Source organism: Gopherus flavomarginatus, chromosome 20, assembly GCF_025201925.1.
Source record: "Gopherus flavomarginatus isolate rGopFla2 chromosome 20, rGopFla2.mat.asm, whole genome shotgun sequence".
Lineage (NCBI taxonomy): Eukaryota > Metazoa > Chordata > Testudines > Testudinidae > Gopherus > Gopherus flavomarginatus.
Window position 1 is genome coordinate 2,090,227 of NC_066636.1, and position 114,468 is coordinate 2,204,694.

Below are 114,468 nucleotides of genomic sequence, written 5' to 3' on the forward strand. Positions count from 1 at the left end.
GTGTGTCCCTGCTGCCCTCTGCTGGGTATAGTGTGTGTGTATGCCTGTGTGTGTGTGAGTGCATGTGTCAGAGCTACAACTGGCCTGGCCTGCGTTAGAGTGTTAACACCAGTGAACTCACATACGTTAACAACACCACACCTTTCCTTCTAGTGCAGACAGAGCCCTAAAGTGTGTGTGTGTCCCTGCTGCGTGGGATGAGCCCTGCTCTCTGTGTGTGTGTTTGTGTGTGTGTCCCTGCTGCGTGGGATGAGCCCTGCTCTGTGTGTATGTGTTTGTGTGTGTGTCCCTGTTGCCCTCTGCTGGATATAGTGTGTGTGTGTGTGTGTCTGCTGGGTATGATGACGATGATGATTTGTGTGTGTGTGTGTATGTGTGTGTTCTTGCTGCCCTCTACTGGGTATGATGTGCGTGTGTGTGTGTGTGTGTGTGTGTGTGTGTGTGTGTGTGTGTGTGTGTGTGTGTCCCTGCTGCCCTCTGCTGGGTATGATGTGTGTGTATGTGAGTGTGTTTGTGTTCGGGTTGCCAACTTTTAATCTCACAAAACCGAACACCCTAGACCCGCCGCTTTCACCAGGCCCCGTCCCCTGACCCCCCCATTCCCCCGAGGCCTCATCCCCCACTCATGACATTCCCCTCCCCTCGGTGGCTCGCTCTCCCCCACCCTCACTCACATTCACTGGGCTGGGGCAGGGGTTGGGGTGCCGGGAGGGTGAGGGCTCTGGGGTGGGGCTGGGAAGGAGGGGGGCTCCAGGCTGGGGGCTGGGGCCGAGGGATTAGGAGCGCTGGAGGGCGCTATAAGTTGAGGCAGGGGTTGAGGTGCAGGAGGGGATACGAGCTCTGGGCTGGGGGTGCAGGCTCTGGGGTGGAGCCTGGGATGAAGGGTTCAGGGTGTGGGAGGGGGCTCTGGAATGGGATAGGGATTTGGGGTGCAGGGCAGGGTGAGGGCTCCGTCTCGGGGTACAGGCTCTGCCAGGACAGGTAGGGACTAGCCTGCCTTATCCCCTCAACACTGCGGACTAGATTTGGCAGGGCTGACTGGAGCTGCCAGGGTCCCATTTCAACCAGGTGTTCCGGTCGAAACCCGGACACCTGTCAACGCTGGTGTGTGTGTGTGTGTGTGTGTGTGTGTGTGTGTGTGTGTGTGTGTGTGTGTGTGTGCTGCCACCTGCTGGAGGGGCTGAGCCCTGCACTCTGTGTGTGTCTGTCTGTCTGTCTGTCTGCTGCCCTCTGCTGGAATGAATGAGCCCTGCACTCTGTGTGTGTGTGTGTGTGTGTGTGTGTGTGTTATAAATACACACTGTCCCGCCTGTTGCATGGCAACATTTAGAGCTGTGTCCACCAGGAAATGTGCGGGGGGGATAAGTCTGTACCTAGGCCCTGCTCTGTCCCTCCCCTGCTACCCACCACAGCCGGGCCCAAGGGGTGAGGTCCTGCCTGGCTTCCTCAGCCAGCTGCTGCTCTCACTTTCCCCACGCGCTGTTCCAGAGAAGGGGAAGGGCCGGACTGCAGGGCGGGACCTGAGGGGAGTTGTATTGAGCCAGCCGCAGAGCAGAGGGAAGGGAAGGAAAGAAAGAGGCGCTTACAAAGAGGGGGCCTGGCCGGAAGAGGGGGAGCTAGGAGCCCACAGAAAGCGAGACAGCAGCTGAGACACTGAGGGCGAGAGACGGGTGATCTGCGCATGCCCACAGCTTGCTGCCCTTTCTCAGATACCATCAGCCCTCGTGAGCGCTGCGCAGCCTGGGGGAACGTAAGAGATTCTCTGCCCCCCCAAATTCTCACATCCCCCCTTAGGGGCCAGCTGCTGGGCTGTGATTCCAGTGACCTCTGGTCCTGTGCGCCTGTAATGCCAGCAGGCCCCGGTTGTCAGTGGGCAGGATCGAACCGGGGATCTCTGAAGCTTAGCGCATGTCCTCTACAGCATGAGCTAAAAGTCAATCGGCTGTTAGCGAAGGCTGTAGACCAGAATCGGTCTCCACACCCATGGAGCCGGGATGGGGTCCAAGAAAGCTGTGCACTCCACGTCTTCCTGCCAGGGCCACCCCCCGCTGCCGAATTGCCGCTGAAGACCAGGAGTGGAAGAAGCTCCGGGGGCCCGGGCTCCGTGAGAGTTTTCCAGGGCCCCTGGAGTGAGTGAAGGACCCCGCTCCAGGATCCCTGAACAATTCTTGTGAAGGCCCCTGCGGGGCCCGGAGCTTGAGGCAAATTGCCCCATTTGCCCCCTTCTCTGGGCGGCCCTGCGCAGGGGTGCTGAGGCTAAAATCCATTGGGGTCTGTGAGGTGCTCAGGCAATGTTGTGGTAAGGGCCATATAATGACCCAGACAAGTGGCCAGACAGATCCACTCACCTGCCCCTTGCTGCCCTCCCACCACTGGACAGGATGCTGAGATGAGGGAAAAGAGAAAAATTTCACCGCAGCAGCACTAGCGTGTGATCCACCTACAAAGCGGTTGAATGATCCATCTGGGCATGATGTAGGGGATTACTTTCTCAGTAACATAAACGTGCAGCTCACGAGGAGAGAGGAGGGGACTTGTGACATGGTTTTGACCCAGTCCCGAATTACACGGAGTGAGACGGTCAGTAACAGGACCCACAGCTGTGGAGCTACCAAACCTCACTGTAACAAACCAGTGTCCTGCAGTCAGCAGACACAGCTACTCTGTGGATCACACACGCTTGTGGGGAGCCAGCAGAGACACTCAGCTCTCTCAGCTCCAAAACACAGGCCCGTAGCACCTGTGCTAAGGGGAAATGCTCTTAACGAGCAATCGCATTAGGCCCCTTATCCGGTGTGTGGGCTGCAGTCACATGAAGGCACTACGATCTCCCTTACACGCATGCACAGCCGGGACATTACAGGAACCCTGAGACCCTCTGTTCTGCTCTATTGATTCCACTCACCACTAGCATGGCCTCGTTCTGTTCCCAGCCAAGTCTGATCAGTCTCTTCTGCTCACCAGCCCCTGATACGAGAACAAGGGGGCAGTCGGTGAAATTAACAGCTGGTGCACTGAGAACAAGCAAAAGAAACTGCTTCTTCACACAGGTCCAAAGTCAGATCTAGCATGAGCAGAAGCAACTCCCATTGCTGTAGAGCCGTTTGATCCAGCACCCTGTGCAAAGCCTCCAGACCTCAGCCACTTCTCCCCGTGAGGTAGTGTGTCCCCATTAATTAAACTTTGTGGCCCTGCTCAGGAAATTAGAGCAGTTACAGGAAAAGAACAACAGCTTGTGACAATCATCGCACTTCATGCTAGACACTCCAATGGGAAACAAGTCATTAGAACCAGAGTTTAGTGGTGCATGTTCTCGATATTCTGAATGCAAAGGGAAAATAGGAGGTTCGTATCTCCACAAAGGGCAGAGTTAAGGTGATTATGTACCTTGTTTTCAAAATATAACCTTCCTTCGCCATTGACAAGCCTTCCTGTGTTCAGGAGATATTTTGAGGTCTCTCCATGTCAGAGAGAGGCCCTGGCCTCCCTTACTAGAAGTACCAGGGCAGAAGGGGAATTATAAAGGGAGAGTCTTGCAGTTCAGTTGATGGTGGACCAGAGTAGGAGGTGGACATCTCTCCTAGGAAGCCCAGCCTTCTGCCAAACCAGCTGCCAAGCAGACCGGCACCCCACTGACTGAAGATGAAGAAGGCTCCAAAGAGCTACAGGAGAGGACATCACCCAATTGTGGGGCAGTGAGACAGTGCCCAGGACAGATGGAGCAATGCCAACAGAATTGGGTAGGAAGTAGCCCAGGGGAACCAGACTCTGTTCCAGCCACCCCCGATGATAATCCAAAAAGAGCATCATCCTGTAAAATAGGTGGGTGCTGTGTGCGTCCTGAGAGCAGGGTGAGTAGAAAGCAGAGCTGCCCACCCCCAATGCAAATATGCTTCTGATGTGCCAAACCCCTGCCCTGGTCGGGGGAACCCTTCTAGGAGAGAAAAGGGAAGGCACTGTTTGTGGCCCACTCAGCCTGTGCTCTCCTTGCTCAGCACAATCCCCTCCCCTGGCCAGGATAAGAACCCAGGAGTCCTGACCCCCAGCTCCTCCCCACCCCGCTAGTTTAACTCACTAGACCTCACTTCCCTCCCAGAGCTGGGGGTAGAATCCAGGAGTCTTGGCTCCCAGCTTCCCACCCACCCCCCAACCATAGAGAATCCCCACCATGTGAAGGCTATAATTATAAAGAAACTGCACACACCCCATGGGAGGCCTGTAACCACAGAGAGACACCCCACACCATACCAGGACTGCACTCCCATTTCCACAGCACCCCCAGCATTCCAAGCCTGCAGCCTGTCCATGCACAGAGCAGCCCTCCACTTCCTTCCTGGTGCTAGTTCTCTCCTCTCCCCACAGCTACAAAATCCTGGATCAGGGCAGCTTTGACTCCTTCCCTCCCCAGCCCAGGCCCCATGTTACACTCAAGTCCTTGACACACCATGTCCATGGGGGCGTTAGAGGGCAAATCTAAATGGGAGCGGTGGGGATTTATTTTTAGTCTGAGTTTGTCTAGCTTCAGCTTCCAGCCTCTGGATCTGGTTCTATCTTTGTCTGACCTGTCAGAGATTCCTCTAATATCACCACTATTCTCCCCACGTAGCTTCTTACAGGTCGGGATCGAGTCACCTCTTAGCCTTCTCTGGGATAAACTAAACCAATTGTGCTTTCAGCGTCAGGCAGGTTTTCCAGACCCTGAACAATCCCAGTAGCTCTTTTTTGGAACCCCCTCCAAGTTTTCAATACCCCTTTTGAACATGCGGACACAATGTCCCAGCAGAGGACTCTAAGTGAAGCTGCATCTGAAATCTCCCTGGATGATGAAGCCAGCGAGGTGTCTGGCAGCTTGTTTGTTCTGGGGGACACAACCCCAGCCGTGTACAGCAGTTACGCTAAGGCCTCTTTCCACTGCAGAGTGCTATTGGGGAGACCGGCAAGATCCCCATATCTCAAGCGAGGGGGAGGCCCAAAAAGCTGCAGGAAGAGGCTTGTGTTAAATGTACCTTTATTAAACCAGAACTCTGTTTCCACAAGCGCCATGATTGCAAACCCAAAGGCAACGAATATCGAGATTAGTGAAGGAAGGTAAATGCGGATAGGTGCTGGCTGGCAGATGTGGAATCTAACGGCGTTATTACATTAAACATGATCTGCAGCAGGGACTGAATGAGTCAAAAAAGCACCACGTGATCACAAGACAACATGATGAGAATCGATACTGACTGTCAGTCTGTTGATACAGCGATGGCACATGATACCTGGCAAATTACTGTAAGATATTTGTGTTATGGTACCATCTAGAAACCAAGGCCCCGTTGTTCCAGGCGCTGTACGAAGATATAACAAAGAGACAGGCCCTGCCCTGAAGGGCTTTCAATCTAAGCGTAAGACTACTGGCAATAGGTAGATTAAACCAACAGGCCAAAAAAAAGTGCAAGGAAACAAGATGACACTGATCAGCATGAAAAAGCAAACCCAGCAAACCCACTGCCCCAGCATTGCAGCTAAAGGCAACTGACCAGATTCACAGGGCAGGATAGTCCCACGGGATTGGTGCTTTTCGGAGAGATTGACTTTTAATGAAGCTTTTAGGCCTTGTCTTCAAAGGACCGGTTTACTGGTTATTCTGCTGTAACCCCTGGCCGTGGACGCTCTTGTGCTGGTAGAACAGCGTCAAGTATCAGAGGGGTAGCTGTGTTAGTCTGGATCTGTGAAAAGCGACAAAGAGTCCTTTGGCACCTTATGGACTAACAGACGTATTGGAGCATGAGCTTTCGCGGGTGGATACCCACTTGGTCAGATGCATGTCAGCAGAACAGTGACATTCTCTGGCTCAGTTTAAACCCCCTCCCCAGTGACATAAACAAAACTGAAAAAAGCCACTCTTCTGCTGGAGTGAGAGCGTTCACACAGGAGGTTACACGAGGATAATTCTATCAGTTTAAATTCACACCGTACGTTATACCGAAAAACTTTCCCATGTGGACAGGGCCTTTAGCTTCTAAGCTTCACTGGAGAGATGGCTCCCAGTTGGGATCTGGCCCCTCTGACTCCAATAGAGATATAGCAGACCCAGGTGGGGTCTAGCCCCAGTGACCCCAATGGAGCTACAGCCCATTGACCCCATCTGGGATCTGGCCCCAGTAACCCCCATGGAGCTATGGCCAATTTGCCCCAATGTGGGGATCCAGTCCATTAATGTTTGTAAGGTGCTCAGATACTGAAGTGATGGAGGAGCCCAGGGGGACACAGATAGATAGAACTGGATTCAGTACAATTTTATGTTTGTTGTATGAATGTCAAGAAGGAAGCTGCCTCCTTCCTTGTGGGGTGAAATGATGCTCAAGATGGTTTATGGGGACTGGATGTGGGACTCCTGGATAGAGAAGCATGAACCTTTCCTGCTTGAAGTCCAAGACCACATCTGCTAGACAGCAGCAGGCTCATCCAACGCGACATCCAATCCTACATGGTGTTTTCCCCTTCTGCCTCCAGAGCTTTGCTCAGAACCCGCTGGGTGTCATCAGCTACTGAGGCCAAACACTTCTGCAGCATGAAGTACGTGGTAACCAGTGACACCCCTCCAGACACCATGGCACCAAATAGAGGGAAGCTCTTCCACGAATATTCCGCTACCATCACGGTGGTCCCCACCGAATCCAACAACAGCTTCAGAGCCATCATGGGGGTCGTTCCCAAGGACGTCATCATGGCCGTCAGCTTCTCCATGGGCTTCCCAACTTGAGGGGCGAGAGCAGAGAGGGACCTGTCGTCCACGCCGAAGCTGCTGTAGTATCGGAACAGGTGTCTCCTGAAGATGAAGAAGGTGCACAAGAAAGCAATGCCTGGGACAGGGACGGCAGCGAGAAGACATGAGAAAAGGGCTGTTTTCCAAATCTCCCCCTTCAGGGTGGCTTTTTTCTGGTTGATGATGGGTGAGGCGACATCAGGCAGGGTACGCAGGAAGGCTTGTCTCTTCAGGTGCTGCAGCTCCACCTGCAAAGTTTGCCGCAGGAGGGGAAAATCATAGCGAGTGGGTTCCCAGCTGGACACAACAAAAACCTGTGGGTGGCCCACTCCTTCAGCTGCTATGCCTCTCCTGCAGTCCTCCCTGATCTGCTGCAGGATCCTCTCCTCATTGTAGCTGGAGGGACGCTGCCTCCTGGAAGCATCCAGGTCCATGTCGGCTTTGGAGCGCACAAAGTAGAACCTCTTGCCCATTCTCTGGATCTCATGGACCAGCCTGGCGTGTTCGGAGCGGAAGCGCTGGGAGCCGACAATGATGAAGAAATCGTATCGGCTCAGATTGAGCTGCTTGCAGTAGGTGTTTAGAGGGAAATAGGACGTCCCCACCCCTGGCAGGTCCCAGAGCGTGACGCCTGGAAGAACAAGATCTGGATAAGCCTTCGGCTCCGTCATGGTATCTAGCATCCCGGTTTCAGCGGCGCCTTCATCACCAGCACGTAGCCCCCGCATGGCGTTGATGAGGGAGGACTTCCCGGAGCCTGACTCCCCCGTGACGGCGATGTTGAGGGTGTGGCAGTAAAACTCCTGCACACTAGAAATCGCTTCTGTCAGGTTCCCTTGATAGACAGCTGCTCTGAACCCATCGAGAGCCATGGTGCTCAATCTGCTGCAGAGAAGAAGAAACTTTTCAGCTCCTAGTTAATGCAACCTCTGGAAAATCCTACGCCAACAGCGCATTACTTATGGTGGCAACGTCAAGCACTCAAAAGCTAGGAAAAGGCACTTTTACAGTAGTCCATGCAACCTTAACTCTGCCCCTTGTGTCTCTGGCCCAGGCACTGAAGGAAGCAGGGACAGTATGTAAAAAACAGGAGTTGTTTGGTTTTAATCATTATTTATTGTTTGTAGTATAATAGTGCATATGAATCCTGACTGAGATCGGGGCTCCTCGGTGCTGCTCAGATGCCGACCAAGATCAGGGGTCCCATTATTCAGGGCACTGCACAAACCCACAGGTGACAATTTTCACACGATCTCAGCTCCCATGAAGACACAGGAATACACAGGGAGATTTTCAAGCCAGCCCAGCACCCTGTTCCCTGGCAAGGACAATATCTTAGCTTTGAATAGGCAGAGCAGTGCTCAGACCAGTCTTCTCCCTCCTCATGCCCTCTAGGCCGGGGGAGCCACGGAGAGCCCTGCAGCTACTCTGGCTGGCCCAAGGCCTGGCAGGAAGACGGGGAGTGCACCACTTTCTCGGACCCCATCCTGGCTCCACGCACAAGAACTGAGGACACCGGATTCAGGGCCCATGTCTTTCACACATATGCCAGGGGAGAGGTTGAGAAACCAAAGGGCACAGGTTTTTCAGTCTCAACTTCTGTAGGTGAAAAATGCAGATTCGTCGATGATAGGACCAGAAGGGGACTGTGGGGGGGGGGCTTACTGAATCTGACTGCCTGCGGGCCACAGCCCAGTTCCCTGGTATGCATTCCTCTGCAGCCACCCCAAACTGCAGCAGCAGAGGAAACAGCATGTCACCATGCAGTTGGGGGAGATACCGTGTAGTTATAACACACACACACACAAACACACAGAGCAGGGCTAATCATACCCAGCAGGGGGTAGCAGGGACACATGTGCTCACAGACACACACACACACACACACACACTATAGCCAACAGAGGGCAGCAGGGACACATACACAAACACACACACACATGGCAGGGCTCATCCCACGCAGCAGGGACACACACACACACACACTTCAGCGCTCTGTCTGCACTAGAAGGAAAGGTGTGGTGTTGTTAACGTGTGTGAGCTCACTGGTGTTAACATCCTAACGCAGGCCAGGCCAGTTGGAGCTCTGACAGGGCTCAGCTGACTGAGATCACCCATGAGATCCCCCGTTTTAAAGCAAGGCAGCCCTTTTCCCTAATCCAGACAAAGCTTTGGCTCGTTTCAAAGTCACAAGGTGGCTCTCGCCTTCCATCTCCTCACTGATCTAAAAGATCATCAAAGGATGCACCCCATATGACTGTCTGCCCCACAGCCTCCCCATTTAACTAGCGACAACCTCCTTCCTTATTCCCAATGCCAAGTCACAAGCCCCAGTGCTCCCAGCCCCACACAGCCCTGGGTGACAGGGATACTGGGCCAGGCTATGGCTTGCCCTTCTCAGGTGATGCTTTCCTGGCCTGGTGCTGCTCCAGGCTCCCCTCCTGGGGCTTCCCAGTAGATCACTCTGTCCCTCTTGGGCTTCGGGATGGTTTGCAGCTGCTTTTGCTTCATGAGAGCCTGCTCGCTGTAGGGCCACTTGTCTGGAGCTACAGAGACCCACACGCCCTTCTTCCGCTGCCTCTCCACCCTTCCCCTGGAGCAACCAGCACATCCTGTGCCTCAGGATGGGGGTTTAAAGGGGCCATGCTCTCTAAAGCCCAAGGGGTTGCTCTTATTCTCAGTTGACACTCTCTATTGAAGGGGTTAAAAATGAGCAGTTTTTGAGACCTGCAAAAGTTTGATACTAAGGCCTGGTCCACACTACTCTGTTAAACCGATTTTAACAGCGTTAAATCAATTTAACGCTGTACCCGTCCACACTACAATGCCCTTTAAATCGATTTAAAGGGCTTTTAAAATCGATTTCTGTAGTCCTCCCCAACGAGAGGAGTAACGCTAAAATCGATATTAACATATCGTTTTAGGGTTAGTGTGGCCGCAAATCGAAGTTATTGGCCGGATAGTTATAGTGATAGCTACCCACAGCGCAACGCTCCGGAAATCGATGCTAGCCTCAGACCATGGACGCACACCGCTGAATTAATGTGCCTAATGTGGACGCTTGCAATCGACTTTATAATATCTGTTTAATAAAACCGGTTTAAGTTAATTCAATATTATCCTGTAGTGTAGACGTACCCTAAGAATCCCAGTGACCCCATTTCACGCAGGTTATCCCTGAGAGAGATGCAGGATGGGGCTTCAGGTGAAACCTTGCAGCTGGAACTCGTGTCCCGTGTATTGTTAGGGGGGAAGTGGCATCAGAGTTATTCTTGAGGCTGTGCCACAGCTGGTACTTGCCACCATGGGACATTTCATACCGAATGTTTTGAACTAGTGAGCGAGCCAAACCCCACCTGAAGGAACAGAACCTGCAGGTGCTCAGCACTCCTGGAAAGAAATCAGAACCCAAGGTGGATCATCCTGCGCACCAAAAGCTGAAGACACCCAGAATTAGAGGCTACTTTGCCTTATTGTATAGAAGGCTTTGGTGATATGAATGTGTGAAGAACGGGATTAAACAGAAAACCAGAAGGCTCAGACTATGATGCAGCATAATTTGTAATGTGAAGCAGAAAAGCTGTACGGAGATACAGAGAGAACCAGAGAATCATAGAATATCAGGGTTGGAAGGGACCTCAGGAGGTATCTAGTCCAACCCCCTGCTCAAAGTAGGACCAATCCCCTACTAAATTATCCCAGCCAGGGCTTTGTAAAGCCGGGCCTTAAAAACCTCTAAGGAAGGAGATTCTACCACCTTCCTAGTACGGGGATCTGATCTCCAAAAGAAAACTGGACTGGGGCCAGGATGGATTTGGAAGGACCTTAGAGGGTGGGGTAGGGAAGGAGGAAAATGGAGGCAGAGGAGAAGTGACCACGGAGAAAAGCAGATGCTTCCGTCCATGAATGGAGTTACACCCTTCATATCACAAACAATAATGGCCACTTCCACGGCCCCCTGGACTCATGCTCCCCACGGAGCCCAAGCAGAGAATTTTAATGTATGCAAGGGACTTATTGGGTTGGGACGGTGTCTCGTCTGCTGCATCCTCTTCCTCCTAGAGTGGGATGGCCTGCACGACCCCAAGGGGTCCAGAGGCTCAGGGGGTTGACCCAAGACTCAGAAGGGGGTGTCTGCTTCTCCAATACTGTGTCTGCCACATACCCCGGTAGTGTGCATTAAGGTTTGCAACCTTATGTAAGGGGACTGTTGGACCCTTACTAAAACTCAGTGGCGGGTTTTGGTTGGCTATCTCCCAGTACCAAAAGGAATCATAGAATATCAGGGTTGGACAGGACCTCAGGAGGTATCTAGTCCAACTGCCTGCTCAAAGCAGGACCAATCCCCAACTAAATCATCCCAGGCAGGGCTTTGTCAAGCCTGACCTTAAAAACCTCTAAGGAAGGCGATTCCACCACCTCCCTTGGGAACCCATTCCAGTGCTTCACCACCCTCCTAGGGAAAAAGTTTTTCCTAATATCCAACCTAGACCTCCCCCACTGCAACTTGAGACCATTACTCCTTCTTCTGTCATCTGGTACTACTGAGAACAGTCTAGATCAGTGGTCCCCAACCTTTTTGTGGCACATTCATGTTTTCAGAAGAGTGTGGCGGGCGCCAACAATTTTTCAAGGCTTATTTTGTTTTTGTACATTAAATAATACAAAAAAAATTAATATTACATAACATATGAATCTAGAGAGAAGAGAGAAGTCGGAGAAAAGCTGTGAGGACAGACAACAACAGTGCCCTCCGCCCTGGAGTACTCTGTCCCCAGCAGGAGCAGGGCACCAGATTCTCTTCTCTGCTGGGCACTAGGTGGGCCCCACACCTGCCAGGGACTGAGAACACCAGCGCCTGCAGTCCCAGAGTTCTCTGTCCCCGGCAGGTGTGGGGCCACGGCTTCTCTCTGGCTTAAGCCGTAGCCCCACACCTGCCAGGGACCGAGAACACCGGTGCTTCCAGCCTGCAGCCCCAGCGTTTTCTGTCCCTGGCAGGTGTGGTGCTGCATCTTCTCTCCCCTGCTGGGAATTAGGGAGGCCCTGCACCTGCCAGGAACAGAGAATACCACGCCTGCAGCCTGAGTTCTCTGTCCCCAGCAGGTCCCCTGCTGGGCACTAGGCGGGCACATATGAATGCCCCGGTGGGCACCATGGCGCCTGCGGGCACCACGTTGGGGATCACTGGTCTAGATCCATCCTCTTTGGATTCCCCTTTCAGGTAGTTGAAAGCAGCTATCAAATCCCCCCTCATTCTTCTCTTCTGCAGACTAAACAATCCCAGTTCCCTCAGCCTCTCCTCATAAGTCATGTGCTCCAGCCCCTGATCATTTTTGTTGCTCTCCGCTGGACTCTTTCCAATTTTTCCACATCCTTCTTGTAGTGGGGGGCCCAAAACTGGACACAGTACTCCAGATGAGGCCTCACCAATATCGAATAGAGGGGAATGATCATGTCCCTTGATCTGCTGGCAATGCCCCTACTTATACAGCCCAAAATGCCATTAGCCTTCTTGGCAACAAGGGCACACTGTTGACTTATGAGTCAGCCAATCATTGCAGAGTGGAGAGATTATCTTCCCAGGTGTCTGTGAGGGCTGCAAGCATCACCCACTTCAACGTGATTCATTTCAAACAGGACTTTCTTTCTTTCTTTCTTTCTTTCTGCCTGCCTGCTGAGGATTTTCACAATCAAGATCTGTCTGCAACCACTTTGAGACACTTATTTCTCTCTGGTCAGTGTCAAATACAATAAAGGAAAAGATAGGCCGAGGAGTGAGCAGCTTTGCCATTATACATCCGCTGTGAGAAAGTGAAACTCTGGAATCACACGGTAAATGGACATGGAAAGGCCAGAACACACAGGGCTGAATTCTCATTGACATTAACGCCCCTTTACCCCATTCAAGCAGTGGGAGGGGCCTTCCAGTGAGTGCAAATGTCATTTAGGGCCAACTTACAGCCATTGGCCGTGTGGGATAACAGAGCCTGGCTTTACATGAGCATCAGCCCAAAAATGTTAAGACTACAAGAAGCCCATAGCTGGGAAGCCATTAGAGGAAAGAATTGTAAATGTGACACAAGCACAACATGGCAAAGATGAGTATGGGGCAGAGTTAAAGACGGGTGTAGGGCAGAGCTACAGAGGGGCTGAGCACTCACAGCAGCCATTGAGTTCAGTTGGAGTAGTGGGGTGCTCAGCACTTCTGAAAGCCATGCTCAGGAAGCCTCAGGAGGAATAATCAGGCAATGAATAACAGGATCCAGATTCCTGGGCATGAAATCAAAGGGAGTCATCCCATTGAATGGGGAGAGCTTTCTGTCAAGCCCTATGGCTTCAAATCCCCCCTGGGGAAAGTGGACATTGCAAGGTCTGTGCACCACTTAAGCCTTCGAAGTATTTTGTAAGTGCAACTTCATTGGAGCATCAGTCTTTGTGCGACCCAGTTACAATATAATTCAGCTCTCAAGTGGGCTCCATTTGTGTCTCCAATGTGCTGGGATCAGAGTGATCGCTGTGACAGAAGCTCAGGATGCTCAGGTTTCTCCTATGTGGAGGTGAGGGATGGGGTGGTGTAGACGGGTTCCGCCGGGGCTCGACCTTCCCTGAGGGGGAGGGGAGCCACACCGGCCTCGAGGTCGTCCCTGCAATTACAATCCGCTCTGGCCTTTTGGCAGGTCAGAGCAGCGGCAATGTCAAAAGGGGCGCAGCCCTTGGTTCATGCGGGCACCAAACACAGTAACAAGCAGCTCTGGCCCTTTGGAGCAGGGCAGAGCAGTGGCAAAGTCAGAGGGGGCCCAGCCCTTGGTTCAGGCAGGGCACCAAACACAGTTTAAACAGCCCAGGACCATCGGTTCCTCCCACTCTGGGCTGGGCGGCAGGTCCGGTAGGGTTTCGGGGAAGTCGGGCCACGCTTGGTCTGGGGGCTCCTCAGGGCCGTAGTAGGGGCGAGGCGGTTCTGGCAGCTCCTGGTCTCGGCCTCTGGCTCGGGCAGTCTCCCAGCTACGGGCGTCGGCGGACACGTCTGCCCCTGCCGGCGGCAGACCTGCAACTGAAGGCTGGGGCCCGGCTTTTATTCTTCCGGGTCGCCGCCTGACCCTCTGAGGGGCGGGACTTCCGCTCAGCGGCCCCGCCCCCGTGGGTGACTGACGGGGCTCAACCCTCCCTGAGGGGGAGGAGAGCTACACCGCCTCGCTACAGGTGGGTAGAAGGAAGCAGGGCAGGGCAGTATAAAGGCGCAGAGTTAATCCCTTGAACCTGTATTGTATCAGCAACTTCCTCCCCACGCAAGAGCAGCAGAGACAACAGCGGTCTGTTGTCTGTTTGTATGAATGGGTTTCCCCACTCACTAATTTCTGCTCTGCGACAGCAGGACTGACGTATGGCACGAGGACATGACATAGGCATGTTTGGATTGGTGTGAATGAACCACAAAGAACTGTCTCTATATAAATGAAGTTGCCTCAGAGCACAACAGAGACCAACAAACTGGCATTGACTGTGTGAAAGCTTCAGTCACAGAGATCCCCTTGGAACTGTCACCTGATGTGCTGAAATTAGCTCTGAGCCCATTTTGCCTTCCAGCCTGGGCCTCCAGAACCCTGCCTTGTTGAGCCAGACATGCTAGCCTGCTGCAACACAGACCCAGGGTCCAGACCACACCCCCAAAGCTGCAGACTTTAAGTGAAAACAGCTCAGTAGGTAACCTGTGTCCAGCACCCAGACACAGAAGCAGCGCTAGAGTTTCTGGCACCCTAGGCAGAATTTGGAGGGTGGCATTTTGCACGCTCCCCATGGGGCGCACAGGAGCTTCCGGTTCCGCTCCCGTGGCGCCGCTGAAGAAGGACCCTCCACCAAAATGCTGCAGGCGACAGCAGCAGTCATGGAGCTGCTCAATTGCCTGCCACTATTTTCTGCAGCACGTCGGCAGAAGGTCCTTCTTTGGCAGCGCGACTGGAGCGGCAACGGAAACTCCCGTGTGCCCTGTGGGGAGCACACAAAATGCTGCCCCCTGAATCCTGGCACCCAAGGCGACCACCTAGGGTCACCTAATGGAAGCGCCGGCCCTGCCCAGAAACCCCACTCCCAATGGGATCCAAACCCCAAATACATCAGTTTTACTCTGTATAAAGCTTATATAGGGCAAATTCATAAATTGTCTGCACTCTGTAACACCGATAGAGAGATATGCACAGCTGTTTTTGTAAGAGTGTTGCAAGCAAGACACGAGAAGTAATTCTTGCACTTCACTCCATGCTGATCAGGCCTCAGCTGGAGTTTTGTGTCCAGTTCTGGGTGCCACATTTCAGGAAAGATGTGGACAAACTGGAGAGAGTCTAGAGAGCAGCAACAAGGATGATTAGGGGTCTGGAAAGCCCATGGAAAACATCACCTACGAGGGAAGATGGAAAGAACTGGGTTTGTTTAGTCTGGAGAAGAGAAGAATGAGAGGAGACATGATAACAGCTTTCAAATACCGAAAATGTTGTTACAAGGGAGAGGGAGAAAAATTGTTCTCCTTAACCTCTGAAGACAGGACAAGAAACAGCGGGCTGAAATTGCAGCAGTGGAGGTTTAGGTTGGACATTAGGAAAACTTCCTAACTGTCAGGGTGGTTAAGCACTGGAATAAATTGCCTAGGGAGGTTGTGGAATCTCCATCATTGGAGAGTTTTAAGAGCAGGTTAGACAAACACCTGTCAGGGATGGTATAAATGGTGCTCATCCTACCATAAGTGCAGAGGATGGACTTGATGACATCTCAAGGTCCCTTTCAAGTCTATGATTCTATGTTTGTTGCTGCCCAGTATAGAAGGCAGAGTCAGAGCTGGAACCCAAGAGCCTTTGGAAAAGAGGGGCAGGTGATCCTGGGCTCTCCCTTGACTTTTTTTCAGAGGGGTAGCTGTATTAGTCTGATTCAACAAAAACAGCGAGAAGTCCTGTGGCATCTTAAAGACTGACAAGTTTATTTGGGCATAAGCTTTCATGGGCTGGAACCCACTTCATCACTTGAATTTTGTTTTTCCACCCTAACCTAAGGAGCATTAAAACCTGGATTCCAGTTGACTAATAAATACTGGCTTGGTCTGAAAATGCTGCTGTGCATCACGGCAAATTCCTGCTGGCTGTGTCATTTTCCAAAGGGCTAAAGTCTCTTACAGGGTCTCACACATTGGGACCTGCTAGAGAGTCATGGTGAGAAACAAGGGTGCTGAAGCCAATGGACCCAGGCCTGGGGGATCGGAGCTGTGTGGCTTGTCCTGCAAAAAGGCCCAGGGTCTAGCAGAATAAAGGAGAGAGATTTTGTAAAGGCTGAAGGATCAGCACACCCTGTAAATCTGGTACATGTAGCCTGATTTAGGGTGTACTGATAATATTAATTTGGATAATATGGGAATTTAGCTTATTAGTGTGATTTTATCTTAAGAACAAAATTAATAATAATTAGTGTGGGTTTAGACTAGCCAATCTGTTTGATCAGAAGATAACAGTTCTTGTTCTGAATCAGGCTCCACAGAATTTATAAACGACCCTCGGGGGTATGACAGGAAGCTCACACTGAAACAGCTATAACCTTAAAGACTTTTTATTAAAATTAATAATAGTGAGTAAAAGGTAAAATACTCAAGAGTTACAAAGTTACAATTAAATTACTGCTATTCATAAGATACATATGAGAATATAGTATTATATGCAATAGAGCTTTGGTTAACATACTCACACCCTTCCTTGATAACCTGGTGATAAGAGATACACGACCAGCCTTGCAGTTCAGGTTTCTCAATTCTCGAGTGAGTGATGCAGTGCTTAGAAAATGCTAAAAGCTGGTAAAGCTGACTAGGGTTTACTTGACCATCTGGAACTTAAATCAAAACCTAATAAACAAACTAAATAAAAACTTAGAGAAACCAAGCTTAGCCTTGTTCCCTTGAAACTTAAAGTTTAAGAAGAACAAGCACAGCCTACAAATAGTAGTAGTCATCGTAGATAGATAGAGTGGAAGAAGTAAGTGAGAAATGGACACAGAAAGAAATGGAGAGCATGAAGAAGAGAAATGGAGAAAATAGAGATCCTCTGTTGAGGTGGTTACCTCTTTTACAGGGCAAATACTGGACCTCCTTTCTCTTATGCCCAGATTTCATTCTTCACCCACAGAAATGTTAGGGTGCACTTACCCCATAGGCTAGTATGAATGTGCATATTGATGACAGGTATGTACGCACATCAGTCTCTTGTGGTGTACTTGTTAAGTCTGTGGTAAACCCCCCCTACGGCATTCGTCATTGTCTATCAGTCTAAATAAAAGTCATAGACATAGGCATGGGTACTCATATATTTAGGTAACAAGATATAGGTCAACTTTGTTTTCTGAATAAAAGGTCTTAACCTAGATATGCTAACTTTGCTTTAGCTTAACATACAGGATATGGCCTGTAGGTCTCTTGCATTACAGCCAAACTTACTTTAAATATAAATCTATAAACTAATACAATATATCAAATATATATATGCAAGCAGGTTAGTCCTATAGGCTACATACATAGCCCCTAAACCAGCCCAATTCCTCCTTACTTTAGGATACTTGTGCTATAGACTCTGGTCATTGAAATGAGTCAGTCAATTGAGACATCATATGACCCAAGGGCAATGGAGTTTGTTATAAAGTAAATTGAAAAGGCCAGATTCAGAGACACATGTGCAGCCCCCATTGGCATTTGACCCATGGTCAATAGAAACAAACAAGAAAAAGATATAAAATCAGCACTTAGAACTCAAATCGCAGCTTTGCAGACATGCAGTAACTTCAGCTACTTTAACCATAAAGCCTCTAAAACTGATTTAGCAACACTCAAACCTATATCAGTTTACAGCAAAGTGATGGTTACAGGGTTAACTCTCTGCCCAGGCTGCAGATCTGCAGAAACATGAAGATTCAGTTATTCCAATCATCCAGGAGTTTCTGATAGAATCTATTCCTAGTGGCCTTAGAATTCAAAGATGACATGCTGGATACAAGGGTTGGCAGGAGGGCAAAGTCATCTTTGTACTTGGAAAAATATTTTGTGCGGGTTTTTGTTTTTATCTTTACACAACCAGATTCCATTTTAATTGGTTTTGTGCTAGTCCCTAAATGCCACAATGTGGAGCCCATCAAACCTAGCATTTAATAGCAGAGGGAACTTGAAAATCAAGGGAATCAGCAAGTATCTGTTGCTGTTGGTGCTGGACTTTGGTAACAGGTTTGCTGTACTGAATCTGCTGCACTAGACACTTTGCACTGGTGAGAGATAAATGTAAAAGTAAATACTTCCTTAACTATCCCTGTAAGGGGTCAAACATTGATTAGGGAACTTGCTCTCCGTTTCAGGCGGTTCTGTTACTTTACTAATATACCTTTGACCCATTGGAAAAAGAATTCCAGCCATAATTCCAAAGAATCTGGTCTGGCTGCTACCCAGGGTTTTCAGAACCCTTAACTATTTCACTCCAGGTGTCAGGAATAAATCAGCAGGAACACAGCAATTCTGTCTGACCAAAGATTAATGCAAGTAAGAATGTTCTTGTCTAAAACTGCAGTTTATTAGTTTCAAGCAGACACAGACATAAGGAATGGGTTTAGAACAGCTCAGATATTTACCTACATTCTGAGATGGTATCGAGTGCTGGCCAAACACCTCCCTGCCCGGGAGTAGTGTCAGGAGAAATGTCTCTCCAAGGTTAGCTCCAGAGGGCTGCGCTCAAGTACATGCTATTATCTAGATTTTTTTTATAACTAACTTCTGCAAAACACATAGGTCATAAGGACCTCTACTAGATCATCACTGTTTCCTAATTTTTGATAAACTTCTAAAAAAAGAGGTGCTTAGAGTAAAGGTTTTCTCATCCACTTATTTTCTTTCAGTCTGTTATTTACTTTTCTTCCGCTCCCACATTCTGATTAGCAGAAACTGTTGATAGTTTTGACCTTGCCTCTAAAAGCCTGCTTTCAAATTAAGCCTTAACTATATGGTGTTCTACACTAGAACCTCAAAGTGACGAACACCTTGGGAATGGACGTTGTCCATAACTCTGAAATTTTCTGTAACTCTGAAGAAAAGGTTACGGACTTCAGCCTCACAGGGGGGTTGGGCTGCAGCCCTGGGAGTGGGGAGGGGGATGGGCAGCCTAGGCATATGGGCGGGGGCTTCTGACTCCCACGGCACCAGGGCTCTGGGCAGGGGGGCTCAGGGCTTCTGCCCCACGGAAGCTCTGTGGCTCAGGGATTTAGACCTGGAGAGCACTGGGGCTTGGGGCTTCATCCCCACAGCTCTGCTCCCAGTTTAAGGCTTGTGGGTGGCACCAGGGCTCAGGGCATCAGCTCCGCTGCTCCGTTCCCGACTTCAGCTCTGTGGGCAGCACCAGTGCTCAGGGCTCCCCACGGCTCTTCGCCTGGCTTCAGAGGGGTGGTGGCAGGGTGCCGGGCTTGGGGCTTTAGCTATGGGGGCAGGGCTGGGGCTGAAACTGGCGCTCTCCTCGTAGCTAAAGCCCCGAACTCTGACTCCCCCGTGGGGCTGAAGCAGGAAACAGAGCCACAGGGCTGAAGCCCCGAGCCCCAGCACTCCCCTCAGATCTAAAGCCCTGAGCCCCGGTGCTCCCAAGGGCCAGAAGCCCCAAACCCTGCCCCCCAATATGGAGCCCTGACCCACCCACACACCCTGCGGCTGGAGCCCCAACCCTCTGTTACTGAAGTCCTGAGCAGTTTTGCTTTTTTTTCTGTTTGTTTCCACTGCTACTTGACTGATGACTTCTGGTTCAACAGGGTGTCCAGTTGACCGGTAAGTCTGTAACTTTGGTGCTCCTATCTTTGAGTTCTACAGTTTTTCATTAATTCATGGTGGCTGAATGCACATAATATGGCTGCAATTAGTCTGATCACATTCTGGGGTATACACACCCCTCAAAACCAGAGTAGCAAAAATCTGTCTTTCATTCTCCTCTTGTTGACTCTGTTTTTCAATTTTGTTTTTAGGTTGGTTTTCGATGATCCACTTTGAGAGATATGGCAGATGAAATGGGATTTAAGCCTTTTTTTCCTGTGTGGTACCTGTGGATGTTTTGTTGCTGATATGTGTATTCTTTACCTTTTGGTTAAGACAGAGCTTTGATCAGAACATTTTGGGCATCTTCAACAACATCATTCAGAAAGTTGTTCAGCATGTAGTACGTGGTTCCGAAGGAAACTCCTCCAGATAACAGAACTCCAATAACTGGTACAAAATCTAAAAGTTCTTCAGTTATCATTAGTGAAGCAGCACATACAGATGTGGTCAGTAGATGCATTATCCACTCTTTTGATATTGAGTTGGCCATAGGGACTGCTTTAATAACAGACTTCAGTTCTGCAACAGGCTTGCCAAACTTCTCAGCGAGTCTAGCAAGGGAATTATCATCCAAGCCAAAGACAGTGAGGTAATGTTTCATGTTTGCCATCAATATTTCTACATCAGAAGTAAATGAGAGACCTGGGACAGGAATAAGGGAAACAGCACATGATTTAAGGGCCTGTTTCCAAATACGTTTCTTCAGTTCAGCCTTTTTCTTCTCCAGGATTTTTGCTGAGATGTTGGGCAGGGCCAGGGTGAAAACATGTCTCTTCTGAGCATCCAGATTATTCTGAAGTGTATCCTGCAAGAGCGGGAAATCATACTTGTCCCATTTCCAGTTGCAGATAAGGAAAACCTCTGGGGAGACCTCACCCACATCCTTCAGGTTCTTGATGCAGTCATTCCGGATTTTCTGCAGGATCTGCACCTCATTGTAGGTACTGGGCCGGCAGGTCTGACCTGCATGCAAGTCGGAATCCACTTTGGAGCGCACGTAGTAAAACCTCTTTCCCATCTCGCGAATCTCCTGAGCGAGTGTGATGTGGTGGGAAGTGAAGCGCGCTGAGGCGATGATAATGAAGAAGTCATAGCAGCTGAAGTTTACCTGTTTGAGGTAAGTGTGTGGCTGAAAACTTGGTGTCCCGATTCCTGGCAGATCCCACACTGTTACATTGGGGAGTAAAGGGTGTGGATAAGGCTCTGGATACTTTGTTGTTTCAACCTCCCCAGTCTTCGCAGCACCTTCATCTTCATCTCCCAGGCCCCGGATGGCATTGACGAAGGATGATTTTCCAGAGCCTGGCTCTCCTGTGATGGCGATGTCAAGTGATTGATTTTCTAATGACTCCAGCTCCTCCAGTTTTGCTGCTACTTCTGTGATGTTTCCTGTTTCAAAAGCAGCCTTCATCTCTTCCAATTCCTCTTGGGAGAGCTTTCCAGCCATGGCAGCTCCTGGCAATGGTACAGTTGGTTTTAACCTGAATATCTTAGAAAAGGAATAGAAAGATTCTAGCAATTTATTATTTTCTCGCAAATTCAAAACAACCTCTTCTCATGGGAACCCATAGTTTGTTGGGAGTGAAAAAGATAATTTCACCAATCTCAGTTTAATGTGAATGAGTTTTAAACAGAGTCAGATCAATTTTGCTATATATCCATTGCTGAACAGACAGTGTTAATAAAGAGTTAAGCATGCCAAGCTCTGCCTCCTGTCTGGGGAGTGACCAAACTCAAAACTATGACCACAGGGAGATCTATGCAAAGTCAAGGCAACACCTCCCACAGCACACACGTCTAGCCACCCTTAGCTCTCTGCTAAGAAAGATTTTTGTTTGTACTGTTGTTGTAGCAGTGTCCGTACCAGAATATCAGAGAGACAAGGTGGGTGAGGTAATATCTTTTATTTGACCAGCTTCTGTCTGAGAGAGAGACAAGCTTTCAAGCTGCAAAGAGCTCTTCTTCTGGTGTGGGAAAGGTACTCAGAGTGTCACAGCTAAATATAACATTGAACCAACAGTTTATCATAAGTAATTAGCACATATTCTAAGGAACCGTTCAAGGGAAGTTGTCCATTAATACCCAAAGGTGTTAACTGGGTGTTAATGGGCCATAGGACAAAGTTAGTGGATTACAAGATTGTTGTAATAAAACGTAAAACCCATGTCTTTATTAAGACAATGAGTTTCAGTGTTTAGAAAAGTTATGAATTTAAGCTCCCAGACACTGAGGCCTGACTACACTACAGAGTTTTGTCAACAAAAGTCAGCTATCACTGGCAAAAGAGTGCAGGTGTACACACTCGAATGGCCCAATAAATTGAATTTATTGAATTTATCTAATTCTTTTTTGAACCCAGACCCTGCTCCCCAACCCTGAGCCCCCTCCTGCACCCTTACTGCCTCCCAGACCCTGCACCCCCAGCACTGCTGAGCCCCAGGACAAGAATGGAGTAAAAAAGAATGAAAAGTGTGATACTGTTGCAAAAAAAGCAAACGTGTTTCTGGGATGCATTAACAGGTGTGTTGTAAACAAGACACGAGAAGTCATTCTTCCGCTTTACTCTGCGCTGGTCAGGCCTCAGCTGGAGTATTGTGTCCAGTTCTGGGCACCGCACTTCAAGAAAGATGTGGAGAAATTGGAGAGGGTCCAGAGAAGAGCAACAAGAATGATTAAAGGTCTTGAGAACATGACCTATGAAGGAAGGCTGAAGGAATTGGGTTTGTTTAGTTTGGAAAAGAGAAGACTGAGAGGGGACATGATAGCAGTTTTCAGGTATCTAAAAGGGTGTCATCAGGAGGAGGGAGAAAACTTGTTCACCTTAGCCTCCAATGATAGAACAAGAAGCAATGGGCTTAAACTGCAGCAAGGGAGATTTAGGCTGGACATTAGGAAAAAGTTCCTAACTGTCAGGGTAGTTAAACACTGGAATAGACTGCCTAGGGAAGTTGTGGAATCTCCATCTCTGGAGATATTTAAGAGTAGGTTAGATAAATGTCTATCAGGGATGGTCTAGACAGTATTTGGTCCTGCCGTCAGGGCAGGGGACTGGACTCGATGACCTCTTGAGGTCCCTTCCAGTCCTAGAGTCTATGAGAAAAGGGGAGGAGAGATAAGAGAGAATGCTCCCCCCATGGGGGGGGGAAATGAAGCTCAGCACAGTGCCCCACTAGTTCTAAATCCACCACTGGCAGGTAGCAAAAGCCCATGGATAAGTGTAAGCAGGGGTCTCAAAGTCCCAGCTCATGGGCCATCTGTGGCCGGAGACCCTCCCCACTGTCGCCTGCAGCGGAGAGACACATACAGCCATGCTGCCGGCAATGTCTGCCCCATTGGCTAGGGGACAGGGACAGAGTTACCATCACTAGTCCCTGGGCAGAGTCAGCCATGAAGGCAGCATCATTAGTTGCCAGGCAGAGTTAACCATGGAGGCAGCGTCACTTTTTTCCACAATGAATATAAACAAAATACCACACACAGCTATTTGATGCACACCTTGCTGCAATCCGGAAGGTTTCAACTGCTCCATCACTGAGGCCGAACGTCAACAAACAGACAGAACTGAAGCATTACCAAGTGTCTGGCAAACACTAAAAACTCTCGGGCGAGCAAAGAATTGTATAAAGTTGTATGACAGTTTTATTATTTCTAAGAAATTTGAAATAAAAAATCAAATATAAATGTTTTCTTTTCTGCACACCATCTTCAGTGACATTATTGGCCCACTGGGAGGATTTGAGGACTGGCCCTAAGGCAAATGGAATCTGAGACCCTTGGTGTAAGGGGACTGCTGGCCCCTCACTAACACTCAGTCGGGTGTTTTGGTTGCTAGTTCCCAGTACCAAAAGAAAGGGGAAGGGTCAATGGGAAATCAGGACCCTGAGACTGACAGTCCCCAGGACCAATGGGGAGAGGCCAATGCTCCAGGTCAGCCTGATTGACAGGGCAGGCTAATGAGGGAGTCAGGAGGCCAGGGGGGTTCTATCCTTGGTGTAAGCTGCAATTGCATGGGCCAGTCAGAGTGAGGTCGAGCTAAGGAGCGATCAGGGGCCCAAACGGAGCCGGGGAGCAGAGCCGGGCCGGCCAGAGGGGCCAGAAACATAGCCCAGGAAGCAGACCTGCCCTGGGAACAGAGCTGTGGCAACCAGAGCCAGAGGGGCCAGAGAAGCAGCCCAGGGAGCTGGAGGCAGAGTGGAGCTGGAGCTGGAGCAGGCTGGAGCCGGGTGCAGTGAGCAGCTGGGCAGAGCGAGGGGGACCCTGGGCAGTGGGCCCAGCGCAGCAAGACACTCCCAGCCATGGGGCCCTGCAGGACAGACTTGGGGGGGGATTGTAACCCCGACGGGGTGGGGACCACGTTGGGAAGCAGGGCCCTGCCACCCAGAGCCTGAGAGTGTGTGGCCACCGCCAGAGCAAGTGTTCAACTCGCAGCGTCCCTGCAGCACAGCCAGGTCCTGGGCAGGGGCCTGGCTGTGATGTGTGAGAAACAGACTGAACTGCCCTGATATCCCAAAGACGCTAGTTGTGATGTCCCCATGTCAGAGAGCGGGGTGATGTGTTTTCCTTTAACCTTTCCCATTTTTTCCTTATTTTAAAAAATTGGTTGCTGTTTTATAAACTGTATTTGCGTTGAACTGTACGTAATGATCAGTGGGTCAGGGAAGCATACAGTGCAGAGCGAGGACCCTGGAATGGGGACACCCAGGCCCCTGCCTTAAGTGACCACGACAGGTTTGGGGGTCAAGCCCCCCTGGAATCCTGGGCCCAGCCTGGGCCCAGCCTCTGCCATACAGGAGATGGAAGGGGAGCCCTCGAGGTCAAGCAGGCCTCTGGATAAAGGACATGGAAGCGATGACTCGGATCCTTTCACTAGCCCACTTCACCAGGCTAGTGTATAAGGCAGGAAACTTCCTCACAATAGCAAGACCATTCCCCCACTTACATAAGTATAAAAAAGGTGACCTCAATAGAGGGATAGTTGTTGGGAGGGACATGGGAAACTGCAAAAGAATCAAAGGAGAATAAGAAGGAAATCAGTTGAGAAATATGATCACCACAAATACAAGGAGTATTGGGAATACAAGGACTGTATATAACCTGCATGGCTTTAAATCACGTGGTTAGTAAAATGAAGGAGAAAAGGAGGAAATTACAATAGAACTTGGAAGAAGAGAAGGAACAAAACAAGGAGTTAAAACAACAGCTGGAAGGTTTCAGTAGTTTAAACACCTGCTTGTCTTCCAATCCGCCGGTGACAAAAGATAAAATTGGGAATTCAGGAACAATTCAATCAGGAGGCAAAGGAAAACCTGGGGTGGAAATTGCAAGCAGCTGATTTGAAAAGTGCCTACAGAATCCTGCAAAGTCAGTTACAGCAGCAAGACTGAAAGACCATGGTCAGTGTAAGTTTAAATCCTTCTCTCTCAAGAGACAGGTCAGAGCTTTCAAGGGACAGAAGCAGCTTTAAGACTAGATTGTCTGCTCCCCACAGCACCTCATATCTACCCCTCTCAGAGGATGTTTATTGGGATTGTCAGCAGGGCCGGCACTGCCATTAGGTGACTCTAGGCGGTCGCCTGGGGCGCTAGGATTCGGGGGGTGGCATTTTGTGTGCTCCTCACGGGGCACACAGGAGCTTCCAGTTCTGCTCCAGTAGCGCCACCGAAGAAGGACCTTCTGCCGACATGCCACGAAAAACAGCGGCAGGCAATTGAGCAGCTCAATGACTGTGGCATTTTGGTGGAGGGTGCTTCTTCGGCAGCGCGATGAGAGCGGAAACAGAAGCTCCCGCGTGCTCCGTGGGGAGCGCACAAAATGCCGCCCCCCGAATTCTGCCTGGGGTGCCAGACACCCTGGCGCCGCTCCTGATTGTCAGGGGTATGGTTATGAGTATGTGGAACTGTGGCTAGATGAGGGGAGAGAGAGAATATAGTTAAGATTCCTGTAGCCGCAGGGAGAACAAAACAGTCTAAACCAATAGCTGCCAAAGGTCACTAGAGTTTGATTGATTTAGGGGAAAATCTGAGGAAGAAGCCCAAGAAACAGAATCTGAGGACGAGGAGGCAGAGCCCAGCGGCATGCCTTGACAACCGCTAGGGCCTTCCTCTAGCACTAAAATAAACAGATTTAAAACTTCCACTAAAACTGAAGGGTCAGAGACTGTTACTAATATTAAAACACTTACATCTGTAGCACAACTTGTGGGTCACATGCAAAAAGGGGACTCCATCTCTCTGCATGTTAATAGAGTTAAACAACAAAAGGAGCTACATCATTTAACTGAAGAAGACCTGATTAAAATACTGCAGGTGACAGCTGAGCGGCCAGCATGGAATGTTAGAACTGGCCAAAAAGGGCTTTGATGAACCAGTAACGCAGTTCCAAGGAATTCTAAATCCTGGGCAAACGGGAATTACTCGGATGGCAAATATTAAACAATCACTAGGGGAGCACCGTACAATTTATTGTCAAAGGCTGTCTGCTGCATGGCAAATGAGTAAGATAAATGACACTGTGAATTGGCATCAGGACCCCCAGTTTGTAAATTTGGTAGTTAACAATGCCAGCACTGGGATCAAAAATCAAATGGAATGAGCAGCAAAACCAGACACCCCTCGAACTGACGTTTTGGGTGTAATGCCGAGAACACACGAAAGTTTCATGGCCAGTAAGGCTGAAGCAGGGAAAAATAAAATCACTGATAACATAGCAAAGGTGGAAGGACCCGAAGGGTTAACCATGAGCAGGCAAAGCCTCCAGGCCCAGGGTTTTAAGGGCAAAGGAAAAAAAAATCTTGCCTGCCTGGAATTCAGCTGCTGTTCCTTAAACCCAGGGGAGGTTTTAATGACATACAAGCTTAGGAATAAATTCTAACTGGCCGCCCTCTGGGCCACAAAACCCTCCGCCTACCAAAGGCTGGGCAGGGGAGAAAATGATAATAGCCCTCAATATACACAGCATGCATCCCCCGCACTGCATCAGGAGAGGCAGGAGATCTACCCTCCAGGCCCTTACCAGCACCTTAGGCAGCAAGTAAATCGGCTGCCTCATCAAACTGATGGAGTAACTACAGTTCACAGCCGAACAAATCTGCCCTGGGAGTATCACAGACCACACTCGCTGCCTCACCAACCCCTCTCCTTCGCAATGAGAGTGTCCGGCCTCATGTAAAGCTTTTTGTCTTTTGCAACTGCAGAGCTGCGGTCGCCCTGGGTGTTCACCTCTTTTAGAGGCCACCAATCTGCTAAATGACACCAGAGCTTCCGTTTCTCTTTTGCATGAAGTTAACCCTTCTGTAGCTTCCTTTTCTGCTGGAAGCTTTTAGCTTTGGAAACCTTTGCTACGCCTCTGCCTAGGAGCAGCAGGGACATTTCACCGCTGCAGGGAGCTGCCCGAGGTGAGTGCTGTCTGGATCTGGCACCCTGAAACCCCTCCCGTGCCCCTACCCCCTGCCTTGAGCCCCCTCCCACACCCAAACTCCCTCCCAGAGCCCCCACCCCCTCCTGTGCCCCACCCCCAGTCCCGAACCCCCTCACACACCCAAACTCCCTCCCTCCACGGGTAAGTATAACTCTTGGTCAAAAATTCTGGTTCATTAACTGGCATCCCTCATTCCCCCAACATGCCAAAGCTTTTACTGTAGTGCAAAAACTACTGTTTCTTTGGTCCATCGGGGTGTCCTCTGCTCCTGTACATCCACAAACAACTCTCCTCTTGGGCCAGCGGTTAAACCTGATGGGCCCTGCAGACAGGGGGTGCCATTTAGGGAGGGTGGGGGGATCCCCCGAGCTCTGTACCACATTTGGGTGAAGTTTGCAGCAGGAGGGAAGATCCTGCTCCTCCTCTTCCCCCTGCCTGGCTCCTCTGCTGTGCGAAGCCGCAGCGCTGTCCCTGCCACCTCCAGCTTCTGCTGGCCAAGCTGCTTGGGAGCAGGCCCCTGCCTCCTGATCTGCTGCACACAGCTGGGCAGGGGCTGATGTCGGGGTGTCCCCCTCCCCCAGCTCATGTACCTGGTCTCTGCTGAGCTGGGGTGGGGAGACCGGCTGTCTGTGCCGGTGCCTCTGGCTCAGGAGTGGGGGCTGCAGCTGCTGCTGCACTGAAGAAGTGTTGAGGCTCCTGAGTGGTCGGTTTAAAGCAATGGGTCCCAAACTTTTGAGGGTCACATGCCCCCTTATCCCTGCCAGGGCTGGGAGCGGGGCCAAGGCTTGCGGGGGATGCAGACAGGGGTAAGGAGGCCAAGGCTGGGGCCACAGATGGGGTTGGGTCTGGGGCCAGGAGCGGGGCTGGGATGGAGCCACAGCCAGAGACTGAGACTGGGGCAGGGGCAGGGCTGGGAGCAGAGGAGATTGGGGGCAGGGCCAAGCATGGGGATGCAGCTGTGGGTGGGACCGGAGCAGATCTAGGGGTGAGGAGGGGCTGGGGCTCTCCCTCTCCACTCCCCATGGGGGTTAGTCTGGGCTGTGCCCTCCTGAAGGTTCCTCTGTGCCCCCCTAGTGGGGTGCACCCCCCCCACACACATACACACACACACCCCGTCACACTCACACACTCCCCCAACCAGGGGAAACCTCTTTACCGTCAGCTCCGATGCACAATGATTCTTCTGAGTTCTGTGAAGTTGCAGAGGCAAATCTCCAGCTGTATGATGTTGAGCCTCCCCTTCTCTCCTCTATATATGGGAGCAGAGCCCATCCGCATATGGAAAGTGAAAGTGCAAGGTGAGTGAGTTGCGAGTGTGATTTCCAAAAACTGCTGCAGGACCCTGAGTCAGTAACATGAACCCTTAGCTAACAAACCATCCTGGCGTGTCTCTTTTGCTGCCCTTGGTTTATCTTTGCGGACTCTCACCTAAGTTCTGACTCAGACGTCATCCTCTGTAGCTGGTGAGAGCTAAGGGGTGCAGAGCCCCTGGAGACCCAGGACCATGCGCAAGAAATGTTTGTTCTTGAGGGGAAAAAGGGGCCAGATGAGTTTGACCTTTTGAACACTGCTGAGTGTTCAGGGAATGTAACAGTCATGATGAGAATATAGGGAAAGTGGGTGGATTCTAATTGCTGTAGGTCCCCCCAGCTTCCCCCCAGCACCCTCCAAGATGCAGTGCCCCCCCGTGTGTGACAGATTCAAATACATATCTCCCCCACAAAAAAAATAGACAATAAATATTCTTACCAAATCACAAAGCCAAAAAGAGGGGTGAAATGATTCTGTTTGTAACAAGTTACTCTCCTTTAAAGTGTACTGACTGACACAAACCAGAGGAAACCTACAATATTTCGTAGCAACGACATAATCTGTCAGTAGATGAGAATGTCTGTGAAGCTGAAGGAATCTATTTTGTCACTTCTTGAAAGACGCCCCAGCCTCTCGTGGACTTCTGGGAAATGGATACAACCAGAAATAGCTTCAGCAGCCTGGAGCGGCCTCCTTGCGTTCCTGGTCTGCCAGCTATAGGTTTCCCCTTTCATATGGGGCTGCCATCACCGCCCCTATGAAACGCAGCTCTCAAACTGCAAACCTGCCAGGGTGTCACACCAGCCAGCAAAATGGTGGACAAGTGACTGAATTGCGAAATGCCTCTATCTTGGTGACTCACACCATGATTCACAGATTATCATGTTTTTTTAAGCACAATTTTATAAAGAGAGAACTTTCCCCCATGCAAATCACAGCACTCCATACGCAAGCTAAGGTGTTGTCAGAGCTCGAACCCTGGATCTGTAGGCCCCTCGCTGAGACTCCTACAACTAGTAGTGAAGACCTAGAAACAACAAGAAACTGGAATTAATTAGCAAACTTGACACTATCAGACTGGGTCTGAATAGAGACTGGGAGTGCCTGGCTCACTACAAAAAGTAATTATCCCCCTTTTTGGTATTCACACCTTCTCCTCAGCTGCTGGGAGAGGGTCAAATCCCCCCTGATTGAATTGGCCTCACTAATACGGGTCCTCCGCTTGGTAAGGTAACTCCCATCTTTTTATGTAGTGTAGTTAGTGTTGTTATACCTGCATACTGTAATTTCCACTCCATGCATCTGAGGAAGTGCGTTCCAGCTCACTGAAGCTTATGCCCAAATAAATTTGTTAGTCTTTAAGGTGTCGCAGGATTCCTCAATGTTACTCTCCCAGAAGACCTTGCCCATTAGTTCCCTGAGGGAGTCAAAGTCTGCTTTTCTGAAGTCCAGGATCTGTATTCTGCTGCTCTCCTTTCTTCCTTGTGTCAGGATCCTGAACTCGACCATCTCATGGTCACTGCCTCCCAGGTTCCCATCCACTTTTGCTTCCCCCCGTATTTCTTCTCTGTTTGTAAGCAGCAGGTCAAGAAGAGCTCTGCCCCTACTTGGTTCCTCTAGCACTTGCACCAGGAAATTGTCCCCTACACTTTCCAAAAACTTCCTGGATTGTCTGTGCAATAGGATTGTCCTAGGATTCTATGATTTACACCAGTGCAAAATGGGTCTACAATGCTGCTATTCTGGATCCATAGAGCTGTATGCCCGCTTTGTACAGGTGTGAATGAGTTTGCAAGGTGCAGACAATGGAGAATCTTTCATTGCTCAAACAGCCTTGTCTGATTCCCAGGGAGCTTTGTGACAGTCTCAGGAACCAATTTGGATCATGTGCTCCTGGAAACTGAAAGCAACAGGCAGAGCTTCCCCGTTCCCAGAAATGAGAGGAAGCCAGAAAGTGAGGCTGGCTCTGAGCCACCAGACTGCAAACAAAATTCCTCCAGCCCTTAACTCTTGCAAGGAAACACAGGCGAGGTCCTGGCATGTGGAGCTGTTTAGCCAGCAGCCATCTGACAGCAGCTCGAAAGCTTGTCTCCCTCCCCTACACAAGCTGAACCTTGGGGTTCTCTCTCCGCTCTGGGAACTTCCCTGACCTCCGATCCCAGGTCAACTCAAATGCAACTTATTAAACACCAACTGTAAACAAAATAAGGAAAAAAGGATAAGCATTAAAGGAACAAGTAACACCCTCCCCCCCTTTGGGCACAGGGACACCACAAGCCGCTGTCTCTGGCACATGAGATAAATTAAACGTCTGTTCTTCACTTTTCCCAGGCCTCTCTCCCAGGCCCTGCATGAGCTGTGGTGTCACTGTGGTTCAGACCCCACTCTGGTGGTGGCCACATGCCTTCAGGTGCTAGGGGACAGGACCCTTCTCTCCAACATCGGCCTCCTCTGAAACATCACTATTTTAATAACGATTAAATTGTTATGAATGACACAATTACATTATGAATTACTATATAGTAAAACCATTGGAATCACCGACAACATCCCAATTTAAAGACATTATGTCCCACTGTAGTTTTCTAGATGAAACGGTCAGCAATTATTTACATCTAGTTTCCTGGTAGGGTCTTGATGGACACTAAGGATAGAGACATTATTCAGTTGCCTTTGTCCCACTGATGATGGGAGACAATTTTTAAGTCATCTGAATCTGGAGGAGGAGTTCAGGATGATACAGGCACAGTGAGAAGGATTCTTATAAAATTGCAGTTCTCTGGAAACATAGAGCTTCCAAAGTACTGCAAATGACTCCAAGGTCTCTTTCTTGACAGATGACAGCTAATTTAGGCACCATCATTTTGTATGTATAGTTGGGATTATATTTTGCCATGTGCATTACTTTGCTTTCACATAGAATTTCATCTTCTTGCCAAGTCACCCGGTTTTGAGTAATTTTGTATCATCTGCAAATTTTGCCACCTCACACTTTACCCTGTTTTTGCAGACCATTTATGAATATGTTGAATAGGACTGGGCCCAGTACAGATCCCTGGGGGACACCACTATTTACCTCGCTCCCTTCTGAAAACTGACCATTTATTCCTACCCTTTGTTACCTCTCTTTGAACTGGAGTGCCTGGCAGTGCTTTCAGGATCATCTAAGGATCCTTAATTTAATTTAATGACAAGCCTTTTGTTATCTTAATAACTCTACCTCTGATTAAAAACTGCCTGATCCAAAGGCAGAAGTAGCACAGAACTCATCACATTCCAGCTCTGGCTTGCTGGCTTGCTGGCTCTGGCTTGCTGGCTTGCTGAGCACCCATTATTGTTTTTGTCTCTGGGTGCTTGAGCCCCGGAACACCCATAGAGGCGGCGCCGATGTTGGAGCCCCTAGTGGGCTGAGGGAATAAAACTTTGGTGCTAGAACAAAACCAGCTGTTAAGGGAAAACTCCCCAGGACTTTGCTTCAGGGGTTGAAACAAGAGAAGGAAGTGACTTTTCTCTAATGACTCAGGAGTCAGTTTGGACCGTGCATTTGCATCAGACTCCAGTGGAAACTAAAAGCAAAACTCTGAGCTGCCCCTTTCCCAGAAATGTCAGGAAATCAGGATGAGGGGTGGGCTCTCAGCCAGCAAAAAAAACTCCTATAGCCCTTAATTTTTTCACAGGCAAGGGAACGGCCTGTGAAGCTGTTTAGCCTGACATCCATCCATCCAACGGCAGCTTCAAAGCTCCTTTCTCTCCCCATCAGAAGTTGGGTCAATAGAAAATATCACATCATCCACTTTGTTTCGCTCATAAAATCTGGCATCATTGTCTCACTTTTGTCACATTTCCCCAGGTGAAAAAATGTCAGATAAAGTAGGTGAAACTTCCCTTTCCCTCTATGTTCTACCTCTGCCGGACACGCCTGTGCGTTGGTTCACTCAGACCATTCCTCAAAAGGGGCTCCAGAAAAGCCTACCCATAAAATCAGACTGTGTTTACATTGGGTAATTCTGCTTGACTCTTTGATCTCGTCTGTATGAACTGCAGTGGGTGTTTGGGTTCGTAGGGGTCTATTTTCTGCAATGGGAGGAAAGGGAGCAGCCCATAGGGTGGGGTCAGGTAGGGGAGTCATTAACACCTTCCAGTAATACAGAGCCCTTCCCAGGGCACCCTGTGCTGAGGTGTTAGCTGGGCACGGGGCAGAGCTGAATGTCTGGAGGAAGGTTAGATCCCAAGTCGTGCCCCTGAATGTGTAACAATAAAATAATTATCGCTGGAACACAGGGATTGGCAGAGAATGACAAAGCCGAAGTTCCCTACTCCAGTATCTTGTCTTTAACCGTGGCTAGAACTGGAGATCCAGAGGAAGAGGTAAGAACCTCACAGTAGCAGAGTTGGGAGACCCTCCTGTGACAGACTTCTCCTGGGTGCAACCTGGAACTGGGGTACAGCTGGGCCCTCTGGCTTACCAGTCTGGACCCTCTCTCAACTGGTGCGGCTGTGACAAACTGCAGTCCTGTCCAGGACTTGCACATACACAGCCATACACAACCAGAGACACACCCAGCTGCAATTACACCGATGCTTTTACTAGTCACTCATAAACTAATAATAATAGAGAGATTCCAGCCAGTCCCCCAGCTCCCCAGCCTAGGACCCCAGATCTACACCATCTTGACTTGGTTAAAAATCCTGACCTGTGTATGTGTATTACCCAGTCCGCCCTTCACTCAGTTTGGAAAGGACAGTGCACCAGCCTACTCCTGGTCAGGTTTCCCTTTGCACTTTAACAACAACCTGTTTTAAGTGAAAAATATAAAACAATTAAGTACAAAAAAGAGATTTTAAGTGATTATAAGTAATAAGTTTATAGATCAAAGTGGATTACTTAAGTAAGAAAACCATACCCCAATCTAAGATCTGTAAACTAGCCAGTGTTTGATTCATATACTGTCTCACCCTGATAGCTTAAGCAGTTTGCAGATCTTTCATATGGGATTCCTTCTTCCCCCCCTAAGACCACCTTCCCTTATTCAGTCTTTGTTCCTGGGGTGTTTCCAGGTGTTGAGTTGTGGGGGGAGTGAGACCAAGTGATGATGTTGCTTCCTCCCATTATAACTTCTCCTATATGGAGGAAACTTCATTGTCCCCCCTAAAAAAGCCCCCAGCACAGTGGAGTTAGTGTAAAATTACTGGTGCAAGATGGAATCATAACCTTTCCATTAACACCTCACATGCAATATTTTGTCCATGACAGATCATAATCATATCACCATGGTAAATACAGAGGTGTAGGGTGTTGTTTTGAGGTACAGAATGTTACACTTACCCCTATATTAGGTCTCAGGCCTGCTCTCTAATTATGATCAATTTAAGCCCTGCAGCACAAGGTTCAATGTCCTTTCCCACATTTCTGTGATCATTAATTATCAGAGCCCGAAACGATGCAACTACAATCCGCACACCCCAGTGTCTCAGCAGTGCCGGTGATTCCCAGACACTCAATCAACCCTAAGCTCAGCCTCAAGAAGCAAGTCAGTGTATAAACTCAGCAGCAGTGGCTCAAACAGCAGCTCAGGAATAAAACAAAAATCTGACAGGAGCAGTGTAAGTATTTAGTCTCTGGTTGGGGTTTAAAAGCCAGATGCTCCCAAATCCTGCTCAGGACCCAACTTTTATTGTTATTTGCACCAGGGCCGCGCTTACTGAGATTGGGGTGTGTTTGTGTCAGGTGCTGCACAGACTCAGACTGAGATCAGGGCACCCATTGCATGGGGAACGGCACAGTGCCGCTCTGAGATCTGGGACCCTGTTGTGTTGAGCTCTGCACAGACCCTGACAGAGATCAGGGCCCCAACCCCATTCCACTAGTCATTGCACAGACCTTGACTGAGATCTAGGTCCTTGCTGGGTGTTGCACAGACACACAGTGAGGTCCAAAATGAATATTTGTTATTGGAAGGGGTGACACTCGGTACCTGAAAGCAGCATCCTGGAACACCCATATTCACCACAGACATATCACTATGATGTGTTTTGTACAAAGTCTGCCTTGTCAGGTATCATTTAAAAACTCGCTCTGTTTGACATTAATATCCTGTTGGATTGTGTGCACTAGCATTGCATGTGAGGGTATGAAGTATTGCTGTATGACTTACTGAAATATCTTGCAAGCTTGGGAACACCCAGAGCCAGCCTTTCATCTACAACAGTAGAGTTGCCAGAGCGCGGTTCATGACTCATCAACACCCGTCAAGGAAAAAATCCAAACTGCTTGACCAATGGAGACTGCAGAGGGACTCTGCACACTTGTGTCAAAGCAGCCCCTATGGTGGACTTCTTGACTGAGTGGTAGCAGTCTGGAATCACCAGCTTCCACAGGGGGATTGGCACGTGCTTCTCCACCGACAGCACAGCTCTCATTCTGGTGTCTTTGCACCTCAGGTCTGGGGCAAGCTCTGCACACAGTTCCAGGAAGGTGGCTCTCCAGTTCTGTAGCCACTGCTCATCATCTCAGACCTGCATAACAACTCCATTCACTGCGGGTTTTATGAGCTCAAAAGGGGTTGAAAGCTTTGAACAAATGCTCAGAAGCATTTCCTGTGCATATGTAAAGATGATATGAAACATTGCCTATGGGACAAACATCTAAGAACTGTGGACAAGATGGTGTCTCTAGCTGAGGACTTTGAACAGACCCAGGTATCTATTGAGAATAAACACAGAAAGAGAGGTTTAAACCTAGTGGAAAGCAGGGTTCCTGGGAAAATGGAGGGTGGCTGGGAGGCTGGGCACTCACTTCCCCAAAACCATTTCTTTAATCCCCAGCCCAAACCTCCTGTGAAAATAGAAAAGAGCAAAGAGTTTTATCACTGTAATTGAACTGGCCACCTGAAGAATAAGTGCCCTGTGCTGGGATGAATCACACAGCCAACAGCCCATGTTGATGCTGCTGTCCTCAGCACAGAAGCCTCTCGGGTGCCTGAGACTTATGATATTGGTTTTATGAGATTAGCTTCTGCAGAACCAGACATGGAGCACATTAAGGTTGCCAGGATTAATGGCAGGGAATTCTTAGGGTGGAAGGATATAGGGGAACAGAATGTGGTTTCAGATGACAGCATATTACCTGGTCAAATGGCAGGTTGTGGAGGTGGGTGGAACCAGATTCCCTGTGCCACTAGTTAGAATTCATGTGGCCCGGGAAGATTTGGAAAGTGTTTTGATTGGAGGAGGAGGATGGAAGACATCCTGGTTGACATCTTTATTGGAAATGATTGTTTCCGTGCAGCTAAGACTGTTAATGTAGTGACCCACAGCAAGAAGGAATATTATGCTGGGGCCTGGGACCCCTGAGGGACAAGGTAAAGTCCTAGGGACTGCTGAAGGAAAGGGAGAAAGTCATTTTTATTCCTCTGCAGCAGGGGGAACCAGCAAGCTTCTAGGTGTGGGGAGAGAGACCAGCTCCTGCACTACAGCTGAAGGCATCTCCTCCTCAAGAGAAAGGGATGTAGTGCCTGTCACTGAGAAAATTGTCCAGGCTTTTAGCCCTTTTCAGCTGAATGGGGGATAGATTCCACTCTAGAAAGCAGAGGGAGATGGGTCCCAGAGTGGGGCTGAGAGAGGAAACTGGGGAAAGAGTCGTGGGAAAACATGACTATCTGTTCAAGAGTCACTTGGAAGGGAAAGCCCAGGACAGAATGGTTGATTCAGCGTCTGTGCACTCAGAGTCAGAGAGGGAAATGTGTACCTGATGTTTCGGGGGGAGCAGTCACACAGTTGACCTCTCCAGGATAGAGAAAGAGGTGACAGTGGGTACCCCAATCCAGGTCCTAGTTTTTCAGGACACCAGTCCTGACTTTCCCTTGGGAACTAACTGTGCCTCTTTAAGTCAAGATGCAGCTCCCATGCCTGTAATAGCAAAGAGTTGAGTTCAGGAAGTTTCCAAGTGGTGGTTGAGTGAATGCAAATGACTCAGCTGATACAGAGGAGGGGTGGTTCCCCTGGGTTGGTAAGACGCAGAAAGCAGCTGAGGGAGAGCTGCTGGGGAAAGGTGTGTCTGGCGAACGAGAAAACACTCTTAACCCAGACAGCACAAATCACCATCCTCTAAGAAAAGGGGCAGGGATGCTGGGAGTGGGGATCACAGGGTAACCCAAAACAGAGAGATGGATTTTTTGCATGTGCATAACCCTGGGGTTGGGAAACAGCTCCACAGAGGGCCAGCCAATATGCAAATCCCCCTACATCTGTGGTCCCCAAACTTTTTTCCTCATGCCCCCCGTTACCCGTGTCCATGCTCCCACTCCCAAGCCAGGGCTGGGAGCAGAGCTGTGGCTCCGGGAGAGGGTCAAGGCTGAGATCACAGTTGGATGAGAGTGGGATTAGGAGCAGAGCCAGGAGTGGGGCAAGGAGCTGAGCCAAGGTGGAGGCCGAGGCCAGCAGCTGGGGCCAGGAGCAGAGCTGGCAGCCGGGTCTCAGGGCCCCAAGCAGGCAGTCAGGGCCGAGGGTGGAGCTGTGTGGTGCTCCCTCCATGCTCCCTCTGGGAGCTGGCCCAGGCCACAGCTGTGCCCCCAAAATTTCTTCCATGCCCATTGAGGGAAGCACGTCCCACAGTTTGGGGACATCTGCCCTACATCCTTACCTTACTAGACTCTGGAGTATCACAGCCCCAAAGATATGGTGGGTTTGAGGACCCAGACTGATGGGAACAAAACCCCAGTAACTGAACACATGGTAAGGTTCAGGAAGGCGTTGAAAGATACAAAGGGTGTTGAACAAACCAGACTGTCTAAAGAGAAGGTTTGGTCTGACAGAAATACTTGTAAATATCTACCTGTGATAATGGTGCTACTATTAAACCTCATGATAAAAAGTTTGATGCTAATGTTTAATCTGATAACAAAAAAAATGATACAGATGGTAAATCTTATGAAAAGGTGCAATATGCATAAATGTTTGGGAAACAGATGACTACGAGGCAATATGATAGAGGTCTATAAAGTCATGACTGGTGTGGAGAAAGTCAATATGGAAGTGTTATTTACATAGCAGAAGAACTAGAGGTCACCAAATGAAATTAATAGGCAGCAGGTTTAAAACAAACAAAAGGAAGTATTTCTTCACACAACACACAGTCAACCTGTGGAACTCTCTGCCAGAGGATGTTGTGAAGACCAAGACGATAACAGGGTTCCAAAAAGAACTAGATAAATTCATGTAGGATCAGTCCATCGATGGCTATTAGCCAGGTTAGGCAGGGATGGTGTCCCTGCCTGTTTGCCAGCAGCTGGGAATGGGCGACAGGGGCTGGGTCACTTGATGATTCCCTGTTCTGCTCATTCCCTCTGGGGCACCTGGCACTGGCCACTGTCGGCAGACAGGACACTGAGCTAGATGGACCTTTGGTCTGACCCAGTAGGCCCACTCTTATGTTCTTAAGCTGTTGGATATGCTGAGAGTGGTAAATCAGAACACACTCTGTGATAAAAACAATGAGGAATCCTGTGGCACCTTAAAGACTAACAAATTTATTTGGGCATAAGCTTCTGTGAGCTGGAACGCACTTCCTCAGATGCATGGAGTGGAAATTACAGTATGCAGGTATAACTACACTAACTACACTACATAAAAAGATGGGAGTTACGTTACCAAGTGGAGGACCCGTATTAGTGAGGCCAATTCAATCAGGGGGATTTGACCCTCTCCCAACAGCTGAGGAGAAGGTGTGAATATCAAAAAGGGGGAAAATTACTTTTTGTAGTGAGCCAGCCACTCCCATTCTCTATTCAGACCCAGTCTGATAGTGTCAAGTTTGCTAATTAATTCCAGTTTCTTGTTGTTTCTAGGTCTTCACTACTAGTTGTAGGAGTCTCAGCGAGGGGCCTACAGATCCAGGCTTTGAGCTCTGACAACGCCTTAGCTTGCGTATGGAGTGCTGTGATTTGCATGGGGGAAAGTTCACTCTTTATAAAATTGTGCTTAAAAAAACATGATAATCTGTGAATCATGGTGTGAGTCACCAAGATAGAGGCATTTCGCAATTCAGTCACTTGTCCACCATTTTGCTGGCTGGTGCGACACCCTGGCAGGTTTGCAGTTTGAGAGCTGCGTTTCATAGGGGCGGTGATGGCAGCCCCATATGAAAGGGGAAACCTATAGCTGGCAGACCAGGAATGCAAGGAGGCCGCTCCAGGCTGCTGAAGCTATTTCTGGTTGTATCCATTTCCCAGAAGTCCACGAGAGGCTGGCGCGTCTTTCAAGAAGTGACAAAATAGATTCCTTCAGCTTCACAGACATTCTCATCTACTGACAGATTATGTCGTTGCTACGAAATATTGTAGGTTTCCTCTGGTTTGTGTCAGTCAGTACACTTTAAAGGAGAGTAACTTGTTACAAACAGAATCATTTCACCCCTCTTTTTGGCTTTGTGATTTGGTAAGAATATTTATTGTCTATTTTTTTTTGTGGGGGAGATATGTATTTGAATCTGTCACACACGGGGGGGCACTGCATCTTGGAGGGTGCTGGGGGGAAGCTGGGGGGACCTACAGCAATTAGAATCCACCCACTTTCCCTATATTCTCATCATGACTGTTACATTCCCTGAACACTCAGCAGTGTTCAAAAGGTCAAACTCATCTGGCCCCTTTTTCCCCTCAAGAACAAACATTTCTTGCGCATGGTCCTGGATCTCCAGGGGCTCTGCACCCCTTAGCTCTCACCAGCTACAGAGGATGACGTCTGAGTCAGAACTTAGGTGAGAGTCCACAAAGATAAACCAAGGGCAGCAAAAGAGACACGCCGGGATGGTTTGTTAGCTAAGGGCTCATGTTACTGACTCAGGGTCCTGCAGCAGTTTTTGGAAATCACACTCGCAACTCACTCACCTTGCACTTTCACTTTCCATATGCGGATGGGCTCTGCTCCCATATATAGAGGAGAGAAGGGGAGGCTCAACATCATACAGCTGGAGATTTGCCTCTGCAACTTCACAGAACTCAGAAGAATCATTGTGCATCGGAGCTGACGGTAAAGAGTTTTCCCCTGGTTGGGGGAGTGTGTGATGGTGACGGGGTGTGTGTGTGTGTGTATGTGTGTGTGGGGGGGTGCACCCCACTAGGGGGGCACAGAGGAACCTTCAGGAGGGCACAGCCCAGACTAACCCCCATGGGGAGTGGAGAGGGAGAGCCCCAGCCCCTCCCCACCCCTAGATCTGCTCCGGTCCCACCCACAGCTGCATCCCCATGCTTGGCCCTGCCCCCAATCTCCTCTGCTCCCAGCCCTGCCCCGCCCCTGCCCCAGTCTCAGTCTCTGGCTGTGGCTCCATCCCAGCCCTGCTTCTGGCCCCAGACCCAACCCCATCTGTGGCCCCAGCCTCGGCCTCCTTACCCCTGTCTGCACTCCCCCCAAGCCTTGGCCCTGCTCCCAGCCCTGGAAGGGATAAGGGGGCATGTGACCCTCAAAAGTTTGGGACCCATTGCTTCAAACCGAGCACTCAGGAGCTTCAACACTTCTTCAGTGAGCAGCAGCTGCAGCCCCCACTCCTGAGCCAGAGGCACCGGCACAGACAGCCGGTCTCCCCACCCCAGCTCAGCAGAGACCAGGTGTCATAAACAGATAGCTAAGGGTTAATGTCTCTTACACCTGACCAGAGGACCAATCAGGAAACCAGACTTTTTCAAATCTGGGTGGAGGGAAGTTTGTGTCTGAGTTCTTTGTCTTGAATCTGTCCCTCTCGGCTATGGGAAGGATTTTTCTGTTTCCTGCTTTCTAATCTTCTGTTTCCAAGTTGTAAGTACAAATATAGTAAGGTTTCTATTGTTTTCTTTTGTATTTACCTGGGTATAGTTGCTGGAGTGCTTTAAATTGTATTCTTTTTGAATAAGGCTGTTTATTCATATTTCTTTTAAGCAAATGACCCTGTATTTGTCACCTTAATACAGAGAGACCATTTTTATGTATTTTTTTCTTTCCTTTTACATAAAGCTTTCTCTTTAAGACCTGTTGAAGTTTTTCTTTAGTGGGGAACTCCAGGGAACTGAGTCTGTGCTCACCAGGGAATTGGTGAGAGGAAGAAGTCAGGGGGAAATCTGTGTGTGTTAGATTTACTAGCCTGACTTTGCATGCCCTCTGGGTGAAGAGGGAAGTACTTCTGTTTTCAGGACTGGAAATAGAGAGGGTGGAATCCCTCTGTTTAGATTCACGGAGTTTGCTTCTGTGTATCTCTCCAGGAACACCTGGAGGGGGGAAGGGAAAAGGTTTATTTCCCTTTGTTGTGAGACTCAAGGGATTTGGGTCTTGGGGTCCCCAGGGAAGGTTTTTGGGGGGACCAGAGTGTCCCAAAACACTCTAATTTTTTGGGTGGTGGCAGCTTTACCAGGTCCAAGCTGGTAACTAAGCTTGGAGGTTTTCATGCTAACCCCCATATTTTGGACACTAAGGTCCAAATCTGGGACTAGGTTATGATACCAGGTACATGGGCTGGGGGAGGGGGACACCCCGACATCAGCCCCTGCCCAGCTGTGTGCAGCAGATCAGGAGGCAGGGGCCTGCTCCCAAGCAGCTTGGCCAGCAGAAGCTGGGAGTGGCAGGGACAGCGCTGTGGCTTCGCACAGCAGAGGAGCCAGGCAGGGGGAAGAGGAGGAGCAGGATCTTCCCTCCTGCTGCAAACTTCACCCAAATGTGGTACAGAGCTCGGGGGATCCCCCCACCCTCCCTAAATGGCACCCCCTGTCTGCAGGGCCCATCAGGTTTAACCGCTGGCCCAAGAGGAGAGTTGCTTGTGGATGTACAGGAGCAGAGGACACCCCGCTGGACCAAAAAAACAATAGTTTCTGCACTACAGTAAAAGCTTTGTTAGCTGGCATGTTGGGGGAATTAGGGGTGCCGGTCAGTCAACAATTCTGGTTAATTAAGAGTTATACTTACCAGTGGAGGGAGGGAGTTTGGGTGTGGGAGGGGGTTTGGGACTGGGAGTGGGGGCACAGGAGCAGGTGTTGGCTCTGGGAGAGAGTTTGGGTGTGGGAGGGGACTCAAGGCAGGGGGTGGGAGCACGGGAGGGGTTTCACCATGCCAGATCCAGACAGCACTCACCTCGGGCAGCTCCCTGCAGCGGTGAAATGTCCCTGCTGCTCCTAGGCAGAGGCGTAGCAAAGGTTTCCAAAGCTAAAAGCTTCCAGCAGAAAAGGAAGATACGGAAGGGTTAACTTCATGCAAAAGAGAAATGGAAGCTCTGGTGTCATTTAGCAGATTGGTGGCCTCTAACCGAGGTGAACACCCAGGGCGACCGCAGCTCTGCAGTTGCAAAAGACAAAGAACTTTACCTGAGGCCGGACACTCTCATTGCGAAGGAGAGGGGTTGGTGAGGCAGCGAGTGTGGTCTGTGATACTCCCAGGGCAGATTTGTTCGGCTGTGAACCGTAGTTACTCCGAGTTTGGCTCCACTTGCAGCTGTACAGCGCTGCGTGGGAGTGCTGAAGTGCGAGTGTGGTCGCGGCGGCAGCGCTAGGAAAGAGCTCTCCCAGCGCTGCAGGTGCTCCACCTCGCCGTGGGGTTTAGCTTGCAGCTCTGGGAGCCGCGCTCCCAGCGCTGGGGCAGTTTACACTGGTGCTTTGCAGCGCTGTAACTTGCTGCGCTCAGGGGGGTGTTTTTTTCACCCCCCTGAGCAGGAAAGTTGCAGCCCTGTAAAGCGCCAGTGTAGCCAAGACCAGATCAGTTTGATGAGGCAGCCGATTTACTTGCTGCCTAAGGTGCTGGTAAGGGCCTGGAGGGTAGATCTCCTGCCTCTCCTGATGCAGTGCGGGGGATGCATGCTGTGTATATTGAGGGCTATTATCATTTTCTCCCCTGCCCAGCCTTTGGTAGGCGGAGGGTTTTGTGGCCCAGAGGGCGCAGTTAGAATTTATTCCTAAGCTTGTATGTCATTAAAACCTCCCCTGGGTTTAACAAACAGCAGCTCAATTCCAGCCAGGGAGGTTTTTTCCCTTTGTCTTTAAAGCCCTGGGCTTGGAGGCTTTGCCTGCTCATGGTTAACCCTTAAGGTCCTTCCTCTACTATGTTATCAGTGATTTTATTTTTCCCTGCTTCAGCCTTACTGGCCATGAAACTTTCGTGTGTTCTCGGCATTACACCCAAAACTTCAGTTCAAGGGGTGTCTGGTTTTGCTGCTTATTCCATTTGATTTTTGATCCCAGTGCTGGCATTGTTAACTAGCAAATTTATATACTAGGGGTCCTGATGCCAATTCACAGTGTCATTTATCTTATTCATTTGCCGTGCAGCAGACAGCCTTTCACAATAAATTGTACGGTGCTCCCCTAGTGATTGTTTAATATTTGCCATCCGAGTAATTCCCGTTTGCCCAGGATTTAGAATTCCCTGGGACTGCGTTACTGGTTCATCAAATCCCTTTTCGGCCAGTTCTAACATTCCATGCTGGCCGGTCAGCTGTCACCTGCAGTATTTTAATCAGGTCTTCTTCAGTTAAACGATGTAGCTCCTTTTGTTGTTTAACTCTATTAACATGCAGAGAGATGGAGTCCCCTTTTTGCATGTGACCCACAAGTTGTGCTACAGATGTAAGTGTTTTAATATTAGTAACAGTCTCTGACCCTTCAGTTTTAGTGGAAGTTTTTAATCTGTTTATTTTAGTGCTAGAGGAAGGCCCTAGTGGTTGTCAAGGCATGCTGCTGGGCTCTGCCTCCCCTTCCTCAGGCCATGGCTACACTTACAGTTCTGCAGCGCTGGTAGTTACAGCTGTGTTCGTACAGCTGTGTAGGGCCAGCGCTGCAGTGTGGCCACACTGACAGCTACCAGCGCTGCAGTGTGGCCACATTTGCAGCACTTGCAGCGCTGTTGGGAGTGGTGCATTGTGAGCAGCTATCCCACAGAGCACCTCATCCCATTTTGGCGCTGTGGCTTGTGGGGAGGGGAAGGAAGTGTGCGGGTCTTTCCGCTTCCTGTTCCAACACCCCGTGGTGCTTTGCTACACATTCCGAGCAGTTTGGCGGCATTGTGAGTCTGCAGCGCGATTTCTGAGATTTCTGTTACAAATGGAGCCTGAGCTGCTGAGGACCTTGCTGATGAATGTTGCCAGCACATCACGCATGGCAGTGGAGCTATTCCTTCAGCTGCAAAGTGACAGTGAGGAGTCAGACGATGATATTGAAACGCCTGACGCTCAAGACACTCAATTGCTTGTGGCAGTAACAGACATGCTCAGCACCGTGGAATAGCACCTTTGGGCTCGGGAAACCAGCAGTGAGTGGTGGGATCACATCGTCCTGCAAGCATGGGATGACGAGCAGTGGCTGCAGAACTTTCGGATGAGAAAAGCCACTTTCATGGGACTGTGTGCTGAGCTCGCCCCCACCCTGCGGCGCAGGGACACGAGATTGAGAGCTGCCCTGCCAGTGGAGAAGCGGGTGGCTATTGCAATCTGGAAGCTGGCAACTCCAGATAGCTACCGATCGGTGGTGAACCAATTTGGAGTGGGAAAGTCGACCGTTGGAATGGTGCTGATGCAAGTTTGCACAGCCATTAATCGCACCCTGCTAAGAAGAACCGTGACTCTGGGGAACGTGCAGGACATTGTGGATGGCTTTGCACAAATGGGTTTCCCTAACTGTGGAGGGGCAATAGATGGGACGCATATTCCTATTCTGTCACCACCCCATCTAGCATCAGAGTACGTTAATCGCAAGGGGTATTTCTCTGTGGTTCTGCAAGCGCTTGTGGATCACCGTGGGCATTTCACTGACATTTACTCAGGATAGCCTGGAAAGGTGCATGATGCACGCATCTTTCGGAACAGTGCCCTGTTCAGGAAGCTGATGGCCGGGACTTTTTTCCCAGACCGCAAGATCACAGTAGGGGACATCGAAATGCCCATTGTGATCCTTGGAGACCCCGCTTACCCCTTAATGCCTTGGCTCATGAAACTGTATACAGGGAAGCTTGACAGGAGCAAGGACTGGTTCAACTACAGGCTGAGCCGGTGCAGAATGACTGTGGAGTGTGCTCTTGGCCGTTTGAAAGCCCGCTGGAGGTGTCTTTATGGGAAGCTAGATTTGGGGGAAAGCAGCATCTCCGCTGTTATATCCGTATGCTGTACCCTCCATAATATTCGTGAAGGGAAGGGTGAAAGATTCAGTGAGGAATGGACCTCCGAGGTTCGACGCCTAGAGGCTGAATTTGCACAGCCAGAGAGCAGGGCTACTAGAGAGGCCCAGGAAAGGGCTTCAAGGATTAGGGGTGCCTTAAGTGAGCAATTTGATGCTGAGAGCCAACAGTAATGTTTGGTGCCTTTGCTGTGATCCTTTCTACCTTGGGGTACAGTATTTACCACTTTCTGCAATAAGAAAAAGTATTGTAAAAGCCATAAAATCCTTTATTCAAAGTACAGTACATAAAAGGCCAGGGGGGTTAGGGTGGTGGACTGTACATTCAGAGGTTTGAATATGTCCTGTTTGGATTACTGTTCAATGTCTGCTGCACTTCAGGATTACTATGCTGCAGAGTAATGGGGGTGGAGTGCACAGGGTAAGGATTGTAGTTATCAGGGCTGGTAGGTGATCGTACAGGTGTTGGGGGCAGCTGTGGGTAATAAGAAACTGGCTGCTGGAGAAAGGTGTTTTGTGCAAATACTGGGAAACAAGAAAGAGAGCTTTGGGAGGGTTGTGGGTTACCATGGTACAGATCTGCCTGCATGGCTACGAGAGACTCGAAAGAGGCAGTTTGGCGAGCCAGGAGGCTTATCAGGTGCTTTGAGGTTTTTTTGGTAGTCAATTCCTTTCTCCTGCTTTGTGTTTGCCTCCACTCATACATTTTCTCTCTCCATTCCTGCGTCCTCCTACTTTCTCTGTTGTAGTGATTCATAACTGGTTTGATCAATTTTTCTTTTGATTTTCGTGGATTTTTTCTCAAGTTCTGCAACCAACGTGAGGCCGGTGATCCGGTTGCATTAGTCAAGGCCACTAAAAAAAAAACATAGATAGAAACATGTAATACACAAAGGCTACATTGCTTATTATCACACAGTAAAGGAGTTTGCAGACTTTTTGTCGCATCATTCCCACATACCTAACATAACACAGAGAGGCCAGGGAAGCGAAGGCATGGCGAGCAATGGGGTGACTGTTTCTGCCCCGACTTCACCTGGGAGGGGGAACTGACTGACTGGCTCACTGGGGTTTATCTGCACTGGGTAGAGGAGGTAGCTGGTGGCCTGCACAGGGGACACTAGGGAACATGAAGCTGGCGACCTGCTGGCGGGGGGGGGCGGTCCGCGGAACTGCCGGCCTGCTGAGGACGAGGGGGGGGGGGAACGCACCGCGGTGCTGGCGACCTGCTGGCGGGGTGGGGGGGAGACTGGAACGCACCGCGGGGCTGGCGACCTGCTGGCGTGGGGGAGACCAGAACGCACCGCGGTGCTGGCGACTTGCTGGCGGGGTTGGGGAGACTGGAACGCACCGCGGTGCTGGCTACCTGCTGGGGGGGGGAGACCAGAACGCACCGCAGTGCTGGCGACCTGCTGGGGGGCGGGCGGGGGGGAGACCGGAACGCACTGCGGTGCTGGTTACCTGCTGGCAGGGGGGGAGACCGGAACGCACCGCGGTGCTGGCGACCTGCTGGCAGGGGGGTGGGGGGGAGACCGGAACGCACCGCGGTGCTGGCGACCTGCTGGCAGGGGGTGAGACCGGAACGCACCGCGATCAGTCCATCGATGGCTATTAGCCAGGGTAGGCAGGGATGGTGTCCCTGCCTGTTTGCCAGCAGCTGGGAATGGGCGACAGGGGCTGGGTCACTTGATGATTCCCTGTTCTGCTCATTCCCTCTGGGGCACCTGGCACTGGCCACTGTCGGCAGACAGGACACTGAGCTAGATGGACCTTTGGTCTGACCCAGTAGGCCCACTCTTATGTTCTTAAGCTGTTGGATATGCTGAGAGTGGTAAATCAGAACACACTCTGTGATAAAAACAATGAGGAATCCTGTGGCACCTTAAAGACTAACAAATTTATTTGGGCATAAGCTTCTGTGAGCTGGAACGCACTTCCTCAGATGCATGGAGTGGAAATTACAGTATGCAGGTATAACTACACTAACTACACTACATAAAAAGATGGGAGTTACGTTACCAAGTGGAGGACCCGTATTAGTGAGGCCAATTCAATCAGGGGGATTTGACCCTCTCCCAACAGCTGAGGAGAAGGTGTGAATATCAAAAAGGGGGAAAATTACTTTTTGTAGTGAGCCAGCCACTCCCATTCTCAATTCAGACCCAGTCTGATAGTGTCAAGTTTGCTAATTAATTCCAGTTTCTTGTTGTTTCTAGGTCTTCACTACTAGTTGTAGGAGTCTCAGCGAGGGGCCTACAGATCCAGGCTTTGAGCTCTGACAACGCCTTAGCTTGCGTATGGAGTGCTGTGATTTGCATGGGGGAAAGTTCACTCTTTATAAAATTGTGCTTAAAAAAACATGATAATCTGTGAATCATGGTGTGAGTCACCAAGATAGAGGCATTTCGCAATTCAGTCACTTGTCCACCATTTTGCTGGCTGGTGTGACACCCTGGCAGGTTTGCAGTTTGAGAGCTGCGTTTCATAGGGGCGGTGATGGCAGCCCCATATGAAAGGGGAAACCTATAGCTGGCAGACCAGGAACGCAAGGAGGCCGCTCCAGGCTGCTGAAGCTATTTCTGGTTGTATCCATTTCCCAGAAGTCCACGAGAGGCTGGCGCGTCTTTCAAGAAGTGACAAAATAGATTCCTTCAGCTTCACAGACATTCTCATCTACTGACAGATTATGTCGTTGCTACGAAATATTGTAGGATTCCTCTGGTTTGTGTCAGTCAGTACACTTTAAAGGAGAGTAAATTGTTACGAACAGAATCATTTCACCCCTCTTTTTGGCTTTGTGATTTGGTAAGAATATTTATTGTCTATTTTTTTTTGTGGGGGAGATATGTATTTGAATCTGTCACACACGGGGGGGCACTGCATCTTGGAGGGTGCTGGGGGGAAGCTGGGGGGACCTACAGCAATTAGAATCCACCCACTTTCCCTATATTCTCATCATGACTGTTACATTCCCTGAACACTCAGCAGTGTTCAAAAGGTCAAACTCATCTGGCCCCTTTTTTCCCCTCAAGAACAAACATTTCTTGCGCATGGTCCTGGGTCTCCAGGGGCTCTGCACCCCTTAGCTCTCACCAGCTACAGAGGATGACGTCTGAGTCAGAACTTAGGTGAGAGTCCGCAAAGATAAACCAAGGGCAGCAAAAGAGACACGCCAGGATGGTTTGTTAGCTAAGGGCTCATGTTACTGACTCAGGGTCCTGCAGCAGTTTTTGGAAATCACACTCGCAACTCACTCACCTTGCACTTTCACTTTCCATATGCGGATGGGCTCTGCTCCCATATATAGAGGAGAGAAGGGGAGGCTCAACATCATACAGCTGGAGATTTGCCTCTGCAACTTCACAGAACTCAGAAGAATCATTGTGCATCAGAGCTGACGGTAAAGAGTTTTCCCCTGGTTGGGGGAGTGTGTGATGGTGACGGGGTGTGTGTGTGTGTGTATGTGTGTGTGGGGGGTGCACCCCACTAGGGGGGCACAGAGGAACCTTCAGGAGGGCACAGCCCAGACTAACCCTCATGGGGAGTGGAGAGGGAGAGCCCCAGCCCCTCCCCACCCCTAGATCTGCTCCGGTCCCACCCACAGCTGCATCCCCATGCTTGGCCCTGCCCCCAATCTCCTCTGCTCCCAGCCCTGCCCCGCCCCTGCCCCAGTCTCAGTCTCTGGCTGTGGCTCCATCCCAGCCCTGCTTCTGGCCCCAGACCCAACCCCATCTGTGGCCCCAGCCTCGGCCTCCTTACCCCTGTCTGCACTCCCCCCCAAGCCTTGGCCCTGCTCCCAGCCCTGGCAGGGATAAGGGGGCATGTGACCCTCAAAAGTTTGGGACCCATTGCTTCAAACCGAGCACTCAGGAGCTTCAACACTTCTTCAGTGAGCAGCAGCTGCAGCCCCCACTCCTGAGCCAGAGGCACCGGCACAGACAGCCGGTCTCCCCACCCCAGCTCAGCAGAGACCAGGTGTCATAAACAGATAGCTAAGGGTTAATGTCTCTTACACCTGACCAGAGGACCAATCAGGAAACCAGACTTTTTCAAATCTGGGTGGAGGGAAGTTTGTGTCTGAGTTCTTTGTCTTGAATCTGTCCCTCTCGGCTATGGGAAGGATTTTTCTGTTTCCTGCTTTCTAATCTTCTGTTTCCAAGTTGTAAGTACAAATATAGTAAGGTTTCTATTGTTTTCTTTTGTATTTACCTGGGTATAGTTGCTGGAGTGCTTTAAATTGTATTCTTTTTGAATAAGGCTGTTTATTCATATTTCTTTTAAGCAAATGACCCTGTATTTGTCACCTTAATACAGAGAGACCATTTTTATGTATTTTTTTCTTTCCTTTTACATAAAGCTTTCTCTTTAAGACCTGTTGAAGTTTTTCTTTAGTGGGGAACTCCAGGGAACTGAGTCTGTGCTCACCAGGGAATTGGTGAGAGGAAGAAGTCAGGGGGAAATCTGTGTGTGTTAGATTTACTAGCCTGACTTTGCATGCCCTCTGGGTGAAGAGGGAAGTACTTCTGTTTTCAGGACTGGAAATAGAGAGGGTGGAATCCCTCTGTTTAGATTCACGGAGTTTGCTTCTGTGTATCTCTCCAGGAACACCTGGAGGGGGGAAGGGAAAAGGTTTATTTCCCTTTGTTGTGAGACTCAAGGGATTTGGGTCTTGGGGTCCCCAGGGAAGGTTTTTGGGGGGACCAGAGTGTCCCAAAACACTCTAATTTTTTGGGTGGTGGCAGCTTTACCAGGTCCAAGCTGGTAACTAAGCTTGGAGGTTTTCATGCTAACCCCCATATTTTGGACACTAAGGTCCAAATCTGGGACTAGGTTATGATACCAGGTACATGGGCTGGGGGAGGGGGACACCCCGACATCAGCCCCTGCCCAGCTGTGTGCAGCAGATCAGGAGGCAGGGGCCTGCTCCCAAGCAGCTTGGCCAGCAGAAGCTGGGAGTGGCAGGGACAGCGCTGCGGCTTCGCACAGCAGAGGAGCCAGGCAGGGGGAAGAGGAGGAGCAGGATCTTCCCTCCTGCTGCAAACTTCACCCAAATGTGGTACAGAGCTCGGGAGATCCCCCCACCCTCCCTAAATGGCACCCCCTGTCTGCAGGGCCCATCAGGTTTAACCGCTGGCCCAAGAGGAGAGTTGCTTGTGGATGTACAGGAGCAGAGGACACCCCGCTGGACCAAAGAAACAATAGTTTCTGCACTACAGTAAAAGCTTTGTTATCTGGCATGTTGGGGGAATGAGGGGTGCCGGTCAGTCAACAATTCTGGTTAATTAAGAGTTATACTTACCAGTGGAGGGAGGGAGTTTGGGTGTGGGAGGGGGTTTGGGACTGGGAGTGGGGGCACAGGAGCAGGTGTTGGCTCTGGGAGAGAGTTTGGGTGTGGGAGGGGACTCAAGGCAGGGGGTGGGAGCACGGGAGGGGTTTCACCATGCCAGTTCCAGACAGCACTCACCTCGGGCAGCTCCCTGCAGCGGTGAAATGTCCCTGCTGCTCCTAGGCAGAGGCGTAGCAAAGGTTTCCAAAGCTAAAAGCTTCCAGCAGAAAAGGAAGATACGGAAGGGTTAACTTCATGCAAAAGAGAAATGGAAGCTCTGGTGTCATTTAGCAGATTGGTGGCCTCTAACCGAGGTGAACACCCAGGGCGACCGCAGCTCTGCAGTTGCAAAAGACAAAGAACTTTACCTGAGGCCGGACACTCTCATTGCGAAGGAGAGGGGTTGGTGAGGCAGCGAGTGTGGTCTGTGATACTCCCAGGGCAGATTTGTTCGGCTGTGAACCGTAGTTACTCCGGGTTTGGCTCCACTTGCAGCTGTACAGCGCTGCGTGGGAGTGCTGAAGTGCGAGTGTGGTCGCGGCGGCAGCGCTAGGAAAGAGCTCTCCCAGCGCTGCAGGTGCTTCACCTCGCCGTGGGGTTTAGCTTGCAGCTCTGGGAGCCGCGCTCCCAGCGCTGGGGCAGTTTACACTGGTGCTTTGCAGCGCTGTAACTTGCTGCGCTCAGGGGGGTGTTTTTTTCACCCCCCTGAGCAGGAAAGTTGCAGCCCTGTAAAGCGCCAGTGTAGCCAAGACCAGATCAGTTTGATGAGGCAGCCGATTTACTTGCTGCCTAAGGTGCTGGTAAGGGCCTGGAGGGTAGATCTCCTGCCTCTCCTGATGCAGTGCGGGGGATGCATGCTGTGTATATTGAGGGCTATTATCATTTTCTCCCCTGCCCAGCCTTTGGTAGGCGGAGGGTTTTGTGGCCCAGAGGGCGCAGTTAGAATTTATTCCTAAGCTTGTATGTCATTAAAACCTCCCCTGGGTTTAACAAACAGCAGCTCAATTCCAGCCAGGGAGGTTTTTTCCCTTTGTCTTTAAAGCCCTGGGCTTGGAGGCTTTGCCTGCTCATGGTTAACCCTTAAGGTCCTTCCTCTACTATGTTATCAGTGATTTTATTTTTCCCTGCTTCAGCCTTACTGGCCATGAAACTTTCGTGTGTTCTCGGCATTACACCCAAAACTTCAGTTCGAGGGGTGTCTGGTTTTGCTGCTTATTCCATTTGATTTTTGATCCCAGTGCTGGCATTGTTAACTAGCAAATTTATATACTAGGGGTCCTGATGCCAATTCACAGTGTCATTTATCTTATTCATTTGCCGTGCAGCAGACAGCCTTTCACAATAAATTGTGCGGTGCTCCCCTAGTGATTGTTTAATATTTGCCATCCGAGTAATTCCCGTTTGCCCAGGATTTAGAATTCCCTGGGACTGCGTTACTGGTTCATCAAATCCCTTTTCGGCCAGTTCTAACATTCCATGCTGGCTGGTCAGCTGTCACCTGCAGTATTTTAATCAGGTCTTCTTCAGTTAAACGATGCAGCTCCTTTTGTTGTTTAACTCTGTTAACATGCAGAGAGATGGAGTCCCCTTTTTGCATGTGACCCACAAGTTGTGCTACAGATATAAGTGTTTTAATATTAGTAACAGTCTCTGACCCTTCAGTTTTAGTGGAAGTTTTTAATCTGTTTATTTTAGTGCTAGAGGAAGGCCCTAGTGGTTGTCAAGGCATGCTGCTGGGCTCTGCCTCCCCTTCCTCAGGCCATGGCTACACTTACAGTTCTGCAGCGCTGGTAGTTACAGCTGTGTTCGTACAGCTGTATAGGGCCAGCGCTGCAGTGTGGCCACACTGACAGCTACCAGCGCTGCAGTGTGGCCACATTTGCAGCACTTGCAGCGCTGTTTGGAGTGGTGCATTGTGAGCAGCTATCCCACAGAGCACCTCATCCCATTTTGGCGCTGTGGCTTGTGGGGAGGGGAAGGAAGTGTGCGGGTCTTTCCGCTTCCTGTTCCAACACCCCGTGGTGCTTTGCTACACATTCCGAGCAGTTTGGCGGCATTGTGAGTCTGCAGCGCGATTTCTGAGATTTCTGTTACAAATGGAGCCTGAGCTGCTGAGGACCTTGCTGATGAATGTTGCCAGCACATCACGCATGGCAGTGGAGCTATTCCTTCAGCTGCAAAGTGACAGTGAGGAGTCAGACGATGATATTGAAACGCCTGACGCTCAAGACACTCAATTGCTTGTGGCAGTAACAGACATGCTCAGCACCGTGGAATAGCACCTTTGGGCTCGGGAAACCAGCAGTGAGTGGTGGGATCACATCGTCCTGCAAGCATGGGATGACGAGCAGTGGCTGCAGAACTTTCGGATGAGAAAAGCCACTTTCATGGGACTGTGTGCTGAGCTCGCCCCCACCCTGCGGCACAGGGACACGAGATTGAGAGCTGCCCTGCCAGTGGAGAAGCGGGTGGCTATTGCAGTCTGGAAGCTGGCAACTCCAGACAGCTACCGATCGGTGGCGAACCAGTTTGGAGTGGGAAAGTCCACCGTTGGAATGGTGCTGATGCAAGTTTGCACAGCCGTTAATCGCACCCTGCTAAGAAGAACCGTGACTCTGGGGAACGTGCAGGACATTGTGGATGGCTTTGCACAAATGGGTTTCCCTAACTGTGGAGGGGCAATAGATGGGACGCATATTCCTATTCTGTCACTACCCCACCTGGCATCAGAGTACGTTAATCACAAGGGGTATTTCTCTGTGGTTCTGCAAGCGCTTGTGGATCACCGTGGGCATTTCACTGACATTTACTCAGGATAGCCTGGAAAGGTGCATGATGCACGCATCTTTCGGAACAGTGCCCTGTTCAGGAAGCTGATGGCCGGGACTTTTTTCCCAGACCGCAAGATCACAGTAGGGGACATCGAAATGCCCATTGTGATCCTTGGAGACCCCGCTTACCCCTTAATGCCTTGGCTCATGAAACTGTATACAGGGAAGCTTGACAGGAGCAAGGACTGGTTCAACTACAGGCTGAGCCGGTGCAGAATGACTGTGGAGTGTGCTCTTGGCCGTTTGAAAGCCCGCTGGAGGTGTCTTTATGGGAAGCTAGATTTGGGGGAAAGCAGCATCTCCGCTGTTATATCCGCATGCTGTACCCTCCATAATATTCGTGAAGGGAAGGGTGAAAGATTCAGTGAGGAATGGACCTCCGAGGTTCGACGCCTAGAGGCTGAATTTGCACAGCCAGAGAGCAGGGCTACTAGAGAGGCCCAGGAAAGGGCTTCAAGGATTAGGGGTGCCTTAAGTGAGCAATTTGATGCTGAGAGCAAACAGTAATGTTTGGTGCCTTTGCTGTGATCCTTTCTACCTTGGGGTACAGTATTTACCACTTTCTGCAATAAGAAAAAGTATTGTAAAAGACATAAAATCCTTTATTCAAAGTACAGTACATAAAAGGCCAGGGGGGTTAGGGTGGTGGACTGTACATTCAGAGGTTTGAATATGTCCTGTTTGGATTACTGTTCAATGTCTGCTGCACTTCAGGATTACTATGCTGCAGAGTAATGGGGGTGGAGTGCACAGGGTAAGGATTGTAGTTATCAGGGCTGGTAGGTGATCGTACAGGTGTTGGGGGCAGCTGTGGGTAATAAGAAACTGGCTGCTGGAGAAAGGTGTTTTGTGCAAATACTGGGGAACAAGAAAGAGAGCTTTGGGAGGGTTGTGGGTTACCATGGTACAGATCTGCCTGCATGGCTACGAGAGACTCGAAAGAGGCAGTTTGGCGAGCCAGGAGGCTTATCAGGTGCTTTGAGGTTTTTTTGGTAGTCAATTCCTTTCTCCTGCTTTGTGTTTGCCTCCACTCATACATTTTCTCTCTCCATTCCTGCGTCCTCCTACTTTCTCTGTTGTAGTGATTCATAACTGGTTTGATCAATTTTTCTTTTGATTTTTGTGGATTTTTTCTCAAGTTCTGCAACCAACGTGAGGCCGGTGATCCGGTTGCATTAGTCAAGGCCACTAAAAAAAAAACATAGATAGAAACATGTAATACACAAAGGCTACATTGCTTATTATCACACAGTAAAGGAGTTTGCAGACTTTTTGTAGCATCATTCCCACATACCTAACATAACACAGAGAGGCCAGGGAAGCGAAGGCATGTCGAGCAATGGGGTGACTGTTTCTGCCCCGACTTCACCTGGGAGGGGGAACTGACTGACTGGCTCACTGGGGTTTATCTGCACTGGGTAGAGGAGGTAGCTGGTGGCCTGCACAGGGGACACTAGGGAACATGAAGCTGGCGACCTGCTGGTGGGGGGGGGCGGTCCGCGGAACTGCCGGCCTGCTGAGGACGGGGGGGGAGGGAACGCACCGCGGTGCTGGCGACCTGCTGGCGGGGTGGGGGGGAGACTGGAACGCACCGCGGGGCTGGCGACCTGCTGGCGTGGGGGAGACCAGAACGCACCGCGGTGCTGGCGACTTGCTGGCGGGGGTGGGGAGACTGGAACGCACCGCGGTGCTGGCTACCTGCTGGGGGGGGAGACCAGAACGCACCGCGGTGCTGGCGACCTGCTGGCGGGGGGAGGGGAGAGACTGGAACGCACCGAGGTGCTGGCTACCTGCTGGCGGGGTGGGGGGGGAGACCGGAACGCACCGCGGTGCTGGCTACCTGCTGGGGGGCGGGCGGGGGGGAGACCGGAACGCACTGCGGTGCTGGTTACCTGCTGGCAGGGGGGGAGACCGGAACGCACCGCGGTGCTGGCGACCTGCTGGGGGGCGGGCGGGGGGGAGACCGGAACGCACTGCGGTGCTGGTTACCTGCTGGCAGGGGGGGAGACCGGAACGCACCGCGGTGCTGGCGACCTGCTGGGGGGCGGGCGGGGGGGAGACCGGAACGCACTGCGGTGCTGGTTACCTGCTGGCAGGGGGGGAGACCGGAACGCACCGCGGTGCTGGCGACCTGCTGGGGGGCGGGCGGGGGGGAGACCGGAACGCACTGCGGTGCTGGCGACCTGCTGGCAGGGGGTGAGACCGGAACGCACCGCGGTGCTGGCGACCTGCTGGTGGGGTCAGCTGAGCCCAGGGCAGTGGAGTGTGCCGGATTACCAGAGAGGCTTAAAAGGTATGCTGGGATACCTCCTTATACCCCGGAGGTCAATAAAGCGCTGGTGGGGTCCACACTTGCTGACCAGCACTGGATCACCAGCGCTGGAATCGCTACACCCGAGGCCTGACCGGGTGTACAGCCAGCGCTGCAACCAGGGAGTTGCAGTGCTGGCCGTGCTTTGCAAGTGTGGCCACATCCTGAGTTGCAGCGCTGTAACCCCCTCACCAACGCTGCTACTCTCCAGTGTAGCCATGGCCTCAGATTCTGTTTCTTGGGCTTCTTCCTCAGATTTTCCCCTAAATCAATCAAACTCTAGTGACCTTTGGCAGCTATTGGTTTAGACTGTCTTGTTCTCCCTGCGGCTACAGGAATCTTAACTATACTCTCTCCCCTCAACTACCCACAGTTCCACCTGCTCATATACCCCTGACAATCCCAATAAACATCATCTGGGGGAGGAGGGTGGCTATGAGGTGCTGTGGGGAGCAGACAATCTGGTCTTAAAGCTGCTTTCTGCCCTTTGAAACCTGTGACCTGTCTCTTGAGAGAGAAGGATTTTGACACTGACCATCATTTTTCAATCTTGCTGCTGTAACTGACTTTGCAGGATTCTCTAGGTACTTTTAAAATCAGCTGCTTGCAATTTCCACCCCAGTTTTTCCTTTCTCTGGTGATTGATTTGTTCCTGAGTTCCCAATTTTATCCTTTGTCTCCTGCAAATTGGAAGACAAGCAGGTGTTTAAACTACTGAAACCTTCCAGCTGTTGTTTTAACTCCTTGGTTTGCGACTTTTCTGCTTCCAAGTTCTATTGTAATTCCTCACTTTCTCCTTCATTTTACTAACCACGTGATTTAAAGCCATGCAGGTTATATACAGTCCTTGTACTCCCAATACTCCTTGCATTTGTGTCGATCAGATTCCTCAACTGATTTCCTTCTTATTCTCCTTTGACTCTTTTGTAAGTTTCCATGCCCCTCTCAACAACTATGCATCTAGTAAGGTCACTTTTTTTATACTTACTTGTGAACTTTTGTTACCTGCCAATGGCAGATTTAGAGTTAGTGGGTCCCTGTGCTCAGCTTCATTTTTGCGCCCCCCTCCCACGCCGGGGGAGCATTCTCTCTTATCTCCCTTCACTCCCCATTTTTCATTTTTTTCTCAATCCTCTTCCTGGGACTCAGGGTCCAGGGTCTGGGAAGCAGTTCAGACATCAAGTAAGCATGCCTGTCTCCAAAATCGCTGAATTCACTGGGCTTTGGAGCCCATGTCCCTTCCCAGCGAGTGCTACTTAGCTGCTAGTTAGTCCATCATAAAATGCCAAGTACAGTTCTATTGTCCTTGATTCACACAACCAGGATAACAACCCTGTGTTACTCCTGCCCCAATAACAGAGAAACTGGGGATCCCACAGCTGTCAAAGTGACCATCTGGGCAGGCAGTCCTATCATGTTAGGCAGGGTGGGTGAGCCCAGGCAAACGAGATCAGTCCCTGAAGTCCTTTTCCACAGCTCCCCACCAAATGTCAGGGTAGAGCCCGTTCTGACTCTGCTTACAATAACAAAGACTGTACCAGGGCAAGGACTGGGCCCACACTAGGACTAGTCTGTGAAATAAGCTTATTGGAACATCCTTGAGAGCAGGGGCGGCTCTAGGTATTTTGCTGCCCCAAGCACGGCAGGCAGGCTGTCTTCAGTGGCTTGCCTGCAGAAGGTCCCAGGTCCCACGGATTCGGCGGCAGCCTGCGGGAGGTCCGCCAAAGCCACGGGACCAGGTAACCCTCCGCAGGCATGTCACCGAAGGCAACCTGCCTGCTCTCCTTGTGGCAACCGGCAGAGCGCCCCCCATGTTGCCCCAGTCACACGCTTGGCGTGCTGGTGCCTGGAGCTGCCCCTGCTTGAGGGTGAGATATTACCTGTAATAAGTTTCTTAATGTATTAGGGTTGGACTTGTGTGTTTTGTTTCATTTTGCTTTGTGACTTACTTTGTTCTCTCTATTACTTGAAACCACTTAAGTCCTACTTTTTATACTAAATAAAATCACTTTTGTTTATTAGTAAGCCCAGTGTAAGCAGTTGTTACCTAGTGGAGGGCATCTCTCTATGCATCTCTCTATCAGTGATATAGAGGATGGACATTTTATGAATTTACTATTTAAGCTTTATACAGAGTTAAATGGAATTATTTGGGGTTCAGGCTCCCAGAAAAGCTGAACACTGGCCACTGGGAAAGTCCCCGTTAACTGAGAAGCCCCTGGGCTGAGTGAGTCTCAGTTTCGGTGAACTGAAGAGGGGCGTGGCCCAACCTCTGGGTCTGTGCTGGAGCTGACTGGAGAGTCTGACTCAGTAAGCCAGGAGTGGAGGGGCACCTGTTCTGGCAGAAGGGTTGTTCTCAGTGACTTCTCAGCTCATCGAGTGACAGTCTCGATGGGGGGTCTCTGTGACCCAACCCGTCACACCCAGAAAGGGACCCAGTATTCCCAACTGAGGCCTAATCAGTGCTGCATAGAATGGAAGAATTACTTTTCATGTTTGGCTTCCAGCATTTTTCCTGATACATCCCAGAATGATGTCCCCCGTTTCTGCAATAGTATTACACTGTTGATCCATATTTAGCTTGTGGTTCACTAAACTCCCAAAGTCTTTGCTGCAGTGCTCCCTCCTAAGCAGTCATTTCCCAGTTTGTATGTGTGCAACTGATTGTTCCTTCCTCAGTGGAGCCCTTTGCATTTGTCCTTATTGAATTTCATCCTATTTACTTCAGACCATTTCTCCAGTTTGTCCAGTTCATTTTGAATTTTAATCCTATCCTCCAAAGCTCTTGCAACCTCTCCCAGCTTGGTATTGTCTGCAAACTTTTTAAGTGTACTCTGTATGCCATGACCTAAATCATTCTGAAGATATTGAACAGAACTGGACCCAGGATAGATCTCTGTGGGACTCTACAAGATATGCCCTTCCAGATCAGTTTTGAACCATTTATAAATACTCTTTGAGTAAGGTTTTCAAGACAGTTGTGCACTCACCTTATAGCAGATTTATCTAGGCTATATTTCTCAAGGTCATGTGATTCAGTATTAAAAGCCTTACTAAAGTCAAGATATATGACATCTACTGCTTCCCCTCATCCACAAGGCAGTTACCATGTCAAAGAAGGTTATTAGATTGGTTTGACATGATTTGTTCCTGACAAATCCATGTTGACTGATAGTTATTACCTTATTATCTCCTAGGTGCTTACAAATTGATTGTTTGATTATTTGTTCCAGTTACCAAATTTAAACTGACTGGTCTATAATTCCCTGGGTTGTCCTTATTCCCCTTACATAAAAGCCTATGAACGGCCAGACTGGGTCAGACCAACGGTCCATCTAGCCCAGTATCCCATCTTCCAACAGTGGCCAATACCAGGTGCCTCAGAGGGAATGGACAAAACAGGGAATCATCAAGTGATCCATCCCCTGTCACCCATTCCCAGTTTCTGGCAAACAAAAGATGAGGGGTATGGAACAGTTTCGATGTGAGGAAAGATTAGCAAGATTGGGATTTTTCAGCTTTGAAAAAGACGACTAAGGGGAGATATGATAGAGGTCTATAAAATCCTTACTGGTGAGGAGAAAGGAAATAAGGAAGCGTTATGTACTCCTTCTCATAACACAAGAACTAGGGGTCATCCAATGAAATTACTAGGCAGCAGGTTTAAAACAAAGAAGAGGAAGTATTTCTTCACACAGCACATAGTCTCCTTGTGGAACTCTCTGCCAGAGAACGTTGTGAAGTCCACGACTATAACAGGTTCCAAAAAAGAGCTGGATAAATTCGTAGAGGATATGTCCATCAATGCTAACCCCTGTACCAGGGAATTTAACATCCAGATCTTGAAATATACTCCTTGGTGCCTCTTCTGTAGCAGCCATCTCCCTGGGGGCAGCGAGGGGTGGGGGAGAATATGCTAATGCTCATCTTTCGCTCAGCTGGCACAAATCCTGACTGAGATCAGGGCTCCCATGGTGGCAGGCACTGCACAGCCGCTGACAAGATTGGGGCCCCCGTTGCACAGACACAGTGAGGAACAGCCCCAGCCTAAAAGAGTTTCCAGTGTAAACAGACAAATGGAAGGGTTTTATTTAACACAAATAAATAATCATCATAATTTACTTGGGAGGGTGAGATATTGACACTCCAGCTCCTACGAGAGTCCCTGACAAAGGAGTACTAAATGTCTCTTAGACTTATGCTGTCTCCTCTGTGTCCAATGCCTTGGTCAGAACCTTTTGGGCATCTTGAGACACGTTATCTAGAAAGCATCGCAGGATGGTGTAAGTTACCCAAAATGACAAATCTGCCTCGACTGACATGCCAACCAATGGTAACCCACTGAGGATACGTTTTGTTCTTGTCATGCAATCAGCTTTAGCCTTGACCAGCAGATTCAACGTAATATCCTTTGATATTTCTTCAGTTAGAGGGGACCTTACCATAGCTTTCAAGTCTGCGATAGGCTTCCCAGTCATCTTGGCAAGGTAAACCAGCAGTTGTCATCCAAGTCAAAAGTCTTGCGATAATTTGCCATGCAGCCCATCAACTGGGGAATGTCACAAACGACAGGGAGACCTGGGATAGGAATGGCAGAGATGGTGCAGGACACCAGGGCTTGTTTCCAGACCTCTCCCTGCAGGGTTTTCCTCTTCGTTTCTAGGATGGGTCCGGACATCCTGGGCAGGGAAAGAAGGAAAACATGGAAGTTATAATCCAGGCCCCCATTTGCCACTATACGCTCAGAGGTCGAATCACATTTCCCATGATGCACCATGATTTCCCCTCTTGGGAAGGGACAGAGGCAGAACATCACCAGTTGGCTCTATTGTGATTTCAAAGACGCAAACCTTAGCTGTGTATTGATCATCTTTGAAACCCAGGATGGCATTGACGAAGGACAATTTCCCAGCACCCGATTCCTCCGTGATCGTGATGTCGAGGCTGGTCTTTTTTGATAGCTCCAGGGATTCCTGCACTTTGGAAGCTGCTGCTGAAAGGTTTCCTCTGTCGATGGCTGCTTGTAGCTCTTCAAGATCCTCCTTGGACATAGCAGGGAGCTTAAAATCCAAATCCTGTGATCTACCAGCAAATATGGCAGGTGCAGAGTCCTGCACCTAGGAAGGAAGAATCCCATCCACCGCTACAGACTACGGACCGACTGGCTAAGCAACAGTTCTACAGAAAAAGACCTAGGGGTTACAGTGGACGAGAAGCCGGCTATCAGTCAGCAGTGTGTCCTTATTGCCAAGAAGGCCAATGGCATATTGGGCTGCAGTGACACCAGGTGGCCAGTGAGAGTAACACATAGAGTGTATCCTCCCACCTACCTCTCGCCATCCCTCGTAACTAGGTGTGTGTGTGTGTGTGTCTGTGTGTGTGTGTGTGTTTCCCAGGAAGCATCAGTGACTGGTGGGAATATGTCCCTGCTCTTTGTCCAGGTTTCCTGCTGTCCAGACTCCCTCTGACCACCACTTTTCTAAAGCCATCAGGAACAGGGCTTTTGTCCTACAGCCCTCACAAGATCCCCAAGGACAGGAGATGTGAATGAGGACAAGGGGCTGCAGGGGTCTTGGCCCCTCTGGGTATTTTTCCTGGAGAAGCCTCATTGTGCAGAACCCAATTTCTCTGGACTGAGCTGACTCTTGTCTCTTCAGAGAAAAGGGCGAGTGACTTGATTGACATTTAAAGACTGGCTCAACTCCTGTCTCAAGGCAAGGTCAAGCAACCAGTTGGGAGGGGCGAGAGGAATCAGGGGGAGGTAAAACACTAAAGATCAGAGAAATGCCTGCCCATGAACTCTCCCTCTTACCTCTCCCATGGGGTACAAAAGAGGTGGGATGAAGACACCAGACCAACTACCGCCAGAACAGAACATGACCATACGTTATAAGGGGTGGGACCCTGGACGTGCATTTCAGCTATAATGATGCCTGCTGAGGAGAGGGGGGAATGGGACACTGGGACACAAGGATCTGCAGCATCAGAGTTATGGGAAACATGCCTGCTGGAACTAACTGCAATAAACATGACATTGCCTGCACTTCGGATTTCTGGTCTTCTGCTTTCAAGAGTCACTCAATGAAATTAATAGATGGCAGGTTTGAAACAAACCTAAGGAAGTACTACTTCACACAACACACTGTCAACCTGTGCATCGTGTTACCACGGGATGTCGCAAAGGAAAACACTATAATTGGGTTCAAAAAGATTTAGATAAGTTCCTATGGATTAGGCCCCTCATTGGCTATTAGCCAAGATGGTCAGGGATGCAACCCTGTGCTCTGGGTGTGTCTAAGACTCTGACTTCCAGAAGCTGAGACTGGACAACGGGATGGATCACTCCAATCGTCCTGTTCTGTCTCATTCCCTCTAAAGCATCTGGCCCTGGCCACTGTCGGAAGACAGGGCTGGATGGACTTTTGATCTGACCCAGTCTGGCTATTGTTCCTGTGTGGGCCTGTCTGGCCCAGGGTGGTGTATCACTACAGCAGATCATCACTTCTGCAGTCGCCCTCTCTTTCAGAGACTGCGCAGCGCAAGGTAGATCTCATACACGTCACAGGTGCAAGCTCACAATGCCGACCTGTGGAGCCACTCCCAGATGGGACCTATCTAGGACTTTGAAAGTCACTGCTACTACTACCTCATGACTGTGAAACTGGGGTGTGGGCATTTCTATACTCCCTGTCCCCGCTCCAGCCCCTTTAAACTGGGGGAAAGGGCCCCAGAGTGGTATAAAGGATTGCTAAAGGCCCCAGATCGGCTGGGGGAAGATTTCCCTGGAACAGGAACTCCAGAAGACAGCCACTGTCCTTTGCAGGACCCGTCACAAGCTCTGGTGTAGGGGCATGGTGGATGTGGGCTTGGGGGAGGAAGAGACATGGCTAAAGCAGAAAACACTTTTGAGATTCCAGGCAGCTCTGTGGCCAACAGGCAGTGAGATACCAAATGCCATAACTCTGACAAGCCCTCAGGACTTTTCTATGTGACCCCTGGGGCCACAGCGTGTCCTAGAACAGGGGAGGTGCAACGGTGGGTTAACGCTACCGGTGCTCCGGGGCTGGGAGTTCTGTGGTGACCAAGAAGGGGGCACTTGGTCTAGCATGAGGCCTGTTAAAGGAACTGGGCAGTTTTAGAAATGTCGAATTGGTGAATCCTGAATGGAATAAAAGGGCAAAAAAACCCAAACAATCTGTTTGCCAATTCCAGCGTTCTTGCTGGGACTTTTACCCTCCAATTATTGACCTGAACTCTCAGCCTCGGCTTCACCTCAGTGAATGTATGGTCTAGGACTGTCTCAAGTTTTAAATAGCCCTCTCTAGCTTGTGACTCAGGACAGGGTGGCGACATCCCCTTCATGCTGATTGACTGAGGTTCACATGAGAGGAGCCTCACGTGAAATTAGAGCTTTATCAGCTTGATATTGGCCTTGGGCACTGTGCCTCATGCTGAGAGTCTGTGTTGTATTTCTATCCTTGAATTTTCCTTCTCACTCACCTCTGGGTCTTTTCCCTGTTTCTCCACATCCTTTCTATAGATTGGTGACCAAAACTGGACACCGTCCTCCAGCTGAGGCTGAAGCAGTGCCAAGTAGAGCGGAGCACTGTTATCAGCTCCTGTGACTTGCATGCTAGGCCTCTGTTAATGCTACCTAAAATTGAATTTCCTTCTTTTGCAACATCCCCGCAGAAGGAGCAGCCTTGGAGAGAGAAGGACTGGCTGCATGGTAATTAGAAAGGGATACCTTGGACAGAGCAGTGCTGGGAAGGGCAGGAGGAGCTGGGGAGCTCCAGCCTGGTGAACTCTTAGGCCAAGGACCTGAGACAGGAGGTACTAGTGCTGCAGAGGTGTAGCCAGGGCAGGAATAGGCAGCAGGTCCAACCCTCTTGCTGATGATGAGTGGCCACTTCAGACTCCAGTTTGCCCCTGAGGAATGAGGCTAGATGCAGACTGGCAGTGGGTCACTGAGGAGAGATGGGATTAGAGGATTGGGGTTCCCCAGGGAGGGGAGGACCCCAGAGTGTGGGGGCACTGCATGGGGCAGTACTCAAGAGAAAGGGCACCATGGGCCAGGAGGGACACAGGGTCTGCAGGGGTGTGGTGGAGCCCCATTCCTCCTCATAGTGTATTTATGTATATAGTGTATTCTCCAAATGCGTGTATTGGAGAAGCAGAGATATCTGGCCATAGTCTGGGTCTGTGTTTAAGTCTCTAACTCCCAGCTTTCCTGTAAAGGAGGCACTTCCAACATGGAGACATTAAATTCAAATTCAATGCGAGTTTATTCAGTTATAAAACTACATCTGTAAGATTAATAATTCTGAAGATGGAAGCAATTAACACAAGGATTACTGAGCCAGGCGAGATGTGGACATGCTCGGTATTGAATGTGGCACACTTTATGACCCATGTGTTATAGAGTCTGGTCACTCACGTGAGTCAATCAAGCAAGAGATCATCTGATACAAACAGCAATAGAGTTTGCGATATAGTAAAGCCACAGGGCCAGATTCAGAGACACATGTGCAGCCCTCATTGGAAAAAGGTGTAAAATCAGCACCAAGAACTCAAATCGCAGCTCTGCAGAGAAATGGTAATTTCCGCTGAGATATTTTAACCATAAAGTCTCTGAAATGGGTTTAGCAGCACGCAAACCTATCTCAGCTAACCATGAAGTGATGATTAGAGGGTAACTCTCTCTCCAGCTGCAGAAATGTAGGGATATTTAGACCCAGTTATTCCAATCATCCAGGAGTTTCTTATAAAGTCCCTGAATCAGAGGAGGATGCTTATTCTATAGACCTGTACTATCTCAAGTTGAGGGAGAAATTCAGTATTAAGCCTGTGTGAGTTCATAACCATAAAACCGTGATGCATGCAATTGTGCGAGTGGCTGTGCACAGAATCATGAAGAACTGCCTGAGAGTGAAACAAAATGAGGATTGTCCTGGGTGCACCATAGATGCTCCCAGTCAGAGTCATCATGACTGTGTGTACTGGTCTTTAGATGATGTGAACTGTAAAATTAAAGAAATTAGCTATAGTTTGTATCTGGAGAGTGTGTTAAATATCATCATCATGCTGGGATACATGCTGCAGTGGGTCTGTTTAATCCAGGAATATTTATCTCTAGGGGCAGAATTGATGGACAAAGTGACAGAGACTGAGGACCCAAATAGCGTTTTAGATGAAATCATCAAACTGACAGATAAATGTTTAATGTGAAATATTGAACATCTTCTTCGTTCAGCAAATTACAAAATCTTGCCAAGAAAAAACATTAACTGTTAGAGCATGTTTTGGGAACAAAACAGGCTGTGTTGTAAAATAAAATGTCAGTTGAAAATAACTGTGTGAAGCATGCTTTTATGAAGTTCAAGGAGTGTGGGGTTTGTCAAAAGGGAAGTAGGTTGCTCCCATTGTATATCTGCATTTAGGTTACAGTTTGTCAACAACAAGAAGAGGTATATGAGCGACCTGTTCCTCTAACAAAGGCCCCCTCACCCCATCCAGCCCTGGCGCTTGTGCACGAGGTATATAGGCTGTTGGGGCATCTGAACCATTGCAAAGCAGCCCCAGAATCCCTCTTAAATCAAACCATCTTCCGCTTCGACAGGACCTTTACATTCCCCCCCCCCCGTCCCCCCGCCGCTCCCCAGGCCCTCTGCATTAGGACTTAATCATGACCCTCTGATTTCAACAGTGTCTCAGGTCTCTCCTCTGCTGGTTCATGTTAGCTAATGTTGTACAGCATCTAGGGTTACACTTTGCAAAAAAGTGTTTTATAAAAACAAAACCAAAAAAAATATTCTCTAGGGGCTTAGACAAGATCAACACAATTGTAGTTGTAATTGTTGCTTTGCAGACCCTGCTTCAAAGTATCTTTAAGTTTGTTTTTGTTCATATTTCATTATACCTCATAAAGTGGGAAAGTGCTTCTGAGCAACAACTGCTTGCTCGTGCTAAAGCATAACAACTAACAAAGAATGTCTGCCTACAAAACTGTTTCACTAAAAGAGTTATTAACATTCCCCCTAAAACTCAGGGCACCTTTCTTACTCCCAGGCCTTGAGCTCTGTGGCTTTTTAAAAAAATTGTTTGTCCTGGGTTTAGATTTTAAAAAACATTTAAAAAGAAGAAAGTGGAGGGAGGGGGGAGTAGGAAGATGTGAGGGGGTGACAGACTCCTTATCTCTGGCAATAAACAGCTAACTTCTTTTACATACGCTATTTTTTCTTTTGTTTTTTTGCATAAATCCAAACTTTAAAAAGCAATCTTATTTGGGTTGTTTTGGGCTAATTTTGTTTTTTTTATTAAAACACATTTGTAAACTCCCCTCAGTTGCCAGTTTTCACATTCTTACCCAGTTGGTGTTTTGGCACTTTAAAAACACTATTTTTAAAAGGACAGGCTAATATCTTAAGCCTTTTTAGTTCACTAAACTTCTACAAAATATCCCTAAGAGGGGCCTGGTTTTGTTACAGCTCAGGCAATACTGATTTTTCATGTTAAACTTTAAAAAAAAGAAACAAACATAATGCTTCAAACAGGCCTCACTGCATACAGAATAGCCTTTAAAAAGGTCATGTTATATTACAGCTCAGTCAATGCTGCATTTTCATGTTAATTGTTTAAAAAAAACTCTTATTATAATGAAACACTGCATGTTTAGCAAGTGTTAAAAGTATGGGGGAAAAGTCAAGGGGTGAGGGGTTCTTCAGTTAGGCTATCTCTGAGCTTCATGCAGTCACAAAGCCTTGGGTTTTGTCTTTTACAATCAGTAAATGGAATAAAATACTTGTTAGAACTTTCACAAAGTGTCTTTCAATGCAATCTCACCATTTGTTAAAACTTTAACAGCATTTAAAAAGTTAGGAGAGAAGTCTGTGTAAAAAACCAAGCAAACGGAAGGCGTGACCCTAGAGCCTTGCTAAGGCAGACTATAGTGCGTGGGTCACTGGCTAGCCTAATTAGTCCTATCTGTTTTTAACATGTAGAGAAAGCCACAGCTCCAGCCTATGATGTATTATTTTAATATAAATCTATAGACCCAAAACAAACACAGAAGCTTGTACCTGTGTCTCAGCACACGGGTTGCAAACATTTTAAAACAAAGACATTCTGATAATGCAACAGAAAAAAATCATCCTTAAATCTAAAAGTCCTAAGAAAATGAAAGCATGGATTTGTTAAAAAGTGGGGAGGAAAACTTCTCTCTGATCCACTGGATTACAGAATAAAAGGAATATAAACTAGCTGTTACTAAGGGTATGTCTACACTACAAAATTAGGTTGATTTAACATAAGTCGATTTTTTAGAAATCGATTTGATACAGTCGATTGTGTGTCCTCACTTAAGACCATTAAGTCAGCTGTGCGCGTCCACAGTACCAAGGCTAGTGTCGACTTTCCCACAGTTCCCGCAGTCTCCACTGGAGATTGGAATTCTGGGTTGAGCTCCCAATGCCTGATGGGTCAAAAACATTGTTGCGCGTGGTTCCGGGTACATGTCGTCAGGCCCCCCCCCCACCCATGAAAGCAATGGCAAAACATCATTTTTCGCCTTTTTTCCTGAGGTACTCATGCAGACGCCATACCACGGCAAGCATGGAGCCCGTTCAGCTCACCATCACCGTACGTCTCCTGGGTGCTGCTGGCAGACGCAGTACTGCAGTGCTGCACAGCAGCAGCTCCTTGCGTTTGCAAGTTAGCAAAGATGGTTAGCAATCATACTATGCTGGTGTCTCCTGGTTGCTCCTGGCCAACGCTGTGTCTTCATATAGGCTTGTCTTTTCAAGTGATTATAAAGAGCTTTATTCCTTTACAAAACTTACTATAACTTGCTTTTGTTAAAAAAGTAGGGGAAGAAGTAGCCTTCTTATCTCTGATCCACTGACTCACATCCTGTTTTTGCTAACAGTGGTTTTGCAGCAGCTTCAAATTGTCCTCACTCAAAAATTACCAATGTTAGTCTAAAACATAGGCGGAAAACTTTTAAAAACTGTTTGTTAATAAGAGCTTATGATTTTAACCTTTATTAAAGCACCTATGCAGAAGTGTTATATGGTGGGGGCAAATGCTTTGGGATCTGTTGTTTTTAGATAAGAATAAGGCAGTTAAAGGGGGGCCATGAGGAGAGGGGAGGGAGATGGCTCTTGTTTAAAAATCTTGGGCCTATAGGATTGGTTCAGGAAAATGTATTCTATGATGCAGCTGTAGAGCAGCATCTGATTGGTCCGATCCAAAGATGGAGATAAAAAACCTGAGGAGTTGTGAGTGTTGGAAGCTTCCTCGTTCCCCAGGAACAGCCACAAGAGTAAGATCTCTTTCTCTGATTCAACCATGACCTTTTCTTGCCCTGTTCTCACTTCTAACCTATCTTTATATGTTTCTCTTTTATTTCACTCTTTTTAAATGTTCTTTTCTTAACCTACCCTTATATTTAATATTTTAAATGCTTCTTTATTAACTAGCCGAAAATCCTTCTTTTCTTCAGCAGTTTGCCTCTATTCTTCCAAAGTAACCCTTTAAAAAATAAAATCATTATTTTTCCTTAAGGTCTTTCAATCTGTTTTCAACCTTTTTCTCTAAACAATCAACCAAATGTATCAGAGCACCAGCACGCCACATTCCCCCTATTCAAACATAAAAAATATGGCCAATGGTGCCAAACCTCAACACCAGCGGAAATGGGAATGGAGAGCAGGACATAAATCCTAAAGGGGGCATGGAAACTTGTCCAAAAATACATGGTTATGGATACTATATAGGTATATACTACTCACCTGCTTTGCGTTGGTGTGAATGAGTTTGCAAGGTACAGGCAATGGAGAATATTTCATCACTCAAACAGCCCTGGCTGATTTGCAGGGAGCTTCATGAAAGTCTCAGGAAATGATTTGCAACCTGTGCTCCTGGGAACGGAACACAACAGGCTGAGCTGCCCCTTTCCCAGAAATGGGAGGAAGCCAGGAAGCAGGGCTGGCTCTGAGCCACCAACCTGCAAACAAAATTCCTACAGCCCTTAACTCTTGTGTAAGGGGACTGTTATCCCCTTACTAACACTCAGTGGGGGTGTTTTGGTCGCTAGCTCCCAGTACCAAAAGGGGAAGGGTCCAGGGGAAATCAGGACCCTGAGATTGACAGTCCCCACGGGCGACAGGGAGAGGCCAACGCTCCAGGTCAGCTTGAATGACAGGATGGGCAAGCTAATGAGGGAGTCAGGAGGCTAGGGGGGTCCCATCCCCCATGTGAGCTGGAGTTGCCTGGGTCAGACAGAATTGGGCTGAGCTAAGGAGAGAGCAGGGGCCCAAGCTGAGCTAGGGAGCAGCGCTGGGCCAGATCCAGAGGGGCCAGAAAAACAGCCCAGGAAGCAGGTCAGAGTTGGAAGCAGAGCAAGAGACAGCCCAGGGAGGGCAGATCCTGTGCTGGAAGCAGAGCTGCAGCCACAGAGCCAGGTGTGGTGAGCAACCGGGGCCACCCAAAGGGGGACCCTGGTCAAAGGGCCCAGCGCAGAAAGACAGCGCCAGCCAAGGGTCCTTGCAGGCTAGGCTGGGAGGGGGACCTTAACCTGATGGGGGGCTGACACTGGGAAGAAGGGTCCCACCACCCAAAGCCCAGAGGTGTGTGGCCACCACCATTGCAAGTGTCCAACCCGCAGCGTCCCTGCAGCACAGTCAGACTGTGAAGTGCCCTGATGTCCAGAGACACTGTTTGTGATGTTCCCTGCCACAGAGCAACGTGATGTGTTTCCCTTTAACCTTGTTTCCTTATTTGTTTTTAAATTAATTGTTGATTAAATAACTTGTATTTGCTTTAAGTTGTATGAAATGATCAGGGTCAGGGAGGTGCCCAGTGCAGAGAGAGCACCCCGGAGACCACAGCAGGGTTGAGGGTCGAGCCCCCCAGAAATCCTGGGCCCAGCCTTGTCAGGGTTACAAGGACTCTGCCGGACAGGAGAGTGGAAGGGGAGTCCTCAAGGTCAGGGAGGCCTCTGGATAAAGGAAGTGTGAGGGAGGACTCAGATCCTTCCGCTCGCCCACTTCGCCGGGGTAGTTCAGAAGCCAAGAAAGTTCCCCACAATAGCAGGACCATCCCCTGCTTACACTTGCAAGGCAGTACAGGCGAGGGCCTGGCAGGAGCAGCCTTTTAGCGGCAACCATCCAACAGCAGCTCAAAAGCTTGTCTCTTTCCCCAGTAGAAGTTTGTCCAGTAAGAGATATTAGCTCTCCCACCTTGTCTCTCTCAAACGTTAGGTAAGCCGGGGGGTGGTCCCACTGTTGTGGGGAACTTTCCTGGCTTCTGCATTGTCCTGGCGGTGTCAGATAGTGAAAGGATCTGAGTCCTCGCTCCAGCTCCCGGTACCTGGAGGCCGGCCTGCCCTCGGGGGTTCCCCTTCTGCCCTCCCGCACAGCAGAGTCCCCGTAACCCTGACAAGGCTGGGCCCAGGATCCCTGAGGGCCTGAAACCCCACTCTCATCGTGGTCACACAGGACAGGGGTTAGGATGTCCCCACTCCAGGATCCTGTCTCCACTCTGGCCACTTCCCAGACCCCCTGATCAGTGCATTAAATTCAACCCAAATACAATTATTAAACAGCAACTGTAAGAAATAGAAGAGGAAAAAAAAGGTTAAAGGAACAGGAATCCCACCCTATGGGCATGGGGACACCACAGCCAGCCATCTCTGGGATGTAAAGAAAGTTCACCACCTGTTCTCCCCACATCTCAGGCCTTCCTCCCAGCCCTGGCTGCACTGTGGTGACACCATAGTCAGACCCTGCTCTGGCAGTGCCCACCCGCCCTCAGTTTCCAGGGGGAAGGATCTTGCTCCCCAGCATCAGCCCCCCCGTCAGGCCCACATCCCCCCTTTGAGTCCAGTCTGCAAGGTCTCATGTCTGGTGACATCTCCCTGCTCTGGGCCTCTGCCCAGAGCCCCCCAGCCGCTCATGGCGCTTGGCTGCGGGGTTACAGGTGGCAGGGCTGGTGCCCACTGTCCCAGCTCTGGCCCCCAACTCCCCCTGCACCTCATCCCTGACACCCCATTGGCATGGCTGGTCTGCACCGCTCCTGCTCAGCCCCCGACTCCTCCTCTTCTGGTTCTGGCTGCTGCTCTCCCCTTAGCTCTGCCCTGCCCCAGCTCACACAGAGGACGGGACCTTGGGCTCCTGATTCCCTCATTGGCCTGCAGCCCTGCCAATCAGGCTGACCTGTAGCATTGCCCTCTCCCCCTTGGTCTCGGGGACTGTCAGTCGCAGGATCCTGACGCCTCATCCGCCCTTCCCCTTCATTTGGTATTGGGTGACGGCTAACAAAAAAATAAAAAAACACCCCACTACAGCTCAGTGAGTGGCCAAGAGCCCCCTACTTCTGCCAGCCACACCCATGCGTTGTCTTGCTCAGACAATTCAACAAAAGGGTTCCCCAGAAAAACCTCCAAATAAAATCAGACCATGGGCCGGCTCCCCTTGACCACCACCCCTTGGTCTTCCAGGCAGGAGAAGCACAAACAGAAGCCCCCATGTGCAGGGGTGACTGGACCCCAAGAGAACGCAGGAACCCCATAAACTACCTGTGCCTCAAGCTAAAGGAAACCATTAGTGGTTGCAGAGCATCCAACACCCAATGGCAATCTCCCTTGTCCTCTGGCAGCATCGTGGTGTGGCCAATCCGGGGACGTACCTTATGCAGCATGTGCTGTTGCACCGTCCTTCCTGGACCTGGAGCCCCTGGCGGGTCGGGGAACCAATTTTTGCTGCTGGAACAAAATCAGGGGGAAACTCTTCTGGACTTTGCTTCAGGGACTGGAACAAGGAGAAGGGACGGACTTTTCTCTAATGATTACAGAGTTTTCGGTTTTAGCGAGGCGCGGGTCAGGGCTGAGCAGGGCGAGGCTTCCCGTACCCTGGGGTAGAACAGGATTTGTCCCTCCCAGTCTGGGAACAGATCCTAGATTAACCTCGTTCTCTCTGCACAGCTGCAGAGTGAATCATTCCTTCCTCAGCCATTGCAGGTCCTCTTCTCTTCTCCCCAGGGCAGCCTGGGAGCCCCTTCCTCAGCACTCTGCCAAGTAGAGCAAATACCTGAAACCCTGAACTCTCTGTCCCCAACCCCTGCCTGCTGCACAGAGAGAAACATGGGAAATTGTTCCCCTTCCAAGCTGTCTCCCCCTTTTGGAGACATGCTGAGATCAGGCACTGGGTCCTGCTCCATGTTGTGTTGTCATTTACACCAGTGCAAAAAGGGTCTAGACTGCTGCCATTCCGGCTCGGTGGAGTTGTACACCCACTTTGCACTGGTGTGAATGCGTTTGCAAGGTGCAGCCAACGGAGAATCTTTTATTGTGCACAGACCTGTCCATGGGGGGATGAAGGGGAAGGTGCCCTGGGCCCCACTGCTTTAAAAGGGCTCGGGGCTCCCGGTCACTGCCACTGCTACATGGTAACAGCCAGAGACCCGAGCCCTTTTAATTGCTGCCAGAGCCCTGGGCGGCGCACGCCTGGCAGCGCTGAAGGGCTGATTGGGGGAGGCTAGCCCCCAGCCCTGCCCCTTCCAGGGGTATGGAGACAGCCCCCCCAACCTCGCTGAGGTATAACAAACAAAATAATGAGATCCCCATAGCACTACACATACACTATAGCAGACCTTAAGGTGGCCATCCTGCAGCAAAATAACTTCAGGACCAGCCTCCAAAGAGAAACTGCGGAGCTTCAGTTCATCTGCAAATTTGACACCATCAGCTCAGGATTAAACAAAGACTGTGAATGGCTTGCCAACTACAGAACCAGTTTCTCCTCCCTTGGTTTTCACACTTCAACTGCTAGAACAGGGCCTCATCCTCCCTGATTGAACTAATCTCATTATCTCTAGCTTGCCTGCATATATATTCCTGCCCCTGGAAATTTCCACTACATGCATCTGATGAAGTGGGTATTCACCCACGAAAGCTCATGCTCCAAAACGTCTGTTGGTCTATAAGGTGCCACAGGACTCTTTGCTGCTTTTACAGATCCAGACTAACACGGCTACCCCTCTGATATGAGATCCCCATAATGAGTTTACAAAATCTGCAAACGTGGGTGCGTGGGTGGGTGAGGGAAGGGAAGACTTTTCCAAATTAAAAAAAAAATCCAATTTTTCAACTGGAGAAGATGAAAAGGAGTTTTAATTCTTTAGAAAAATACATATTTTGGGGTGTGACACAGGGTGCCTGGGGCAGCGCACATGGAAAATGCCTTGGGCCGGGCGGACTGCAGAAAAGGAGAGCAGCTTCTCCCACAGGTGGTGGTTTGCACTGTCGTTACATTCACCGGCCAGTCACACAGGGGAAAATAACAGAAACTGAACAGGGTTCATCTAGGATCTGTTGCCAGAATGGGAGGGGTGAATCCTGTTCTGCCCCAGGATTGAAGCAACCTCTCCCTGCTCAGCCCTGACCCGCGCCTCACCAAAACAAGAAACTACTTAATCAGTACAGAACAGTCCCTTCTCCTTGTTTCGCCCCCTGAAGCAAATTCCTGGGGATTTTTCTCCTAAGGGCTGAATTTGTTCCAGCAGCAAAGAGTGATTCCCTGACCCCACCCATCAGGGGCACCTGGACCGTAAAGGACAGTTCCTCAGCACACGCTGTGTAAGGTACGTCCCCAGATCGGCTGCCCCACGATGCTGCCACAGGACAGGGGAACTTGCTGTTGGGGGTTGGACACATTTGACCCACTCACCCCTTCCTTTCACTTTAGGCACACGCAGCTTTGGGGGCCCCCTGGGGACCAGCCACCCCCACACATGCAGGCTTCTGTTTGTGCTTCCTCTGCCTGGAGGAGCAAGGGGGCAGTGGGGGAGGGGAGCCGGCCCATTGTTTGATTGTATGGGGAGGCTTTTCTGGGGAGCCCGTGTGTTGAATTGTCTGAGCGACCCAACGCACAGGCGTGGCCAGCAGAGGGATATAACTGTGGGAAATGGGAGGTTTCCCTACTCTTGCTGATTTCATTTTACATTTTTTCACCTGGGACAAGGTGACAAAGGAAGAAAATGATGCTAAATGCCAGGGGGCTGATGGTGGGAAGAGAGCTCCTGTCCCCTAGCTGCTGAGGGCGTGTGACATCGCCAGAGGAGGGTCGAACCACAGTGACGCTGCAGCTCATGCAGGGCATGGGAGACAGGCCTGGGACATGTGAGGAGCAGATAGTGAACTTATCTCATGTGCCAGAGACAGCGGGTTGTGGTGTCCCCGTGCCCAGAGGGGGGGTGTCACTTGTTCCTTTAACACTTTCCATTTCTTCCTTATTTTGCTTACAGTTGGTGTTTAATAAGTTGTATTTGAGTTGAACGTAACGCAGGGATCAGGGGGCCAGGGAGGTGTCCAGTGTGCAGGGAGTACTCCAAGGTGGGGACACCCCATCCCCTGCCCTGAGTGACCATGGTGAGACTGAGGGTTCAGTCCCCCCCCCCCGGGATCCCAGACCCAGCCTTGTTGGGGTTATGAGGACTCTACTGCTCAGGAGGGAGGAAGGGGAGCCCTTGAGGGCAGGCCACTTTCCGGGTGAAGGGAGTGACTCAGACTCTGTCACTGTCCTATTCCACCAGGGCAGAGGAGAAGCCAGGAAAGTTCCCCACAATAGCAGGGCCACTCCCACTTCAGAGAGACACAGTGGGTGAGCTAATATCTTGTATTGGATCAACCTGCGTGGGGGAGGGAGACCAGCTTTTGAGCTGATGTCAGATGGCTGCCAGCTAAACAGCTCCACGTGCCAGGCCCGCACCTGTTTTTCCATGCAAAAGTTAAGGGCTGGAGGAATTTTGTTTGCAGTTCATAGACTCATAGACTCTAGGACTGGAAGGGACCTCAAGAGGTCATTGAGTCCAATCCCCTGCCCTCATGGCAGGACCAAATACTGTCTAGACCATCCTGGATAGACATTTATCTAATCTACTCTTAAATATCTCCAGAGATGGAGATTTCACAACCTCCCTAGGCAATCTATTCCAGTGTTTAACCACCCTGACAGTTAGGAACTTTTTCCTAATGTCCAACCTAAACCTCCTTTGCTGCAGTTTAAGCCCATTGCTTCTTGTTCTATCATTGGAGGCTAAGGTGAACAAGTTTTCTCCCTCCTCCTGATGACACCCTTTTAGATACCTGAAAACTGCTATCATGTCCCTCTCAGTCTTCTCTTTTCCAAACTAAACAAACCCAATTCCTTCAGCCTTCCCTCATAGGTCACGTTCTCAAGACCTTTAATTATTCGTGTTGCTCTTCTCTGGACCCTCTCCAATTTCTCCACATCTGTAGGGTAGCCATAGCCGTAACGTGCTGATTGCCAGAAGCTGGGGCTGCTCTACAGGGGATGGGTCACGTGCTGCTTCCCTGTTCTGTTCATTCCCTCTTCGGCACCTGGCACTGGCCACTGTGGAAGACAGGAGACTGGGGCAGATGGACGTTTGTTCTGATCCAGTCTGGCGGTTCTTATGTTAATTGAGAATTCATTCTATGTGTCCCCACATGAGAGCTGACCTTGACACAGGATTCAGCTTATGGGGAAAACAGAGGGGCCAAAAGTCTCTCCCATGCTATTCTCCAAGTCCAGACCCACAGAACCAAGGAAATTAAGTTGAGACTCAAAATCACAGGGTCAGACCAGGTTCAGTTTCTTGGACAGTGGAAAGATTTCCTGTTATTTCAGAAACTTAAAAGTGTTGCATTTCCCCCACCAAGGATTGTCCCTGCAGACGAGCTCTCTCTGACAACATGCAGGTGCACTCAAGTCAGCTCTGACTTTGAGGGGATTCTGTCCCCCCCTTGTTCTGTGCAGGACAGCGCCTCCCAGCACCACACTGGGACTTCAGGATCAGCACTGACTCTTCGGGGAGATGACACCCGATTGAGCCCCTCCCCCTGCTCTCTGCTGCACAGCGCTGGGCTGGGCACAGGGGTCAGCACTGAGGGGCACACGGCCTCTCCTACCACTCAAAACATGCCCTGCGGCAGAGCACCCTCCAGTGTCACATTGGGGCGCTGCGAATCAGGGTACGTGGAAATGAACCCTTCCTTGCTGGCCACTCTGAGAAGTTATCCGTAGATTATTTGACTTCTTACAATTTGTAACCAAAGATCCTTTTCTTATAACTTGGTGGGTTTATGTGCGCACTAATAGGAGATATCTCTATATGTTTACTGTGTGCAGGTTAATAAATTGTCTCTGGGCACAAAGAACTGATCATGGCTGGAATTGGTGTTTCTTTCCCCAGGAAAATGGCAGGTACAAGAAGTTTCTGGGCAGATTTATTTTTAGAATGGGGAAATAACCTTAATGGTCTGTCCCATGAGGAATATGAAGAATTCCAGGCTGCTGTCTGTGCAGGAAACCTTGCTGAAGCCATCGCGGTGGTGAAGAAATCTGATGCGTTGTTAAAAAACACCAAGCTTGACGTTGCCATCACCGGAGAGCAGGGCTCTGGCAAGTCATCTTTCATCAATGCCATAAGAAACCTAGCTGACGATGATGAAGGTGCAGCTGAGACCGAGGTGATAGAATCAGTAAAGGAGCCAACTCCTTATCCGCATCCCAAGCACCCAAATGTCACGATGTGGGACCTGCCTGGGATCGGGACACCAAATTATCCAACAAACACATATGTGGAGAAGGTGGATTTTGCTCACTATGATTTCTTCATCATTATCACAGCAGGGCGGTTCCGAGAGTCGGATGCCAGCCTGGCCCAGGAGATACAGAGGATGGGGAAGAAGTTTTACTTTGTCCGCTCCAAGGTGGACATGGACCTGCGCAGTGAAAGAAAAGGAAAAACGAAGGTCAAGGAGGAGACAGTCCTGCAGACTATCAGAAACGATTGCATCAGGAACCTGCAAGAAGCAGACATCCTTTCCCCACAGGTTTTTCTGGTGTCGAGATGGGACTTTGAAAAGTACGATGCTCCCCAACTTCAGGAGACCTTTTCGAATGAACTTGACACTCACAGGAGACATGCCATCTTTCATGTCCTGCTCAGAACTTCTGAACAACCCTTAAACTGGAAGAAAGAAGCCCTGGAGCAGCAGATCTGGAAGCAAGCCTTTAACTCAGGTGCTATCGCTACTATTCCTCTCCCATTTCTCTCTGTTTGGTGGGATGTTGGCATCTTGGTGGATAACGTGACTAAGTTCTGTGAGAGCTTTGGCCTGGACGACTATTCCCTCAGAGCCCTTGAAAAGCCCATGGGCAAGTCTAGTGAGCTGAGGACTGTGATACAATTCCTGCTGGCCAAAGACAGATCAAGAGATGAGGTTTTCAAGCTTCTGAAAGAGGCTACAGGGCAAGTTATGATGATAGCTAAGTATTTCATCAGCATGATCCCAGGGATTGGTACTGCGATAGCAGCAGTGACATCTTACAGAGTCACAGGCAGATTGCTGCGTACGTTTGTGGCTCACGTTGCAGAAGATGCTCAAAGAGTCCTGAAAAGGGCTTTGGAGGGAGCTGAGAAAAGAGATTAACAACAGCCACAAAAGAGGAACGTACCTGATATCTCATGGCAGCTGGAGATCAGAGTCAGCCGAGGGGGAGGTGACATTTCCCTTCATTCTCAAATACAGTGCAAAAAAGAAACTGTCAAAAAAAAAGATCTCCAGACTTTGGTGTATTTTAAAAACAAATATTCTTTCCTAAAGTAGGAAAATGGGTAAAATTGAGGTAAAGGTCTCTGATCCCACAATTTCTGTTAAACGCTCCGAAGGGAAAGACTCTCAGAACAAATACTGTGTAACGAAACTTTGCTCTATGTTATTTAGTAATGATGAGTTTGCCTTGATGGCCTGTTTTGCTAAGCAATAACACAGCAAGGCCTACTGAAAAGTTTACTGACTGGGGTAGACAGGCCAAATTTATGACCTTGCTAGATACCAGCGTGCTTGCAGAGTCTGGGGAAAATGCTTGCAGACACTTTGTGAAGCAACTTGTACCTTTTTGAAGCTTATCAAGAAATAACAGTTGCTCTTTGTTTTTCTCTTGTATGCTGGGAAAGTATAACTGGGGAGGTACAGTGATGACGCGACAGAGCAGCTAATAAAACAGTTTGAATCTGCAGAAGGGGGGCTGGTTCTGTGTGGAAAATGGGCTTTTTCTTTGTTGATGTGTGCATGCATTAATAAAGAACTTGGTATTTGGATCTTGCTGGGTTGTTTGTCTTTTGCGGTCAGATAACGAACCTGAAAAGTCTGGGATAGAGATAACCTCGACAGTAATAATACCTGACACAAGTTTTAAGACATACTCCAGTTTTCATTATTTAAGCTGCTGGGGCCATACCCTCATATGGCAAAAAGTTAGTGTAAATTTCACAGAGTCATAGATTCCAAGGTCAAAAGGGACCATTGTGATGACCAAGCCTGATCTCCTGCAGAACACAGGCCAGAGAGCTGCCTCATGACAATTCCTAGAGCAGATCTCTTAGAGAAACATCCAGTCTTGATTTTAAAATTCCCAGGGCTACAGAATCCGCCACAACCCTTGATTACTTATTCCAATGGTTAATCACCCTCACCGTTAAAATATTTTGTCTATTTCCAGCTGGACTGAAGTCAAGATCTGGCCTTTTACTTTTTGCAGTGCACTGAGTCACTTTCTTTCTTAGGCTCTCATGCACTAGCACAAGGTGGTGATGTTTGGATACCAGCAAAGCAGGGAAATCTTGAAATCCAAATCAAACTCTTTGCCCTGAATAATGTGCTTCACACAATCTCATGAACCCATTTCTGTAGAGATTAGGATTTGAAATTTTTGTAAAATGAACCACATCTAAATTTCAGGCCTGAAGTGGCTGAAACTCCATCGATGTTTAAGGCCAGAAGGGACCATTAGGATCACCTCGTCTAACCACCTGCATAACAAAGTGTCCCTTTGTGGAACGTTTAACCTTTCCTGTGAATAAAGAGAACAGTGCAGAGCTTGCACTAAATTTGGCCCTGACTTACAGTGAAGTCAAAGGGATTTCCAGAGTGTATGTGAGCACATACCAGAATCTGGACCTAAGCCACTAGGCCGCCAATATAATAGTCCAGGAAAGCTATCAGAGCAGAGCGACCCCAGAGGCAGCTCCTGTGATTGGAGCTGCAGTTACCTGCTTGTTTTCTCATGCAGAGTTTTGGTTTTCTGGGTGTCCAGGAATCACTATCATGGCTCAGACTAACCTGAGTTGGGCTCAGAGGATGATTGGCCCATGTCACCACCACGACACTATTGATGTGCACCATATTTCATAGTCCGTAACCAGTGTCTGTCCTGGGGCTGCTCTGCGCTGGGAGGTTACACAGCGTTAGAACACGTGGTAACCAAACGCTCAGGCCCTGATTCCCATTGCCATTAAGGGCACTTTACGTTGATCTGGCAGTGGGAAGAGGCCAAAGCCTTAGCTGAAATGAGTATCAGGCCTGGAAACATTTAGCAGGGTGTTAGCTGGATGTGGGTAACCAACATGATATTAGGGGTAATTGCGTTGTGTTAGCGTGATATTAAAGACGTGTTGTGTGAACACATAGCCATTTCCATCATGCTTGTGAAATCCTTCTGCCAGGCCGAGTTGATAGCCGCAAGGGCCGAGTTCAGTACATAGGGATCCCCTCCCAACAATGTAATGCAAAACCAGCTCTAGCCCCCACCCAGCGACCTGGGAAAATCTTACACACACCCCTGGGTACCTCAAAGAGTCAATATTTCCCCTTTCGCAAGCACAGAGTCTTGGTGTAGCAGAAAATGTTTAATAACATGAGATAAACAACGTAGCATTAAATTGGGAAAACATCTCAACTAGGCCGTGTCCTTTTCCCTGGGCTCTTGAGTCCAGCAACCCCCAAATCACCCCAAGACTCCAAAGTCCGATACCTCAAATGTCCCAAGAGTCCAGCAACCCAAAAATCACCCCAAGACTCCAAAGTCCAATACCTCAAATGTCCCAAGAGTCCAACAACCCAAATATCACCCACAGTCCCAAAAGTCCCGCAACCCAAAAGTCTCTGTCCAGGGTCAGTGCAGCTGCAGAGTTCAAAAGTCTATCTGCAGGGGTTTTCCCTCCACCAGCCTGGGTAGAAAGGGGCACCTTACATGGTCCGGGGCAGACTGCCCTGCCTCTCTGTGAGATTCTGCTTCCACCTTCCCCACAAACTGCTCAGCTCCGCACTGCTCCACCAGCTGCTCTGCTCCACCAGCCGTCCCGTGATCCACTCCAGCTGTCCCCACAAACTGCTAAACTCTGCTCGCTCCATGGGCCGCTCCAACCATCCCACAAATTGCTCCACTCCACCAGCTGCTCTGTTCTGCAATATAGCTTCAGGCTCCCCCACTAGTTAGCACAGCTCTTTAGAGATTTCAGCTCTTAATGAGTTCAGTTCACTAACCTGTAACTTAGATTCTTAAAGGATTCAAAAATCAGCTCCAATATTCAACTGTGGAGAGAGGAGAAGGTGCAATTGGTGCTTCTGGCTCCCACAAGGAGCCCACTCCCTTGTCTAAGTGCCACTCAATTGATGGCGAGACTCCCTATCACAAAGCAATCTCACAGTTCCTCATCCACACAGTCAGGGTGACAACGCTCCACTCCTTCCGCCCCAACCACAAAGAAATTGGGGATCCCACAGCTGCCAAAGCAACCATCCCAGGCTGCCATGGGCTATGCCAGGTGGGGTGGGTGTGCCTATGCAAACACGATCAGCCCTGAAATTCTTTTCCACACTCGCCATAATTCACCACCAGACGTCAGGGTAGAGCAGACTCTGCTTACATGCACATCACTGTTTGTCAGCATGAGAGATGGGTGGGGAGGGATCTGAGCACCTCCGCTCCCTAACCATTGTCAGGCTGTTTGTAGGCACAATGGCAGAGGAGAGTGTGAAGACAGAGTGAAGGGGGATAAGCGGGTAGCTTTGCGGGTGTGCAGGGCCGGTGCAAGGAAGTTTTGCGCCCTAGGTGAAACTTCCACCTTGTGCCTCCCGAGCCCTGTGGCCACTCCCCAACCCCCACTCCCCAACCCCCCTCCGCCATGAGGCGACCCCCTCAAGGCAGCTCCCCCCGCGGGGAGCCGTGCAGCAGCTCCCCACCCCAGCTCACCTCTGCTCCACCTCCTCCCCAGCATGCTGCCCCTGCTCTAATTCTCCTCCCCTCCCAGGCTTGCAGAGCCAAACAGCTGATTGGCACCACAAGCTTGAGAGGTGGGAGAAGTGGAGCAGCGATGGCGTGCTCGCGGAGGGGGCATAGCAGAGGTAAGCTGGGGAGAGGAGCCCTGCCGCAGCTCCCCCCTGCCCTGAGGCACCCCCCCCGCATCAGCTCCCCGCCCCCCGGCCCAGGGAGCTGTGCGGCAGCTCCCCACCCCAGCTGTTTGGTGCCACAAGCCTGGGAGGGGAGGAGAATTAGAGCAGGGGAAGTGTGCTCAGGGAGGAGGTGGAGCAGAGGTGAGCTGGGGTGGGGAGCTGCCGCGGGGGGGATGCCTCAAGTTTGGGGGGGAGCTACCGCAGGGCCACCCCAGCTCACCTCTGCTACGCCCCCTCCCTGAGCATTTTAACTCATCACGTCCCGATTGTCAGAGGTTTATGTTTAGCCACTTTCCATATTCTGGAAGGGCACCTCCAGGCCACCTTAATGCTGCACCTACAAACTTTGGGGGCAGTCCATTTCCTTGGCTTTTTTTGAAAGATCATTTTCCAGAACCCCATGGCCCACAGCCCGGTTCTCTCCATCCTTGTCTCCCATCTCTCTGCCTGCCCAGCATACCCTGGGCCTGGGGGTGGGGCAGGCATTGTCAGGGCTGAGGATCAGGGAAGAGGAGGCAGGGACAGAAGTGGAGTCAGCGAGGGCATTTTTGGAAGGAGGGACAGAGATGGGGGCCCATGAAGACACAGGGCTTTGGATGGGCACAGCTGAACCCTCCTCCAATATCTCCTACTGCGCAGCTCTGACCTGAAGCAGCAGAATCGGGGGGAATGGGCAGCAAGGGGGAGTCTGGAGGCTCTGCCCCATGGCTGGGCACTGCATGGGGAAGGTGAGGATTTGTGGGTCCCTGCCCCTGACCGGGGAGGCAGCAGAGGGGACACCAGAATGGGGAGGACTTGAAGGGATGGGGGGTGCCTGTGGGGGGAGGATATGGTGTCACGGAGTGTGGGAGAGTCCGGCCCTGCACCCCTCTTCCTGGGACCCACAGTGACTCTCAGCCAGCCAGTAAAACAGAAGGTTTATTGGACAACAGGAACACAGGTTACAGCAGAGCTTGCAGGCACAGTCAGGACCCCTCCACCGAGTCCTTCTGGGCTCTCAGGGTGCTTGGATCCTAGCTAGGATACCCTGAATTCCACCCACACAGCCCCAAGCCCAAACTCCAACTGCTTCCCTCCTGCCACTCCCTTCTTTTGTCCCCTTCCCGGGCAAAGGTGTTGACCTTTCCCCTCCCTTACCTAGCTCAGGTTACAGGCTCTGGCATCGTCCATCTCCTAAAGTCCTCCCCTGCTCTCCCACTCCCCACACAGACAGTCCCTACTGCATCACATCTCTCCCCCCTTCGAGACTGAATTGAGCGGGGTCACTCTGCCCAGTGACCTGGGGAAGTTCAGGGTCCCCTCTACGGGACAACGCATCCGCTGTCAGGTTGGCACTTCCCTTCACATGGACCACGTCCATGTCATAGTCCTGCAGGAGCAGGCTCCACCTCAGGAGCTTGGCGTTGGCTCCTTTCATCTGGTGCAGCCAGGTCAGGGGACAGTGGTCGGTGTACACGGTGAAGTGTCGCCCAAAGAGATATGGCTCTAGCTTCTTAAGGGCCCACACCATGGCCAGGCATTCCTTCTCGATGGCCGCGTAGCTTTGTTCCCGGGGTAGCAGCTTCTTACTCAGGTACACGATAGGGTGTCTCTCCCCCTTTTCATCCTCCTGCATTAACACCGCCCCCAGTCCCGTGTCTGAGGCATCGGTGAACACCATAAAGGGTTTGTCAAAATCTGGGTTTGCCAGAACTGGGTCGCTAACCAGAGCCTCCTTCAGCGCCCGGAAAGCCTCCTGGCACTGCTCAGTCCAGATCACCTTGTCTGGCTTCCCCTTTTTGCACAGTTCAGTGATGGGGCCGGCTATGGCACTGAAGTGGGGCACGAACCTTCGATAGTACCCCGCCATCCCAATAAAGGCCTGGACCTGCTTTTTGGTTTGGGGAGCAGGCCAGTCTCTGATCACCTCCACCTTGGCTGGTTCCGGCTTCAGGCAGCCGCTCCCCACCCGATGGCCCACGTAAGATACTTCAGCCATCCCCACCTTGCACTTCTCAGCCTTTACTGTTAACCCAGCCTTCCGGAGTCGGTCCAGGACTTGTTTAACCTGGGACACGTGGTCCTCCCAGGTCTGGCTGAAGACGCAGATGTCGTCAATATACGCCACGGCAAAACTCTCCATCCCCCTCAGTAGCTGATCCACCAGGCGCTGGAAGGTGGCCGGCGCTCCCTTGAGGCCGAAGGGCAGGGTCAAAAACTCATAGAGCCCCAGAGGGGTGATAAAGGCCGATTTCAGCCTGGCATCTGCGTCCAGCGGCACTTGCCAGTAGCCTTTGGTAAGATCCATAGTGGTGAGGTACCGTGCACCTCCCAGCTTGTCTAGGAGCTCGTCAGGCCTGGGCATAGGGTAGGCATCAGATACGGTGATGGCATTGAGCTTTCGATAGTCCACACAGAACCGGATTGACCCATCCTTCTTGGGAACCAGCACTACTGGCGAGGCCCAAGGGCTGGAAGACGGCTGGATCACCCCCAAAGCCAGCATGTCCCTGACCTCTCTTTCAAGATCCTGGGCAGTTTTACCAGTGACCCGAAAAGGGGAGCATCTTATAGGGGGGTGTGACCCCGTCTCCACCCGGTGGACAGTCAAATTAGTGCGTCCAGGCTGGTTGGAAAACAGCTGTCGGTACAGATGCAGCACCCCTCTGATCTCAGCGTGCTGGCCCGGGGTCAGTTGCTCAGAGAGGGGAATCGCCTCCAGGGGGGAACCAGCTTTTGTCCCAGGGAATAGATCCACTAAGGGGTCATCTCCCTGCCCCTCCCAATGTCCACACACGGCCAACACCACATTCCCCCTGTCATAGTATGGTTTCATCATGTTCACATGGTACACCCGACGGTGATGTGCCCGGTTTGACAGCTCCACCACATAGTTTACCTCATTCAGTTGCTTGATAACCTTGAAGGGCCCTTCCCAGGCGGCCTGGAGTTTGTTTCTCCTCACGGGGATAAGAACCATCACCTGATCCCCGGTGGCGAAGGTACGGGCTCGTGCTGTGCGGTCATACCAGACCTTCTGCCTCCTCTGGGCTCGGGCCAGATTCTCCCTGGCCAGGCCCATGAGCTCGGCCAGTCTTTCCCGGAAGGTCAGGACATACTCCACCACTGACTCTCCCTCGGGAGAGGCCTTCCCCTCCCATTCGTCCCTCATCAGGTCTAGGGGCCCCTCACCCGCCTTCCATACAACAGTTCGAAAGGTGAAAACCCGGTAGATTCCTGGGGTACCTCCCTGTACGCAAACAGCAGGTGAGGTAAGTACTTGTCCCAATCTTGCGGATGCTGGTTCATAAATGTTTTTAGCATCATCTTCAGCGTCCCGTTGAACCTTTCTACCAGCCCGTTGGACTGGGGGTGATACGCTGAGGCCCAGTTGTGCTGGACCCCACATTTCTGCCATAAGGACCGGAGCAGGGCCGACATGAAGTTGGACCCCTGGTCCGTTAAGACCTCCTTGGGGAACCCCACCCGGCTGAAAATTGTCAGCAGCGCATCTGCCACTGTGTCTGCTTCGATAGAGGACAAGGCCACCGCCTCGGGGTAGCGAGTGGCAAAATCCACCACCACCAGGATGTATTTCTTCCCTGACCGGGTCATCTTGCTGAGAGGTCCCACTATGTCCATGGCCACCTTCTGGAAAGGTTCTTCTATGATGGGTAAAGGCCTCAAAGCCGCTTTCCCCTTGTCCCGGGCCTTCCCCACCCTCTGGCAGGGGTCACAGGATTGGCAGTACTGTCGGACATGGGTAAAGACCCCAGGCCAGTAAAAGTTCTGTAGCAGCCTCTGCCTGGTGCGCCGGATTCCCCGGTGCCCTGCGAGAGGGATGTCATGGGCCAGGTACAACAGCTTGTGACGGAACTTCTGGGGAACCACCAGCTGCCTCCTGATCCCCCATGACTCTACTTCCCCTGGGGGAGCCCATTCTCGGTACAGGAACCCCTTCTCCCACAGGAACCTCTCCTTGCAACCTCTCCTCATGGTCTGTACCGCACTAAGGTCAGCCCGGTCCCTGTGCTTCCGCAAGGAGGGATCTTTCTGCAACTCGGCCTGGAACTCAGCAGCTGGGACAGGAATGGGGACCGGCTCTCTCTGGCTGGCTGGGTCTGAGGCCGCAGCCTCTCTGCACCGTGCCCCTGGGCGTTCCCCGCTCCCTGAGTTAGGGTCCTGCACCTCAGGTCGAGTACCTTCCCCGTTTTCGGGGTGCAGTGCCATTTGCCGACTCTGACTACGAGTCACGACCAGGGCACTCTGGGTGTTACTAGGCCAGTCCTCAAGGTCCCCTCCCATTAACACGTCAGTGGGCAAATATTGGTGTACCCCCACATCTTTGGGGCCCTCCTTGGCCCCCCATTTCAGGTGTACCCTTGCCACGGGTACCTTGAATGGGGTCCCGCCCACGCCCATCAGGGTCAGGTAGGTGTCGGGCACCATCCGATCTGAGGCCACCACCTCGGGCCGGGCCAGCGTCACCTCTGCGCCCGTGTCCCAGTACCCAGTGACCTTCCTCCCATCCACTTCCAGGGAAACAATGCACTCTTTCCGGAGGGGCAGCCCCGCGCCCACCCGGTAAACCAAAAACCCGGAACCGGGAGCATCCATAGGTGGTATGTTGCCAACCCCCCTTTCCTGGGAATGTAGCCCCTCCTCCGATTGGGTTTTTACCCAGTCCACCCTCTGCGGGTTGGGTCTGCTTGGTCTGTCCCTGAGCTTGGGGCACTGGGCCCGTATGTGACCTCGTTGGCCACAGCGATAGCAGCCCATATCTCGTGGGTCCCCTTGAGTGGGTCGGAGGGACCTGCCGCTGGATGTTCCCCTTTTGGGGGGGTTCTCCATAGGCCCCCTTTGGGAGGTCCCATGTTGACTCTCTCTCTGCGTTGAGGCAGGCCTGCTCCTTCGAGACTCCTCCCTGCCATCCCCTGCCCGACTGTCCACAAATTGGTCGGCCAGCTGGCCTGCGTGCTGCGGGTTCTCCGGCTTCTGGTCCATCAACCACAGCCTCAGGTCGGACGGGCACTGCTCGTACAGGTGCTCCAGTATGAATAGGTCAAGCAGGTCCTCTTTAGTTTGGGCCCCAGCTGTCCACTTGCGGGCATACCCCTGCACCCGGTTGACCAGTTGTAGGTATGTGACCTCACGGGTTTTACGCTGGCTCCGGAACTTTTTCCGGTACATCTCAGGAGTCAGCCCAAACTCGCGGAGCAGGGCCTGTTTGAACAGTTCATAGTCCCCTGCCTCCGCCCCTTTCAGTCGGCTGTACACCTCCACGGCTGTGGAGTCCAGTAAGGGGGTGAGAACTGCGATCCTGTCTGCAGGGTCAACCCTGTGCAGCTCGCAGGCATTCTCAAAGGCCGTCAGGAAGGTATCTATGTCCTCCCCCTCCTTACGCCGGGGCAGCAAGTGCTTATCAAAGCTCTTTGTAGGCTTGGGTCCCCCCTCACTCACCGCAGCTGGAGCCTCACTGCTCCTCAGCCGGGCCAGGTCCAGCTCATGTTTACGCTGTTTCTCCTTCTCCTCCCGCTCACGCTGGCGCTGGTTCTCCTCATGTTTACGCTGGTTCTCCTCATGTTTACGCTGGTTCTCCTCATGTTTACGCTGGTTCTCCTCATGTTCACGCTGTTTCGCCTTCTCCTCCAGCTCTCGCCTCTTTAACTCGAGCTCCTCCCGTCTCAGCTCCCTTTCATATTCCAGCCGCATCCGCTCCACGGATGCCGAGCGTCGCCGGGCGGATCCCCTGCTGGGGGGTGGGCTTCGCTGGGCAGATCCCCTGCTGGCCGGGGGTGTTACGGTGCCCTCGGTATACACTGGGCTCCTCCCCGCCCTTCCTCTACGCCTAGGAAGGGGGGGTCTCGGGAAGCCCTCGTCTGCCGGCTGACCACTCCCAGCGGGGACAGACACTGGTGCCTGCGCTGCATCTGCCCGGCTGCTTCCCTCAGAGACAGGGCTCCGTTCATTCATGCGGTCTCCCTGCTCCAGCTGTGCAATCAGCTGGTCCTTGCTGAGCCTCCCTGGGTGCAGCCCCCTCTGCTTGCACAGCTCCAGCAGGTCGCACTTGCGCCGCTTGGCATACATCTTCCTGCTGACCACTCACAGGCCGGGGTGCTCGCCGCTCCCCACGGTTTCCAGGGGGACCCCTAGTGCACCAGCCCTTCTTGAGGTCACCACCTCTCTGCCAGGGTCGAGCTGCAGACTCCTCCGCCCCTGGGACCGCTCGCTGCAATCCCCCGGGGGACCCTGTTACTGCAAAGTCCTTCTCACTGGGCACACACTCCCAGGGGTTAACCACCCCTTCGTTTTACTGCTCCCCAGTCACTTACTGCAGGAAGCGCCGTCCACGGGGTGCAGTATCTCCCGCCGCTGCCACCAGTTGTCACGGAGTGTGGGGGAGTCCGGCCCTGCACCCCTCTTCCTGGGACCCACAGTGACTCTCAGCCAGCCAGTAAAACAGAAGGTTTATTGGACAACAGGAACACAGGTTACAGCAGAGCTTGCAGGCACAGTCAGGACCCCTCCACCGAGTCCTTCTGGGCTTTCAGGGTGCTTGGATCCTAGCTAGGATACCCTGAATTCCGCCCACACAGCCCCAAGCCCAAACTCAAACTGCTTCCCTCCTGCCACTCCCTTCTTTTGTCCCCTTCCCGGGCAAAGGTGTTGACCTTTCCCCTCCCTTACCTAGCTCAGGTTACAGGCTCTGGCATCGTCCATCTCCTAAAGTCCTCCCCTGCTCTCCCACTCCCCACACAGACAGTCCCTACTGCATCACATATGGATACCTCCATTTCCCTCCCCTCACACCCAGATATGTCACCCTTAGCTATTGGGTGGAGGTGCAGAGTCCCCTACCCCCAATCTGGGAAAAGACTCTACACATCTGTCTGCGGCAGACGTGACTTTGCAATGGAGCCAATAAACCCTGTCCCTCTCGAGGGTGAACTAGCAGCCTGAGGCTTAATGCCAACCCTGGGCTGGCTGTGAGGCTCAAAAAGGGTGTTTCAAAGGGGGAGGCCCAGCAGCTGGAGGGTGGTGTGGAGAGACTGGGCAAACAGGCTATGCTGGGGGTGCCAAGGAGCATGGCTTGGGTTGGAGCCGGACTAGAACTGTTGGCTCTCAGAGGTGCTGGGCAAAGGGGAGAGTGTGCCAGCCCCACAGGAAGTACAGGACACATATGATAAATAAGAATACCTGACTTTTATGTCATGCTTTTCCATCGGTAGGTCTAAAGCCATTTTCAATATCCCCATGTTACAGATGGGGAAACATACAATTTTGAACCCCGATGTGGCCCTCGGGCCAAAATGTTTTCCCACTCCTGCTCTAAAGTGCTTACCATTAGCCCCCTTATACAGATAGAGAAACTGAGGCACGTGGCAGTGACTTGCACACCATTGGCAGAGGTGGGAATAGAATGCAGGTCCACTGAGTCCCAGTCTACTGTTCTATCCGCTAGCTGCCAGGGGAGGGAAATGGAGTCATCGGTACCCTCCCCCCACAGATAGTAACTAGCACTAAGTAAAATTTTTTTCTTTTTTTTGCTCCTTGCAGATTAAAATTCCTAGATGACTTTGTTCTGTGGGAGGAAAAAGACTATGTGTAATTTTTATTTTTTCTCCATAGGAAGATGGAAGAACTAAAATTTATCCCTGGTAACAAATTTTCAAAAGACAGAAATACACTGCCTGGTCTGTCTGAGCAGGAAACTGATGAGATCAAGGCTGCTCTCGAAGCAGGAGACCTCTCAGGAGCAGCGTATGTGGTGCACAGGTCTGACGAGTTGTTTAAAAACACCGAGCTCAACATTGCAATCACAGGGGAGTCAGGAGCTGGGAAATCGTCCTTCCTCAATGCCCTCCAGGGCCTGGGAGATGAAGACAAAGAAGCTGCTAAGACCGGGGTGGTAGAGACAACCAAAGAACCAATGCTGTACCGGCATTCCAAGTACCCCAATGTGATCTTCTGGGACCTGCCAGGCATCGGGACCCCAGCTTTTCAGCCAGACACTTACCTGGAGCAGGTGACATTCAATCGCTATGACTTCTTCGTCGTCATTGCTTCGGAGCGGTTCAGGGCCAACCACGCCAAACTGGCCCAGGAGATCCATAAGATGGGGAAGAAGTTTTACTTTGTGCGCTCCAAGGTGGACTTGGACATTTACAATGAGAAACACAAAAAGAGCTTCAATGAGGAGAGAACCCTGGAGCAAATCAGAAACGACTGCATCGAACACCTGTGCGGAGAAGGGATGAGCTCCCCGCAGGTTTTCCTGGTGTCAAGCAAAGAATTTCAGAAATACGATTCTCCCAAACTGCAGAAAACGTTGCTGAAGGAACTGGAAAGTCACAAGAAATTCCTTTTCCTCTTGGCCCTGCCCAACCTTTCCAAACCAATCTTGGAAAAGAAAAAAAAAGCTTTGCAAAGACAGATCTGGAAACAAGCCCTGAAGTCGTGCACCATTGCTGCTGTTCCTCTCCCGGTTCTCTCGGTGAAGTGCGATGTTGGCATCCTGGTGGATAACATGAGAGGGTATTGTGAGAGCTTTGGGCTAGATGACAGTTCCCTCTTTATACTCGCTAGCCAGGTTGGGAAGTCTGTCGCTGAGCTGAAGGGCGTGATCAAGTCCCCACTGGCCAAAAATATTTCAGAAGAAATGGCTGAGAAGCAGCTGACTAAGGCTGCAGGAAAGGGTCTAATTTTAGCTAAACATTTTATCAGCATGATACCGGTGGTTGGGACCATATTTGCTGCAGAGAGGTCTTTCACAGTGACATACAGAATGCTGAACAACTTTTTAGATGATGTCGCTGAAGACGCCCAAAGAGTCCTGATCAAGGCATTGGAGACAGAAGAGAAAACAAATGAATAACAGCCACAAAGACCAGTAAACTGATACACGCCTCTGGCAGATGGAGATTGGAGCCAACCAGAGGACAATGACAGATTCTTCTGTACTCTGATTTCATGCAACCAAAGAAAAAAAAATATTGAAAAAGATCTCCAGAGTTTGAGCTTTAAAATACAAAGATGTATTTCTAGTGCGGAGGAACAGGAAAAACTGAGGTACAGTTCCCTGGCCCCACAATTTTTTTAAGCCAGGCCCCAGCTGGGATAATTGAGGGACAGCATCAGGGCAAATACCAGCTCAAAAGGTCCTGATCTAAATTAATTAAAAGCATCAAGCAAGAGTTTTAAAATATATTTTAACTTTCTCTGTGTAAACCAGTGGAGATTCCTTGAGTCCAATGGAGCGATTGACACCAGCTGAGGATGTGGCCTATTGCATGCGGTGTAAACCGGTGCAGAATCTGACCGTGAGCAGCCATCAGAACTGTAATAGCGCAAAATGTGATCAGAAAATAGTTGAAACCGGAACCAGCTCCTTCCAGCTTTTCTTCTTTTCCTGAGTCCTTTCTCCTTTGCCATTCAATGCAGGGTTAGACCAATTCAACCTAAAGCCTGTGAACGCAATTAATTAAAAAAACACCATTAAAAATAGATTTCTGAGCAGTAAAACACCGACCTGAGACCTGTATCCTGCTGAGCTCCCATGGGCTCAGCTCTCAACTCAACACTGCTCTAATGCGGGTCCCTGCGCCCCAGGGAAACAGACTTGGTTAGGAACCCCGAGTACAGATCCCCAGTATTGCACCGAGCTCCATTGATCCAATCCCATTGACCCGCTCTGGGGATCTGTTTAATGGGTCTCATAGCAGATGTTTGCTAATGATTCTTTTCTCCGTCTGCCGTCCTTGTGCTAGAGGCTGTTATTGGCTCTGCAACTAAGTTGTACCCTGAGCAGGGTTTGGAAGCATCTGGCTCCTAAACCCATATCAGAGGATTAAGAGTTAAATTGCTGAAGTGAGATTTTTCATATGGGCCCGAGCTGCAGTTTGAGCTGCTGCTGATGGTGGTTTTGGTGCTGACGTGTTTGTTTAATGTGGAGTTTAGATTGGCCTGGCGTCAGGGAATCACCCCACACCGCTCAGACTCACCTGGGATTTGCAGTTTGTAACCACGATGTGTCGGGCTTTGATGACGATTGGTTCATATGATGCCACGCACCAGCCTATCGCAAATTATTTGCTCTATATTCCACAGTCAGTAATTCATGGGATTGCATCTCTTTGCTCTGTGTATTCACTGCTTGTGGTTTTGTCATCACTGCAGATCTTAGTGCAATACTTTTGTCTTTTAATAAACTCCCAGTCAGCTGGATCTGACACTTTGTGCATCTGATTTTTGTGGCTCTTAGGAAAACACAGAGTGAGGGGCATCAGCTGGACCCTGGCTTTGACTCCATCTCCCCCTCAGCCCTGCAGATTTGCACTGGATAGTTATATGGGTATCAAGACTACCCAGAGTCATAATTAACACTAACAAAAAACTGGAGAGTCCATTAAACCTCCTGCTTCTGTGTTTAAGCCAATCTGCAGCTATTAGAGAGCAGGGTAAGGTTGTTACAAACTGGCCCTGCTGTCACCCACTGTGCAGCCAGGGATCTGTGTGTATAGAGTCCCACATGCTTCTGAGCCAGCTGGGACTGGGAGAGTCCAGTCACTGCTGCTGGCTCGGGACTCCAGGACGAACCACCAGACTCAGACCTCTTGTCTTGAGCTGCCCTAGACCATAGGTGCTGGAATTAGAGCAGCTGGGGGAGCTGCCACACCCCCCTGGCTTGAAATGGTTTCCATTATATACAAGGTTTACAGTTTGAGTCAATGGATCTCAGCATCCCGCTATACAAATTGTTCCAGCACCTCTGCCCTAGACCCTGAAATCAGTGTCTCAGTCCTCCAGAGTGCTCCAGTCCTCCTGAGTCAAGGGAAGGATATTGGGAGAAGATGAGGAAGAGAGTCCCAAGGATGGAGCCGGATGTCCAGAGAAGGGAGGGAGCCTGGCAGGGACCAAGAGAGCCTGGAGAACACAGAGGAGGCAGATCTGTGAGAGGGGAGGAGAAGGGGACGGAGAGGGCCAGAGCCAGGAACTTAGGGCCTGTGTCTATTAGGGGTCTATCCCGATTGTGCCCATGCTGTGCCAGAGACCATGGGGCTGTACCCGGGGGACCTTACTAAGGAAATCTGGAAAAGGTGGGAAGAAATGGTGGTGACACAAAGACCTGGGGGGGAAGCTGCCCCGTCTCACACCCCCTGGCCCCCAAACCCTTTGAACGGTTGGAAGTGCAATGAGGGAGATAGCAGGGTGAGCTATGGGGAGATGGAGGGAGTTGGTGTTTTCAGTGGGGAGGGGGATATTGAGGGACCGTGGGGGCGGGATAGCGGAAGCTCCTGACAGGGGATATTAAGGGACTGTGAGGGGGGTGGCTGGGGCTCCTGAGGGGGGATATAGAGGGATTTGGGGGAGAGGTGACTGGGGATCCTGAGGGGGACTATTGAGGCACCATGAGAGGGGCTGGCAGAGGCTCCCGAGGGGGGATATTGAGGGACCATGAGGGGGGAAGGTGAGGCTCCTGAGGGGGGATATTGAGGCACCATGAGGGGGGCTGGCAGAGGCTCCCGAGGGGGGATATTGAGGGACCATGAGGGGGAAGGTGGGGCCCCTGAGTGGAGATATTGAGGGACCATGGGGGGGTGATGGGGCCCCTGAGGGGGGATTTTGAAGGACCAGGACAGGCTCCTGAGGGGTATTGTGATCATATGTTGGGGTTCTCCTGGACGTTATCCTCTTTTTGGTCCTTCGATCTCCGTCCGCGCGGCTTTTTGAAATATGAGGAAATGTCCAGGTCTGGGATTCTTCCTTGCTGTGACAGGCCAGGCCCCAGCTCCCCGCCCTGGGCAGGGGGAGAGGCCCAAAGGAAGGTGCTGACTGACGGGCGGGTGCTGCCTCCTGGGCTTGTATCCACCACCATAACAGGAAGTGACACTGCCCCCCACCTCCAGAGTGAGGCCACAGGTACCCCCTCCAACACCCCTCAGGTACCCCCCAGGTACCTCCTCCAGGACCTCCCCAAAACCCTCCCCGTACACACACACCCCTGCAGCACCCCCCAAAGTGACCCCTCCAAGCATACAGTCTCCCCAGGACGCTGGGTATGACAATTGAATTGCTTTGCAGAATGTAACCCTACAGGTAATATGGATGCCAAGCTGGAAGAATCCTGATCTAAACTGGCCACAGCCTGGAGCCAGAAATACCCCTCAACGGAAGAACGTGTGGAAGCGTGTGCAACCAGCGCTTTTCAATGTGTCTTTCCAGTCCATAACATGGATGGTGCACCCCAGAGAATGGTGGGTGGACCGGGTACACCCCAACTGCAGCACATACACAAAAGTCTTGAAGCAACAACGTAATTGGTGGGTTTGGGGACATACACAGAATCGTCGCTGGAAAAGGGGTTTGTGGGCAGCAGGAAACGCAGGGTTGGGTGTATGAAATCTGGGAGACCGTTACGTAACTGATAAGCCAGAATGTAAATTTGCAGCAGCAAATCAATGAGCTACTGGCCCAGCAACAGTCTGCAATCACAATGGGATGGAAAAGGACAGCAAAAGTGAACCTGTGGCTAACTCAGTGGACAGGAAACCTCGTGACATGGGTGGGGGGTGACCTCAGAAGGCTGACTTGGGAGAGGGACGTGCGCTTGGGGATACAAAACCCTCAACTCTGGGGCTAGCGCCTGTGTAATAGTTACTGTGATGCCTTGGAATGGGATAGCTCTGAAGGTGGGTCCCCATGAGCCCTATAGGAATGAGAAAGGGAGGCGCTCGCTGGGACCCACTGGGAGAGAGCTGGGGAGGATGGAATGGTGTAAAATGGGCAATAATCCAGTTAAGTAATTGTTTGTCCAGAGAAAATATCGCAATGTGTTCGTCTGCAATGGCCATGGAGGGGCAGAATTAAAGGCCTGTTGCAAATGGGGCCATTAGCGGTGATATATACGGGGTCTGGGATATTTACTGGGAATGTACACAACATTTGGGGCCACAATTGCACCAGAATCTGGCACAGTTACACACAGGTACGTACTGCCGTTGGGACTATGGTGCACAAATGGATCTGTGGAACACGTTGCTGAGGACAATTGAACCAGCACCTATTACCCAATCCCATTCCAAGTAGTCAAATGGCGCGGACAGCACTGAATTTCATTGTGGATAGTCAATGAACGCACAACATGGACCAGAATACACAAAGATTACAGGAGGAACTCACCTCAACAGCCAATAGTTGGACACAGTTACAATACACACGTTAGGATGGCACTGACAGAATTTTAACGCTATCGAAGGAGGAGAAGCAGTGTTCTTGGAGGTGGCCAGGATGTTGGACCATACTACAGTGGTCAGGACTCTCGGTGTTGCTGTGGATTATGATGGCGGCTGGTGTATTGTTATGTATACTTGTGTTACGTTACAAATGGAACAATCAACCCTCTAAAGAACGGCCACTAATTATAACCTATACGTAATGTAGTAAGCCTCCCCCAGTGCACTAGACAGCCCAGACCCAACCTTCTCAGGCCCACTACAATGGGAAGTCCGGAGCATTAACTGGAATAGGTGTGGTACACCCGTACCAGAGAAGGTGTCGGGTATTGTACTGCACAAGGGGCAGTGGGACAGATGGCGCATCGGCACATTTCACCTCGATGCCTGGCCCTATCAGGAAATGTGTCGTCCTATGTCCTGTGCTTTCCCAGGGATACCTGGGCAGGAGGATCCCAACAGAAAAGAAAGGGGGTGGAGTGTTAGGATATAAATATTCAGGCCTGCCTGTAGAGGTCTATACTTAAGAACTTAGGTGTATTTTTATCACTTAGCTAGTTACAGGGGTATAAAACAAAGAATCAAAACCACAGTCTGCCTGTGTCTGGGCCTTCTCTTACTGTGACAGTCTGAGGCCTGGCTCTTAGGCTAAGGCCTTTGGCTAAGCAGTGGGGGCAGCCATACGCTGGGAAGTGAACGGTCACATCCTCACAACCCAACCCCCCCCCACTGAAATAAGAGGGTTTGGGACTGTGCCAAGGCTGATTCCCCACTTTGAGCGCAGGAAGTGGGGCCCACAAGGACTCTAAAACTTAACACTGGCCACTCTAGGCTCGTTTTCAACTCCCAGGGTTACAGCTTTTCTCTGACCTTGGCTTGGTTAATGCTGCCACGACCCAAGAGCAGAACCCCTTGGAGAGCCCAGGAAGGGGCACTTGGGAATTCCTCCCTGAGGGGTACCCTCAAGCCCTTTCACCCCCTCCCCTCCGGGGAAGAGCAGAGAGAGAAAAAACAAAGGAAATCAGCTGTTGCCACCAGCTAATTAAACAACATGCACAAACCTCTTAGACCCAAAAATCCAATTCTGTTCCTTAAAAAGGTAAATGTTATTAATTAAAAAAAAAAGAAAGAAAATACATCTGGGAACTCAGGCTATTGCTAGGTTTAAAAAAAAAACAACTATAAGGATTAAGCACCAAGAATAGCTTTCTTCAGGTTCAGCTTAAGGTTATAAGCAAAACAAAAGCACCTGGGGGTAGCACAGAGGAATCCTTAAGCCATTAAGAAATAAAAGGGATAAACCCAATCGCGCCTTCCCAGACATTCCCTGATCTACTTACAAATCTGAGGTTACAAATGAGCAGTTTCTAGGTATGATACTGATGATTTTTCATACCTGGCCCAAGCTTCCTACAGGAGAGCTCTGCCCTGTCCACCTCTCTCCAGAGAACAACAGCAGACAGACAAAAGGGGGGAGTCTTTTTTCAATTTTAAAAAGTTCGAGCCTTCCCATTGGCTCTTTTGGCCAGGTGCTCACTCCCTTCCTTTTACCTATGTGTAGCAGTGAGACTTTTTAACCCTTTACAGGTAGAGCAATTAAAGAACAGCTACTAAGAGGGATTTTATAGCTACTGGCTGGCTGGGTGTCCACAAAAGGGAGCTACCTCCCCCCCCTTCATTTATCACAGGCTGTTAGGAAGATGATCCTGTCCCGATAGTGCCCATCACCACCAGATAAAGAAACAGATCTTAACATGGTTGAAGAAAACTTAGGGCAAGTCTCCACTAGCAACGTTAAAAGTTCTGCCGTGGCTTGTGTAGTCATGATACCAGGACTGGGAGAGAGCTCTCCCAGAACTGTAAAAAACCCACCCCCTGTAGCTCCCAGCGCTGGGGCCCTGTCTACACTGGCACGTTACAGCACTGAAACTTGCTGCACTCAGGGGGGTGTTTTTTCAGCCCCCGAGCAACAAAGTTGTAACGTGGCAGCGTAGACAAGGCCTTAGTTTGATAGCATCCTGTCTGGCAATAAATCACTTCTCAGTGGCTGTGGTTGTGAAACTCTCATTTCTGTCTGTTTTATCTTCATGGCCCCCACTTTTCTAATGTTAATCTGCCTGGTTCTCTAATCATTTCTGTCTGCTGTATAATTAACTTTGCTAGGTGTAAGTTAATTAGGGTAATGGGATATAATAGGTTAGAGAATTATGTTAGAGGATGTTAGGATTGGTTAGTTAAATTTCAGTAAAATGATCGGTTAAGGTGTAGCTGAGAATATTACTGGGATCAAACAGGAAGTGGGAGGAAGGGAAATTGGAATCACGCTTGCTGGACATTAACTCCCATGAACATCGCATTGTCTGCACTATGAACTGCTGGTCGTTTGCTGCCTGCTGTCTGCGTGATAGGAACCAGAGAAGTGGGAGGGTGAAGGAAAAGCCCTCTAACCTATTGCTCTATAGTCACAGTTGGTTCTGGCCAGTGGGAGGACAACGGGCTGCGGGGAAAGGACCCCGGTGACCTGACCAGCCAGTTCCAGCCAGAAGGGAACAAAGGAGGAGAGGCTGGAAGAAGAGGAGACCCAGGAGGCCTGTTTACCTGGGACAAAAGACAAAGGACAGAGATGGGACTTGGGGGATGGTGATATTGAATGCCCAGCTGGAAGGAGGGGTTTTCTGGGCTAGGAGGAGAGAGCAGCCAGAGCCAGCTGGAGGCAGGACAGATCTAGATGTGCTGTGCTGAGGGAGGCCAGGCCTGTGGCCCTGAGAGTTCCCTGTGCTGTTCAGATGCTCAATAAACCGTCCTGTGTTACGCTGGCTGAGAGTTGCTCCGGGCTAGAGGGCAGGGGGTCATTATTCCCTCTGGATGTGGAGGCCCCGGGGGTCCAGAGCGAGTGGACTCCCTGAGGGGCCCACGGCAGAACCAGGCCCACTAAGGCTGAAAGAGGTGTGGTTCCAGGAGGTGCTGGAGTCCAGGGATTAACCTCTGAGAGTGGACCCCCGAGCAGGGCTGTCACACTGAAGGGGGGTCCCCCCAGGGACTGTACAGAGCCTAGAGAGCACGAGTCCTCTGCGTCTGTGACACACAAGAATACAACTTTAATCAAACACACTAAAGAGCTTCTAGCTTGTTTCTGAACTGCTGTGCACAGCTGTACTGGGTTCTCAACCCAGCTCCCAGGGCACATCCTACATTCCTGCATTCGTAATACAGTCCATTATGTGGGAGCGTCTCTAAATTATAATCTTCAATAAACATATCTCTACAACCCCGACCCAGATCAGGGCCCCATTGCACCAGAGAGAGACACAGTTTCTGCCTCCAATGAGCTTACAGTCTAAGTAGACAAAGGATTATTCTCTCCATGTTATAGGCAGGGGAAACTAAGGCACAGAGATGACTAGATGTGATGAAGGTCACACAGGCATGCTGTGGTGGAGGCAGGTCTCCTGAGTCACACTCCAACACTCTGACTGCAAGAACATCCTCCCTGGTGCCACTAAACAGACTTTTTCTCAGCCACCTCCAGAGCCTGGGTGAGCACCCGATGGGCATCCTCAGCAACGCCATCCAGAAAGTAATGCAGGGCGTAGGCTGTGACTAGGAACGAGATCTCTGCAGCTAGGAGGGTTCCACACACTGGTAGGAGGCTTATGTACTTTTTAATTTTTATCATGGTTTCACCCATCTCCTTGTCCCCTTGCTCCCAGGCAAGATCAGTAGGCTTAGACGATTTGACGAAGCTGTGGAGATATCGACTGTAAGTGTACCTCACTGCACTACCTGAAACCTGGCCCAGCAGCTCCAAAGCATCTTCTCTTGATAGTTCCTTGGCCAATGGGGTCTTGATCACACCCTTCAACTGAGACACGGGTTTCTTGACCTGTTTGGAGAGTCTATCGAGGGATTCTTCATCCAAACCAAAGACTTTGCAGTACTCGGTCATGGATTCCACCAGGATGTCAACATCACATGAGACAGAGAGGTGGGGGATAGGAACAGCCGCAATAGCGCACGACTTCAGGGCTCGTTTCCAGATCTGGTTCCTCAGGGCTTCTTTTTTCTTATCCAGGATTGGCCTAGAGATGTTGGGAAGCGCCAAGAGGAAAATGTGTCTCTTGTGAGAGTCCAGTTCGTTGGCCAGAGTTTCCTGCAGTTGGGGAGAATCGTATTGGTCAAATTCCCACCTGGAAATGAGGAAAACCTGCGGGGAGTTTACCCCTTCACTCCTCAGCTTCTCCACACAGTCGTCTCGGATTTTCTGCAAGATGGTCTCCTGGTCGTAGTTTCTTTTTCTACTTTCGTTTCTCAAGTCCTCGTCCACTTTGGAGCGCACAAAGTAGAACTTCTTCCCCATCTTCTGGATCTCCTGGGCCAGGTCTGCGTTACAGGAGCTGAAGCGCTTCGAAGTGACAATGATGAAGAAGTCATAGCGGGCAAAGCTGACCTGCTGAAAATAGGTGTCAGGCCGGAAACTTGGAGTCCCGATCCCAGGAAGGTCCCACATCTTCACATTGGGGAGCGTGGGATGCAGATAAGCGATTGGCTCTGTTGTTATTTCTATGATGCCAACCTCGGCCGCTCCTTTGTCATCGTCGGCTAAGCCCAGCATGGCGTTGATGAAGGACGATTTCCCAGATCCCGACTCCCCAGTGACGGCGATGTTGAGGTTGGTGTTTTTTGACAGCTCCAGGGCCTCCTGTGCTTTTTGAGCTGCTTCTGAAAGGCTCCCTGTTTCAATGGCAGCCTTTAGCTCTTCAACCTCCTTCTCGGACATACCAGGGACTTTAACATCCAGATCTTGAAATAGGCTCCTTGATGCCTCTTCTGTAGCCGCCATCTCCCTGCGGGTGGAGGGAAGAGAAGAGAAATGTGCTAGTCATGCTCATCTGTCACCTCATCAGCTGTGGCCTAGTTGTTAGGGCACTGAACAAGGACTGTCAACCTTACACATTTTCCTTGTTATTTACTTTAAAGAAATGACTCCAACTGAGATTAGCGCCCTGTCAGTGCAGGGGTGCCCCCCAGAATAAGAGCCTCCACTCTGCCAGGGGCTGCACAGAACCAGCCCAAGATTGGGGCTCCCATTCTGCCACATGCTGCAAAAACCCCAACTGAGGTCAGGGCCCCCATGGTGACAGGCGCCACACAGACCCTGATGAGATTGGAGCCCTGTTGCACAGACACAAAGGGACAGCCCCAGCCTAAAAGAGTTTCCAGTGTAAATAGACAAAAAGGAGGATTTTTATCCCTATTTTATAGTCAGGGGAAACTGAGGCACAGTGGGTTTTTAAGTGATTTGCCCACGGTCATCCAGGGAGTCTGAGACAAACCCAGGCATTAAACCCAAACATCCTGTCATCCTCGTGTACACCTTGATCCATTTGTACTGCACCTGACACAATGGGTCCTTGATCTACAACTGGGGTGTCTATGTGCTTCTGTGACACAAATAAATAATCATAATAATGTGACAGTTGCTGGCAACCCCCCTTAACAACTAACAAGCAACTATTAAGGGAAAGTAGAAGCCTTACGTACACAGTGACCTGAACTTTTGAACTGTTTTTTTTCCTCTGCCTCCAAACCGGTTTTTACTAACCAGATAGCAGAAGTACGGAGTCCGGCAATTACCAATTAAGTGTTAACACGGCAAGGGTTTTTGTCTGAATGTGTATAAAAGGTTTGTAAAATTTGTATAAAGAAAAGGTGTTTTGTACCAAGGTAGGGAACTCTCCTTTCTTCTGCAGTATAAAGCAACCTTTCCTTATCCCTGTCTGGCTGTCATTGGCTCTCAGCTAGGCGGACCCGACATTTCGGTAACAGTTTCTGGCACCCCAGATGGGACTCTCCTAGCTCGGACATCGGACTCTGGATGGCTGTGGTGAACTAGGAGTGGCGCCACCGGGGTGTTTAGCCTCTCTTCCTCACTTCACCATGGCCCCTGGGGTTAGTATTCCGATAAGGTGAGTCCTAATAGAATAAGAGCAGCAAAGAATCCTGTGGCACCTTATAGACTAACAGACGTTTTGGAGCATGAGCTTTCGTGGGTGAATACCCACTTCCTCAGATGCATCTGACAAAGTGGGTATTCACCCACGAAAGCTCATGCTCCAAAAACGTCTGTTAGTCTATAAGGTGCCACAGGATTCTTTGCTGCTTTTACAGATCCAGACTAACACGGCTACCCCTCTGATAATAGAATAAGAAAACGCTATCTGGTTCTGGTTCCGTTTTGTTTTGGTTAACCAATTAACATTTTTTTGCTTTATACATTTGGGCATTAGGTGTGTGGGCAAAACTGAGCCTCTCATTCGTAATTCCTCAGGGTGAAAACCATAGCATGCAATAAAGCTCTAAGATAGAATTAAAATCCTTCTGGCCGTCCTCTGTAGTGGTCAATGTAATAAAAGTAAAAAATCCTGAATTAGACCGTAATTCCCTCTGCTCTCTGTTTAATTCTCTGTTTGAGTGTCAGAAAACAGATGGGTGGGTCTCAGAGAAAACCCTCTAAGAATAGACCTTTAAATTATATGCTAAGTAAAGGGCCCCTACCCGGTGTTCAAAAAGGGATGTCCAGGAAGCGTTTTTTACAACTCTGCACCCAGGATTGGCCAGCCCTGGGGACTGCATGGCCCGAGTATGGCTCTTTTGATATTCCGACTTATTTAACCCCTTTGCACCTGATGTTAGAAAACCAGGCGCCGGGGCAAATGGACTATTGAACCCCTCTTGTCTCCTACAAAGGGCCTTTACTACAAAATTAACAGGCGATCGCTATCAAAGGCAGTGGTTTCCCTCATTCCTCCCATTAGGCCCCATAAATAAAACACGTGTATTATATAAATATTTACTCTGGCATTCTGTTGCCTCACCCATCCCTTAAAAGAATGTCTAAATGCCCACAACCCATAAAAATGATTTCAAGTTTCACAGCTAACTTATTTAATGTTACATATTGTGGGAGCATCCTAAATGCTACCCATGCCCTAAAACACTTAAATGTATCCCATTGAAAATGTCAGAACTGCATAATGGGTAACTCCAAGCACTGAGATGTACGAGTGGGCTGGTGCCATCGAGTCGCGGGTAATACCCTTACCCTCTACTTAAAGGCCCCCGGCTTGTATTTTATCTGTGGCTATAGTGCCTACAAAGCTCTCCCTCCAGATTGGCAAGGTCGGTGTGGTGTGGCCCGGGTGCAATCGAATGTCCAAATAAACAATACGTTAAATTCCAGTCAAATCCTCAACCTGGAAAGCTACTCTCACAAGCTCTTCACCCCCTCCATAAAAACTCGAGCAAAGCGTGCCAAAAATCCCTTAGTAGTCAGACAAACAAAGTTTCATTCCTTTGTTCGTGCGCTCATTCCTGGGTTGGGGGTAGCTAAACTAAAAAAAAGCAGTAGTAAATATTTCTGCAAAACTCAAAAAAACAGCTAATGCATCAATAAACACTTTCCAAAAGTTGCAACGGAAAATTGACGGGGTGGCAGAAGTAGCTTTGCAAAATAAGGGTGTACTAAATGCCATAAATGCTAAATTGGGGGGGCTTGTGCTCACCTCAAAAAAAATGTTGTTTTTATGTTAATCACTCTGACTTAATTAAAAAAATTTAAAAGCTATTAAAAATGCTGCTGTTGTCTTTCATGCTGTATCTCTTAATCACACCTTTAGTTTTAAAAACCTCCTCCCAGGCCTTGGGTCACGGTTTACAGGGCTCTTGCAAACAATTGTTAAATACATTCTTTTCCTTCTTTTCTTCCTATGTATTATTTGGGTAATAATACAATGTGCAAAATGTCTTTGCAATGCTATGACTAAAAGCTCTGCTGCCCATAAAAAAACCCAGTATCTATCCCTCCAGCTTGATCGCAAATTGTGTAACGGGCCTGACAATTTGGGCTTGTCAGGCCCGAAGGGGGGACTGTGACAGTTGCTGGCAACCCCCGCTTAACAACTAACAAGCAACCATTAAGGGAAAGCAGAAGCCTTAGGTACACAGTAACCTGAACTTTTGAACTGTTTTTTTTCCTCTGCCTTGAGGCAGAGGAAACTGGCTCCAAACCGGTTTTCACTAACTAGATAGCAGAAGTACGGGGTCTGACAACCACCAATCAAGTGTTAACATGGCAAGGGTCTTTGTTTGAATGTGTATAAAAGGTTTGTAAAATTTATATAAAGAAAAGGGTTTTTGTACCAAGGTACAAAACTCTCCTTTCTTCTGCAGAATAAAGCAACCTTTCCTTATCCCTGTCTGGCTGTCATTGGCTCTCAGCTAGGCAGACCCGACATTTCGGTAATAATAATTTACTCCAGAGTGTGAGAGACTTTGGCACACGATCTCCAGTTCCCGTGAGAGTCCCTGCTAGGGAGTATTGAACATCTTAGACTTACACTATCTCTTCTTCGTCCAATGCCTTCGTCAGAACAGTTTGGGCATCTTCAGCGATGTCATCTAGAAAGCGCCGCAGGACAGTGTAGGTGACCCAAAAAGACAACTCTGCCTCGATAGATGTACCAACCAATGGTAACCCACTGAGGATACGTTTTGTTCTTGTCATGTAATCAGCTTTAGCCTTGGCCAGCAGATTCAACGTAATATCCTTTGATATTTCTTCAGTTAGAGGGGACCTTACCACGGCTCTCAAGTCTGCGATGGGCTTCCCAGTCATCTTGGCAAGGTAAACCAGGGAGTCGTCATCCAAGTCAAAAGCCTTGCGGTAACTTGCCATGCAGCCCATCAACCAGGGAATGTCACAAACGACAGGGAGACCTGGGATAGGAATGGCAGAGATGGTGCAGGACACCAGGGCTTGTTTCCAGACCTCTCCCTGCAGGGCTTTCTTCTTCCTTTCCAGGATAGGTCTGGAAATGTTGGGCAGAGAAAGAAGGAAAACATGTCTCTTGAACAAGTCGAGGTCATCTGCCAGAGTTTCCTGTAGTTGTGGAGAATCGTACTTGCCAAACTCCCATCTGGAGACAAGGAAAACCTGTGGGGAGCTCATCCCTTCTCCCTGAAACCATGTCACACAATCATCTCTGATTTTTTGCAATATCCTCCCCTCACTGAAGCTTTTTTCATTTTGCAAGTCTACATCCACTTTGGAGCGCACAAAGAAGAACTTCTTCTCCAACCTGTGGATCTCCTGGGCCAGGTCAGCATGTGTAGATCTGAACCGCTCTGAAGCGATGATAATGAAGAAATCATAGCAGGCAAAATTGACCTGCTGGAGGTACCTGTCAGGCCGGAAACTTGGCATCCCAATTCCTGGAAGTTCCCACATGGTAATGTTTGGATGTTTAGGATGAGGATAAGGAGTTGGCTCCATTGTTGTTTCCACCACATCAACCTTGGCTGCATCTTTGTCATCATCATCCAGACCAAGCATGGCATTGATGAAGGATGATTTCCCACATCCTGACTCTCCCGTGATGGCGACATTGAGCTTAGTGGTTTTTGATTGCTCCAGTTTGGAAACTACTTCAGAAAGGCTCCCCATTTGAATCGCGGCCTTTAGCTGTTTGAATTCCTCCTCTGACATACTAGGGAGTTTAATGTCCAGATCTAGAAATATACCAGATGAAGCTTCTCCAGTAGCATCCAGCTCCCTGGGGGAAGAGAAGAGAAAGATTGTAGTCATTGTCACGTTGTACCAGGCCATCTGTGGCCCAATGTGTCACACTGAGATTTAGAAGATGTTGGTTCTATTCCTCTTTCTATCCTTTGTCTATTTAGATTTTCAGGTCAAGAGTTAACTCTTCCTGTACAGCACCTAGCACAATGAGACCTTGATCTACGTTTGTCCCACTGTAATATACATAATTAATAAATATGGTTAGAAAATTTGAGGGGTCTGCAAAAAAATTCAATTTTCCATACACAAACACAAAAAATCATGAGCCAAATATTTTGATTAGGAAATAGCGCTGTGATGCCTCATGAGAGTTGTAGTTCAGGTGCCTCATGCCCCCATTCACCACTATAGACCAGGTTCACTGGTCGGACTACATTTCCCATGATGCACTTCACTTCCCCCTCTTGGAGGCAGAAAGAAGCAGAACATCACAGGAACTTCTCACCAGAGTGCATCCTAAAGGATGTAGTCCAGCTGGGGATCCCCACCCATAGAGGAGAATGGGGACTTGAGGGTGATGAACTACAACTCCCATAAGGCATTGCAAAACAAAATATTTTGGTTTTCTGCAATTATGGATTTTTAACCAAAAAAAATCTGACTCTTTTAACAGAAAATCAAAAACAGAATGATGAAATATTTTCGTCCACTCTAATAATTAATAATACACTACATCAGTAGAAATGTGAGAGAAACTGTGAATGGGGATGGATCACTTGATGGTTGCCTGTTCTGTTCATTCCCTCTAGGGCAGCTGGTATTGGCCACTGTTGGAAGACAGGCTATTGGGCTGGATGGACCTTTGTTCTGACCCTTTATGACTGTTCTTATGTTCTTAGAGAGGAGTTTCAGCCCTCATCGCACCCATAAGCCCACAGAGCTGGTGAGATAACACAGGCTGGAGCATGCTGGGACACAGGCAGCACCTTTGTCCTCATCTCAAACCTTGCTAGGGTCTTTTTGTTACCATTGGCCAGATTAACTTCTGATGTAAAATTCCACCAAACTGGTATTTTACAGAATAAAATAATTATTAATAATGCTTATGATATCTGAGAACCCCAATGACTCCAGTGGACCTACGGCCTATTGACCCCAGCTGGGATATGGCCTCATTGACTCCAGTGGAGCTACAGCCCACTGACCCCAGCTGGGGGTCTGACCCCATTGACTCCAGTGGAGCTACGGCCTATTGACCCCAGCTGGGATCTGGCCCGTTGACTCCGGTGGAGATTCTGACCCATAGATTTTCCCCACCATTTGACTGGGGTCCTGTGAGCTCCAGGCCAGGGTATTAACCACAAGACCAGTCTTCCTCTTGGCCTGTCTTGCTTTTGTACATTTTCTTACATGTCTGTATCGTGCCTAGCACAATGGTTTACTGATATACAACTGGCATCTCTACATGTTACTGTAATCATAATAACTATAACAGTAATAGTCCCTCGCTCTTCTATGGCAGTTTTCATCCGCAGGTCTCAAAGCGCTCTGCAAAGGAGGTCAGTATCATTATCCTGCTTCTGCAGACTGAGAAACTGAGACCGGGAGAAGGGAAGTGACTTCTCCAAGATCAGCAAGCAGTCCAGCAGTAGAGCTGGGAACAGACTTCACGCCTCCTGATTTCCTGTCCAGTGCTCCGTCTGCCAGTAATACAAGTGATTAATCATAATAACTTTCTCCAGAGGTGAGAGATTCTGGTTCCTGGTCTCCAGCTCCCTTGAGAGTATCTGCCTGGGGACTACTGAACTTCTGAAACTGCTGCACTCACTTTTTCTCTTCCACTTCCAATGCCTTGATCAGGACCCTTTGGGCATCTTCAGCCACGTTATCCAGAAAGTGCTGTAGGACGGTGCACGTGACCGAAAAAGCCATCTGTGCCTCCACCAAACCACCAATCAATGGTATCGCACTGAGGATATGCCTGGTTCTTGTCATGCAATCAGCTCTGGCCTTGGCCAGCAGATTCAAAGTAAAACGACTAGATATTTCTTTGCCTATGGGAGACCTTATCACAGCTCTCAAGTCCACGACAGGCTTCCCAACCCGCTGAGCAAGGTTAACCAGGGAGTCATCATCCAAGCCAAAGATCTTGCAGTAACTTGCCATGCATCCCATCAACTGGGGAACATCACAAGCAATGGAGAGACCTGGGATAAGACTGGCGGAGATGGTGCGGGCTTGTACCCTGACCTGTCCCTGCAGGACTTTCATCTTCCTGTCAAAGATGGGTCTGAAAATGCTGGATAGGCCAAGAAGGAAGACATGTCTCTTGTGAGCATCGAGTTCATCTGCCAGGGCTTCTTGCAGTCGGGGACCATCATACTTGTCGAATTCCCATCTGGAGATGAGGAAAACCTGTGGAGAGCTCACCCCTTGTCTCTGCAGGGACTCGATGCAATTACTTCGGATTCTCTGCAGGACATCCTCCTGGCTGAAGTTCTTTTTCCTTCTCTCGTTACACAAGTCCATGTCCACCTTGGAATGCACATAGTAGAACTTTTTCCCCATCCTCTGGATCTCCCAAACCAGGTCAGCGTGCATGGATCTGAACCTGTGTGAAACAAGGATGATGAAGAAATCATAGTGGGCAAAGTTGACCTGCTGGAGGTAGAGGTCAGGCCGGAATCTTGAAATCCCGATTCCCGGTAGGTCCCACATCCTCACATTGGGGAGTTTAGGATAAGAATATGCGAATCGCTCCATTGTCATTTCCAAGATGCCAACCATGGCTGCATCTTGATCATCATCTTTCAAACCTCGGATGGCATTGATGAAGGATGATTTCCCAGCGCCTGCCTCCCCCATGATGGCAATGTCGAGCCTGGCATTTTTCAATAGCTCCAGGGATTCCTGAACTTTGGAAGCTGCTGCTGAAAGATTTCCTCTGTCGATGGCATCCTGTAGCTCTTCAAGATCCTCCTTGGACATAGTGGGGAGCTTAAAATCCAACTCCTGTGATCTACCAGCCATAGCACCTTTTGGTAACTCCATCTTTCTGCGGAAAAGGAAAAATACATCAGCCAATATTAACAGAAAGGGGAAATGGGAGCAGTAGATGACAGAAATGAGAGTTGTGAAGGTTCTTCAAATGTTTCTGCCTCTTTGTAAGGCCGGTAAGACATCAGTAGATAGCAAACCAGAGCTTACAGATAACATGTATCAAGAGTTACCTTTACTCATCAGCACTTCAGATAAACAGGAGAGAGCAGAGGTAGAAAAAGAGATGACTCAGAGCTCTGTGGTGGAGATCTCTGCTTGTGAAGAAATAGAGGTTTTGCATTAAAGGTGGGAGAAAATTTTTCAGCAAGTTTTCATTGCCATGTTTTCTCCATTGAAACAGAAATATCTGTTTTCAAATATTTTTCAAGCTTTTGTCAAAACAAATAAACAAACAAAAAACACTGAAAAAAGTCAGATTTTGACGAAAACCCTGAACATTTTTACGCAAAATTTTGACCAAAACCAAAACCAAAACCAACACAAAACCCACCCACACACAGTTTCATGGAGGGAAAAAACCTTACATTCCCCAAACAGTTCTTGCTTTTCTTATTGTAGATTCATAGACCTGAAAGCCAGAAGGAACCAATGGAGCATCAGCCTGACCACCCGTATAACACTGGCCAGATATATTCACCAAATTACTTCTATATTGAGCCCAGAGTTGAGCTAGAGTGTATCTTTTAGCAAGATGCTCTATTTTGATTTAAAGACTTCCTGTCCTTTCCTCTCCCTGATATAGTAATGTCAGTTTTCCCACAGGAAATTTGGAAATGAAAATGTTTGTGTTGACTTAAAATTCCGGTTAGTACTCATATAAATGGTGATTCAAAACAAAAATGCTGTATATGAATTGGTTCCAAACTTCCAACATTTTCCAGCCAAAACATTTTGAATACTTTGCATTCAAAATTTCTCATGGGGGAAAAAAATTAGTTTTCTAAGCAGTTCTACTAATGAGATACATTTATAGCCTTGCAAATAAGCGTATTCATTAGTGACCAGCCTAGTTTACAGAGATACACGGATTCTTAATTCCAATGTAATAAGTGTTTATTCAACTATAAAACCATTTCCACATGAGACTTGATGACAGAACAAAGAAAACACAGAGAACTGATGTTTGCAAGCGCTAGCTATGAGACAGAGATGTGTACCAGGCTAGCATTGTTTATCTGAACATCCCACCCTGTTAGCAAATATTGATCCTACTGGGAAAGGAATATGAGGATTTTGCTGAGTCACTAGATAGGAAACTCATCTGGGTTTAAGGGAGGTTGGAGTGGGTCTCTGAGGAGAGATGACCTAGGGTGTGGGCAGAGCAAAGCTGAAGGAGGAACCCTGGGAGCAGCCACTCATAAGGAGGAGATCCAAGCTGATCTTTATGTTGTTTTACTGCTGTTCCCTTGGTGAATAAAGCTGATCCCAGGAACACAAGTGGGTTTGGGCTTTGCATGTTGTGTCAACTGTTGTTTATGCAGCACAAGCCTCTTTGCGATCTTTTATATATCACAGTCCCAGGAACATGCAGTGGAGCTGGGTGACATTTTTCAGTTGAATAGTACATTTGCTGAAAAACACTGTTCCAGAGTGACCAAAACTGATTCCAACATTCAGGACATTTCATGGAGATTAAGTCCATAAATGGCTATTAGCCAGGATGGGTAAGGAATGGTGTCCCTAGCCTCTGTTTGTCAGAGGGTGGAGATGGATGGCAGGAGAGAGATCACTTGATCATTACCCGTTAGGCTCACTCCCTCTGGGGCACCTGGTATTGGCCACTGTCGGTAGTCAGGATACTGGGCTGGATGGACTTTTGGTCTGACCCAGTATGGCCGTTCTTATGTTCTTATGACAAATAATGTTGGCTGAATAAAACTGAAAAAAAAATTCAGTTTGTTTTGACATTTGCAGAATGAAATGCTTTGACTCTTTGGTTTCAAATGGTGCTTCATCTTGAAATGCAGCTAGATTTACTTAACTGAAAAAAAGGGTGGCACAGAGAGGTAAAATAACCACCCAGACACAAAACCAAACAAAAAAAAAATCAGCTAGGGACAAACAAAATGTTTTGTTCAACTCAAAATAATTTTTTTTATTTTAAATATTTTTTATTTTGTCAAGAAAAAAATGTCAGTTTTCATTCTAAATGAGCCGATTTTTTTTTTTAAAAGATTGTTTTGGTTCAGCCCCTGAACCGAAAAAATCAGCTCTTCACTCAACCCTAGTGTGCACCATTTGAACATAAGGCAGTCATGCAGGGCCGGCACTTCCATTTAGGTGACCTAGGCGGTCGCCTAGGGCACCAGGATTTGGGAGGGTGGCATTTTGCCGCTCTTGGCAGCAATTCGGTGGCGGGAGGTCCTTCCGCGCTCCGGGTCTTCGGCGGTAATTCTGCAGCGAGTCCTTCACTCGCTTTGGGACCCGCTGCTGAAGTGCCCCGAAGACTGGGAACGCGGAAGGACCCCCCCGCCACAGAATTGCAGCCAATCGGGAACGCGAAAGGACCCCTGCCTACGGCGCCAAAAACCCTGGCGCCACTCCTGCGGCCATGCCAGGGGAGAGGCTAATAATCAGTGCAGTGCAAATCAGATAAGAAGCCATACAAATCAATAACTCAAACAGCTTGGAATGGAAGCGGCATGTTTATATCTGCTGCTTAGCAATCCATATACATAGTTCTAGAGTAGATAGTGTGTCTCACAAACACAGATGAGATAATCCTCACGACAGCCCTCTGAGCTCAGATACTTTTAACTTTATTGTTTCTTGGCCTAGGGAATGAGGTGTCAGACTCGGCTCGATGGCATCTCTGTTTCTCGATCTTGACACTTTCCCATCTTACTCCAGAGCTTTCTTGCGAACCCTTTGTGCATCCTCAGCCACCTTCTCCAGGAAGTTTGACAGAATGGAGAAGGACGTGGCAAAGGACAACCCGGCTGCACCCAGGGTGCTAATCACTGGGACGAGGTCAAAGCGTCGTTCGACTGAGCGGGTAAGGCCGCACCCAACCTGGACAATCTTCTTCATTAATACATCTCGGGTGAGAACTTCCCCTTGTGGTGAGATGATAACAGCCTTGAGCTCTGCGACAGGCTTCCCAGCCCGCCTGGCCAGCTTAGCTAAGGAGTCATCGTCAAGGCTGAATAGTTTGTAGAAGGTGATCATGGATACCAACAGGAGGCCAACATCACAGGCGAGAGAGACACTCCCCATGGGAAGGACATTGATAAAAGCCGACACCAGGGATATTTTCCATAAGTGCCCACGCAGAGCAGATTTCTTCTTCTCTATGATTTCCGGAGAAAAATTGGGCAGGCTGAGCAGGAACGCAAGTCTCTGTAGATGGGGGAGGTCCTTCTCCAGAGTCTCCTCCAGCAAGGGAAAATCATACTGGCCTAAGTCCCAGTTGGAGAGAAGAAAGACCTGGGGGTTGATGGCTCCCTGGTCTCTCAGGCATTTCCTGGCATTTTCCCTGATCCTCTGGAGAACATTCTCTTCGACGTAGGCTTGAGGATGAGCCCTTCTTGCATTGGCCAAGTCTTCATCCACTTTGCAGCGCACAAAATAGAACTTTTTCTCCATCCTCTGGATCTCCCGGGCCAGGTCGGCGTGGCTGGATCAGAACCGCTCCGAAGCAACGATGACAAAAAAGTCATAGTGGCTGAAATTCACCTTTTGGAGGTATCTCTCTGGTCCAAAATCCATCGCCCCGATCCCCGGCAGGTCCCACAGGATCACGTTCGGGTAGCTTGGATGGGGATAAGCCGTCGGCTCTGTTGTTGTTTCTATCACCCCAGTCTGAGCCGCACCTTGATCTTCAGCACCCAAACCGCGGAGGGCATTGATGAAGGAGGATTTTCCAGAGCCCGTCTCCCCCGTGACAGCAATGTTGAGCTTGGTGTTTTCCAGAGACTCCAGATCCTCCTGAGCTTTGGAGACTGCCTCTACCTGGCCTCCATCCTTGAAAAGCTCCATGAATTTCTCATATACCTGTAGAGCTGCATTGAAAAACCCCTTGGGGTCTGACTCAATGTCAATGCCCTTCGTCAGAGCTGAGAGAGCCTCCATCTGCCGCAGAGAAGGAAATGGATATCGCCATTAGTCTGAGTTGGTTTATAAACAGTTGACTTAAAACCGTCAGTTCAAGTAGGAACTCAAGGCTGGCTTAAGGCCTAGGTATTGTAAATGTAAATTTCTGCGTCTGTCGGCTGATTGCCAAAGAATCTCAGCTTTCAGTTACTAAAAGAGAGAGAGCAATTTCCTAACCATAGTGACTGGTGAGAAAAACTCAAAAATGTGATTACATTTAGGTACATTTGAGCTAATGCAGGGCTGCTGCCTGAATCTGCAGAGAGCCTGAACCCATCACTTTGAGGGAGGTAGCTGTTCTGTGCACCTGAATGGGGTGTGAACTCCCTCCTCACCACACCCCAGCAGGGGACTCTGTGTGGGGCAGAAGGGGAGAAGGAAAGCAGGCCGGCCTCTGCCATCACCACCCCAGGAGAGACATCTGAACTGATGGGGGTAAGTTCTAGGGGATCCCACAGCTGACACCAATGCCTCTGTGCCTGGGGGAAAAGTGAATGGGGATCCCATGCCACTGCAAATCCAAGTGTGTGCGTGTGTGCGTGTGGGTGGGTGGGCGGGTGGGGAGGTTGGAAGGGCTACTATCCCTACAGGGCCAGTGCAAGGATATTTCGTGCCCTAGGCAAAACTTCCACTTTGCGCCCTCCCCCCACGGTCCCGCTCTGAGGTGCCCCCCTTGTGGTAGCTCCCCATCTCTGCCCTGAGGCGCCCCCCCGACAGCAGCTCCCTCCCTCCACCCTCCGCCCTGAGGCACCACTCCTGCTCCACACGTGCACCCCGAGCACGCCATCGCTGCTTCACTTATCCCACCTCCCAGGCTTGTGGTGCCTAAGATGATTGGTGCTGCAAGCCTGGGAGGCGGGAGAAGTGAAGCAGCCACGGCATGCTCAGGGAGGAGGCGGGGCAGGGGTGAGCTGGGCGGGGAGTTCCCCTACGTGCCGCTCCCCCACCCCTTACTTGCTGCAGGCGGCCCTCCCTGCGCTCCCCTGCCTCAGCTCCCTCCGCCTAAATGCTGGCGGAGAGCTGGGCAGCCGAAGATCCGGCCGCCGCGGTCGCTGCTGAAGAAAATGCTTCCCCCCAAATCCTAGCACCCTAGGGTCGCCTAAATGGTTGCACCGCCCCGTGTCCCTAATTATCATAACTGATCAGTTCCGCATTGCAGTATCCTAAGCCCCAGTCAGAACTGGGGCCCTGTCACACGGGCCGCAGCCCAGACATACCCCACCCTGGTGAGCTCATGGGTTAGTCAACCCTCTCTGCTCCTTCCCCTGCCCCCACGGCCGGCGCTTCCATTTAGGCGACCTAGGGCGCCAGGATTTGCAGGGGCGGCATTTTGCCGCTCTCGGAGGTAATTCGGCGGTGGGGGGGTCCTTCCGTGCTCCGGGTCTTCAGCAGCAATTCTGCGGCGGGTCCTTCACTTGCTCCGGGACCTGCCGCTGAAGTGCCCAGGAGACCGGGAGCAAGGAAGGACCCCCCCGCCGCAGAATTGCCGCCGACTGGGAGCGTGGTAGGACCCCCGCCTAGGGCGCCAAAAACCCTGGCGCTGCTCCTGCCTGCCCCATATTGATCACACTTCCCCGGGGAGCAGGGAACCCACCAGCCTTTTGCTAATCTCCCCCCCACCCCGCCGGCTAAGAAGTAGGGCCCTGGGAAAGTGCCCAGTGAAATCTAGCCCAGGGCCAGCCCCGACCAGGCCTCAGGAGCTCTGTGAGCTCGCAAACGTACCCAGCTCTTAATGCAACCACATCCAGTCATTGGCAGCAGCTCTGGGAGCTGAGAGGGCGCGATTTAACCCCCTATCTGGGGTTAAACTCTTACCAGTCGCTCCAGTGAGCAGGACGTTCCCCACGAAGCACAAGACTCACCCTGATGCAGGGCTCTGGCTGCTTCCCTCTGCAGCCAAACAGAAAGCAAATGCTGCAGAGAAAAGCAGCCCTGGGAAAATTCAAGCCTCACCCTTTCCTGGAAATCAGCTGCAGCCAGCTCTGAGATCCTGCATATACCAGAGAGCGGGACTGGACAGACAGACAGACACAGGGACTGGAGGGTGGAACCCCCAAAATGTCAAATTGCCTTAGCAAAGAAAGCAAACACTGCGTTTGGAACAGAGGCTCGGTTAATTCACTGTCAGTCAAGTAGCCAAAGTTAGTTGTGGTGCAAAACTGCTCATTAAAGCACTACTCAGGGGCTGTCGTTTGACTGGGTTTCATTCTATTCCCCCCACTTCACCCTGCACGCACCCACACCCACACCTAAACGTTGTCCAGACACCGGAAATAGCAAAACAGGGGAAATGATGGATAGAGAAATGGAAGAAAAGAGAGAGTGATGGGTGCGTATGGAGGATAGATAGATAGATAGATAGATAAGATAGATAGATAGATAGATAGAGCGGGTGTCTGGGGATAGATAGGTTGATAGGGAGGTGTATGGGGGTACATAGAATGAGTGCATGAGTGCGTAGGTATGGACAGAGGCAATGCTCTGTCTCGCAGAGTCTCACGTGTGTCTTAAAACACTCCCAGACTCTCCCCACTTGTTAGGGGAGCTGTTATCTGGGGCTATGACCCAGCTGGTTCCTGGCAGCTCAGGCACGGGCAGTCCTGGGAGGGGCATCCAAGGCTGGGCTTTCCCCAAATGGTCCGGATGTTGGACGCCTCCATCTCTGAGAATTTAACCCATAGTTCACTGGGCTAGTTTGTGGCAGAGCTGAGAAGCGGCAGCTCCCACGGACCTCAGTAGGCTCCACACACCCATAAACCTGCAGCCGGGCACAGGCATGCAAACATCTGGGACATTTCAGGCTGAGGGGCTCAGTGGCGGGTGCTATCCCCTGGGCAATCAGAGCTGGCCCCGAAGCCCCAGTGTGGCGCTGTGCTGCAGGGAGTGGGGTGGCTCCATCGCTGTCCAGGGCCCGCCCAGGCGTGTGCCCCGCCCGGGACCAGATCCCCAGGGGCTGCGAGACCTGTGGCTCCCGGCCCGGGCCCAGCTCTGGCCCCAGGTCTCTCTGGCACCTGGTGCCTGCAGCTTGGGGCTGGGTCCAGCCAGAGAAAGTCCCCTCGGCTGGGCACAGAGTCAGTCCGTGGTGCAGGCCCAGCTGGGGAAGGGCCCACTGCACAGCCCCGGGTTCCCAGCTCCCCTTCGAGGCTACAGAGTCCCACTCCGGTGTCTCTGTTTGTTGTTTTTCCTCCTTCCTTCCTTCCCGCCAGTAGTCCCCCCTCCAGGCCCCCCGCTGCTCCCTCCGGCTCCTTTGGCACCGACCTGAGCCGGGGCTCCTGGCGGACGCTATCGCAGCAGCAGCAGCAGTGGACGGGGGCCCCTGGGCCCTTTTAAATAGGCCAGGCCCCTGGGTAATTACCTCCTTTGCCACTGTCATAACCTTAGTTCCAGATTTGGACCTTAGCATCCAAAATATGGAGGTTAGCATGAAAACCTCCAAGCTTAGTTACCAGCTTGGACCTGGTACTTGCTGCCACCACCCAAAAAATTAGAGTGTTTTGGGGCACTCTGGTCCCCCTGAAAAACCTTCCCTGGGGACCCCAAGACCCAAATCCCTTGAGTCTCACAACAAAGGGAAATAATCCTTTTTCCCTTCCCCCCTCCAGGTGCTCCTGGAGAGATACACAGACACAAGCTCTGTGAATCCAAACAGAGTGACTCCCCCTCTCCGTTCCCAGTCCTGGAAACAAACAGCACTTTCCTCTTCACCCAGAGGAAGTGCAAAATCAGGCTAGCAAATTCAACACACACAGATCTCCCCTGATTTCTTCCTCCCACCAATTCCCTGGTGAGTACAGACTCAATTTCCCTGAAGTAAAGAAAAACTCCAACAGGTCTTAAAAGAAAGCTTTATATAAGAAGAAAGAAAAATACATACAAATGGTCTCTCTGTATTAAGGTGACGAAATACAGGGTCAATTGCTTAAAAGAATATTGAATAAACAGCCTTATTCAAAAAGAATACAAATCAAAGCACTCCAGCACTTATATTCATGCAAATACCAAAGAAAAGAAACCATATAACTTACTATCTGATCTCTTTGTCCTTACACTTAGAAACAGAAGACTAGAAAGTAGAAACTACTTCTCCAAAGCTCAGAGAAAGCAGGCAGACCGAAAACAAAGACTCAGACACAAACTTCCCTCCACCCAGAGTTGAAAAAATCCGGTTTCCTGATTGGTCCTCTGGTCAGGTGCTTCAGGTGAAAGAGACATTAACCCTTAGCTATCACCCTTAGCTATCTGTTTATGACACGCCCCCCAAATTGCAGACAGTGGGGAAGCTCACTGGCGGCGAGTTCCTTCTAGAAC

General features: G+C 50.0%; 3 protein-coding genes and 1 pseudogene across 7 annotated transcripts; 1 reads left to right on the forward strand and 3 right to left on the reverse strand.

Annotated features, from left to right (window-relative positions):
- Positions 1-6,468: 6,468 nt before the first annotated feature.
- Positions 6,469-50,252, reverse strand: LOC127038350 (interferon-inducible GTPase 5-like). Its single transcript, XM_050930934.1, has 4 exons — positions 50,150-50,252; positions 20,487-21,091; positions 18,819-18,888; positions 6,469-7,603 (listed from the first exon to the last, which is right to left on the reverse strand). Exons 1-4 carry the CDS (start codon positions 50,167-50,169, stop codon positions 6,469-6,471), a joined length of 1,830 nt encoding a protein of 609 aa, XP_050786891.1. The 5' UTR covers positions 50,170-50,252.
- Positions 50,253-70,011: 19,759 nt separating this feature from the next.
- On the forward strand, positions 70,012-90,428 carry LOC127038018 (interferon-inducible GTPase 5-like). 4 transcript variants are annotated; one of them, XM_050930343.1, is made up of 2 exons: positions 70,012-72,560; positions 87,829-90,428. In XM_050930343.1, the coding sequence occupies exon 2, from the start codon at positions 87,833-87,835 to the stop codon at positions 89,072-89,074; it is 1,242 nt and encodes a 413-aa protein (XP_050786300.1). In that variant the 5' UTR covers positions 70,012-72,560; positions 87,829-87,832; the 3' UTR covers positions 89,075-90,428. The 4 variants fall into 4 exon arrangements, with proteins under 4 accessions (XP_050786300.1, XP_050786299.1, XP_050786302.1 ...); XM_050930342.1 differs by lacking the exon at positions 87,829-90,428 and adding an exon at positions 75,110-77,087 and having other exon boundaries at positions 70,017-72,560; XM_050930345.1 differs by lacking the exon at positions 87,829-90,428 and adding an exon at positions 75,174-77,087 and having other exon boundaries at positions 70,017-72,560.
- A 6,077-nt stretch (positions 90,429-96,505) lies between these two features.
- Positions 96,506-112,073, reverse strand: LOC127038011 (uncharacterized). Of its 2 annotated transcripts, none has more exons than XM_050930331.1 (4): positions 112,023-112,073; positions 104,837-106,063; positions 101,828-103,042; positions 96,506-98,275 (listed from the first exon to the last, which is right to left on the reverse strand). In XM_050930331.1, exons 2-4 carry the CDS (start codon positions 106,057-106,059, stop codon positions 96,931-96,933), a joined length of 3,783 nt encoding a protein of 1,260 aa, XP_050786288.1. In that variant the 5' UTR covers positions 106,060-106,063; positions 112,023-112,073; the 3' UTR covers positions 96,506-96,930. The 2 variants fall into 2 exon arrangements, with proteins under 2 accessions (XP_050786288.1, XP_050786289.1); XM_050930332.1 differs by lacking the exon at positions 112,023-112,073 and adding an exon at positions 111,883-111,944.
- LOC127038022 (interferon-inducible GTPase 5-like) lies at positions 107,104-112,068 on the reverse strand (annotated as a pseudogene).
- Positions 112,074-114,468: the final 2,395 nt, after the last annotated feature.

Excerpts from the sequence above, each read along its gene's own strand:
- LOC127038018 (XM_050930342.1), top strand. The coding sequence starts at position 75,145 with ATGGCTGGAATTGGTGTTTCTTTCCCCAGGAAAATGGCAGGTACAAGA.
- LOC127038350 (XM_050930934.1), bottom strand. The coding sequence starts at position 50,169 with ATGAGAGTGTCCGGCCTCAG. Across the intron at positions 18,889-20,486 it reads CAAGAACCTGAAGGATGTGG|GGCTGCAGCCCAACCCCCCT; the intron begins GTGAGGTCTCCC and ends CCCCACTCCCAG. Across the intron at positions 7,604-18,818 it reads GAGTTACAGAAAATTTCAGA|AGCAGCTGTCTATCAAGGGA; the intron begins GTTATGGACAAC and ends CGATGGGTTCAG.
- LOC127038011 (XM_050930331.1), bottom strand. The coding sequence starts at position 106,059 with ATGGAGTTACCAAAAGGTGCTATGGCTGGTAGATCACAGGAGTTGGAT. Across the intron at positions 103,043-104,836 it reads TTGGAAGTGGAAGAGAAAAA|GGAGCTGGATGCTACTGGAG; the intron begins GTGAGTGCAGCA and ends CTCTTCCCCCAG. Across the intron at positions 98,276-101,827 it reads TTGGACGAAGAAGAGATAGT|GGAGATGGCGGCTACAGAAG; the intron begins GTAAGTCTAAGA and ends CTCCACCCGCAG.